Genomic DNA, 144,179 nt, shown 5'->3' on the forward strand with positions numbered 1-144,179 from the left:
AAAAATTACCCCGGTTGCACGATTGATTATTCTACACGAATAGAATGTTTGCGTCCAGACCTTAACATATTGTGCACAGAAGACATGGCTGCCACCAATGGGCTGTCACTTGTTTAATGTCAACCATTTTAGCAAACCAAATTGTGTTCAGTGTGGATGAACATCGTCTTTGGTCAGTATCATTCTGATCTTAAAGCCAAAACAAACAATAAAACTAGTGCAACCCAATATAGAAAGTTTGGCAGCATCTGACAAAATGGTGACAACATTTTTTATTATTTGAAATTCATTTGGAGGATTCACCGATTGCTGGGGCCAAACAACATCCCTGCCATTACAAGAACACCAGTTATAGAAATGCCCAGTATGGGTTTGCTCATGCTGGGTAAATGTGACCGCCATCGTCAATTTGGAGCCCTGGTGAGGCGTTTAAAATAATGTATGCAACCACAGCATGTTCAGCTAAAAACGGTACTCTTCACAGTTGTGAAAGTGTTGAACATGAAAGTGTTCAGTTCGTGAACTTCTCGGGATAGCACGATTTTTGTTCAGAATAATAGTGGGAGATCAATCATCTCTTTCTACTTTTTTCTTCTCAATAGATGGCAGAAATTGGCCTGATGGAAACATGTCAGGAATCCAGACCACCGAGATCTTTAATTCTTTAGAGTTATACAGTGAATGTTCATTTTTCTCTCTTCTTAGTCTTTTTACCAGATGGCGGACATGCATTAGCCTGGCAAAAAGCATTGGTGATGAGTCCCACAGTTCTTGAGCGACTTTTCAGATTACTTAAGCTCCTTAGAATTATACAGCGATTACAATGCATACAAATAACTTGCGGCAGACCGTGACTGCTACCCCCCCGCGGGTTAGGGGAAAGAATTTACCCGATGCTCCCCAGCATGTCATAAGAGGCGACTAACGGATTCTGTTTCTCCTTTTAACCTTGTTAATTGTTTCTTGTATAGAATATAGTCAATTTTTGTAAAGATTTTAGTCAAGCAGTATGTAAGAAATGTTAAGTCCTTTGTACTGGAAACTTGCATTCTCCCAGTAAGGTCATATATTGTACTACGTTGCAAGCCCCTGGAGCAAATTTTTGATTAGTGCTTTTGTGAACAAGAAACAATTGACAAGTGGCTCTATCCCATCTCCCCCCTTCCCCCGTCGCGATATAACCTTCGTGGTTGAAAAGGACGTTAAACACCAAATAAAGAAAGAAACAGACCGTGACTGCCGCAGACACACTGTCAAGCAGGGCTCACAACGGGCTGACAAGACCAGGCACCAAAAAGCTGGAGGAAAAAAAAAGGGTCCTCCAAAAACACGCTGCTGCGTAACCTTCTTCCCAGCCCTCCAGCTTAATTCACATGTCCTGTCTGTAGCAGAGACTGCCGATCCAGGATGGGGCTCTTTGGTCACACAAGATGTTGTAGCACATCCACAGACTGACACGGGGCTCATCAAGCATAATAATTGTCTCACGAGACTACGCTATGCCAATGAATGATACAAATAACTGACTCTCTCTCTTCTTGTTGTGTTTGTTCCAGATGGCAGACATTGGCCTGACAGAAAATGTGGGCGAGTGTAACAAGGCGTTTGAGATTTGGTTCCGGCGGCGGTCCTTGGGCGGCAACTACATCATGCAGGCGCCGAACACGGACACCAAGGCAGGCTGGGTGCGGGACATCTCCAGGATCCTATGGGAACAGGCCATCATCAACAGAGGTTGGTTTGTGTGACGTGTGCCTGTTGGCTCTCTATCTTGTCTGTATATTGTCTTTTCCATGGAACCCGCCGCTCCACCCCCCCCCCCCCACCCCCCCTCCCCAGAAAAAATTCTGAGAAAGTCCCATCTTACAAATGGAGGGAGTCTTCAAATGACATTATCAACAGGAGATCTGTAGGAAAAGCAGGGTCTGAAATAAGGATACAGTAGCAATTTGAGACTCCCCCCTTTTTAACACCCTGCTTTCTCAGATTTTTTGTTCATAGTCTCTGTAAATTTACCTCCATTTTAAGACTCCCTCCATTTTAAGACCTGCTTTCTCAGATTTGTTGTTCATAGTCTCTGTAAGTTTACCTCCATTTTAAAACTCCCTCCGTTTTAAGACTCCCTCCATTTTAAGACTCCCTCCGTTTTAAGACCTGCTTTCTCAGATTTGTTGTTCATAGTCTCTGTAAATTTACCTCCATTTTAAGACTCCCTCCATTTTAAGACTCCCTCCGTTTTAAGACCTGCTTTCTCAGATTTGTTGTTCATAGTCTCTGTAAATTTACCTCCATTTTAAGACTCCCTCCGTTTTAAGACTCCCTCCATTTTAAGACTCCCTCCGTTTTAAGACCTGCTTTCTCAGATTTGTTGTTCATAGTCTCTGTAAATTTACCTCCATTTTAAGACTCCCTCCGTTTTAAGACTCCCTCCATTTTAAGACTCCCTCCATTTTAAGACTCCCTCCTTTAAGACTCCCTCCATTGTAAGACTCCCTCCATTGTAAGACTCCCTCCATTGTAAGACTCCCTCCATTTTAAGACTCCCTCCATTTTAAGACTTACCCTCCATTTTAAGACTCCCTCCATTTTAAGACCTGATTTTCTCAGATTTTTGGAGGTCTGAAAAGGGGGGTTCCACTGTATCGTCTATACCGTGAAAAGTCCCGCCCCCGCCCCCCCCCCAACTTCTAAAAGAATGGCCAATTATCGAAGAAAGTCAGGACTTGAAAATGAGGGGAGCTGTAAAATGACATTATGAAGATGAGATCTGTGGGAAAAGCATGGTCATAAAAGAGGGTAAAGTCTTTACTCTGGTGTCTTTAAGTATGGGTTCCAATGTATCTGTCTTCCATAACGTGCGTATGTGCATTAAACAATGGCGACTGCACGTGAGAGGGAACAATAAAGAGACCAAAAAGCAATGTACTCACGTTAAAATGACGAACATGGAACGAATAACGGCGACGTTTCGACCTAAGGGTCTTCTTCAGGCACAAAAACACAAAAATACACACACAAAAAAGAAGAAGAAAGACGATAGAACAGATAAAGAGGAGAATAACTGACAAAACAACTGCACTGCACAAACCAACAAATGATAAAGCATATGTGCATGCAAGATCAGGGCTTGAAATTAACTTTCTAAGCTTGTGGTCCCTTGGTCCAAATGACCGGAAATACTGGGCTGGAGGAACAAAACTCGGTGCTAATCGTGTCTAACTTGAGTACCATAATGTTGTTCCCATCTGAACTCTTGTGCAAATGTGTGTGCTGCCAAGAAAAAGAATGACATCACTACTGTATTTCTTGAAGAGATCCCATGGTCTGCTTTTCATTCGATTCCATTTTCAGCATTGGTTTGAGACGTTCGTTATTACACAATCCAATGTCTAGCGCAGGGGAAGCAAAATACAGCACCCAGGAAAATATACATGTTGTACATGTAGCAGCAAGGAAAAACAAGAAATTCCTTCGAGGTAGGAAAAACACCCCCGTTGGTCAAAGGGAAATAACCATTCTCACTGCCACCAACTGAGAAGGTTATTTCCCTTTGACACTCTATAAGTCCTTGTAGAATCTTAATCCACCAATAACTCCCTAACCGTGTGTTTGACTGGTCCCAATTTTTGTAAGGACCGTCTCAGGAATGTATAGAACCTGTTCACCAAGTTTGGTGACGATCGGTCCGTTCATTCTTGAGATCTATATGCGAACACAAACACACAAACACATCGAGCGAAACCTATACACACCCCAAAACCGGGGGTGTAAAAACTAATCAAACTAGACTGCAGACATGTCGACAGGGTGGATGTGGCCCGAGCTTCAGCCTAAGCTTCAGGCGGACAGCTGATATGTGGGGGCCAGCTGATATGTGGGGGCGTACTGAAACCCCCCCTGACCCCATTAATTTCTGCTACATGGAGGATGGATGAATAGGTGACGATGTATAAGGATTTCCCTCCCCTACAAATGCCCTTTAGACTGTCAACAACCTGAGAACATTCATGGTCCTCCAAGAGGGAATCTTAATGGAGATGAAACATAACCCATGTTATGTTAGAAAGCATGATCTTGAAAGAAAAGTTCAGCAATAACACCACAAGGTGGGCACCAGATATTGTGGGGGTGCACATTTTGAAGTGTATATGTGACCCTCCACCACGGAATGCGTCGCATGTCACCTTTGCATGATTTTCAGATTTTTACTTTTTCCTGAAGAGTTTGTTATGCTCTATCCAGTGGTGAAACCCGTTTTAGAAAAGAGCGAAAACTGTTTGAGTTATAAGCCTGTGACTAAGGTGACCCTCACACTGTTACCAGACACTCCCCGGACTTATATTAAGCCTAGCGCAGAACCGCGCGAGGTGGAGATGGAGTTGTACATTGGAATCCTTGCCCACTGTTCCCGTACACTCTTCAACATTACTTTAGCTGTGCAAGGGCATATTAGTCTGTTGCAACTGTTTTGAGCTCTTTTTCTTTGATTAAATGGCCATGACAATTCTCAGTTGGAAGATTTGTTGTTGCAAGTACTTGTCTGCTTTGGTGACAAACAGACATGGATCAAACAGAGCAAACACATTGGTACACATAACTCTCTTCAATTAGGGAACCAATTTACTTCAGCAAGCATCATTTTTGCAGAAATTTAAGTAAATACCACACCGTCCCACTTTTGATCACATTATTAGGTTGCAAACATCTCTGATATCCTAAATACTAAAGCTTGTTTTAGTTTGTGACGCAGTTGACCATGCACCTGGCATGATTGTTGTTGGCTTGTCTGGGGGCAACTCTGGTAATTTTGTTTTTCCAGCATAATTTACAGTTTTAGTTGCACCAGAAGTGTCAAACATTGTGTTCACAAAGAATAAACAATACACAAAGGTGTTTGCGGTTTTTGGCTCACGTAAGTGTAGCCTATGCGATGATAAACTTTGTCTGTCTGTGCGTGCGTGCGTATGTATGTATGTATGTGTGTATGTCTGTGGTAGAAACTTTAACATTTCCGAGTCTATGGATTACGTCAGTCTCGGTCAAAAGTGTTCGACGTGTGTGATAGAAACTATTTGAAGACGTCACATTATGACGTAAGAGGGTTAGACGTCACGCAAAGGAATTACTGAAAGTCTCGGTCATTGTTATTGTGAGCGGGCCGAGACTTCTTGGCAGATCCAGGGTCTCGCTTTCTTGCATAGTTTCACCTATGCTTACTGTGTGTGTGTGTGTGTGTGTGTGTGTGTGTGTGTGTGTGTGTGTGTGTGTGTGTGTGTGTGTGTGTATGTGTGACGGAGTGATTGAGTTTGTGTTACTGTTTGTCGATTTCTTACGTGAGCCTTGAAGGCTTCGCCTCTTGTTTTGTGTGTTAAAGGAAACACACCAAAGGATTGGTTTCTTCAGTAATGAGTGGCAATTGGAAACAATGTCTTTTTTCACTTGTCATAGAGGTACGGACACTGTGGAAGGTTTGGGGCTTGAATCCCGGATGCACCTGGTGTGTTAAGGGTGGAGATATTCCAATCTCCCCGGGCACCTTATGTGCATTCCCGCAGTGGGGCACTGCGGTTATGAAATTAAAAGCCCCTCCTGTTTTTGGAACCGCAGGAGCTTTCTAGTTTGCTGTTAGGTAGATTTTTGGTTCCTCTTTCCTGTCATGCTCTCTTTTTCTTCATGAATTCTTTTCTTTTTTCTGCCTTCTTGCTCATTCACCTGTATTTTTTCCAAAAATCTCTTCTCTTGCCGCTTGTCTCGCGATTCATGTATAGTTTAATCTGTTAGTGTTCTGATGTAAGTCCAGCAGTAGATAGGTTAAGCCTATTTTAACATACTGGAAACTGGTAATCTTCCAGTAGGTATTAATTTAGTTTTACTAAAGCCTGCTGGGACACAAGTAATGGGTTAGTGCATTTGTAAACAGGAATCGCTTGACAAGTGGCCCCCTTCATCCCCCCCTTCCTCGTCCTGATATGGCTCTGCGTAGTCGGCTGGACGTTAAGCAACAAATAAACAAACAAACAAACTTATGTGCATACCTGCGAGTGTCTTACCCCCCTTCATGTGTACACACAAGCATGAGATTAAGTTCGCACAAAACCCTTAATCCATGCCAGAGTTCAGTGGGTTATGGAAACTCAAAAACTCCCAGCATGCATCCCCAGGAATCGGACAATGACCGCCTAATTGGCAGGGGGGGGAGGGGGGGGGGGTGGGGATGGCTTTAACGGGTGTCCTTTAATTAGTGCCAATTATCTTTTGCTCCAGTCAATACACAAAGAAACTGCCCTTTCTTTGGAGGTGTCCTCATGTTGAAGGGGTCTTTCATCATGAGTGCCACTTTCTGTTCCAAGATTCATTTCAATTTGCTTGTAATCTTGTTGCCTTTATCACAGATTGCTTCTTTTCAGGTTCACAGTTGGAAATGTGTTGGATGTTCAGGGTTCAGATGTTTACCTCGTCTGTTCGTTCATCTGTTTGTTTGTTTCCATGCTGTGTATGTGTTCCTGTATATGTGACCCTCCACCACGAAATGAGTCGCATGTCACCTCGCGCGGTTCTGCGCTAGGCTTGATATAAGTCCGGAGAGTGTATGGTAACAGTGTGAGGGTCACCTTAGTCACAGGCTTATAACTCAAACAGTTTTCGCTCTTTTCTAAAATGGGTTTCACCACTGGATAGAGCATAAAAAACTCTTTATAAAAATGTAAAAATATGAAAATCATGCAAAGGTGACATGCGACTCATTCTGTGGTGGAGGGTCACATATGTTCCTCTGCGCTGTTCCTATGTGTGTATTTCTGTGATAAGCATCAAAATAAATGACAGACTTTTCATTGCTATTTTGTCCTGTTTCAGAACGTCGTAAAAATGAGCTGTCAGCAATGGGGATCGGCAACAAACCTTGCCTTGACCTGAACAACAGCAGTGACAACATTGTCAACCGGGCTGTGGATATCTGCTCCCTGAGCACCAGAGGTATGGTGTCTGTCTCCATCCATCCATCTGTACCTGTCAGCTGTTTTACATTTTTGTCAATATTTTTTTGTTTGGGGGGGGGGGGGGGGCGCAAGCCTTGATCAAATCATGACAGGATCTCCTCATGTTCCATTGTGTGGCAGGAAAAGACTGTTTCTGGTCTGTCGGGGGGGGGGGGGGGGGGGCCAAGCCTTGATCAAATCATGACAGGATCTCCTGATGTTCCATTGTGTGGCAGGAAAAGACTGTCTGTTTCTGGTCTGTCTGGGGGGGGGGGGGGGGGGGGGGGCCAAGCCTTGATCAAATCATGACAGGATCTCCTCATGTTCCATTGTGTGACTGTCTGTTTCTGGTCTGTCTGTTTCTGCCAAACTAGGTCATTTGGATAAGTGGGCTTTTTGTATTATTATACCACCTCCAATTTGTCTCATAAAGCAGCAGCAACTGGAAAAAGTAGCAATCTGTGTGTGTGTGTGTTATAATTTAGAAAGGAACTCCATTGACATTGGTACTGGTATCATATCGTCCTCATGGAAATTGGGGCTGCTTTCTCACTGGGGAAAGCGGCACGGTTGGCCTAGTGGTAAGGCGTCCGCCCCGTGATCGGGAGGTCGTGGGTTTGAACCCCGTCCGGGTCATACCTCAGACTTTAAATTGGCAATCTAGTGGCTGCTCCGCCTGGCATCTGGCATTATGGGGTTAGTGCTAGGACTGGTTGGTCCGGTGTCAGAATAATGTGACTGGGTGAGACATGAAGCCTGTGCTGCAAGCATTATGGGGTTAGTGCTAGGACTGGTTGGTCCGGTGTCAGAATAATGTGACTGGGTGAGACATGAAGCCTGTGCTGCGACTTCTGTCTTGTGTGTGGCGCACGTTATATGTCAAAACAGCACCGCCCTGATATGGCCCTTCGTGGTCGGCTGGGCGTTAAGCAAACAAACAAACAAACAGATCTCACTGGGGAAAGCGAGCCACCAGACAGTACGACGCCACCCTTTTTTTTCTTTTTCGTGCATATGACAGTTCATATTCCCTAGCCCTGAGACTTACGCTGTAAAGTTGAGATCTTTATCGTGCACATGTGTACACACGGGGGGTGTTCAGACACCAAGGAGCTTCTGCACAAAGTTTATGCTGGGAAATGAATCCCTTGGTGAATATGGGGGTCAAACCCACACCGATAGTGACAACTGGTTTCAAGCCAGCGCCGCTACCCACTGAGCTAATTCCCCACCCGGTATAAGAAAACATGTAACTGTCAAGTTGTCAAGAGGAACGTCTTCTACCAAAAAAAGCAGTTTAGTGATGATTCAACTACAATAACACCAAGGAAAAAAAGAGAAAAAGCAGGAAAGAAAGAAACTGCATGAGTACTGATATTTCGTTCATATAAAACTGTTCACTGACAAAGCCATCGACGAGGGAGAAATGTCTGTATGTGTGTGCATAGCCGGTGTGTATCAGTGTCCTTTATGTGTATGTGAAATTTTGTTGAAGTAACGTGAGCTTATTTGTTTTCACTTTCAATTTGGAGCTATTAGAATTTAACAGCAGGGTCAAATGGGCCCTTTTATAAAGTTTTACTCTGTGTGTGTGTGTGTGTGTGTGTGTGTGTGTGTGTGTGTGTTTAAATGTTTGATGGATATCTTAGCAAAACCAATGAAAGGGGAGTAGTCGTTATACCTAAAGAGGAAGGGAAGCAGTTATTATACCAAAAAGGGAGAGGGAGCAGTCATTATATAAAAGGGGTGATGGGGTGGTGGCGGTACTTGTAATTATACTAAAAGAATAATAAGGTGAGGAGGGCAAAATAGATGGCTTTTCTGTCGCAACTGGCTCTTCATACCGTTTGAACAGCATTTCCTGTAAAGACGTTAATTTGCTCACAAAAAAGAAAAGGGCACGTGATTGCTTTTAAACACGGTCTCAGAAGCCAGCAACATGATACTAATAGTAAGATAACATAACTTGATATGACCCATGATATCAACGCAAATGGGTCCATTACCCGGTGAAATGATCACTGCTTGCATGGACAACCAATACTCAAAACAAGTTGTTATGTACAGGAGACGATTTGAACCACAACCCCCGTTCATGGATCGCCCAAATACAAGCTGAAGTGGTCAAATTCAACCCTCTCATCTCGATTTACTAGTTTGTGACATGAAGTGGTATGACATTTAACTAGGCTTGCTTTTCTCACAACATTGTCATCGTACAATAAAACTGTTCTTTTCAGACTGCTTACTTCACATTTTGCTGTTTCAGGTCGCATGCGAAACTCGATCGCGGTGTCTTCGGTGGAGTACATGAGGAATGGCAGCAAGCGACCGCACTCGGTGATTTCGGTGGGCAGCAACAGTTCGTCTAGCTCCAGCCACTCCAGCATGGGCTTCATGAGGGACTCCATGCTCAACCAGGCGCTGGACCTCGACACCTCATGCTACCCCAACCGCCACTCTATGATGTCTAGTGGTCAGTACACGGTCTTAGTAGTTGTAGGAGTGTTTGTGAGTGTGTGTGTGAGAGAGTGTTTGTGTGTGTGTTTAGACCTCAATATTTCCTGCTACCCCAACCGCCACTCTATGCTGTCCAGCGGTCAGTGCATGGTCTTAGTAGTTGTGGGAGTGCTTGTGAGTGTGTGTGTGTGTGTGTGTGAGTGTGTGTGTGTGTTGACCTGGGCACCTGCTACCCCAACCGTCACTTTATGCTGTCTAGTGGTCAGTGGTCTTTGTGTGTGTGTGTGTGTGTGTGTGTGTGTGTGTGTGTGTGTGTGTGTGTGTTGACCTGGACACCTGCTACCCCAACCATCACTCTATGCTGCCTAGTGGTCAGTGGTCTTTGTGTGTGTGTGTGTGTGTGTGTGTGTTTGTGTGTGTGTGTGTGTTTGTGTGTGTGTGTTTGTGTGTGTGTGTGTTTGTGTGTGTGTGTTTGTGTGTGTGTGTGTGTGTGTTTGTGTGTGTGTGTTTGTATGTGTGTTTGTGTGTATGTGTGTGTGTGTGTTTGTTTGTGTGTGTGTGTGTGTGTTTGTTTGTGTGTGTGCGTGTGTGTGCGTGTGTGTGTGTTTAGACCTCAGGACACTTCCTGCTACCCCAATCGCCACTCAATGCTGTGCAGAAGTCTCAGGGATCTTGTTGTTTGTGTGGTGGATGCATGTGTGTGGACCTGAACTGAGGGGCAAGATTGAAAACTGGGTGCCACCCATACGGGTGGTATGCAGCCGCAGGGTTGGATTGGTTGAAATAGAGATCTGTTGTGATTTCAACCGATCAGGCCCCTTTGCTTGTCTATTTTGCATTTGTTGTGTTGGTTGTGTGTGGGCTAGGGCAATTGTTTGTGTGTGTGTGTGTGTGTGTGTGTGTGTGTGTGTGTGTGTGTGTGCGCTTGGTTCGGGGTTGATTATGTGTCTCTGTGTATGCATGTCTATTTTTGTCTTTTTGTGTGTGTGTGTGTGTGTGGGTCTGTATGTGCATGCCTGTGGGCTGCTATCCGTGGGAACAGCATGCAGGGATGGAGTTGTGCTGTCTACTCATTTACTCTTGTTTTTTGTTTCTTTATTTTAATGAAATAATAATTTTAAAAAATTAAAAAAATTGTTGTTTTTTTGTTTTTGTTAGAACATATTTCATTATGGTAGTTGTGATGTTTGAGTTGAGTGGGTGAGGTTGCTCCGCAAAATGCTAGTGGAAAGTGTCTTGGTCTTTGTCCTGTTTGTTTTCTGAGATGATGATGTATTGCTTGAAGGAGAGAGGTGTTACTTCCACTGTCAGAAAGAGTATATATATATATCCATGCAAATGTAAACCTCTTCTTATTACACCCCCGGTATAGGGGTGTGTATAGGATTCGGTCGATGTGTTTGTTTGTTTGTGTGTTTGTGTTCGCATATAGATCTCAAGAATGAACGGACCGATCGTCACCAAACTTGGTGAACAGGTTCTATACGTTCCTGAGACGGTCCTTACAAAATTGGGACCAGTCAAACACACGGTTAGGGAGTTATTGGTGGATTAAGATTCTACAAGGACTTATAGAGGGACATATTAATGGTCAAAGGGAAATAACCTTCTCAGTTGGTGGCAGTGAGAATGGTAAGGACGGGGGTGTTTTTCCTACCTCGGAGGAATTTCTTATTTCTCTTTATTTGAAATCGTTTGGAAGTGTTTTCTTGTGTTTGGATTTTCTTGAAAGTTTAGAATCCTCCTTGCAAAAAAACAATTGCATTACTTTTCAGAAGAGGCAGAAAGTTAACTTGTGAGCATGCACACACGTCTGTGGCCGTTTTTGCTTCCTGGCGACACTCAACATCACTCAAAAGCCGAAGACTTTCTAATCTTGACCTTTTGAAGATCTGATTAACAAAGGGAAGTAAGCGCTGTAAATGCATACGACATGTGTAATAGAGTCAGTGAGAGTTGTGCGGGGGCGGGGATGTCGGTAGCGCGCTGGATTTGTATCCAGTTGGCCGCTGTCAGCGTGAGTTCGTCCCCACGTTCGGCGAGAGATTTATTTCTCAGGGTCAACTTTGTGTGCAGACTCTCGTCGGTGTCCGAACACCCCCGTGTGTACACGCAAGCACAAGACCAAGAAAAAGATCCTGTAATCCATGTCAGAGTTCGGTGGGTTATAGAAACACGAAAATACCCAGCATGCTTCCTCTGAAAACGGCGTATGGCTGCCTAAATGGCGGGGTAAAAAACGGTCATACACGTAAAATTCCATTCGTGCAAAAAACACGAGTGTACGTGGGAGTTTCAGCCGACGAACGCAGAAGAAGAAGAAGAGTTATGCGGAACCAGTCTCATTCAGACTGCTTACTTCCCTTTGTTTGTCACATCTTTTAGTAGCGCTCTGCCTCAGATGTTTAACTTCTCTTAACCTGTTGAAGTGAACGAATCAACCCAATGTTGCTGTTTTCAGCCAGAAGGGGAGAGGGCATGTTTATTTATTGTTTGAAGTCAAAGGATTTCCGATAGGACCTGATTGGAGCAATGACAGAATGGGAACACGCGTTTGATTAGGAAAGGCAAGCACAGGTATTTTTGTGATGAGGGTACTGATGTGCGATTGTATATTTTGCTGATGTTTTAAGGTGTATAGTTTGTTGCACATGATAAACCAGAAACGAGAAAAAATGGCTTATCCCGAACAGCTGAGCAAACGAACCACAAAATGCGAAATGCGAATGTTGCCAGGTAAACTTGTTTATATGCCTGTTGTGCTGCCAATAATGTTAAAATATTGCATATGTATGACATAGATAACCTTTGAGGAGCTAAAACCAGAAGAAAATGTTCTTTTTTTCCCCAGATAACAGGCACTAACATTTCTTATTGATCTACTGTTTTCAGAGAGCGGCATCGAAGCAGACCATTCAACGAGTGCTTCGTATCACACCTCCACACGTAGCGGCATGCCAAGCACACCCACACACCCTTACTCTGCCTCGCATCATGGAGTGTACTACACGCACGGCATCAACCCCATGAACGCTCCGTCAAGCCCCAGGGAGTCGCCTGTCACTGACGTCTGATCCCGTCCTGGTCGCTAGTTAAGTCTGATGTAAGTACTGTGCAAGTCTCTTTCTAGATTATCTTGCATCTTTTTTTCTGTCTGTTTTTGTGCATATGATCTCTCTCTGTCTCTCTCTGTCTCTCTCTCTCTCTCTCTGTCTCTCTCTGTCTCTCTCTCTCTCTCTCTCTCTCTCTCTCTCTCTCTCTCGTTTCTGTTTTGGTATAAATTGATAGTGTGGTTTGTTCGTCTGAAGGACAGATTTTAAGATAAGACCCAGTCTTAATTCTTCATCCATGTAAAATAAAGTTCACTTCAGGTCAGCTCTCTCTCTCTCTCTCTCTCTCTCTCTCTCTCTCTCTCTCTCTCTCTCTCTCTCTCTCTCTCTCTCTCTCTTCTTCTTCTTCTTCTTCCCTCCTCTCTCTCTGTCTACCCCCCCTCCTCTCTTTCTCTCTTTCACACACACACATTTACACACCCCTCGCATGCACATATGCACGCGCACACACATACACCAAATTTTTACATATAGCCCTGAACTAGGATATGTTACTGAGTTCATCACAAATGAGGTAACACTACTAACAGAGGATATGAGGGGCCAAAAGGTCCAGTTTAAAATGAACACAGCATATACCAGCAACTTCTATCTCAACCCTTGCACCTTGGCAACTTTCATTACTTCAAGCCCATTTTCTCTTATAGTAGTGCTAAGGAAATTTCTGAACCACTCATGGTAGGGAATATGTTCACAGGACACCCCCAAAACAGATAGTTGACTACAAACGTTCAAAACACTAAATAAATTAATAAAACAAAGTGTTTACTGTACATCTTCAACAATAAAATACAGAATGTGCTTAGTGCATCAATTGTGTGCAATTTTATCTCATACATTTTTTTGTCATTTGCAGGTATTTGAGTCACCAACTCGATCACTCCTTGGAAGCCCTGAGTGCCTCCTGACCTTCATTGTGAATTGAGACCAAGCATGATGTCAGCGAATGACGGCGCAGAGACAAGCAGGACTTTTCGCAGAGATCGAGATATTAGTTCTTTCAGTCGGGGCACAACCGCCTTTGGAATATTTGAAGAATAGACGGGTCCTTCAAATTCACTAAACAAAGAGCTTCACAAATCCACAAGGCTGGTACTTGAGGTACTATTGTGCAGAAGAGTTCTGGAATTCTTGGCGGAATTCTGACAGAATTTTGAGACACTTCCAGCAAAGAAAGCTACATGCTCAAGTTGGTGAACGTTGTGTGTCTGTGAGCGCAGACCACAGTCTCCATTTTGTAGCAGCACTGCCACTGCTACTGCAACCAGCCACCAAAGTTTCTCACGCTCAAAACAACTTCAAGGTGAAAATGGATGCAGTGGAAGGGAATCACAGCTGTTGTTGTAACTGTGTGCTAAAACTATCTTTCGAACATCGGCATTTCATGTGGAAAGTTTCATTCACCAAGTGAAATTTACTGATTGTTAGTGTCTGTGCATCGTTGTCATAATGCTACCACAGTACACCGGTGGCGTGAAAGCTCAGCTGGCGTCTTCGAGTGCAGGGGAAAAAATTCTCCATGGTTTTAACATGATGAGAAGTTGTCATCTGTATGAAGACACTCATCCCACGTTTTTCCTTTTTCGTCTTGTCATCACAGCTTTTTTCGTGTTTCGCTTTTTTACCACGGAACGAGGATCAAGCAACAAAAAAAGCTGATTAAAACAAACTTTGGTATGTGAAGAGGCGCTTGCAAATTTGCATCAAACTGGACTTGCTCTTCTGAATGTCCTTGTTACTTTCCAGCAAACGATACTGGGAAACACAAGCACAAGACAGACAAGTATGCTTTCAGATGAGATCAACATTTTCATGCATCAAAGCCGTATCCTCTTTTGGGATGTGTGAAGAACAGTGAAATGTCACAGATTGGAACCTGAGGCACTGGCTTGTAGCAGTGCTTCTGAATTGATAGAATTTGATCTGAAAAATAGGGCAAATTTTCACATGAAACACTATCACCCAACAAAGGTACCCGCTCAAGTCGTTGAACGTTTGGCCTTGACTCCTTGAGAATGGATCTCTTACATTGTGTTTTACAAGAGACCCATAACCAACCACCAGAGTTCCTGAAATTACACCACATTGGCGCGCAATGGGTGTGGTTGAGGGAAAACTGCAACTGTGTGCTATAACAATCTTTCCAATATCAGCATTTCTTGTGGAAAGTTTAACACACAAAGTGAAGGTTATTCCTTGTTGCTGTCTGTGTGGTCATCATAATGCTGCCACAAATTCATGTCTGTGCATAAGTTTCGTGTGGCATGAAAGCTTGTGTCAACAGTGTAGAAAAAAAATCTTCATGGATTTTTAAAATGCTGAAAAGTTGACACATTTACGAATCCTCTACTCATCCCACAGTTGTCCTTCTTTCGTCTTGTATTTACAGCTTTTTTTGTGTTTCGCTTTTGAAAACGACCAAAGAAGAACCAAAAAAGGTGATTATTACAAGCCTTGGGATGGGAAGGTATGCTCACAATTTGCTCTAAACTGGAACAGTGGAAGGAGAGCGACTTGATCGGATGCTGGAATCCAGTGTCTTGTGTTTCACTTGACGTGAATCTGTACAACTGATCTAGGGCTCTTACTTGACCAAACAGAAATCAAAGACTAAATATTTGTAAATATGTCAAGATGTATATTTTTCATACTATAGTTTCAGAACTTATTTTGTCAGTTGTAGTGAAAGAGCTGTGGTGCATTTTGTGGCAGGAATTCTGCAAGTAGTGTTCAAAGAGGATTGAGCATTTTCAGGATGAGCTTTGAATTTTGCCTTGTTTTACTTTCATGTTGGACGGACATGCCTGTCGAAGGACAATACTGCAGGTGGACAAGTAAACTGAATGTAGAATTGATTGACCCGGAGACCTGCAAATAGTGTGGTATCTGTGTTCACAATTTCATAATTATCTCTAGCGCTTCCTAGTGTCTAGGAGGTTTGTGTGTGTGTGTGTGTGCTGTCTGAGAAGTGGATTGTAAATAGCTTGCATATTGTGTGCAGTATGCATTTTTCAAAGATGAAGCTTGAATGAGCTGTAGTATTTATTACTTTTTGTTGAACATCGAGAAAACGACTTTGTGCTCTCTTTGGATATGAAAGGACATTGTGTGACTCTTGATGTTTATATTTCTCAGCATGATATGAAAGAGTGAAAGAGAGAGAGATATCATGCTACATGTACCAATTTGATGAATGTGTGTGAAGACACAGATGGACTAAATCTGTATAATATAGAGTAGTGTGATAGTGTGATTGTCATTAGTGTAAGTCACTCCTTTTCTTTGTTCCCAATACTCATGTTTGGAACATATTAGTAGACATTAGTCCATAAGAATTTTTTTTTTATTTTTTTTTATTTTTTTTTTTTAAAGAATTGCGTTAGAGAAACAAGGGAGGGAAGAATTACATGGCGTTTCTTGCCCTCGGTGGACAGTGCACTGTAAGTTGTTAGCAGGATGGAATGTATTTGTGAAAAGATGTGTAGTGTGGATGCCAAGTATCCTCATAATAAAGTCAAAACAGTTTCCGGCAAGTGGAGACTGGAGGATGAGGCTGCTAGCACTTACGCCTACTGCCTTCGCATGGTTGACCGGCCAATCAGGTGCCATTTCTCTCTCAGTTTCACGCTCAAATTGAACCATGTTCAAAGTTACGGTTGGCTGTTGGGCTGATTACCATTGGTGATCTGGACGTCGTCGTGGAATTTGGTGTAACTTGTTTCAAACAGCTTTTCAGGAGAAGGACAAAACTGATTATTTATTATGAACTAGTGTTTGTGTTCATTCCCGGTATTAATATATAGATAAAATAATGTTAAATAATGCATTGTCGATCGTATTTAAGAGAATATGGAGAATGCTTTTCTTATTCTAAAACACAAAAACATCAAAATCGCTAAGAATCGAGTTACGCCAAAATTCCACGACGACGTTGATCTGTAGGATTCAGAAAACAATGCTGACTAGAGCAGAAGCAGAGTGGAGAGGAAACACTTAACTGTAGAAGTAAGCATAATTTTCAATTATCATGTTCAGAAGTTTCTTCATTTTGTGTGGCACTTTTTCACATTCAAACCTGTCTCCTTTTTAGGTAGAGCAGTCTTTTTTTTTCTTTTTTTCTTTTTTTTCTCCAAGGATGGTAAAGCTTTTCTCATGGCTTTCTCCTCTGAATATTAAATGCAGTGCAATTAGTGAGTAATGAGTAGTCAGGGTTTCATTTACTAGTGCGCCCTGCGCCATCGTCGCATTAGTTCTGAAAATGTCCCATCACAATTCCCTTTAGTGCGTCAAATGGCGCATTGAGATTACGTACCACTGCGCCACCAAATGTACACTTTACATCGGATTACAATAACACACACACACACACACACACAGATAACACGATATAGCGGTTAATTCTCAGATGGCACCATATTGCACCATTTTGCATCTTTGGACAAAACGCGTACAGGCCTCTTATGCACTTCTTGCCTTCGACTATGTCCCATCGGAATTTGGTTGAGGGGGACATTAATGTCCCATTGCCCTTTTCTCCCAGGCTAAACCCTCAGTAGTCGTTTAGAAATAGTGTAAAATGTCATGCTTTCTGCCTTAAAACAGTCAGAATAAGAAGTAGTGAATAGTCCTTTCAGCATAGGCTATCGGGACAGCTAAATCCAGCCAACCGTGATTTTTTTGTTTAAAGTAAAGAACTACCTCATTCTGACGAGGAAGCAAGCTGCTGTCTTCTGTTTATGATGTGAATAAGATTATATGTTGTCAATACATGTTCCTGCTTAAGTTTCCACGAGCAACAAACCTGAATATTTGGGTGCAAGTCCTCTTGATTTTTTTCTTTTTCTTTTGGTAGTTAAATTAGCAGTAATGTTTTCTGTGGCTTTTTCTTCCTTTACTCTTCCAAAGTGATAACAATCCGCTGGATCTCAGTTTCTCCGCACACAAACGTTTTGATATTTTCTGTCACGATGACTAGATGAGGATCAGAAATTTGATTGGCCCTTTTTTTCCTGTATGCGTGTGTTATTTTGCTGCATGGTTGGGTGAATGGTTGACTGATTTTGTGGGCTTTGTTCATTTTATTTTTATTTCTCTCCCTTTGAAACTAGTAGTTGTACAAGATACTTTTTTTATTGAATAACAATCACAGTCTGTTCAAATAATATTGAATATTTATCTCAGTATATGTGAATGAAAATTCATGTTGGCTGCATGGATCACGAGAAAAAACCGGCTTATTCAAAACAGCTGAGCAAATAAACCACATAACGCGAATGTAGCTAACCTTGGTGTGTTTTCACAGATGAACTTGTTTATTTGCCATTTCTTTGGACAGTTTTCTATACTGCTGCTAATAATGTATAAAATTGCGTATGTATGACATATATAATACACTGATAACCTTTGGGGGACTAAAATACATATACATATACAGTGGTTGTAAATGTTGTGTTATATTGTTCCTGAATAAAAAATTTGAAAGTCAGTTTTGTATGATTGTGTTCTTGCTCTTGTTAATTTTCTGTGTTCGTTTTGTTCCTGTGACTTATTGAATGGTTAATGATAAGGGGGAGATTACCTCAGTACTTGGTAACACTATTCATCATTTTTAAATCCTTTGAGTGTCATCCGAGTGCTCCAATTATTTTGACTTAGCCAGTTTTTTTTCTGGCAACTATACTTTCTTTTAATACCCAGTGTGATTGCGATACATGTATTCAGACCCGTTTACCCCCATAAGTGTTTTGGAGTAATGCTCAGCCCCAAAAATAGTAATCCTGGCACAAAAATAGTAATCATCCAGCATTCGTCGCCAATTACAACGCACATGACAACTGTGTCTGCGAAACGCAATCATGCACATATATATCCATCATTCACAAACCAAACACATCAGTCAGATTTTGTAGTCATCATAATTTCAACGAAGATCACATCAAAAGCACATGCATCACTGATTCTTTTTCTTTTGCTCGTAGTAGGCTTTTTTCAGTGTGTCAAGCATTCTCTACTGTACTTGCGCTTGCCGAATGAGTGAGGGCGAGACTTCACCACTAGAATAAGGCTCTCCAGCGTCTTATCAGACAGACATGATCTCTGGTCAGTCCTGTGCTTTTTCACCCCATTTTGCCATTGAAAAAACAATGCCAAACATGTGAATTGATTAAAAAAATAAAAAAATAAAAAAAAATAAAAATTTTTTACATTTTTTTTATTTATGAAAATCGTAGTCTTGACACGAATAGCGGAATGGCGTATTTTTTGCAGAAAATCGTAATAAATTACGCCAAAATCGTAAGGGTAAACAGGTCTGCGTATTTGAAAAATCATTTGACAGAAAAACAAAAGAATAGAAAGTATGCCTGTCAAAATACCCAGCCCTGCTTTTTATTCTTTTTTGTCAAATTCAATTGTACGGTAATCTCTCCGTCTCTTTCTGTGGCTTGCGCAAGTGATGTATGTGCATGTGCATGTTTTGTGTGTTTTTTAATGTGTATTAGTGTCTGTGTTTTAGTGTCTGTGTTTTAGTGTGTGAGTGTGACAGTAAAATTCCAAGTGCTCATGGCACACACAGCAGGTCTAGAAATCCACATAAACATAAACAACAACAACAACAAAACCAGCAATTCCACAACTCCACTCTGCAATGATAATGCAGCAACTACAAGGGAAGCAGACTGTGAATGTGGTTGCTACAAGCTTGACATCAGCTTGGAAAGAGTTCTAACTATGAAAATAATACACCTTTTTAATATTCCAGCATAATATAATTGTTGTAATTGTACTTGTGAAAGCACATGATGTGGAGATATGTTAGATATTGGAAAAAATAAGTCTACATCAACAGAAAAATCGAAACACAAATTGCTTTTTTCAGTTTATTAACAGAATAGTAGGAAAAGAATATATGCAAAATATACAGGCATTAGATGTACTCCACTCCAGGCACGGAAACAAGACAACAAGCAATGTCTTAGACTATCAGGTAACACTAACAGATTATTTGATGGATATAACGAGATGGAAGCGCTATAAATATAGACAACAGTAAGTGAAAGTCGTTTAAAGTAGTCTTCTAAAAATAAGAAGCATTTCACAAGCAAATTTCTTCTTTTTTTAAAGGTTCATTCTTATCAACTTTCCATTATCACAGTTGTCTATATGCAGATTGCTTTAATTTCTTTTGACATTAGATCTTGTCATTAGCGCTCACACTTGCTTTTGATTTTACATGTTGCAGAATCCTGATCAGAATTCCCTCAGGAATCAGTCTGACGTCCTTTAAAAAGCCTCTCGGGTAAGAAGCATGCTATGGTCAAAAGCATGCGTCAGTTTTTGTGCACATTTTGCACTCCAAATTTGTCTTCTAAAACCTAACATCAAACACTTCAATAAAAATTGTTGTTGACCTTTTGGTTACCATGCCAAGAAGTACACCTTTTCATCTCCCCGTCTTTATACTTCAATTAAAAAAACATTGTTTAAGAAATGAATATGTACACTATACGATCAAGAACATGCAAACCACTAAAAGCTTAACACAAAGATGCATTCTGTTATGTTAACTACAAACATTGACAGTGAAATAAAAACAGAACCTTGCATGAATCATTCAGAATAGAAAATAAGAAACAAAAAATCCAAATCTGTTCATTGCTGGTACATAGAACAGGATTTTGTATATGCTATTTATGTATAACAAGAATTGCTACTAATGCTAGACACATGAACACATACACTAAGTCCATGATCATTCACCTTCACCAAAATCATAAACAGCTAGTTTCTAAGCACACTCAACAGTCAACAGTGTTTGTACTTGCACATCACGTCAAAAAGCAGAAAAAAACTGAAACACAAATGCTACAAAAGAAGCCTAATGATGGAAGAATAAGTTCTTAGGAACAATCACACTGTGACTAAGACAATAAATGTGTTAGTACAAAACTTATTCTAAAGCCAAACATTGTTTCAATTTTGAATCTACCCCAATATAAAAAAAGAATTAAAACTCTCGCATTGAAAAACTGTACCTTCAAGAAACTTTCTTGAGGATTGTACACGTGTAATGATTAACAGCAACAGGGCCATCCACAATTCTTGATGATTATGTGCTGGCTTTCAAAACCTATACAATCTAAAAACATCCTGCAATTAAAAATCAAACTAAAACCAAAAAGACGAAAAACATGAACAAATTTAAAAAATATGTACACGTACCTCCAAAAAAGAAAATAACCAAACTTGTGCGCATGAGTCACATACACCGACGTCCAGACAAGATCTCTTTGATTAAAGTACAACCTTTTTAGAGGCGTACATCAGTCACAACAGCATCAAAACTTTCCAGCTCTATTCAATTTCTGCCGATGTAGCCATGTGCAACAAGCACACACAAAAACAACCACAGGAAATATATCCCTATTACAGCGATTGTCAGACCGCGAAACACTCTGCCCGTAGTGCCTAGTTCACCATCTCCTTTATCAGGATGCGGCTGTTCAGGGGGAGTTGGGGTATAGGGTACAGCGGGGGTTGTGTCAGCCCTCTTGGCAGGACCCTTTTCCTCAGTGGCAGTGCTTAGAGCAGTTGTCACACCAGGGGGAGGAGTGCTAGGGACAGGAGTGGTGGTGGGTTTAATGCAGCGAGACTGCACAGCAAACCCAGGGCATATCAACTCACTACACAAGCGCGGTTCAGGGGGCAAAGTGGTGCGAGCGGGGACCAGTCCAGAATGGCAAAGCTTTTCGTGACAATTGCAATGGTCGTGCTGAGTGAAACCCTGCTCACAGCTGCCTGGAGTGGTGAAAAACCCCTCAGCGCATGTACAAAGATCATCTTGCATTGAATCACTCTTGCAAAGCAGTTCTTGCCCCTCACCATCACATTTTGACTTGCGCCTGCATTGAGGAAATGTTGCATCAGACCTCAGTCTTTCTTTGTCCTCAAACTCTGTGGTGGCGTTACATGGCAAAACCAAGAACACAGGATTATCCCTGTCGTCTTTTGACAAATTTCCAAAATTCCCAGGAGGATCAAGCTTGTCAGGCAGGCAAGCTGGAAAATTGTACGAGTTACCAATCAGATCATGGCCTTTTTGACACACCAGAACAGTGCCAGGAAAGCCAGAACAACATGTCTTGTTCATGTTTTTCCACTCCTTCAAGCTGTGAGATTTGATGGGACAGTCGTAAGACTCAATCGAGCGAACACAAACAGGCAGAAATTTCTGATTGCTTGTCACCAGTCCAGCGCTGCCCTGACAGAACAGAGCTGACAGAATCACGAGGGTCCAAGGCTTAGGGGTAACAGTTTGGCTTGACACCAAACATAGCACCATGAAAAGAAAGCAAAGGAGATGCTTGACCAGAGCAAACACATGACGCAGGGTCAGGGTGAATGGCTTGTACATGCAGGTCAGGTAAGCAAGAGTGATCAGGACCCTGGCAGTGAAACACACAAACCTGTCAACACTTTCCTCACTTTTGCCCCGGTACTGGCCAAGCAGACTGACAGTGCCAGCAGTGAATGTGCTCGTTCCTTTGCTCATATCATCAAAAAAAGAAGAAGAATTCAAATTTTGACAAATTACATGTGATTTCGAAGGTGGTGCAATTTTTATTTCACCTCCTCTTATTTTAACACCTAATTTTTCTTTGCCTTGATCTCCCAAAATGTTGGCTTTGGTCATTGTTGCAGAAGGTGTAGGGGATTGAATGCCTGCAGCTGATACATCCACGTGTAGGTTCAGATTGGAGCAGCCTGTCAGTGTCTCCATTGCAGCCAGCAAGTGTGGGCAGTCATTGATGTCATAGTCATCCTCACTGTTGTGAAAACAAAGTAACACAATGTTACAGCACAAAATGTAATATTTTATTCTCTGACCACAGGCTAAAGCTCTCTCTCACTCACTCTCTCTTTGCTTTGCACCAAGTCATAAACATTTATAAAAATGCAATTTTTCTATATAATATGCACTTATGTACATAAACTTATACTATTTCACTAATTATGTATTTATGTAGTAGTAGTTATTGTAGTAGATTTAGTCCCTCTTTAGGTCGAGGGCCAGATGCAAAAAAGTATACCTATGTTTATTCTGTTACCCTCGTAAAATAAAGAATTGTCATTGTCATTGTCATTTTCTCTCTCTCTCTCGCCTTTAATTTGATTTGCTAGTTTTTGCTTTGCGCCTAGTCATAAACATTTATAAACTAGTGTTTTTATATAATGCGCTTATGTACATTAACTTATACTATTTCACTAATTATGTATTTATGTAGTAGTAGTTATTATAGTAGATTTAGTCCCTCTTTAGGGCGAGGGCCAGATGCAAAAAAAGTATACCTATGTTTATTCTGTTACCCTCGTAAAATAAAGAATTGTCATTGTCATTCTCTCTCTCTCTCTCTCTCTCTCTCTCTCTCTCTCTCTCTCTCTCTCTCTCTCTCTCTCTCTCTCTCTCTCTCTCTCTCTCTCTCTCTCTCTCTCTCTCTCTTGCACAAATACACACACACAAAAACAGTTGACAGATACTTAAACACAAAATTTTCTCAGCTTTTCACAGAAAACTCAACAACCCTAATACTATACCAAATAATACAGAGGGTTGGTACACAAAGAAACATTTCAAGTCAAAATCTTCTACATTATAGCATAACATACCTGGCCACCACAACAGGATAAGAAAATGGCATTCCCATTTCTGCCTTCAGCATCTTTTCAATCGTCAGTGAGATACTTGAGCACAAGCCTGAAAACATATTTGAAATTCCTGATCACAAAATATTGTACTAGATTGACGGAGAGTGACAGAGAAGTACATCAGATAGGTATGGCTTCTTTTCTTTTTGACAAAACTCAGATTTTTTTTTCTTTTTTGTTTGTTTTGTATTTTGAGTCATTCGCACAGAGTATTTATAAGTCCATTCCACTTGCTTTGCTATAAAATGATTGCTATTTCCACAGAATGCACACATTTCAATCAGTTCCTGTTACTTTGCTGGCAGCTGAAGGCTTCTTGAGTGCTTCTCACAGAATTTCAATACACCAGTAAAAACACATTACATGTATTGACCAAATCATGAAGTCTTGACAGTTACAATGAGCCTACCTGTGCAACTTGACCAAATCTGGGAGTGCTCCTGCAGTGAATGTTTTTCTGTAGCTGTCTCTTTTAGCCTGCAATAAATGAAAAACAGTGGTACATGTAGTTACTTGAAAAATAAAGCCTGGCATAATTTGAAGTACATGCAGGGTTTAGCCTGGGAGAAAAAGGCAATGGGACATTTGTCCCCCTCAACCAAATTCCGATGGGACATAGTCGAAGGCAAGAAGCTACAAAGAGGCCTGTACGCGTTTTGACCAAAGATGCAAAAGGGTGCAATATGGTGCCCTCTGAGAATTAGCTGATATATCGTGTTATCTCTGTATAAGTTATTAAGTGTGTGTGTGTGTGTTTGTGTGTGTTTAATCCGATGTAAAGTGTACATTTGGTGGCGCAGTGGTACGCAATCTCAATGCACCCTTTGACGCACTGAAGGGAATTGTGATGGGACATTTTCAGAATTAATGCGCCAATGGTGCAGGGCGCACTAGTAAATGAAACCCTGTACATGTAATACAATCGGACAAATCCATTTACACTAATCGCCATAAAAAACTAAACACATACAATTAGCTGTAGAACTTTGTGATGCGGCAAGTTATAGTAAAACCAAGTATATTGCCTGAAAGGTAATTCATCCCCCTGCCGTTTGAAACGAAGAGTTTCATTTTTCATCAATTATTTTTAATGCAGTGTAACGGAGGAGACCTAGGACACCCCCCAAAATCAAATTCGCAAAAGTAAATTTGCAGACACTAAAATACACAAAAAATCAAAATAAGCAATAGTTTTTGATCGCAAATTGAAGAACAACTCATTTTCTACCCACACAAATTGATTTGGTTCAGCTGTTGTGCCTAGCAGTGTAGTTTTACCATTTTGAAGAAGACAGGTGTCAGCCTCGTCACACCTAAATCTTTATATCTAGTGAGGAAAAGTTGACTGCTCTGTCGGTTGTGAGACTACCAGGTTGTAGGCAAAAATGCTCTAAAAACATCAAACCCTGAGAGAAAAAAACTACGAATTCTTCTTAAATGTTATATGTGCATTAACCACTTAACCATTCAACACTGGCAGTACCTGCAGAGTAACTGTCACAACTGAGTAGCTTCAAGGCTCTAAACGCATGAACGCAACAGAAAGCAATTATAAGGGGGTCGGCCCGCTATTGCGCGGGTCCGCTATTGCGCGAATCTGCTATTGCAAGGGTTAGGGTTAGGGTTAGGTTTAGGGTTAGACCCGCGCAATAGCGGCCCCGCGCAATAGCGGCCCCGCGCAATAGCGGCCCAGCCCCATTATAAGAGCTGTCAGGCCACACAAAAATGGCGGAATATACATGTATGTGGCGCATTGTGGGTAAAGTTAGCCGTCACGACAACAGGCACCCAATAACTGCCAAAATATCAAGCATGTTTACAGGTTTATCAAGTTTGCGTCAGTGCTTATAAACAAATTTAACTTTGGCAGTTAATGTATAAATCATTTGTCTGTAGACATGCCAAGTCATGAATTTTTGGGACACCAGTGAACAACCCCATGACGAGTTTCAAAACAAAATCCGGATCATTGCATCACAATAAAAAAGGGAAAAAAGTTAAAGTGATGGATGTGTACACAATGAAATCTGACAAATGTATCTATTCCAAGAAAACATTATCCAAATGTCACAACCTCGCATTAAAAAGCCTACCAAAATCTCAGGTCAAGCAAAACTGACTAAATATTCCACCTTGTGGGCATACACCTCTGATTCTTCTGAAGCTTGCAACATGCTCAAAGCAACAATGCCCTCAGAATGTCACAAGCTTATAAAGAAAAAATTAAATCCTCTTCACATACAACATTCAACACCAGCACCCACACAACTGTAATTCTAGCAACTCGATCAATAGCCATAGAATTCCAACGCATGAATGAACAGACATGTACTCCATGTGACTGGGTCACAAATGGCGCATAACAATGGGCACCAAGTAACTTTGTGCTTCCGACGCTAGCTACAGAACAGTCACTTCTCAAATTACTTCAACTTTCAAGTGTGTAGCCTCCAATGTAAGGCATACGACCTAGCACTTACAATTAATTGCAAATGTACATATTCTTCCTTTCATGTCAGTAGAGTGTCCCCAGTCAAACCTTCATCAGCCACCATTACAACAGTACTGCGCATGTTGAATGTACAAAAAAATAAAATGGGGGTAGCTTCTAAACATAGTTTTTTTTATATTCTCAACATGATAGACTTTTTTCAATAAATGTATTTGCACTTCCAACTTTCAACTTTTATTTTTTTAAATGACCTAAATTTTTGACTCTGGGCTAAGCTGTCCGGTTCGAGGCTTTAAATGACATTTTGCCCCTCCCCTTTTTTGTTGTTTATTTGTAGGGCACTGTACTGTATCTTCATTATGATTTTCATATCACATAACACACAGATATTTATTTATACATAAATAAATAATTAATTAGGAAAAGAAGAAGTCAAGAAAAACATTCTTACATAACACAATGACTCAGCAGTACAATCCCTGCATGCAACAACTAAATCCCTGCGTGCAGTAAGTACATGCGTACTCTTACGTGCAATAAGTACATGCGTACTCTTAACAACTAAGTTTCAGTGCTCCTCTTGACACACGAACTTTGACACACCTTTTGAGCATTTCCTATACACTGCAGTGTGGTTTGTCTTCTTTGTTAACTGATCTTTTGCTGATTCACAATAAATAGTTTCATTGGTGTGGTGACTCCTTCATTCCATTGTGTGTGTGTGTGTGTGTGTGTGTGTGTGTGTGTGTGTGTGCTGTGAGTGCGCAGATGTGGGTGTGTCTGTATTGTGTGTTTTCTAATGAAACGGTAGTTTATACAACTAAAATAATAGCCTTGATTTAGTTAAAACTTTGAAAACCAACCTGGCCCACATCATAAATCAACTTCAGGTTATAATGGCTCAGATATATTTGCATTTTATAGTTTTTACTTACCAGTAAGCAAAACATTATATCATTTTGCTGTGGATAGAATCAGAGGAACAAATCGGGTCATTTACCTTCTGTAGTTCAAGTAATGTTTTATTGTGTGTGTGTGTGTGTGTGTGTGTGTGTGTGTGTGTGTGTGTGTGTGTGTGTGTGTGTGTGCACTAGTGCATACCATCATGCATTGTTAAGAACATGACTGTTTGCAATCAGCCACTTGTCAGTTAGTTGGTCTTGATGTGTTCTGGTCTCCCTTAAACGAATTTTCTTGTGCTTCATTAACTTTATTTTCATAAAAAAATTGCTCACACTCTTTGGTATTCTTAAGCTCAGTGTGCATGCAAGTCTTTTGATATGCGTGAGTGCACGTTCACACATACCGGTGCTTATTCATATCACTGCTATGCTTGAAATGGGTACAGTTTGGACTGAACTGTAATCATTTCTTTGTTTGCTTGTCTGTTTGTTTGCTTGCTTGCTTGGTTTACTGACTGGTTCATGACCAAGTGTGGAACAAGGTCACCCGTTGAATTGTGATATCCAGTGGTATCAACATGCAAGACTGACAATCGGAAGGATCTGTTACTGCAGAAAGTCAGTGCACTGAAAAACAATCACATTATTTGTTACTACAGAAAGCAGCATAAGCTCTACTGATGAATATAAAGCAGAGTGTAGGTAACATGAGGTGATGAAAGCAAGTCAATGTTCAAACAAGTTGCATGACAAGAAAAGACAAGTCTGCATAAAAATAAAAAAATAAAATAAAAAATAAACTGTGTGCAAACCAACCATATAATCCTGGTCATTAGAAATGAGTTTTCCCCCACGGTCAGTTTACTCCTTATTCAATCATGGGCTGAAACTCCCATGTACACCCGTGTTTCTGGCACGAGTGGGATTTTACGTGTATGATGGTTTTTACCCCACCATTTCGGCAGCCATACGCCGATTTTGGGGGACTCAGTTTACAATTACACAATGTTTAATTTATGGATTCGCTGACCACTACCTTAAACGCCTCTAAGCAGCTTTCACATCAAGTGATGGACTGGGTGGCCGAGTGGTAACGCACTTGCCCTCGGAAGCGAGTTCGACCCTGGGTCAGGGCGTTAGCAATTTTCTCCCCCCTTTCCTAACCTAGGTGGTGGGTTCAAGTGCTAGTCCTTCGGATGAGACGAAAAACCGAGGTCCCTTTGTGTACACTACATTGGGGTGTGCACGTTAAAGATCCCACGATTGACAAAAGGGTCTTTCGGCCTGGCAAAATTGTATAGGCATAGATAAAAAAATGTCCACCAAAATACCCGTGTGACTTGAAATAATAGGCCGTGAAAAGTAGGATATGCGCCGAAATGGCTGCGATCTGCTGGTCGATATGAATGTGTGATGTATTGTGTAAAAAATTCCATCTCACACGGCATAAATAGATCCCTGCGCCTTGAGTCCTAGTCTGGAGATACGCGCGCGATATAAGACTTCATATAATAATAAAGTTAAGACACCAGGCCTTAAAGGCTCAGTTCAGTATGGAAGTTGTGCCAAGAAAGCCAAACAAGTTGCTGTACTTGATATTACAGTGAACCATGTTATTATCGACATCCCTAAGGACCGACCAAAAGTAGTAATTGTAGACAGGTGGCTGTGGAAAGGTGAGTCGTATTTGAGAAAGGGTGGAGTGGCCAAGTGGATAAGACATCGGCCTCCTAATCGGGAGGTCGTGAGTTCAAATCCCGGTCGCTGCCGCCTGGTGGGTTAAGAGTGGAGATTTTTCCGATCTCCCAGGTCAACTTATGTGCAGACCTGCTAGTGCCTTATCCCCCTTCGTGTGTACACGCAAGCACAAGACCAAGTGCGCACGGAAAAGATCCTGTAATCCATGTCAGAGTTCGGTGGGTTATAGAAACTTGAAAATACCCAGCATGCCTCCACCGAAAGCGGCAAATGGCTGCCTGAATGGCGGGGTAAAAACGGTCATGCACGTAAAAGCCCAATCGTGCAAAAACATGAGTGAACGTGGGAGTTTCAGCCCACGAACCCAGAAGAAGGATATTACAGTGAAACATGTCAATAACGACCACCCAAGGGGCCAACCAAAAGTGGAAAAAGTAGACAGGTGAATTATATTTCAGAAAAAAATTGTCAGGGATTCTTTGGGGTAGACTATGTGGGCAAGACAGTTATCATCGAGAGGTGGTCGCCAGTCCAGGTTTGACTGAAAAATCATTTGACATGAATTCCATGACTCAGTGGGTTTTAGGAATTTCAAGTAAAAACAAAAGTACGAAAAAATATACACTTTCTTTAAGTGACTAAACTAGGAACAAAAATACTGGTGTTAGTGCAGCTAACTAAAGTCAATCGCTCTGCTAAAGATTTCCAATCGTTAAACGTATATGCATTTAGGCCCTGTACATCTATCAGCAATTGTCATGCATGCCGCTAGCAAACGGCTCTGCTCTTTCTTTCTTTTTTTTATTTGGAAACGGCTCTGTACATAGGACGCATTTGCTATGTCTTTACTCCATATTTGCTATGTATTTGCTAGACAACTGATTTGGAGAGAGAGAAACAGTGTCAAACAGCGCTTCAACCCAGCAACATGCAGAAAGACACACCAAAGCAAAATCGAAAATTTAGCTGCAGGATGACAAAAGCATCACATATGATAAACAATGTTGTGCAGAGAAAGAAACAAAAGAAAGTGCTAAATAAGAAAAAGACGCACAAATTTGCAAGGTAAAGACTAAAGTGCAGATTAAGAAGAAAAGAAGAAGAAAAAGGCAGGCAAGGCACAAGTTTTGTCATTCTAAACCTACTGAAAGCTTGAAGTAACCAGAAACAGACACTTCTGTAAGTATTTTTACACATTTATTGTCATCTGGCAGTAATTCACACACCTGCATCTTTTCCTCTTTTTCCCTTTACAAAAACAGTCTGAACATTACACTTGATTTCACATTTGCCGTTGCAAAAAAAACAAGATATATCCAACAAAAAGTGATTTCGTTGAATGAACAACAGAACTCTTCTTGTAAATGATATGACATGTTTCATACACAATAATGACATTTAAGGACACAGGAAACTCTCACAATCATGCTAAAAATAAAAAAAATGATTCACATTTGAAAAACAAACTGTCAGTGATGCAAGCAAGTATCTAGTACATTTCTTTAGGCTTCTAGTAATTTAAAACGCTGCCTGGTCATCAAATTTTTTGTTGTTGTTGTTTACAATACTCTAGCGTAAAACTAGCACAAAATGTCTCTGATACTGTTTCATTTTATCCGTCTTTATTTCAGGTTTTTTTCTTTCTTTCTAAGCAAAAGACTAAGTGTATGCTTGAACGCATATCACATAAAGGGCGGTCAGAACTGTTCAGTCTTTACGTTTTTAAACCGTTTTCACTCCTAACACTCAATGTAACTTAAATATGATAATGTGATCTGTAATAGGCTGCATCCTCATTCTACGCTAAGTGGTATGCATAGCATTAACTTGCCCCTCATGAAATAAACACAGGCACCATACTGCAGTATGCTATACAATCTCTGTCTGAGAGGCATTTCATGAATCAACAAAATGCCATATTTCTCACAATAAAATTAAACGACAACACAGTCTTCATTTATGACAATGTCGTCTTCATTTACGACAACCCAACTGTATACTTATGACAACACACACCCAATGAAAAATGTACAGTAACTATCAAAAAAGTGATGTGAACAATTGTACATAATGAAAACAGGCATGCAGAACCGAAACCTCCATCGTCAAAATATCAAAAGTTTCTAATGGGCGAGTACAAACAGACATGGCCGACTTCATATCGCAAACATTCGTACAGAATGAATAAACTTTGCACAAAATAAAAAAAAAATTAAAATTAAAAAATAAGATAAAGTAAGACACCATCTTTGAAATATACTCAATGATACTTGCCACTACATCACGCTCACCTCCCACTGCAATCCTCTTCAACCGTCAAATGAAATATACTCAATGATACTTGCCACTACATCACGCTCACCTCCCACTGCAGTCCTCTTCAACCGTCAAATGAAATATACTCAATGATACTTGCCACTACATCACGCTCACCTTCCACTGCAGTCCTCTTCAACCATCAAATGAAATGGAAACAAGGATGTGTTTTTGTGTGTGTAAGAATTTTAGCTATTTCACCTTTCACATTAAGACTGGAAATCATATCAATGCTACGCCTGACATATGCTATTTAAATAATACCCTAACAGCTTTATGCACATGAAAGCAACCTGAGATTGTTTTCTCACAAAACAAAACCATCGTCAGAAAAATGGACTCCATTTTCAACTGTTCTAAATTGTTAGGTTGTGCTGCTCCAATACCGTTTGTGAAAGATTTTCAATGTGGACTGGGTGGGGGGGAGTGCGTGTGTCAGTAAGGCCATATCAGCAAGCATATTTGTAGTAATAAATCGTCCATATTCTGTGTAAACCTTGAACTAAACCTTTATACCTGTGATTTTTTTTAAATGTTGATAAAAAATTAAAATCAAAATAGAAATGAAATACTGCAAGAGCTCAATATTGTGACAGCACACTTTCTTTCTTTTCATGTTTCAGCTATCCGTCATTTTTCACACTTTTCCAATCATGCAGGAGTACATTTGCGTACCGTTTCAATGGTCAACCTCTAAACTTGTGTACCATTTCAATGGTCAACCTCTAATGCGATTCTACGATCTACGATCACCAATTTATGCCCCATTTACTTTTAACTAATATTTGACAGGTTTATATACATGAACACCTTGTAATTGCAATCAGAATGTCTGAGTGACATGAAAATACTCACACTAACAATTACCACACGATACAGCAATCACACGATACGGCAATGTTTCAATCATATCAAGCTTACCATAACTATTACAAGTTCTCACAAAAGGTTTCTTTGACATAATGATTTATAAGGTGACTACACATGCATCACTAAAAGATCGTCTACCGAACAATACTGAGCCATGAAAAAAACCTGGCGACTGGTTTGTAATGCAACAGGCTCAGATCATTGCAACGTAAGTGTCATTTTTTTGTTTCTTTCACATTTTCCTGTGATATATTTTTTGTACATACATATTTACATAATCAGTTTCCCAGCTTCTGGAACCAGATACGACCAGTCAAAAACATTTTACGTTTTACAACCGACAACACAATTTATGATATAGAATAAAAAGAACACAAAAAGCATATCAAATAACAAATATGCATCTGTACAGCGGTATACTTTTTTTGTCATGAGTATGTACACACAGCCTATGATACAAGCCTAAGCATAAAACCATCATCACTGCATCTTGGCTTTCTTCCTGGCGATAGCATCCTCCACAGCCTTTAGCTGTTTCAACAGTTCTTCCCTTCGCGACGTCGTACTCTTCTTGGCCTTGGCGGCAGCTGCTGGGGCTCCTGTTGCTGGAGCTGCTCCGGAGGCAGCAGGCGGCTGGACTGCGGCAGGTGGGGGGACAGGGGCGGGAGCTGCAGTTTTGCTGGCTGCGGGTTGAGGCGGGTGGGCAGTCTTTGTGGAAGCAGGACGCGGCTTGCTTGCGACGGCAGCTTTGGTGGGGGAGGGGGGCAGGGGGATGGAAGATGCAGTGGCCGGGGGAAGAGAGGCGGGTGTGGTGCCTGCCCGTGGCTGTCGCTCTGACGGAGACTTGGCACGCTCTCTCCCTGCTGTTGGTTTGGCTGCTTTCTCTTCAAACAAACAATGTTTGGCGATTAATAACATGTTTTTCAGAACTGTTTTATAAGCAAGTTCTACTAACAAATTCGCTTTTAAATGATACTGATAGTACAGTAGTCCCTTCCATTTCCGGCCCTTTCGTGGGCGTGAACCTGCCCGGAGCGGCCAGCTTTCCCATGACTAATGAGTTTTCCTTCTATAATTGACTCTTAATGGCCGTTAACCTGTCTGACGCGGTCAACGGTCACTGATTTTTGCCCTAAGGTGCCCCTCTTACTCGACAGGAGCGACCACTTAACGGCCACTTGTCACTTTCGCGGGCGAGCGCCTGTGGCTCTCCCCGCCCACCCACCTCCCACCTGCTATCTGGCCGTTAGAAATCAGCACATGTCCACTTTCTATAACTGTTAACACATGTATCGCCTGTTAATAAAGCTGACGAGTCAAACTCAAGATTGTTTTTGTTTACATTGGACTGTGAGCGATCGCTGCGTGTTTGTGTTTGTTTGTTTCGTACGTGTGCGAATGAGGTGTGAATGAAGACGTGAGTGATTGTTGAGTGATTATTTGAAGCCTTTGCAAGCCCGTCAAGAATTTGTTCAGTCAGTCAGTCAGTCTTTCAGAATGGCAACACAAACTCCAACAAAGAAAAGACTGGTGCTGACTTTAGAGCAAAGAGTGAAGGTTATGAATACTTACGCATGCGCAAACTGTAAATACAGACATGCGCATACATGTACATTTACGGCAGTCACTTCCGGATCAATCACAGCTGATGTGAGTTTTAAACACTTGTTTATCTGACACTCAAATACATATATATAATAATCCAAACAACACACATAGAAACATACGAAACAATAGCTTAGCCAGGACGATCGAGTTAAACACGCAAATAATTAAGATGTATAAACGAAAGCAAAACTAACAGAGACAATGAATCGGCGCCTCGTGGATGATCGCTTTCTTTTCTTCATGAAAACTTGATCGTGTTTTGGGGTTTTTTTTGGAGGAGGAGGGGGCCTGTAATGAACGGCCACCTGATATTTGCGGTCACCTTTGCAATGACTAATGGGTGACCGGATATGGCAGGTACTACTGTAATAACAGCAAATAAGGTGAAAAAATATCAGTAACATTTCCAAACTTCTAAGCTAACAAGGGCAATTTGAAGGTACAAGCAACCATACAGATGTTCCCATTGTCATCTACATAATTTCTGTATGTGAAGCTTCCAGAACCAAGACCACTACTGCACAACCGTAGAGTTGCCTGCAAAACTTTCTGTACATATCTCAGCATGGTGTGAATCACAGTGACAAAAGCCAGCAAGAACAACAACAAAATGACTGTAACCAAATGTCTCATTTCAGTCGATAGAGCACTGGACTTATGATCTGAGGTCACAGCTTCGAATCCAGGCTGGGATGGACACAGGTCAACTTTATGTGCAGACTCAGAGATGGTATCCATGTTCCACCCCCCATTCACCACAGTGGCATGTAAAAGATCTCGGTCATTCTGCCATAAGTGCAGGTGGCTGATTACACCTAAACACACACACACCTGGGTAGCGCCACATTGTTTCTGCTAGCTTTCCACCACGAGGAAGCGACCTAAATTTACCAGGTATGGGACAATAAAGTAATGAAAATAACAAAATGAAAATGAAAATATATCCAACTTACCTGAGGGCATTTTGACGGGCGATGCAGGTAAGGCGGGTCGCTTGGAGGGGGGACCATCACCAGCCTCTGTGGGCCGTCTCTTCAAGGGGGACGACGGCAATACTGACGGCTGCTGAAAATGGTCAACACAACAAGGGTTAAAAGCATGATTCCTCCCAGGGAAAATCTGACAGGTAAAAACGGCTTACTAGCTTCAGTAAAACTATGCTGGTTCATGATAATCTATAAAAATATTAGCTGTACTTGACACAAGATCTTCATACTCAAAAAGTGTGACATGCAGAGCAGGAAATGTACAGTGAAATAAAATTCATTGCCATACCAAGCCACTCCAGTGCAAAACTAATTATATAAAAAAAAAACAGCCAATGTGAAATTTTCAGCCCTTCAGAGCCAAATGTCCTTAATAATAATAATAATGCAAACTTTTATAGCGCTATTCTAGAAATGTCTACTCTTAGCGCTTTACAATACATACATCGACCAAGCATACTATACACGCACAGGCAAAAAAACCGACCAAACATAACCAACAAACTATACATGCACAGGCAAAGAAAAACGACCAAACATACAATACACGCACAGGCAAAGATAACGACCAAACATAAACAAACATACTATGACCAAACATAACCAACATACTATATGCGCGCAGGCAAAGAGAACAATCAGCACATATAATAATTACTGACAACTAATAATGCAGGCATACAGTGACAGTCCAATACACAGCCTAAGCACAAGAACCACAGTAGGCTTCTATATAAAAACGTGTCAACAATACTATTTACACACACACAAACAGTGCTGACACAAAGCGCAGAAAATATATATGCACGTTATTTTAGGCACTAGGTAGGGGGTGAGGTGGGGCGGGATGGGGTGGGTGGGGAGATGCTGGAGGAAAAATCACTTGCGCTGAAAGAGGTGTGTTTTGAGATTTGTCTTGAATGTAGTGAGAGAATCTGAGTGTCTGAGAGGCAGAGGTAATCTATTCCAGGTCACAGGGGCTTGATAGGCGAAGGACCTCTCGCCACATGTCTTTGTTTGCACTGTGGGGAGTCGGAAGAGTCGAGTGTCGGCGGCGGAGCGAAGCTGACGAGAGGGGGTGTAGAGATTGAGGAGTTCTGACAAGTATTCTGGGGCAGAACCAGAAACGACGGCAAAAGAAAGAGAGGAGAGTTTGTATTCGATCCTTTTAGTGATAGGCAGCCAGTGTAGAGAGTGAAGAAGGGGTGTGACGTGTTCATACTTTGAAGATTTGAAGATCAGACGGGCAGCGTTATTTTGGATCCTTTGAAGTCTATCTAAAAGGTACTTAGGGAGACCGGCCAGAAGAGAATTGCAATAATCTATCTTTGAGAGGACTAAAGAACACACTAACGTTTTGGTTGCATCAGTGGTGAGGTAGTGACGGACTGAACTAATCTTGCGCAGCTCTAGATAGGCAGACTTGCAGATGTTAGAGATGTGTTTTTGTAAAGAGAGAGTTGGATCGAGAGTGACGCCAAGGCTGCGGACAGACGGAGAGAAAGAGATAGGTAGTTCGTTGACAGTGAGAGAGGCAGGAAGAGAAGGGTGATTGAGAAATTTCTTGGGACAGGCCAGCATAACTTCGGTTTTGTCACTATTTAACTGGAGTTTGTTTAAAGACATCCAATCACTGAGGTCCGCAATGCAATCCTGTGTCCGAGATACCAGATCGTCAACTTCAGCAAGAGGGGCAGACTGATGAAGCTGTGTATCATCAGCGAAACTCTCGTGCGACAACGCATGGCGACTGATAACATCGGACACAGGGGAGGCATATAGAACGAAGAATATGGGGCCAAGCACGGACCCTTGCGGGACACCGTACTGGAGAGCTGAAGGTTGAGATTTGATGCCGTTGACACAAACGGTCTGTGACATGCAGACACTATCAACAGCAAGGACCTTACCATGCAGACAAATAAATTCTTTCAACATGTTTGAATACTTTAAAAAAAGTTCTTCAATCTTACTTCTACTGCAGGATTGGCAGTGTAGACAAATTCTTCAATACTAAAAATCAAACAAAGAATGTCTCTGGATTCGGAGTATGATTGCCTAAAATGGCGGGATGAAAACAGCCATACACATAAAAGCCCACTTGTGTCTACATGTGTTTGTGGGAGTCGCAGCCTACCAAAGCAGAAGAAGAAGAAGAAGAAGAAGAAGAAGAAGAAAGAAAGAAAAATCAACCACCTGGGTTGAGCAGCAATCAAACACTCACTTTGCTGACCAGGCTGAGTTTGATGTTGGACTTGAGTCCCATCAGCTTCATGGGGTCTTTGGCTTTGGGCTGGGAGGGGGGAGGGGGGCGACTGCTCTGTTCTCGGGGTGGTCTCCCTGCCACCATCCCTCGCTCTCTCTCTGGCCTGTCAACACAGGTCATAATCACATGATGATTAACATGAACGACAAACGTATGCAGAATATTCTCTGATGAAGTTAGATGACAGTCATGATGCTACGTCGCAGATTAATACATTCAAGTAAAGTTTCTCATATAGATACAAACAAAGACATATCATAGCATTGCAAACAACTACTATAAACCTATACACACGATCTGCCTCTCCTCCATGCATACGCCCTTGAATGCTAAATCAAAAAATTCTCATCAGTATGCTGATCTGCTTTAAACAGAACAAACACCTGAGCTTATAAACCAGCCTGGAACCCTGCTACACACACAATGCAAATCAAACAACACAATCTCACCTTAGTTCCTCTCGCTCTCTCTCCATGCGATCAGCTCTCTCAGGTCTATCCGGCCTGTCAGGTCTGTCGGGTCTGTCGGCCCTGTCAGGTCTTTCGGCCCGGTCTGGCCTATCTGGTCTCTCAGGCCTGTCCCCTCGCGGTGGCCTATCAGGACGTTCTGCCCTGTCGGGTCTGTCAGGTCTGTTGGCTCGCTCTGGACGCCCAGGGTGACCTGGACGGGCAGGCTGGTCTGGGCGATCCGCAGACAGTCGATCAGGACGAGGTCTTCCAGGACGATCTGCAGCAGGAGGAGGAGGAGGAGGCTGCCTTGCACGCTCTGGTCCGGGGGGCGGTGGGGGTCTTCCAGAGCGTTCAGCCCCTAGTGGCAGGGGAGGTCTCCCTGAACGCTCGGCTCCTGGTGGAGGTCTTCCCGGACGTTCAGCTCCTGGAGGTGGTGGAGGTCGTCCAGGACGCTCTGATCCTGGGGGTTGTTGGGGTCTTCCTGGGCGTTCAGCTCCTGGAGGTGGAGGTCTCCCAGGACGCTCTGATCCTGGAGGTGGAGGAGGTCTCCCAGGACGCTCTGATCCTGGAGGTGGAGGAGGTCTCCCAGGACGCTCTGATCCTGGGGGTTGTTGAGGTCTTCCCGGACGTTCAGCTCCTGGAGGTGGTGGAGGCCTTCCCTGGCGCTCAGATCCTGGCGGTGGTGGGGGTCTTCCTGGACGCTCGGCTCCTGGAGGTTGAGGAGGTCTCCCGGGCCGTTGGGCAGAAGGACCCCCAGGTCTGTGAGTCATCTGATCTGCTCGCCGCTTTCTCCCCCCTTCAAGGGCTGCACACAATGAAAGGCTATATTAATGACCGTTTTGTGATAAGAAAAAAAATCCACTGGATTGTTTACAGCAGACCTGCCAACCCTTGCGAAGCCTCGAGGGTAACAATTTACATTTTTTGTGAATATTCAGCTTAGCAAATGGTGTTTAAGTGTAGCATGTCTAAAATTCATTTGCACATCCATATTTGTGCTATCTTGAGCAGGAATATACATAAATAGAAAGCAGGAAGATAGTAAAAGACAGTATAGTGTTGGCAGCGCCACTGTACAGTGTAGACAATGTTTTTATGACCCACATTCTGACCGCTACAGGCAGTGGGAAGCACAAATGAGTACCAGCACTCACAAGCAAGCAGGAACTGTTGCATGCTTGTCATTATTTGTTCGACTTTGAGCATAGCAATGTTTAGCTACGTGTAACAGCGTAACAATTTGTCTTAAAATGTAGCATGCTACGCTGAAAGCGTAACTGTTGGCACCTCTAAAACAGGGATGTTTTAGGATAGCCTTATACCTTTCTTTCCACCATCTTTCTTTCTTTATTTGGTGTTTAACGTCGTTTTCAACCACAAAGGTTATATCGCGACGAGGGAAAGGGGGGATATGGGATAGGGGAAAGGGGGGAGATGGGATAGAGCCACTTGTTAAGTGTTTCTTGTTCACAAAAGCACTAATCAAAAAATTGCTCCAGGGGCTTGCAACGTAGTACAATATATGACCTTACTAGGAGAATGCCACCATAAAGACCATCCCCTCCTCATCGTGGTATGGTGGTGAAACAGAACCAAGCTATGCCGTCGGAAGAAAATCGCTGAAATTTCACTGTCCCTAAAACGTGGGGGTGTTTTTCATTGTGAGAAGTATACCGGTAGGGTTCTCCCATGGCGGACGGGTTGGTTGCTGGCTAACGGGGCTCTGGTAAAGACGGAGATGTGCTGGACAGTACCGGTGTGACGGCACAGAGGCCCAAAGACACAAGCGGTCATCTCAGCAACCTCCAAACGGGTAGACTGGACTCGACAACCATGGTAGGTAACCAGTCTAGGAGAAGGAAAACTCCGAAATAGAACCACGGGCAGACCAAGCTCAACAGCCCAGGAAGGCAATTGGTCTAAGGGAGGGACCCCTGATCAACGTCCATGGCCGAAGCCGGAGATGCGGGACCCCCTGGGTGCCAAAAAGCGCTGCATCACGCAAATCACAAAATGATGGAGACAAACCAATTGATCAAACGTTATAGTGCTCAACCTCTGGAGATCCGACGGGGAGGAAGAGTGCTCGGCCCTCAGCCTCAAAGGGGCCGGCCCCCAACTACCGGAGGTCACCCTACATCGTCTTGTACGGCCAGGAGACGAGGGGTTAGGTACACTGACCGCGAAAAGATACCGACACCCAGAAACGTCAACATCCTGCAATGGAACGCAGAAGGAGTCTACAACAAGAAGGTTCCACTAGCAGAAAGACTCCACCAGGAAAACATTGAAGTGGCCTGCCTACAAGAGACCCACCTGAAAGAAAACCACCGCTTCACCATGAGAGGCTATCAGGTGTTCCGGCACGACAGAGAAGGCAGGTCAAAGGGAGGAGTAGCTATCCTTGTGAAGAACTCGATACCCGCTAAAGAGTTCATCATCAGTACCAACAATCAAGCAGAGATCCACGGGGTAAACATCGTAATGGATAATGAACAGCTCAAGATCTTCAATGTTTACAGTCCACCCGATAGGGATCTGTCTCTCGACCTCATGCAACTACAGGACAACAAATGTATGATCATCGGAGATTTCAACAGCCATTCAGAGGCATGGGGCTACGATGAAGCAGACAGAAGGGGAGAAGAGGTAGAAGATTGGCAAGTCGATAATGGCCTCGTCCTCTTGAATGATCCCGAAGATCCACCAACCTTCTTTTCAAGACGATGGCTCAGCAGTACTACACCAGACCTGGTCTTTGCTACCAACGATATCGCCAGGATAGCATCCAGAACAGTACTGAATCAACTCGGAGGGAGCGACCACAAACCCGTCAAGATCAGTTTGGACCTAAACTTCAAATCCCAGGCAGCCAACACGTTCCCCAGGTGGAACTACAAAAAAGCAAACTGGGAACGGTTCTCGAATCTGGTGGATCAGTACTCACTGAAGATCAACAACAAGCGGCAAAACCTGAACAGCAAGATCAAGGCTCTCAACCAAGCTATCTTAAAAGCTGCTCAAGAGTCTATTCCCCGTGGAGCCAGGAAGAACTACAAACCCTACTGGACAGAAGAACTCCAGCAGCAAGAGGATACTGTAGAAGAAGCCAGGGACCTCGTTGAAGAAGACCCATCAGAGGAAAACAACATTGCCCTGAAGGCAGCCACTGCAAAACACAGAAGAACTTTTATCCAGGAGGCACGAAGAACCTGGCAGGAGAAGACCGAGGAGCTCAATCTTGACAAGGAAGGCAACAAGCTCTGGAACCTGGCAAAGGCTCTGAACGACGAGAAATCTAAAAGCTCATCGATCACTCTTGAGCAAGAAGGACGACTGTGCACTGGTAAGCAGGCGGCTGACATATTCGCCAAACAGTACGCAGAGACCAGTGACCTTCATGTTCCCACAGACAGAAGAAGAGAGACCAGGGAGACACAACACGCTGCCCCTGGCCAACGCGAAGAAACCCAAATGAGCTCTCCTTTTGTACTAAAGGAACTGGAGGATGCACTAACAACGCTGAAGCTCAAGAAAGCCCCCGGACCTGACAAGATCACAAACGAGATGTTGCTGCACCTTGGCCCCCGCAGCAAGAAAAAGCTGCTACAACTCTACAATGATGGATGGAGAACGGGAACAGTACCACAAGTCTGGAGAGAAGCCATCATGATTCCCGTCCACAAGAAAGGCAAGGACAAGTCGAAGGCAGAAAGCTACAGACCAATCAGTCTGACCAGCTGTGTTGGAAAACTGATGGAACGTCTCATCAACACAAGACTGATGTGGCACCTGGAAGACAAGAAGCACATCACACCAGAGCAAGCAGCATTCAGGCAAGATCGGTCAACAGAGGACCAGATCACCTACATCTCACAAGCCGTCGAAGATGCATTCCAAGGCAAGAAACACACACTTGCTGTCTGGATTGACCTTGAGAAAGCCTTCGACAAGGTATGGAAAGAGGGCCTGAAACTGAAACTACGCCAGTGTGGTGTTGCCGGTCGAATGTACAGGTGGATTGGACAGTACCTGCACAACAGGAAAGCCAAAGTCCAAGTCAAGCAACACCTCAGCAAGAAGAGGACCATGAGACAAGGCGTTCCCCAAGGTGGGGTACTCTCTCCAACACTGTTCCTCATCTTCATCCGGGACATCCTGCAACGACTGCCCAGAAACGTGCGAGGAGCCATCTATGCAGACGACCTCGCACTATGGTGCAGTGAAGAGTACATCACTACTGCAAACTACAGGCTGCAGCAGGCACTCCAAGAGATAGAAGCATGGGCCCAGTCATGGCTTGTCAAAATCAATGAAAGAAAGACAACCTACACCATCTTCAGCCTCTCAAATCAACAGCAGAGAGTAAGCCTGAAGCTAAACGGGCAGGAGCTACGAGCGGAAGACACACCTACATACCTAGGAGTCACCCTGGACCGACGACACACCTGGAAGAACCAACTCCAGAAGAACCAGACCAGAGCAAAGATCAGACTGGCTCTGATGAAGAAACTGTCTGGCACGCAGTGGGGCGCCGACCAGAGTGTGCTGAAGAAGCTCTACGTGGGGAGGATCCGCCCGGTCCTCGAATATGGAATGGCTGCAAGTTCTACAGCTGCTAAATCCAACACAGACAAGCTGTCCAGAGTGCAGAACCAGGCCATGAGGATGATGACTGGGGCTATGAGAAGCACTCCTATCTCTGCCATGGAAACAATCACAGGCCTGCAGTCCATTGAAGACAGAAGAGACACCAAGGTACTGACGCAAGCCGCAAAATTTAAAAGACTCCAGGACCATCCGATGCACGAGCGCATGAATCAGCCAACAAAGGGGAGACTCAAAAGATCAAGCTTCGTACAACACAGCAGGGTCCTTGAAAGGAGAGACCCCGAGCTGCTGGACCACATACCAAGGCCCATCCCATCAGTCATGTCGGTCCCCTCCTGGAAACGAGACCAGCTCCCAACTATCTGTCAAGAAGTACCAGGAGTTGCAGGCAGAGACTCTCAATCTGAGCCAGAGAGGAAGATGCTGACGCTGGAGCACATAAACACCAAGTACCCAAAAGAAAAATGGACTCATGTGTACACAGATGGGTCTGCAGCTGAAGCTACTCGAGACGGGGGAGGAGGGGTGTACATCAGATACAATGATGGAGAGGCACACATCACCTTAGCCACAGGAAAATACTCCACAAACTTTAAAGCAGAGACTGAAGCCATCAGAAAAGCAGCAGAAGAGATTAAAGCCAATCTGCCACGAACCAAATCAAAAGTGGTCATCTTCACAGACGCTCTCTCTGTTCTAAGTGCGCTGCACAACCCCCGTAAAAAAGACCTAAACGAGCTGGCAGCAGTCCTGGTGAGTCTCACAGCTGAGACAGAAGTGACGTTGCAGTGGGTACCAGCACATTGCGGGATCCATGGAAACGAACAAGCTGACAGGCTGGCAAACAAAGGAAGTCAGCTGGAACAAGAGGACAGACAGGTCTCCTATTCAGAGGAGAAGACTGTCATTAAAGCCCTATCCAAAAAAAAATGGAAGCAGCAACACCCAAACTTCAACCAGTCTGACTGCTATTACCAACTGAGCAAACGGGACCAGGTCATTCTGTTCAGGCTGAGAACAGGGCACAACCGACTAAATGCCCACATGTACAGCAAATTCAGAATTGGCGAGTCCGAGATGTGCTCCTGCAATGCAGACATCATGAATGCTGAGCACCTGCTGCAGAACTGCCGACTCCACAACGCTCCCAGGCAGGCATCGTGGCCGGAACCAGTACCACTGAGGGTCAAGCTCTTCGGCGGCCTGGAGGACCTACAGAGGACAGCTGCTTTCGTGCGGGCGATTGGCATCTCCATCTAGTGAACGACGAAGAAGAAGAACTAGGAGAATGCAAGTTTCCAGTACAAAGGACTAAACATTTCTTACATACTGCTTGACTAAAATCTTTACAAACATTGACTATATTCTATACAAGAACCACTTAACAAGGGTTAAAGGAGAAACAGAATCCGTTAGTCGCCTCATACGACATGCGGGGTGCAGAGAAATAAGGATGTGGAAAAGAAGACTTTTGGTAAGGGAAATAAAGGTGATGGATCCAGTCAGGTAGAAATAAGACAACAAGAAAAGAATTGGAAAACTGCAGGGAATAGTAGGGAGAGTTTTCTTGGAAGGAAATATAGGTGAAAGGACTGGTAGCGTAGCAGATTCATCACCATGCTGATGTTGGCTACCTATCACTAAGAAGAAGAAGAAGGCAGAAATAAGACAAAAGAAGAGAAGAAACAGAACCGTTAGTCGCCTCTTGCGACATGCTGGGTAGCATCGGGTAAATTCTTTCTAGTCCCAACCAATATGGGACTCCCCCTAACCCGCGGGGGGTTTCTTTCCACCATGATTTTATTAACATGTCCAACTGTATTTGAACTAACAGTGAGGTAGACTGCACAACTAGTACAAAATGAAGTGCTGCACTTCAGGACCAGCAGAGCAACTCCTTTTTGCAGTTACAAATACTTCAAATCCACTGTTTGTATTCTCTCTTCGGCAAGCCAACAAGTTAAGTGTTCAATCTTTTCATAATCATTTGTCTCTTGTGTATCTTATTCGTCCACATCAAAGACTAATGGACATTCTATGTTCTTTCTTTCTTTATTTGGTGTTTAACGTCGTTTTCAACCACGAAGGTTATATCGCGACGGGGAAAGCGGGGGAGATGGGATAGAGCCACTTGTTAATTGTTTCTTGTTCACAAAAGCACTAATCAAAAAATTGCTCCAGGGGCTTGCAACGTAGTACATTATATGACCTTACTGGGAGAATGCAAGTTTCCAGTACAAAGGACTTAACATTTCTTACATACTGCTTGACTAAAATCTTTACAAACATTGACTATATTCTATACAAGAAACACTTAACAAGGGTAAAAGGAGAAACAGAATCCGTTAGTCGCCTCTTACGACATGCTGGGGAGCATCGGGCAAATTCTTCCCCCTAACCCGCGGGGGGTACATTCCATGTTGTGTTTCATTGTTGACATTTGTATCAAAGTTAGGTCCCCTCTATGCAAACTGGAAATATTTCTGCAATTCCATGGAAAAAAAACTCTGCTTGTGATTCCAAAAGAGTACCTGAACAACTTAAGATACACAACAAGAACAAGAACAACAACAAGAACAACAACAGCAAAGCTGAAGAATAAAAAACACATACAGCCATCTCAGGCTATCAAAAATACATCTCTGCAACTATGACCACAGAACTGAGGAATAACATCATGTAAAACACAACCAGATATTATTCTGCAAAACTCTCAAAGAATACCAAAATCTGCATCCACAAAAACAACAACAAAACAAGTTTTAAATCATGAATAAATTCTGATCTGTTTCCCCTTTCTTCAGTTATTGAGATGAGGTTATGGACGGATCAATACCTAGAATATAATTAAATAATTAATTACCATGGAAAATGTAACAACATCTATAAGTAAAAATAAAAAGTTAAAAAAATTCCTGCATGACTAAAACACTTACACTAAAGTCAGAATATAAACTAAAGCTGCTGTGCAAACCTCCAGCCTTGAAGATCTACTATTAACAAAACAGCACTGCGACAGTTTTACTTTTTGCTCAAAAACAAGAAGTAGCAATTATGTGTCAGTCCTGCCCAGACATGAAAATAAAAATAAAAGCACAATAACAAGGCCTGAAGTTCTGAAGAGCGGATATTCACAAAAAGGGTCAAGCTCAGCATCTCAAAAGACACACAAAATTCAGTAAAACACAAATCTGACAAACAACAAAGGTGAAATACAAACAATTTCTCCAAATATTTTGAATCCTGGGTAAAAATCAGTGAGCAAGGCCAAGGACCAAAAAAGGACCAGTCAACCACAAAACAAAGTCAGTTAATAAATGAAAAAAACACCAGTGATTTCCTTCAAGGGAACATTGCATGTATATCTCACCTCTGCCCCTGCCTTCTTGGTGAGGCATAGTTCCTGTTGGGTCTTTTTCTTTTTGTTTGACTGACGACAAAAAAAAATTAATGTAATGTGCGCCTTGTTTTGCTCAACTGCTGGGGCATTTTCTGATAGTCACAATATCAATTCCTTGTCAACCCTTAACATATGCACACACATTTCCAGTCAGTGAGGGGTCCATTAAAGCCAAGGTTTGTTACTTTGTTTACTTTTTGTGAATGAAAGAAATTTTACTCATTTACCACCTAGTGTTTGTTCAGCTCTTGGTCATTATGTCTCTGAAAGACAGAAAGCTCTTGGTCATTATGTCTCTGAAAGACAGAAAGCTCTTGGTCATTATGTCTCTGAAAGACAGAAAGCTCTTGGTCATTATGTCTCTGAAAGACAGAAAGCTCTTGGTCATTATGTCTCTGAAAGACAGAAAGCTCTTGGTCATTATGTCTCTGAAAGACAGAAAGCAAAATGTGCTGTTTTTGTTTGTTTTTGTTTTGTTAGTTAAACAGCTATGACCTCACAATTGTTCACATACATACCAAATCTTGACCAAACATATCAACAATTTCCCCATTTTTTTCTGACATAACGTATTCATCCTTCCTTTCCTTTTCAGTTATTCTAAAAACTGCTCTGACTCGCACACACAACCATGTTTTTTCTCTTCTCGATCAAGGTTGAAATGTGAACCTGTACCAGGTTTTTGTTTTCCTGTTTTGATGTGTGCTTTTTATAGATGCACTAGGAGACTGGTTCTACCACTCATTGATGTCTTGCAGTTTAAGCGTTCTGTGTTTGTTTTGTTTTTTATTTGAGCAAACTGTACCAAGACTAATGATATAGCTCAGTTGGTAGCGCGCTGGATTTGTATTCAGTTGGCCGCTGTCAGCGCGAGTTCGATCCCAGGTTCGGCGGAAATTTATTTCACAGAGTCAACTTTGTGTGCAGACTCTCTTCGGTGTCCGAACCACCCCCCGTGTATACTACATTGGGTGTGCACGTTAAAGATTCCACGATTGACAAAAGGGTCTTTCCTGGCAAATTTGCTTAGGCACAGTTAATAATTGTCTACCATACCCGTGTGACTTGGAATAAGGCCGTGAAAGGTAAATATGCGCCGACATGGCTGCAATCTACTGGCCGTATAAAATTTCATCTCACACGGCATCACTGCAGAGCACCTAGAACTGTACCCACGGAATATGCGCGAAATAAGCCTCATTGATTGATTGATTATTACCCCCCGCGGATTAGGGGGAAGAATTTACCCGATGCTCCCCGGCATGTCGTATGAGGCGACAAACGGATTCTGTTTCTCCTTTTACGCTTGTTAAGTGTTTCTTGTATAGAATATAGTCAATTTTTGTAAAGATTTTAGTCAAGCAGTATGTAAGAAATGTTAAGTCCTTTGTACTGGAAACTTGCATTCTCCCAGTAAGGTCATATATTGTACTACGTTGCAAGCCCCTGGAGCAAATTTTTGATTAGTGCTTTTGTGAACAAGAAACAATTGACAAGTAGCTCTATCCCATCTCCCCCCTTCCCCCGTCGCGATATAACCTTCGTGGTTGAAAACGACGTTAAACACCAAATAAAGAAAAGAAAGAAAGAAAATAACTTATTCCGTAATGTTATAGTATTTCAACACTCTCTGGACTCATACGAATTCAAGGGAGTACTTTTCATTCTTGAGAGATCAACCAACATTTGATTTCTCAAAACTCCTTGAGGTTCTGCATCCGACTTGTTTCTCACTCACCTGTCTTTTTCTTTGGCGAGGGTCCACCCAGGTCTCTGTACAGGTTGTCGGAATCAGCACTGCCCGACGAGTGAGACGAAGAAGACGATGAACGTGATGAAACGCTGCTTGCTGAGTGTGATGGAGAACGAGAGACCGAACTAGCTGAGAGTGACCTTGCTGAACCAGACCGTGACCTTGAGAAGGAACTGGAGGAGCCTGAACCAGACCGTGACTGACTGGATCCGCTTGAGCTGGCGCTGTGTGCCCTGGGTTTAGGTCTGCGCAGAAAAAGGTTGGAATGAAAAGAACAGAAATGGACAAAACAACTACAGCTATATTCAGACCTGGGAACCCCTGTTTTGCACTTTGAGTATTCTCAAACAAACTTGCTGTATTTTCAAAAAAATGAGCGTACTCCACACAGCGTTTGCACATCCATGATTAAAACATGCCTCATGCGCGTCCGTCACACCGTTAATTAAGTTTACCTATACATTTAAAACAAATGCTTTTTTCAATTTTTACTGACAAAAACTGTACTGTATTTGACGGACTACAAGCCACGACTAAAATCGCATTGCGGCTTATAAAAAGATGTGGCTAAAACGTTACCTAAACTTGAATTGCATTCACCTAATGGAAGTCGCCGCGGATTTTCATTTCGCTCGATTAGCGATTCTTCGTTTGTCAACAAGTCGTCGTGACAAACGTACAAAGAAAAACCGGATGTATCAGGATCTCGCGCGCACGAGATTTTGTTTTTTTGTGTCTCGCGATAGTTGGAGGAGCGAGAGCCGCCATGTTGTGTTTTCGTCTGCTCGAAATGTGAGCAAAAGTCGTAAATCATCCCAAAAAAGCTTATTCCGGGCGGGACTACATGTATGTGTTGGTTACAAATTGTGTGTGTGTGATATTTTTCTTCAAACTTTTTCACTTTTCTTCTTTGTTTCACTTGTTTATTCTCGGAGCCGATTTCGACAAATACTGTACTTTCGTTTGCCTGGTTGTTTCGATTGATTGACACAATCCGATTATATTTTTTTCGACAGCGGCTAATATAGTGACGTTATCATGTGCCAAAGTACTGGATCGGCTTCAGGATGGGCTTGTGAAGAAAAGTAGTGTAGGAATTTTTCTCGTCGTATTTTTTTCCCACTGACCGTACTGAGCGTATTCTCGACAATCATGCGTACAAAATACGGCGAAATCGTATGGGTTCCCAGGTCTGTCTATACCTTACCCAAGTTCTACAAAGTCTGCGAGCAGGCTCCCAAATCTAATTAAATCATCACTTTCTAAAAAAAAACTCAGCTTCATGGAAGTTCACCAGCCTTCTGCATGTAAGCAGAACATACAAACAAAACAACAAGCCCAAATCCCAAGTTTATATGTATCAAAGTCCCTCTCCAGTGTATGATACTCCCAAGATATAGGTTCACTAGTAACTCAGTTCCCCATGGTATGTGAAGCTACCTGAAAATCAATGGTGTTACATAATGGCATCAGGGCCGGGGTGCACGAGAAAGTTACCAACCGGGCGGGAGCCAGCCGCGGTGTTGGATTGGTTGAAATTGAAATTTCAACGAATGAGACCAAGAGTTTATTTTTCTCCCGGTTAGATTGCACCAACTTTTGGTTCGTGCACCTCAGCACAGGAGCCTGAAAATCACTGGTGTTACCTCATGGCATCAGCAGGTATGCGCCTCTCATGCGGCCGCCCTCGCCCAGAGGGTCTGTTGTAGCCGTAGCCTTGGGGGAAACCTCTTTCCTGCGGTTGGTCCTGCTGGTTGAACTGCCTCTGGCGGTGGTGCTGGCCACCACGCTGGTGCCCATGGTGCCCATGGTGACCGCCCCTGCGGTGGTTGTAGCCCCCTCGCCCCCCGTCTGGGTGCCTCCAGTGTCCCCCCCTTCCCTGGTCGCGAACAGACACTGCACTGCGAGGACCGTCCCTGGGGGTAAGCAATTAGGAGTAAAAGATGGTGTTCTTGTGCGAAAATTGTATTCACATCCACAGCTGACATTCAGTGCATCAGTTTGTCTTGTGACAGATATGAAGAAGCTGCTCTTTATCCCATGTTGGTGCATGCTAGATCCCTCAAGATTTATTAACATCCACTGTAGTTTTATTGAGCTATTTTTCTTCATGTTTCAAACAGGTGTGAAGCACCTGTTCAGTATCCAACATGATCACAGCTTTTTCATGACCAAAAATGACTACTTAGTCGCCATTTCTCTCGACTTGACAAAACAGCACTTTTGGCATTTTTGATCAAAGATATCGTATTAACCAGTTGTCAGATGGAGTTGAAAAAAATTAGGCTTAGATATCATATCCTGCTCTTCCTAGAAAATGTATTACAATGAAAATGCATTGTATGATTTAGAGATGAAAGAGTTAGAAAATGGGCTCTTGCCAAGTAGTTGGGAGTAGCAGAGGGCTTATTTTGCTATTTTGTGCCATTTTTGTAGCTCTGTATCTCTATTACGATGTATTTCCTGTCAATGTATTTTGCATTATCAATCAGAAAAGTATATAAAGTATTCATAAACTCATTTTTGGACTCATGTGATTTGATTTGTGTGCTTGAGGTATGTCTGAACGTGCGGAAGAATGATGTGCGAAAAATTTTCAGTCCAAAAATACGGAAAACAATAATAATTTTTTTTTCTCCAGCCCACCGAAAACAAAATATTATTCCTGTGCTCAGAATGAAAAACTCTATTTGTTTAACTAAGTTTCATATGGGTTATTCAAAATTTGAAAATCACTTTGGAATACCTAATGACACAAGGCAATTACTCTTAAATCACATTTCGTTAAATTTGAAGATTCTAAGTGAAAGAAACAGAGAAAGTCTCACATGTAGTGTCCTCGCTGCGGCCCATAGTTCCTGTCATTCCCTGGCCTGTCATTTCCTGGCCTGTCATTCCCTGGCCTGTCATTCCCTGGCCTGTCATTTCCTGGCCTGTCATTTCTCTCGTTCCTCTCGCCACGCTCCACACCAGGGGGTGCTGGCTCTGGTGACCTTGACTTGGAGCTGATTGAAGAACGGCTAACTGACCGGCTGCTATGGGATCCTGATGACCTTGACCTAGATCGGGAACTGAAAAGACAGTGATATTGACAACCTCAGTTAACACACACACTTTCCATAATTGTGCGTTCATGGGCTACTACTCCCACGTTCATTACAATTTCCTATGAGGGGGCTTTTTAATGAAAGACTCCCCCCAAAAGTGGCGTATGGCTGCCTAAGTCCAAAATTTTAATAATAAATTTTCATTTAATTAATATACTTACCCAACTCACATATAGCAATTAACTCTAGTTCAGTGCTGGTAACGCTGTACGCGTTCCCCTTGGTAACAAGGGAGACCACCCTAAAAAAGAGTGATCCATCCCATAATATCAGACCGATGTCCGGTCCAACATCCGTATGCGTGCGCATACGCCGCCATTTGTATCATTCGAACGAAGCCCAACTCACTACTTTTTTAGAACCCAATACCACCACAGCGGGGAGGCGGGAGGGTTTAAACGATGTGAGTTGGGTAAGTATATTAATTAAATGAAAATTTATTATTAAAATTTTGGATTAAATTACATATTATTACCCAACTCACATATAGCAGATTGCTACTATAGGTGGTGGGTACTTACCAAAACTAGGCACGCAGGACCTGTCCCGCCGCTACCATGGCAGGCAGCGCGGAGCTTCCATCCTGTCTGACAGAAGCGACGTCTCTGAGGTAAAAGTTGACGAAAACGTCCTCAGAGCGCCAATACGCAGCTTCCAGTACCTCGGCTAGCTTGCCGGACCGAAGAACTGCCACTGAGGATGCCCAGGCTCTCGCCTCATGGGTTCTAGCCGCGGTGAGAGGCAACACTGCCCTAGCATCACCCGACTGCACTAGCCACCAGGCATATGCTCGTTTGATCAGAGTGGAGATCCATTTGGCCAGAGTCACCTTCGCTATATCCTTACACCTAGCCGTGTTTAAAGATATGAAAAGAAGCTTTTGACTTTCTGACCTAACAGGCCGAGTTCGAGACAGGTAACATCGGAGAGCTCTCACAGGACAATTTGCAATATCGGGATCTCCAGGAGCCAAAATCTTGCTCAAGGGTGGAATGCGCAAGATTGGAGAAAGCTGGCCAGGTTTCTGGTTTTTCGCGAGAAAGCCGGGAACAAATTTGAGAGAAATGGAACCATCCTTCTCGAACGCAATATCCTTGTCTAAACCCGACAAAGAATGCACCTCACTACCTCTCCTCGAAGTAGAGAGAAGCGTTAAAAACACAGTCTTACGCGTCAAATCGGCCAAAGTGGCTGACAAAAGAGGCTCGAACTCATCCGAGGCTAAGAAACGTAAGACCAGGAACAAATCCCATGCAGGGAGAAGCGATTTTGAACGAGCTGCTAAAAGGGCAGCCCCCTTAATAACACTAGCGATAACCCCTCCGAGCGAAATTTTGTGGCCTAATTGCGCGAGGGTCGAAGAGATCGCCGACCTCCGGACCCTAAAAGAAGAGGGAGAAGCTCCCTGATCAGCCAACCAAGACAGATGGTTGGCTACATGAATAGACCTAGGAGAAAGAGGTTTAACCCCGTTAAGCGCGCACCACCTAGACCAAGAGGCCCAGTGCGATGAGTAAACCGAAGAAGTCGATTTTCTATGTGCATGTCCAACGAATCTCAGAGTAGGGGAAGAGGCCCCTGCCCTACGCAAAGCGCTTCGGACAGAATCCACGCGTGAAGGGCCAGGATCTGTGGGTTCTCGTGCTGAACGCCTGACCGAGGCTGCACGAGATCTCCTCTTTTCAGGGCGAGAGGGATTGGGGGCCGAACTGCTAGACGCAGTAGGTCGGGAAACCAGTGCTGGCTTGGCCACAGAGGAGCGACCAGAACCAGCGCTGGTTTCTCCAAGTCCACTTTCCTGAGGACTTTGCCTAAGAGGCAGAACGGAGGGAAGGCATACGCCGGAAGATCTGACCAATCCACTTCCAGAGCATTCACCTTCCAGGCCAGAGGATCCGGGAAGGGGGACACAAAGAGAGGAAGTCTCGCCGAAAACCTCGTCGCAAAGAGATCTATCTTGGGCTTGTCGATCTGCGACCAAAGCCGCTGCAAAGACTGGTGTGTGAGAGTCCACTCTGAATGAACAATCCTGTCCCCTCTGCTCAAAGTGTCTGCAAGGACGTTCAGACTGCCCTTCAAGTACACTGCTGACAACAGAATGTGCTGGGCGTGACACCACTTGAGAATGCGACATGCAATGTCGGAAAGACTGTGAGACCGAGTCCCCCCCTGCTTGTTCACATACGACGCCACAGACATGTTGTCGGTGTGAAGACGTACATGACTGCCCTCCAGGAAAGGCTTGAACGCTAGAAGCGCCAGGGAAACGGCCTCCAACTCCAGTACATTGATATGTAGGGAGGCCTGAGAGCAATCCCAAACTCCCGAAACCATGTGCTCGTCCAGATGAGCACCCCACCCCGTCAGAGATGCGTCCGTAAACAACTCTCTCTCCGGCGGTGGACGAACAATGGGAACACCCCGGAACAAATCCGGAAGAAGCCAAACACCTGTGGTCTGCTGAAACCAAGTTCCCAGTGCGATCGGAACACTCCAGTCCTGGGATGTCTGATCCCACCTTGACTGCAGGGAGGCCTGAAAAGGCCTCTTGTGAACCCTGCCCAACGGAATGAGGGAAGCCATGGATTCCATCTGACCCAGAACCGAAGTCAGAACCCTTGCACTGGCGTGATTCTCTCCGTAGAGAGACCGAATCAGACCCTGAAGTTTGTCGATCCGCCTTTGAGACGGACGGACAGACCACCGAAGTGTGTCGAATTCCATGCCCAGGTAAGTAAACGTCTGGGATGGTTCCAACTCGGATTTTGTCAGGTTGACAGAGAAACCCAGCTGTGCCGCCCGGCTCAGCACCCTGTGCGTATGAGCCTCGCAAAGCCCCCTGTTCTGGTGAAGGATTAACCAATCGTCCAGGTATGCTCTGAGACGGATGCCTTCCTGTCTCACAAGAGCGCAAAGCTGCCTGACCACAATCGTGAAAATCCACGGAGCTAAAGACAGGCCGAACGGCAGAGCCCTGAACTGGTAAGCTTTGCCGCCCCAAGGGAAGCGAAGCCACTTCCTGTCCGCGACATGTATGAGGACGTGAAAGTAAGCGTCTGTAAGATCGATCGACGTTGCCCAATCTCCCGGCCGTAAGGCCTCCCGAACCGAGGTTGGAGTTTCCATGGTAAACTTGATTACTCTCAGAAACTTGTTCAAAGGAGAAAGATCTAACACCGGCCTCCACGCCCCCGAGGCTTTTGGCACTACGAAAAGTCTGCCGTAAAACCCCGGGGACCGCGCGTCCAAGACCTCCTCTATAGCTCCCTTGAGCAGCAGAGCCGAGACCTCCTCCTGGACCGCGTTCCGTGCCACCAAATCCTTTGGCGCCCTGCAGGGCGGGATTATCCTGACCAGGGGAGCCTTCTGCCCTGACCAGAGAAGCCGGAACCCCGAACACACTATCCCCGTGACCCACTTGCTGGCCACCAGTTGCAGCCAGGAAGAAAGGGCCCTGGACGGGCCGCCCGCTACAACTAGCGCGGGGGCCACCGGGATGTGTTGTTCGGGGAAGTTTCATTGGGGGTGAGGCTTACGCCCCGACCCCCTGGAACCCCCGAAAGACTGACCCCTCTTAGGGTATGGAGCTCCACGCCCCCTACCCCTGGAGGAGAATGACTGCTTCTGGGCCTTCCCACCACCTGACGAAGACGTCTGAGGCTTAGCAGAAGAAAACGCCTGAGTCTGAGACTTGCCCTGAGGCTTCTGGAAGCCCTGTGAAGCCAAACGCGCGATCGCTACATCCCGCGCGTCCTGCGTCTCTTTCTGGAGTGCATCGAAAGACGCCTGCCCTAAGAGAGACCCCTCAGCAAAAGGGGAGACCTTCAGCCTCTCCACAGTCGCGGTGTCCCGAAATCTGGACCCCGACAAGAAGGCTGACCTCCTTGAAAGAACTGCGTGAGTATACAGCCGGGCAGACAAAGCAACCTGTTCTCTAGTCACCTTGCCCAGAGTAGCCAGCAGTGTCGAAACATCTGTCGGCGACGCATCAAACCGAAATTCAAAAGGATCAAGAGATGTGGCAATCGATCTGGACAAAGACCTTTGCAGAGACTCCGACACTGACGTGAGTTCCAGCAAAGACCTTCCAACTTCCTCCACAGCCGCGAGAGAACCGTCAGTACATGGGACAACTCTATCCCTACTGTACCCGTCTTCTCTCAAAGCAGCAAGTTCCGGCGTCACCGGAAGTGCCCCTGACGGCAGAGCAAAAGAGTCCATCAGATCCAAAGGATAAGGGGTAAGCTTGAACTTCGGAACACCGGAAGCAGCCCGAGCCCCAGGCTGAGCCAGCCAAGAGACAACGTCTTCCGGGGCCTCGCCGTGCTGAACCAACAACGGCACCGCCGGTTTGCGTTTACCACACAAGACGTTAGCCATCTCATAGGCAATAGTTGACGATTCCCGGAAGCGGAAGCGAGGCCGTTGCTCCTGTGCACACCGGAAATCGTCAAAAGCAGAACGAGGTGGGTGAAGCTGAGCCTTGTCCTTCACCACCCCTTCCGGAAAGTATCTGAACGCCGTTTCCGCCGCCAGCGCCACTGCGGCTGACAGCTTCGCGGGCAAATTCAGTTGGGAATCCTCTACCACTGAGGCATCCCCGTCTTCCGCCCTACACTCCGACTCGAGATCAAGCTCGGAGCCAGGAGGCAGAACATCAGACCGTTTATCGTCGGCAGAACCGACCACTTCCTGCCCCCTGGGCGGAAGAGGACTAAAACGGTCCCCGATATTCTCATAAAGAGACGTACGGAGGCGTTCGTCCTTTCGCTGCTCATAAGAACTCTCACGACATCCATCGCCAGAGAGAGCCCCCTGAGCTCGCACACCGGCAAGCGGTGTAGACATACCTTGTACTGGTGTCACATTCAGAAGAGACACCAACTTGGTACTCCCATCCTGCGAAGCATGGACATCCGCCCGAGTCACAGTCGCCGAAGGCTTAGCGGAAGTCGAAGCCGGAACTGCAGGAGACTGCCGTAACTGTGCTAAAGAGAGAACATCAGAAACACCCGACGGAAGCGCACGTAATTCCTCCCTAGTGGAAGATAATTCCGACGCAAGTGTCGAAACTTGAGCGCTCAAAGTCAACAATAAAGACGCAACTTCAGCTGGCGCTAACCCAGGGCAGCCATCTGAAGTTGAAGCAGAAGCAGAAGCAGAAGAAGAAGATCTTTTGCCCGAACCACCACTCTTGCCAGAACGTAAACAAGCCTGACCGGAAGTTAAACTGACGTCTGCTAACACGGGAGATTTAACAGAAGTTGAATCAGAAGAAACAGACGCGGATTTTCCTGCGCCCTTCTCTCTCCTCGAGCTACGTTTAGGAGGCGAATCGTCAGGCACCTGCCTCGAACTAGGCTTCCTATTCACGCTATCAACAAGCGCAGCCTCCGCCATAGCGAAAGAACTCACGAAAAATTTCAAAGAAAAACAATTTCAGAAAAATTTCACAAGTACAAAACGAGCGACGAAAAACGTCGCTAAAGTTATAACAAAACGGAAAGATCTCACCACACAGCGTAGGTAAAGGTGAACAGTTAGGCGACGACCAAGGGGAGATGCCAAAGCCAAAGACTATGACAAAATGCTGAAGACAGCAGGAGCGTACATCAGGAGCGTCCTTCCCAGTTGAACCGCTGAGAGAGAATGATACAAATGGCGGCGTATGCGCACGCATACGGATGTTGGACCGGACATCGGTCTGATATTATGGGATGGATCACTCTTTTTTAGGGTGGTCTCCCTTGTTACCAAGGGGAACGCGTACAGCGTTACCAGCACTGAACTAGAGTTAATTGCTATATGTGAGTTGGGTAATAATATGTAATTTAATGGCCGGATAAAAACGGTCATACACGAGTGCACGTGGGAGTTTCAGCCATAAACGCAGAAAAAATGTAAGACTGTTTGTGCCCCCACATTTCGGCAGCCATACTCCATTTTCAGGGGCAACAGCCACACCCTGCAAATTCCCATCCCAAACTCAGTCCTGAAAAAAAAAGAACGACAAAGAAACCAGCAAACAACTCGAGCAACAGCATGCCAAAGTCTTAAACGCCAATTAATTAAAACAACAAAACCATGTTCCTGACAACGGCAATCAAACAAAGTAGAACGTCATTCCAATTGTTCAACTGTTCCTCGTCAACGGCAACCTCACCTCTTTTTCTTCACATGAGGTGGAGCTGGTAGTTGATGTTTTTTCTTTTTCTTTTTGCTGGCAGTAAGAAATACGAGCTTGTGTGAGAAAGTGCGATAGGATCATTCTTAGAAGTTTTGCTTGTCACAGCAAAAGAAATATGAACATAAATAATTGCAGTGAAGTGTAATACTGTGAAGATTAAGAGCTGTAAGTTTTACACTGTAGTAAACAAGTGTTCTTTGCAGCCTGCAGAATATATTTCAATGTGTGCGAAGTTTCTCTCTCTGTATGACAGCCTTTTTTCATATTTCTTGGCCACATTTTGCAGCAAATTATAAAATGAATACCAAACATTTTAGATTTGTGTGTGTTGTAAACATGCCAGTTTGGGAAATTCTGTCAAACTTAGTGTTCACAAAGGCATTCCTTAAAGCTTTGATACACACAAACTAACTGTTTCCTAATCTTGCCATCGCTGATTTCAGTCAATTGTTTGGGACGAATATCATATCGGGTTAGTTGTTTCAGAATTTTGAAATGATCTTCCTTGACTCCTCTTGGTGCCACACAATGGGAAGACAAAGAAAGGCAGAACAGTATATCACTGGCAAACAAAAGCAGACTTCAGGGTAACTTACTCTGACGAGAAAGTGGAGTCGCTGAGAGAGCGCCGACCCTTTCGACCTCTGGACCAACTGCGACCTCTTCTGTTGGCCTTGGGGGACTTTGACCTGTGGACAGCATTTTCACAGTTTAGTTTTATTTACATTTACGACTGACTGAGTATCCATCTGAAGTTCTGATGAAATTATGAACAGATGAACATTTGACATATCGTACTGTACAATAGACGATTTTCGGAAATAACTCTGTCAGGTTCGTATGGGTTGTGAAAGAGTGAATACTCTTGCTTTTCTTCCAACAAATAACTTCACACCTATTTCCGACACACACCTCGCTAGTGATTGGCCCCTCCAATGTTTGTCCGAGTAAAAAGCAAGGGCATTCACTCTTTCACAACCCATACAAACCCGACAGCTATTTTGCGAATTCATCTATTGTAACAAGATGACAGTGTGCCTCAGATACTGGTTCAGGGGCTGCCAGGACCACCTGGCCTGTTCAGATACTGGTTCAGGGGCTGCCAGGACCACCTGGCCTGTTCAGATACTGGTTCAGGGGCTGCCAGGACCACCTGGCCTGTTCAGATACTGGTTCAGGGGCTGCCAGGACCACCTGGCCTGTTCAGATACTGGTTCAGGGGCTGCCAGGACCACCTGGCCTGTTCAGATACTGGTTCAGGGGCTGCCAGGACCACCTGGCCTGTTCAGATACTGGTTCAGGGGCTGCCAGGACCACCTGGCCTGTTCAGATACTGGTTCAGGGGCTGCCAGGACCACCTGGCCTGTTCCTGTGGGTGTGGGTACTTATAGAGTTATACTAACAAATAACAGTCAGGAAAATACCCAACACTATCATCACTGTGTCATTAGTTCAACAACATTCAGAAAAATTGGAAAATGACACAATCTATTCTCAAACTATTTCAAACAGAAAAAATGCCTCAGAGGGTTCCAGCACCAAATACATTATCCACAATTTGAACAGACAAAAAACAAAAATTCAGCAAGACTTAAAACTTGTAACTACACGTACTTCATAAAACAAACATTTCCTCAGAAAACCCCTCAAATACAAATGTGTACTACACCATAAAACAAAATTTTCTCAGGAAAATAACAAATACAAAACACCTACATCTCAAAAGAAATCGAAAATTTTAAAAGTAAATTTTGATTTGATTAATATACTTACCCGACTCACATCTAGCATTAACCTCTGGTTTAAGTGCCGGGACGCTGAACTACGCTTCACCCCTTAAGGGGAAGTAACCCTAAAAAAGAACAGCCTAGACCCCGTAAACTGGGTCACAGGTCAAGGCCATACCGTCACGTGACTGAGCACGCGAGACCGCCGCCGCCATATTGGAATACTTCACTCGAAACGAAGCGAAACATTCATTTTTAGGGTAAATTAGAGCGGGGTAGGCGGGAGGGTATTAACGATGTGAGTCGGGTAAGTATATTAATCAAATCAAAATTTACTTTTAAAATTTTCGATTAAATTACATATCTTATCCCGACTCACATCTAGCAGATTGCTAATGTAGGTGGTGGGAAAGAAACTCACTCTACAAGTTGGAGAGAACCTGCCCTGCGGCTACCAAAGCCGGAAAGGTGTTGGTCCCATCCTGACGAGTAAACAGATTCTCAGTGAAACTCACTTATTTCTGGTAAGAAACCGGCCTGCTTCAACCATGACTGGTAAGCAACCACTACCATCCCAGCGGGTATTAGAAAACCCGCCAAAAGTAATAAAGAAAGACGTCCTAAAAAACGTCCAAAACACCTATGTGAGGCCGATCGAGATTTGCCTGATCGCAGAACCGCTGAATAAAAGAGCCCAAGCTCAGGCCCCATGAGTTCTAGGCGAACTCAGAGGAAGGACAGAACGCTCCCCCCCCCATTGACTGCCACACTCATAAGCTTGTTTAATGAGTGTGAAAGCCCATCTAGCCAGTGCTTCCTTGCACAAATTTGACTCTATCCGTCCAAAACGAAAGAACCAAAGAACTGGTCTGGCACTCCAAAATGAGCCATGCAAGAATGAGTATGTCCAAAATACCCAATATCTTGCGTGAGACCCAAAAAGTACGTAAACAAAAAGACAAAAGGCTTGAAGACAGGGCCCTTTTCACGCTGGGCGTAAAAAGAGAAATGACTTGTCTAGTTCTGAACGATGTTTCTCCAGACAAATGAAACATCGTCTTCCGCCAACCGAACAAAAGTTCATGGAACATCTTAGCATCCTCGTGAACTTTTTTTTTTTTTTGGTCGCAACCACCCATAGATTGCTAATGATAGTAAAAAACCACCAGATAAGGTCAAATTAGATAAATAACCCTTTCACATAAAGTCTGTTGAGACCTGAGTGAAACAGCCGAGTGAAAAACCTTAAGATTCGCTGCAACAATGCCAGACATCTGGATGACTTGTTTTACAAGTACAGCGTAACAGACAGATACAGAGATTCGTGAGTTACGTCTTCCAGAAACCGAAAAGAACGCCAACCTCACTGACCTGTCTTGATCGTAGCTGACGAAAAGAGTGAACAATCTCTTGCAATCAGCAAGACCAGGAAGACAGTCCTAACTCAAAAGAGAGCTGTGAAAGTTCGGAAGACAACAAGACATGTCTTCCGATGCGAGCGAGTAAAACAAAACGAACCTGTGCGTCTCCCGCCTGAATAGAACAAAGAGTTCCAAATGACCACAAGTGAAACACCCTCCGAGGAGTGAAGCACTAAAGGATTATGGCTTGAGTAAACCACAGCACCATAGTCCCATGAGGTAGACGCTAATGTTCGTAATGAACCAGAGACAAACACTTGTCCCTTGTTCAAGGGACAAACACCTCCAAAAAACCAAGCTGTGAATCCAGCCTGATCCAAACGATTAGCCAAAAGTAGGCTACTACTGGTGCATGACCTGCTTTGCGTGACTACCCAAGCAAGACCGAGTGTATGACGCAGTCCTGCTTCCTGCGTTAAGAGTCCAAGTCTAAGAAAGACAAGGACTCATAATATAACCCTCATGGGTTGTGACAGAAAAAGCCAAAGAAAGACCATGGCTATGAACTGGACTGTCAATACCCGTCGAGTAAGTTAAACAAGAGTGCCAAAACCGGCAGTCCTGTTGCCCACAAACTGACTTTAAATCTTCTTGCCAAAACAGAAGAAGTTAAAAGAAAGTCCGAACGACCTCCTAAAGAGGCCAAAAAAGAGTGCATTCAAAGGCCGACAGCTGTCGTGAATGACCGTCTATCTACTCAAACAAAGTCTGTCATCCGCTTTCTACCTAGAATGCTGATCAGACTCGTAGTAATCCAAAAAAGTTTCGTGATAAAAAGAGGTCTGTGTGCTCAGCGAAACAGAAAACGATAAGTCCAACTGACCACAAGTTATCCTCTCCAGTCCATGCATGAGCAGATGGAGATAGTACGAGGAAGCCGCGATTCTGGTTGAACGTCAGCAACCGAACGTGCGGGAAACACAAAGGCCGAAGCCTGGAGTGGCATGAACGAAACGGCTGAAAGCCGCAGTGCCCGTAGGTCAGTCTGCTTGTAGGCAAATGACTACGTAACAAAGCCAAAAACAGAAATCAAAGCAACTACTGGTCGGCATACCGAAAACCAGGAAGCCAACCTGTCAAAAGATTCAAAAGACGAAGTGTCTTCCAGAAAAAAACCTGGAATTAATTTAGCTGCCAAATCGAGAGTAACCCTGAGTTTGGCCGAAAAACCAGAACTAGTCTGTTCAACGATGAAAGACCAAAGGTCAGACGCGGGGACCGACGCAAGCTGTATAAAAGATGCCATCACGTACAAAACCTTATCATCCGAGACAGGCGAAGCTGAACAGGAAGTAAGATACAAGGCATCACTGCCCCCAACGACCTAGAACCCCAAAGGGTTGACGTCGTAAGTTGCGGACAGGAAAGAACAAAGTGCTACGATTACACGGAACGCCGGAAGACGAACCAGAAGTAGCCGAAAAACTCCAGTGCAGAAGTACACGCAACACCGTGGTGGTGCGAACTGATGCTAATGCGTACGATCCTTCACTCGCCGAAACAGCCGAAGCGAAATCGGAAGTGAGAGACCTCGTGTAAACACGGCGTGGGAGAAACGGCGTGCCGGGACAGACCTCTGCTCAGTGTTGACCTTAGCTAAGGTCGAAACGTCTTTAACACTTGCGTCATTCCGGAACTCAAACGGATCCAGGGAAGACCTAATAGAACGAGAGAGTGTCCAAAGGAGTGTCTCAGAGAGAGAGGCAAGATCAAGAGGGTACCTGCCTGTCTCTTCCAAACCAATAAGAGAACCTTCTGTGTAGACACAAGGTCTGTCTTGACGGTAACCGTCCTCCCTAAGAGTGGACAGCTACGGCGTGACCGGAAGGGCTGCACTCAGTGGGGCAAAAGTGTCAATAAGGTTCTGAGGCCGACGGCTGAGTGAAAACCTGCGCGTAAGGGCAGATACACTAGCCTGTGGAAGTCGGACAGTGGCAAGCCAAGGCTTAGCAGCGACTGGAGCCTGACCATGAGCAGAGAGGAGAGGCACCGTGCCGACAGTCAGGGAGCTCGCCGTGCCTGGAAAGCTTGCTAAAATATTAGAGAGCTCATAAGCAACTAAAGAAGACTCAGAGAACTGAAAACCTTCAGCTGCTGTTGGTGCTGGGCGGAAGTCACCCACCGCTGATAGTGGGGGTAAGACAAGTCCAGCCTATGAAAAAACGCCGTCAGAAACAAATTGTAAGCGACCTGTGCTGCAATAGCTAAGGTTGGCTTCAGCTTTGACGGTAATTGGAACTCAACGTCGTCATCATAGAATGAGAGATGATCGTCGAGCTCCGACTCCACTTCCGTAAGAGACGAAAAGTCCGCGTGACTCGCCGAGTCTTGGACATGATCAACCGGAAGCGAGGCTGACTGCAAACCGGAAGTAAAACTTCGGTGCAGAGCCTGCATGGAGCCAAACTTCCTGCCCAGGCGGAAGTGGTGACGCAAGTACACCGACGGGGGAAGTCATAGACAGCCCGTGTGCACCTTGGTCTCCAGATCAATGTAACATCGATTGCATTCCCGCGTCAACATCCCGTGAGCTCCGCTTCGTATGAGTCGTATGCCCCGGGTATGTCGATCTTTCACTCCCTGACCTATGAGGCGGGGGAGCTACTAGTTGCGGTCTATGCGGAACGCTTTCGCCAAAGAGCCTGGCTACCGGCGAACCCATGTAACATCGATTGCATTCCCGCGTCAACACCCCATGAGCTCCGCTTCGTGTGAGTCGTTTGCCCCAGGTATGTCGAACTTTCACTCCCTGACCTATGAGGCGGGGGAGCTACTAGTTGCGGTCTATGCGGAACGCTTTCGCCAAAGAGCCTGGCTACCGGCGAACCCAACGTACCTGAGGAGAGTGCCTGCTGTGCAGAAGCAACAGTGTCCCGAGGGACCATCTCTCCGAAGCTGGCGTGCGCCAGTTCTCCCGCCCGCAAGTCCGCTGACGTGACTGTGGCCGAAGGAGGCAACCGGATGCGGGAAAGTGAAGAAACATCGCCAACACCCTTGGGCAGCGAACGCAACTCATCTCGCGTAGCCTGTAGATCGGCGGCAAGTTGCTGCTGTTGAGAAAACATGGTATACCTATGCGAGGAGAAAGAAGAGAAAAGGGAAGAGAAATCTTGCTTATCACTCTTCTTAGGCTTAGCCGAACGAGCCCTACTCCTGTTACAGATTCTTTTAGAACAGGCATGGTAGGGCTTGCTGGTACAACAATATCAACCGAAAGCGAAAAATTAGACACCGGTTTTACAAGAGTAACCGTTGTCCCTTTGGGTTTATCTTTATCTGACTGCTAGCAGGGGAAGAATCAGCAACTAACTGTCGAGTATTAGGCTTTATCTTCTCTTTGTCCGTCATGTTGAAAACAACTCACAGAGAGTAGAACAACAACAACAAAGTTGACGGACACAAGGCAAAAATTCAAGTAAAACAAACAAAGAACGATCTCACCAATACAGCCGTAGAAGCAGAGACCGTGAAGAAGAACCGGGGTGAAGAAAAACTGCCAACCAGGCAGCAGGCTGAAAGCCAAAATGCGTAGCTCGAGAGAACAACGTCCTAGCGCTAGGACCGCTGAGGAAAGAGTGAAGTATTCCAATATGGCGGCGGCGGTCTCGCGTGCTCAGTCACGTGACGGTATGGCCTTGACCTGTGACCCAGTTTACGGGGTCTAGGCTGTTCTTTTTTAGGGTTACTTCCCCTTAAGGGGTGAAGCGTAGTTCAGCGTCCCGGCACTTAAACCAGAGGTTAATGCTAGATGTGAGTCGGGATAAGATATGTAATTTAATACAAATTTCCTCTGAATAAAACAGAAATGACAGCTCTTGGGAACTAATTTCTTTATTATTTCAAAGTTAAAAGCGCCAAATTCAGCTAACCTTCGCCAAGGGTCGTGCCATTCGTCAGCTGGGCGACGGGAGGAAAAGGGGGCGGACGGTGGTCCCTGAGGAGGGGGCGGCGACCTGCCTCGCGCGTCCTCCATTCGGTTGTTGCGGAACGGCGGTTCTGGCCTCTCGTTGTCGCGAGGGTCTCGACCAAACCTGACCATTGAGAAAAGTGTACACTTCACAATAAACTTTGATCAGATTTGTCCCTTAAGTTCCTTGATGATAATCCTCATTTACGTTTACTTGAAGCTAGCATGTCTGTGAGTTTTGATGCTACCCCCAAAAAATGATCATAGGAAAACGCTGAAAAAAGAGTAAATCTATAAATTTCGTTATCTAAATTTAGACACTGTACTTGGACTAGAGACAAAATGAGCAAGAGACATACTTGTCAACAGGAGGAGGGCTGTAGTGACGAGGGTACCGCTCAGCTGGTGGTGGTTGTGGTGGTGGTGGGTAGTACTCTTTTTCCTGTGACTAAGACAAGACAAGACATTTTTCTTTAATCAATCAATCAATCAATCAATCAATCAATGAGTCTTATATCGCGCATATTCCGTGGGTACAGTTCTAGGCGCTCTGCAGTGATGCCGTGTGAGATGAAATTTTATACGGCCAGTAGATTGCAGCCATTTCGGCGCATATTTACCTTTCACGGCCTATTATTCCAAGTCACACGGGTATAGGTAGACAATTATTAACTGTGCCTAAGCAATTTTGCCAGGAAAGACCCTTTTGTCAATCATGGGATCTTTAACGTGCACACCCAATGTAGTGTACACGGGGGGAGGTTCGGACACCGAAGAGAGTCTGCACACAAAGTTGACTCTGTGAAATAAATTTCCGCCAAACCTGGGATCGAACTCACGCTGACAGCGGCCAACTGAATACAAATCCAGCGCGCTACCAACTGAGCTATATCCCCGCCCCTTTACAATCTATATATATATACGACTAGTGTCTGTCTGTCTGTCTGTCTGTCTGTCTGTGTGTCTGTGCGCGATGCGCGGCCAAGGTTCTCGATGGATCTGCTTCAAATTTGGTGGGCTTATTCAGAGAGACCCCGGACACAACCTCATCGATGAGATATTTCAACAAGTGCTCTCAGCGCGCAGCGCGGAACCGATTTTGGTTCCACCTCAGCTATTTTGGTTCCACCTCAGCTACCCGGGCCCCCATACCGACACACCATAGCCGCTACACCACATCACAACGCCAAAGTTCTCGGTGGATCTTTTTCAAATTTGGACACCGTATTCAGCTACACCCCGGACACAATATCATCGATGAGATATTTCAACACGTGCTCTCAGCGCGCAGCGCTGAACTCATTTTCGTTTTTGCGTTCATTTCACCATTATAAGTAACTCTTCCTTATCTTCTCCAGTGTTTGGCGTTTATCTCCCTTCCTTCGTGTGGCTTTCCCGTTCAGTTCTAAGTTACTATTACTATTTTTAGAATGTCACTGCGCTGTCCACTGCGCTGTCCACAACGCTTCCCTTGCACCCGTAAGTTGTTCTTACTGTCAAAGTGAAAAGGTCGAATCAATTTATAGCCACGCGAAAAATACACTCTCACCTATCTCTATATATTTATAGATACAGATATGCATATATATATACGGCTTCTCTGTGTGTGTGTGTGTTTGTGTGTGTGTGTAGGCAAAAACCTATGTATTATAGAGTTCTGTTTGTGATGGGGTCTAGCGGCTTTTGTCTGTCTGTATGTACTGGCATGTGAGAAGCCACAGCAGATAATATAGGGCTAAGAAATAAGCTCTAAAATTCTCAATCCCGTTTGACAGGACTTCGCCTTTCAAAGGTGATTGTGGTGAACCGCCACGCTGTCTGTCTCTGTCGCGCCGTTCACCCCAAATTCCCGTTTCTGAGGTACTATTTTTAGAATGTCACTGCGCTGTCCAGAACGCTTCCCTTGCACCCGTAAAGTTGTTCTTACTGTCAAAGTGAAAAGGTCGAATCAATTTATAGCCACGCAAAAAATACACTCACCTATCTCTATATATTTATAGATATAGATATACATATTATATATATACGGCTTCTCTGTGTGTGTGTTTGTGTGTGTGTGTGGGAAAAAACCTGTTGATTGTAGAGTTCTGTTTGTGATGGGGTCTAGCGGCTTTTGTCTGTCTGTATGTTCTGGCATTTGAGAAGCCACAACAGATAATATAGGGCTAAGAAATAAGCTCTAAAATTCTCAATCCCGTTTGACAGGACTTCGCTTGCAGAGGTGATTGTGATGAACCGCCACGCTGTCTGTCTCTGTCTCGCGATTCACCCCGGCGAAGCCGGGTATTCCTCTAGTGACTATATATATCTCAATACTCAAAAGACAACAAACGTTTCAGAGGAAGATGCAAACAAACAGTCCTCAATGTCTATGTTCTGACCAAGTGTTGCTGTTTTTTTTTATATTCAACAAGAAATTACAAACCCTATAAACCAGCGTGAATGAACACAGACATAAGTTTAAAAATCAAGCATGTAATGATGAAAGTTAACCAAACATGCAAATCAACCGTAGGAGGATAGAAATCAGCATACCCTGTAGGGTGAGTAGGACATTTCCCTGTTGTAGCGCACTTCAAAGTTCTCATAGCGACCAGTTCGCCAAGGGTTGAGGCCTGGGGGTTTGTAGTACTCCTCCTCATCGTAACTGCAAGCAAAACCAACATAACACGATTTCAGTCCAGAGAAAACTTAAACATTTGTGATGCACAACACTTTAGTTGACCACGCCAGGGGCTGCGGCCATTGCAAAAGGTTGAGTAAATATTGCATTTTTGAGGCGCCACATGCATTTGAGCCACATAACTGCTTAGAATATGTCTTGTTTTGTATTAACTTACACAAGTCACCACAAAGTCAATGCGACCCCTGCCACATGTAAAAATATTATTATGAACAACCAAAAGTTTCAATGAATAAAGATGACAAAATACTGCATTAGATAATAAAAAAAAGCTTAGCTAAATAAAGAGTGGCTATGCTGGGATATCCTGAGAACTGGAAACATGATGCTTTGAGAAGCACATCTTTGTTCAAACAAACATACCTTCCAGTATCAACTAATATTGCATTTTGAATGCTGGAAGATGACTTACGCAGCCTGATCGTAGTAAGGGTCTTTGGGGATAGGGTGCACCACCATCCGCCTCTCGTTCTCCTTGTTCATCTCCCGATCCTCATCCACTGAAAGATTCATCCGCTTCTCCTCAAAGTTGGACTCCTGCTCCTTGCGTTGGGAGGCCTTCTTTATTTGCTGTGCGCAACAAACAATGTACACAATTAGAAGCCACCATCAGAGCAACAAGCCTTGAGCTATCAGAATTTGAACCATCTCATCACAATTACACTGATTTAGAAGCCATCATCAGAGCGAGTCTTGAGCTGACAGAATTAGAACCATCTCATCACAATTACACCGATTTAGAAGCCATCATCAGAGCGAGTCTTGAGCTAACAGAATTAGAACCATCTCATCACAATTACACCGATTTAGAAGTGATCATCAGAGTGAGCCTTGAGCTAACAGAATTAGAACCATCTCATCACAATGACACCAATTTAGAAGCCATCATCAGAGCGAGTCTTGAGCTAACAGAATTAGAACCATCTCATCACAATTACACCAATTTAGAAGCCATCATCAGAGCGAGTCTTGAGCTATCAGAATTTGAACCATTTCATCACCATACAAATGAGCTGCAGAAGGATCAGCCATACGTCTGCAGAGTTGAAGGGAGCTTATACCTCCAAACGATATTACACCATCCACATAAAATGTGAAGGCTTGAAAACGAACAGGAATACCAAAAAAACATGTCAAGAGTGAAAACAAAAGCCCACATCAAAGAATGCAAAGAACCACAGCAACAAGCAGCGAGATAAAGAGAATGAGATGAAGAAAGAAAGATGACAGAATGTGCAGGTGGTCGATAGAGAAAACACACACACACACACACACAAAGAAAAAGAGCAAAGCCAGACGGCTCACCTCTTTGGCATGACGAAGACCTCTTTCCCAGGCGGTTTCTGCAGGTGGGACTTCAGGTGGTGGAGGCAAGTCAATGGGCTCTTCAGGGGGCTGCCAGAAAAAGTTGAAAAAGTTGTAAAATGTACAGCGAAAACCCCATTTTAAGACCTCCAGAAATTATGTCTTAACAAGAAGGGCAAAGCCCATACGACTCACATGCTTGACCTTGACCTTTACATAGCAATGACATCATACACTAAGAACTGCTTTACACATTTTTCCTACCAAAATACATGTGACCTTGGGTGTCATCCAAGGTCATGCAACACAAAGCTGTTAATTCAAGACATAGGAAGTACAATGGTGCTTATTGGCTCTTTCTACCATGAGATATGGTCACTTTTAGTGGTTCACTACCTTATTTTGGTCACATTTCATAAGGGTCAAAGTGACCTTGACCTTGATCATATGTGACCAAATGTGTCTCATGATGAAAGCATAACATGTGCCCCACATAATTTTTAAGTTTGAAACAGTTATCTTCCATAGTTCAGGGTCAAGGTCACTTCAAAATATGTATACAATCCAACTTTGAAGAGCTCCTGTGACCTTGACCTTGAAGCAAGGTAAACCAAACTGGTATCAAAAGATGGGGCTTACTTTGCCCTATATATCATATATAGGTGAGGTATTGAATCTCAAAAACTTCAGAGAAAATGTGAAAAATAGCTGTTTTTAGACAACATTTATGGCCCCTGCGACCTTGACCTTGAAGCAAGGTCAAGATGCTATGTATGTTTTTTGGGGCCTTGTCATCATACACCATCTTGCCAAATTTGGTACTGATAGACTGAATAGTGTCCAAGAAATATCCAACGTTAAAGTTTTCCGGACGGACGGACGGACGGACGACTCGGGTGAGTACATAGACTCACTTTTGCTTCGCATGTGAGTCAAAAAGGAGGGACTCTTAAAATGGGTGTACATTTTCAGCGACTATAAAAAGAAGGTCTGAAAAATCAATGTCTTAAAACAGAGGGAGTCTTATTAAATTGAGGAGGGGAGGGGTCTTAACACTTTCGTGACGGGATGCGACTATATTAGTAATAGCGCTGCAACGCCCACGGACGGGAAGCGACTATTTTAGTATTAGACATACAAGGTACACGACTCGTGATTGCTTCCCGGTTTTTGAAGCTTGCAAATAAATTGAGTTGTTTCCCTTGATACACTTGGCGTCCCCTTCTGCCATTTGCAAATCCGCCTGATTTGTGTGCGTTTTTGAGGAAAAAAAATGAATCAAAGGCGAGCCTTGTCTCGGGAGGAGATTCTTCGGATGTTGGACCTAGAGGATCCCGTAGAGCATGATTCGGACGTATCGTTTTCGCCTCACGAAAGCGATACAAGCAGTGAAAGTGAGGAAGAAACAGTCCCGTTGTTGCTAGTACGAGTCGGCAAACTACACGTGGTTGGCGGTGATACTGCTAGACGAACATGTATCTCGGAATCGTGCAGGAGCTATGGGGGCGTGGCAGCACTGATAACAATGGATGGCTGGAGCCTTCAAATCCTTTTGGAATTGTTCATAGGTGTACAGTTGGTACTTTGTTGTGAAAATGTGACTTATATTCAATATGGATTACCTAGACATCATTTGGTGAGTGTTAGATCTACAGTTTTGTTTCATTTGAGTCAGGATGCTGTGAGTGAATGCGTGATTTGCTTGTTTTTTTCTTTGTACTGTCTCCTTATTTCTGTGTACAATGTTAACAATATTTCAGCTAATTCATAGGTTTTACACCTTGTTTGGTTATAACATTATTTATAATACTTTCTGTTAAAAAATAACTTTTAAACAAGAGGCGAAGCCTTCAAGGCTCCCGTAAGAAATCGACAAACAGTAACACAAACTCAATCACTCCGTCACACATACACGCACACAGTAAGCATAGACACAGTGCAAGAGTGGAAGACGCTAGATCTAGATCTGACTGACAGCAGAAGTACTATTCAGGGAAGGATGGAACAGGAACACTGAGACCAAGGTCACCATGAGAGCTCCGGGCATGAAGGGCCACAAGAGCAAGGACATTTTATAATTTTGGATGATTAATGAGATGAGGATGATTATAATGATGATGCTATGGATTTCCAATTTGGTTTGAGACTACGTGACAGGGCAGCACTCTACGCTTACTGTCATAATATATCCTGGTGTCAACCAGGCCCGAGAACTGCCGCACCTGCGGTGTTGGTCAGGTAAGCAGAACCTGAGCACCCTCAAAGTCGCATTCGTTAAGTGAATGACACTCGGCTGTGTGATTCCAGCCTTCCCATAGGAACCATAGCACTTCCACTCTGGGTAGGAGCCGACCGTAGCCCGAAAAACCCACATGACCCTGATGGGATTCGAACCCACGACCTCCCGGCCCGCAGCCCGATGCGCTAACCACTGCGCTACGGGGGCCGGTTCAGCCAGTCTTTCTTACAAACAGACACACACATACACACACACACACACACACGCGCATGCATGCACGCACACACACACAAGCTCACACACACACACACACACACACACACACACACACAGTGACTCACACAGATCTCATACATACAAAACTCATACGCACATAGACAGACGGACACACACACCTTTACAAACAAACACACACAAACATACACACAAACTCATGCACACACACACACACACACACACACACCCACATACACACACACACACACACACACACACACTCTCTCTCAGTCTCTCTTTCTTACACACACACACACACACACACGCACGCACGCACACACACACACACACACACACACACAGACACACACACACACACACACACGAGTACACACACACAAACAGTAACAATAACACATGTGCACAAAATGAACACACACACACACACACACACACACACACACACACACACACCGCGCGAGAGAGAAAGACTACAGGGAGGCATGACGTCATGATGCATTAATTGACGTCAAACACTTTTGACCGTGACGTAATCTGTATCCATAGTCTTGGATAACCACACACACATAGACTCGGAAATGTTAAAGTTTCTACCACAGACAGACATACATACATACATACATACATACGCACAGACGCACGCACGCACGCACGCACAGACAGACAAAGTTACGATCGCATAGGCTACACTTACGTGAGCCAAAAAAGCAGTAGAAAATAAAACACACAAAAAAACGTTAAAAAACACAAATTATCCCCCTTTCACCCCCCTTTGCTAAAACAAATCGCGTGACAAACTTATAAATAGCACGACTGAACTGGGCATCCATTTTTGAATTAGTACACACAATTTGGTGGTGATTGGACTTAATTCAAGCTTGCTAGACAGATTTCTTTACAGTTACTGATTTTTGGGAAGTTTCTTGGTGGCAAGCTTGGGCAGGCAGGACGTAAACGCCGTGGCAGTGCTAGTCACAATAGTGTTAAAAGGGGGGGGGGGGGGGGGGGGGTGTCACTGTACCATAAGAAAAGAAAAACCCTTCTTGATGTCTTACAAATCGTGACTCGGGTGATGCAGTACATTTATTTCGTAATCTTGACATTTTCTTATAATGTATCCTTGGTGACAAACTTTCATAAAAGGTTATTGGCCAGTTTTATTCAAACTTATGAACCTTGGAGGGTCATCACAGTAACGAGTAAAGATTTGCCGTTTTCTCACCTCAGGTCCCCAAGGACCTTGACCGGGAGGGCCGTTCCATCTCTGGCCTGGTAGCTCGATCATCTGGTAATTACCTGCACAAATATCAACACATCCATCATCCAAACTAAGCCTCAGAGCATTTAAATTCATCTTTGAAACTCTAGTGCACTGGCCACTGCTTTCAAATAAGAAAATAAAAACGGTTCACAGTAAAATTACTAAAAAAACAAACTAAAAATAGTTGCATCAAATTTTGGCAAGCAATTTTGATTCCCACTCCCAGCCAGCTGTAAATTGTGTTTGTTCAAAATCCTACTAATAAAATGAAAATGTAAATCAACGAAAGTGACAAAGCACAAATTATAATCATAAAAACATGTACAAAATATTCTGAACATTTCTTTTTGCAGTTTGACTTCTCAACTACCCTAAAAATGTGTAACCCTGAATCCCCAAACTCTTGCTAATATTTATAACCGCTCAAAACTCAGTTTTCTCTCTTTACCCTTGTCATTGATGCCAGGGTGAAGGAATCGGCAGTTGAGACCCCAGGTGCAGGCACCTCGCATAAAGAAGCGACAGGTGGGTTTGGTGAAAGGCTTCTTTGCACCCGGTTCCTTGATCTCCCCTTCTTCACAATCATCATCCTGGAAAAAACAGAACCACCAAATTCCAGGTGTGAATCCAACTGGACCTCATGACATTGACAATGTTCAAACAAGAAAGGTTTTGTCCACTTATTCTCTCTATTCCTTTTGTCGTTTCAGTCAGAGTTCTTGAACAAGAGCAATCACCTTAAAGTTCACTTGAATATGATATATATAATATATAATGTACATGACGGAAAAATGAGTAAATTGCAATACAGCAAATCTTGAAAATTCAAATTAGACTAATTTTAGTAATTATCAGCGGGTACAGTTAAGTGTTTACCATTTTAAGAAGAAAAAGAGCAAACTTCTCTCATTACCTTTCCTGAAACAAGAGAGATTATAATCAATAAATCATAATACAAATAAAATACTCACATCATCAATTTCCCCTTCATCCCTGTCTGAATCTTCCCCTTCCTTCAGACAGAAGAAAAAGGCATTTAAAACACACTGATACGGACTGACAATAAGCGACACATTTCACTTGCACCTACAGCACGCTCAGCAGAATGACATGTATGCATTGTCATAGCATACATATTCTAGAAAGTCATACAATATAAATGATAGTTCCAGAGGATCAAGCATAGACACTGTACTATTACTAGTAGTAGTACAGTACTAGACTGGAGGTTTACAAATGAAACCAAAACACCACAAAATGTGCCAAACTGACAACAGAGGTTGGGCTTTTTACAGTCATATTTTATGGGGCCAAATATCTACGACCTTACACATGAAGAGGTTTCTTTGATTTAAATTGCGATGTGCACACCACCCGTCACATAATAGCCGAAGTTGGCTCCTGTGACGAAATCCCCACAAACTACACCCAGTGGGCATCCAGATCCAGAGGTTGAAGACCGAAGATAGGTCTGGATTTCCCAAACTACCCCACTTCATCTACTGCTCAGATGAGTACCTACACCCACAGTCTACACTCACCTCTTTCTCATCGTCTTCGTCAGGCTTGGTTTCTCCAACATCCCCATCCACCTCACCATCTCCATCAACATCTTCATAATCCAGCTCCACCTGTTCCTCGTTGAAATGGGTCTGCACCTGCTGCTTGTCACCGAGCGAAGCTATCATGATTGGTCGTCTCACACGCTCACCATTGACCGTCTTTTCCTCTGGAGAAGATTTTGGAGCCTCCTCCTGCGGTTGGCTTCCAGAACCTGTGACAGGCTCGTCTACCTTGTGGGGGCTGACTTCGTCCTCTATTTCTCCAGAAGTGTCACTGTCATTGTCTTCACCAATGTTTTCATCATCGGAAATGTTCTCCATGTCTAGTGATGCTGAGAGATCAAGTTTGCTGTCGGAGGTGCTGGAAGCCGCTGGAATGGTCTTGTCATCTAGGGTTAAACTATTTGTTGGGCGCAAACTAGATGAGGGGTCTAAAACTACAGACGAATTGCTCTTGGACCTATTGATTCTTTCACGTAAGTCCGCATAACCTCTCCTGCCCTTAGACAGACTAGAAGAAGATGTCACAATTGCTGGCGACTCAAAACCAGGAGAAGCTGGGGATGATTCGTCAGAACCCATATCTTCCCCACTCTCTGGCTCAGACACTGGCTCAGCCCCTAAAGAAGCCAGAGCCTCTGCCTGGTGAGCTGCCTCCTGGGAAAGTTTCTCTGCTGAAGGTTTGTCATCCTCTTCATCGCCGACGATTGAGGACAGAGGAGCCTCACCCTCGCTAGACACATCTGAGACATCATCAGCACCTGGTGTCAAGTCAGCTACACTGGTCACTCCTGTGGCCACTTTCTCCTGCGTTACATCACTGGCTGATTCTAGCACTGTTGACTCTGCTGCAGCCTCGTGTGAAGCTACACTCTCTTTTGCACTGGATACATCTGCCAAGGCACTCGCCACAGCTGGTTCATCTATAGATTTATCTTCACTGGAACCAACTAGCCCTGCCTCTGGGGAGGAAGGCGTTTCAGTCCTATGTTCTACACTAGAAGAAACAGCCTCTTGCTGTGACTGCAAGTCTTTGGTACCTGAATCACCTGAATTTGAAATTGCCTGGAGTTCGGATTTATCTTCATCTTTGTGACTATGAGTTGCACCCTCCCCAGCTGCTCCTATATCTACAGTCTCTGAAGAGACCTGAGCAAGTGTTGGACCCTGAGATGGAAGGGACAAACCAGTAACGTCCTGTTCTGGTCTACCGTCTGTGCTGATTTCGCTGATTTCTGCAGCAAGTTCTACTGGAGGCTTTGCCGCCACCTCACCTCCTGACACTTCTGATGGTCTGACCTCACCACCACCTTTATTGTCATCATCAGCTAAGTCATCAATATCAGACACAGCATCAAAATATTCTGAATCAGCTGTCTTGTTGTAGGATACCTCTGGGTTCTCCTGAAATCTGTCAGCCTCCCCTTCATTGTCCGAGTCGGAGGGACTGGCTATCTGATTCTGGTCCAATTCGATGATAACCTCACCGCTATCACTGTCGCCACTGACATCATTTTTCCCATCCTGCACTTCAGCAACAGGCTCCTGATCGACAGCAGCTTCCATCAGGGCAGGAAGAGAACTGTAACATGTACAAGAAGATGCTAAATAAGTAATTATGTTATCGCTCACTGAATCAGCGAACGCTAAGGTCTATTTTTACAGCTATGAGATAGGTACTCCAGGACTCGTCAATCAGACAATCTTAATTTGCTGCTCATTGTCTGTCAGTGTCAAACATGTGTAATGTAAACTTAAAGGCACAGTAAGCCTCCCGTAAACCATCACAGAGCTCCCCGAGCGTCTAAATACAGTACAAGCATACTTCCATTTGAACGCTCACCGAACGGGAACATCCTGGCTGCTTTCTGTCGAGCGTGAGACATTTTCAAAGAATTTATTTTCGTAGACTTGTTCCGTTAACAACAACGGCGCCTCGTTTTTGCGCTAGACCTAACTTTTAAAATCTAAATAATAAATTGACAGCTTGTTACACAAACATTCTTTAATCATAAAAGAATTCGTTTTTCATCAAGACAAGATCAGAACAATTCGAAGTTGTGAAAGTTTAAAAAAAGAAAAGCCCGGAAGCAGGGTCACGCAAGGGTCGTAGCAGACGACGGCCGGTTTATCAGTGCAAATCGCCGTTCCTCTCAACAGTCAAAAGCCATCGCTAGAGTTCTTGTGAACCACAGCCGTTGTTTCGTGCATAAAAAAACCGTGCTATTGTAGATAAGCTCACGTCGAGTCGCATTCAAATGACTAACTATGACGACTGCATTGTGAAAAGGGAAAACTGGATCACACGGGTTCACGATGGCTCAGGGGTAAGATAAACCACGCAAAAATAAATTCTTTGAAAATTGTTCGCTCTTTACGGAGGGCACCTAGGATGTTCTCAATTGGTGAGTGTTTAAATGAAATGGTGTTTGTACTGTGTGTAAAAGTCTGACCGTATCTGTGATGGTTTACGGGAGGCTTACTCTGCCTTTAATAAGACTGCCTAAACCAAAGTCATCTTCATTAAATGTTAAACTCGATTGAAGTATGTTTACTTTCCCAAATGCATCACATACTGCCATTTACATTTTGGAGACAAAATTTGAATGAAAATGACACATCGACACTGACAGTTGGAGTTGGGACAAAAGTCACTTTTAAGTTGAACTAGTTCCACTAATGCATTTAACAAAACGCTATTTTCTATTCGAAACTGGTCACATGTACACATCCGTGATCTTGACGTTAAATCATACCGTATTCTACCCTTGGGCTATGGAAAAAAAACGTGGGGAATAAGAAATGTGCACATAAAACGTCTCAAAAATCTCGCGTGTTGAAAGAAGCGATGTCGGCACCTCGGTGGTATTAAATATCGGTGTTCAGGAAGTAATGTTGGTAATTTCAACATCACAGCTACATCTAACATACCTTTTGTATCACAAATTCCGTAGTAAAAATATCCCTGAAACACGAACAAAAACAAAATAGCTAAAAATACGTCCGTTTCAAGCGCCACAGCTTATCCCCATGAAGGCTGCCATTGCTACGTTTTCATTGGGCGAATTAAGTCACATGCCACCGGAAGTTGATTTTCTCAAAAACAATCATGGACGTTGGAGAGCTACTGTCGTTCCAGGTTCAGAAGCTTTTTGCTTTCAATTTGTTCCTCTGCAGACCTTACGTATAGTAGGGGACATTAAGCATGCGTGCAACTTTATTGCAAATCCCTGACGACTACAGTCTAGATTTTCCACAATACTGTGAACGTTTGAGTGTTTCATTTAGTCCCTCAACTGCCCAAGAAACACAACACATACCTACCACAACTGACAAAGCGTAATCAATTTCGTCGAATTACACGTCAAACTTATAGGCAGACGCTAATAGAATACTGTGAAATCCGCATTAAGCAGCCTTCGATATTTTGACTGCAGGAGATTGATTTCCCGGTAGAGGGGGAGAAATCAATTCTAAACATAAATAAGGCAAAGAGGCCTTGGCTTAAAACAATATTTTTGTTAAAGCAATCTGAAGACTTCTCTACGCAATTAAATGACTATATCTTCATGGCATGCTTCAGAATAAGCACTGTGAAAGTGATGTCACATACTGAAAGAAGGGAATAGTTTGAGAGTCATTCAGTGTGACGATGAACCCTACACAGGGTTAAATCGTGATCTATACTGCTGATGTCAAGACTTTCATTAATTTTCTATACATACAATGGGTGTGCTTGTGTGTGTACATGTCCATGCTAAATGTGCACAGGTATGAGCAGTTGATGTACAAGCAGTGAAGCTTGAAACTATAACAGAATGTACTTGTGCAATAGACCCTATCGGTATTCCAAGCTCTCGTGATCTCTCGCAAACTTCAGAGCATAGCAAAGCATGCGGTACAGCGATCTCGTGCGAGCTGCGCAAGCCAAGGTTCGAAGTTCTCGCGATGTTCAAAGCATAACAAAGAGCGTGTCTCGCGAGAGCTGCTCAGATACCGAAAAGGTCTATTACACTTTCATAGGCTTCCATTTAAAACTTTGAGGTTATTATGGTCGAATTGACACCTGACCAAAGGGGAAGTTCCAAGAAATGTGTCTGTGTGCTCTAGCTTACTTCTTTCACACATTTTTTTTCTTCCTTGTTTGTGATAAAGCATTTAAAAAGCAAAATAGTGTCTCGGAAATTATCTTCTCAAAAGTAGTACAGTATTTGGAGTTGACTCACGTACGTTGGCATTGCCCAGAAGAATTTATGAATCAATTAACATCATATGATTGAAGTCATCTATTCGCATGAATTATCGTCTCGGTCTTTAATACTTGTAAATGACCCTCACGGCTTACATAGACTAATTGAGCGTCTATCAATGCGCCTCTCCAGCAGGTATTCAATGACAAGATTTCTGTTGTTCATCAGAATTGAACATCGGTAATCTGACAAATCACAGGATCTCTTATTTTGATTGAATTATAATCTAGAACGATGAAAATAAAAGTTGCACGACATACACTATTCATATTGGGCTATAAAAATAGTGTCCTTTGTTGTTGGTGCTCTTACATGGGTCTTTTCATTTTACTTTTTCAAAAGTTCAACTGATGAATGTTGTACAATATTTCTAAGGGGGGTCCTTAATTAGGTCCGAAGTCAACTTCACGAAAACTTCGTAAAGTCTTTTTACCGAAAACTTATTGCTTAAGCTTTGTGCGGCCAGCTTCGAGAAGTATACTTCGCATAGTAGACTGCGCCCAGTCAAGGAAGGCTTGAAGCCGGTCCTTAATTGGACGAAGTCGACTACGCGTAGCTCACTTCGCGAAGCTACCGGAACTAGACTTCGTCGCAGTCCAAGGGAAGGCACTATGTCGGAAAAGAGAGTTATCTTTTCATGTCTTGGCGTCTCAAATGCGCGAAGTCTCGACCAGCGCGTGGTGTGCTTCTTTCTGAGTACTTTACGTCACAAATTGTACTTTACGTACTTGATGATGACGTAAGTTAATTGTATGTGTTCTATTTCGTTGAATGAGCACGGCCGGGACCAGTTGGCGTGAGCGCTGGGATTTCGAGTTTCATTCGACATGTCAAAGCATCGCAGTATGAAATAATACAGGTAGGAGGTTAGTTCTTGTACTTTGGGTCAACCAAAGTCGATAAATGCATTCTTCACTATGGTATTGAGTCTGATTTCGTCGTCCATCTTGAATCGAAAGCACTCTTCTTACAAAAAACCCAACTTCGTTGCGAGCTACGGCGAAGCTTCGCATGTCAAAACTTGAGGAGCGATGTTGGGGTCAAAGTACCACGCCGTAGCTGCGGGTTTTCGGTATTAAGACTTTGCGAAGCTTCGGTGTAGTCGACTACGGGCTCAATTAAGGACGGGCTTTAGGGCAAGCTCCTGTGCTTTCCTGAATTAAGCAAGACGTTGCTGGAATAAACAACAAAAATCATACAAACCATTCGTCTCAAGATTTCTTAATAGATCTATGTTTTGTGTCTAAACTCTTAGCCTCAGAAGCCGGAGCTGGTCAGCAAGAGGAAGGGTGAGGAGGGGGATGGTGATGAGCCAACACTCAAACGTCGCAAGGGAGGTCAAGCTGGTGGACAGTCACAAAATGACCAGGAGAGGATACTGCAGATGATGGATGAAGTGCCTGAGGTGAGTATAATTAAGTTAAATAAAAATTAGAGCGCTCAGCCTTGCTAACAGCTAATAATAAAAGCATCCCTTTGTTTATCAGATAAGTTAAGTACAGTCTAAAATAGTAAATCAGACACTGTTGACAATAAACAATCATGAACAGTTGTAATTTTGATGAGAGATAGCTCAGCCTTGCTAACAGCTAATAAGAAAAAGCATCCCTGCACAGCAGGTGTTTCTTCATAGACATATTTTTCATGTAACAAAAAACAACAACTGACAACAATTTAGACTACAACATCGTGAGGGCCGTGCGGACCCATGTTTCTCAAAGAAGGAAAAGCGTGCATCTTTGAGAAGCATGGGTTCGCACGGCCCCACGATGTCTTTCGTGTGTAGTTGATAACCCGGACTGACAAAGGTTAAGGCAGCGTTTATTGGTCTGTTAGACCTCCAGTTTGTTTGTCAGTAATATTACCATGTATATGCTTTTTGTATTGCTTCTTCCAAAATGCATAATGTGTTGCGTGATCTTTGCAGGCTGAGCCACTGGACGAAACCAATTTGAAAAAGATGCTGCTGCAGTTTGAAAAGCGTGTCTACAAAAACCAGGAAATGCGAATCAAGTTCCCTGAAATGCCAGAAAAGTAAGAAAATAAGTGGCATTGTGACAAATCAGGTTTAATGATTTAATTTTTGCAGAGAAAGAGATAGGGAGAGAGAGAGAGTGTGTGTGTGTGTGTGTGTTGATGTACAAGTGTGTACATCACTACATGCAGGGGTGTCGTTTGGGTCGGCCCTTCGGCCAATCGCCGATTTTTTTTTTTACTTTTGCCGAAACTTTCATGACCCTATTGGCCAAATGTCCGAAGAGTATTCGCCTTAATCGGCCAAAGTTTGTCCTATTTTTTTTTGTTGGTCAGGCTTTGATTGCTAAAACTGCTGCCGATGTACTTAGTCAACTGACTGACGTTTATTTCCTTCGCGAATACCAAAAACGAAACATCAATGTTTTGAACGGAAGCCATTGCCAAAAAATATAGATGCCAGAGTGAAACCACACTCTCAGCATTTGCGTTCGCCGGTTCGCGATAGTTTATCAGTCAGTCAGTGCTTTCGATTTGGATTTGAACATCATGTCGCAACCAAAAGAGAAAAAAAAACTAAATTGGCCAAGGTTTGCTACCCTTCGCCAAGGTAAGTGATTCCGGACAAAATGACAGGAACACCGCGAATGTGGACAGTGTCAGTGTGAGTGGTAGTAGTGTTGTCGAGTCGATCGAAGCAGACGATATAGCAGACGATAGTCACCGCGAATCAAAATCTGCTGAGCCAGAGAATGAAAAACGTCCTGCAAATCGTGGTTTCCAAGCAAAATGGCTTTTTATTTTTATTGATGTTTTACCAGTCATGTTTCTCAAGGCTTGTCAAGATTAGCACAAGATTGGAGGAGTTTTACTTTCAAGAAATTAAAGTTAAAGGTTTGAAAAAGTTTCAGAGAACTGATGTAGTTAAATCAGCAAAGCTGATTGTTTCAGTTGCAGTAAGCAGTAAGCAACATATAATCCAGGGGCGGACTAGGGGGGGGGGGGGGGTGTTACAAGGGTTCCGGACCCACCTCCCCCCCAAAAAAAAATCTGTTTGTAAATTTTATTTTCTGTTTCTGTCTGTAAAGCTGGGGGAAGAGAGTTAATTGTTTAATTGTCACAGTATGCGACATGTCTTCCTTCAAACCATACTATATGATGTCGGCAGCAGATATCAGTGAAGATAAATTGCCATTATTTAATACGAACGTTAAAAGAAATAATGAGTGGCTGCTGACACCAGTTGATCATCTTTAAAATCAAGGATAAGCCACGCATTGTTTATAAAATAGCTAAAATTCTTCAGCTTCAGGGGGCTTGGCCCCCCAGAACCCCCAACGGGACCCTGGACCCCAGGTTTTACACCCCCCCCCCCCCCCCCCCCCTCTGGCTTAACTGCTCCGCCCCTGTAATCTGTGTTCCTAAGACAATGATTGTATGTATTGGTGTTCCCCTCTTGAGTCTTGTGCTTCAATGTTGCGGTGACTTTGTTTGAGCCAAAATGATAGCCGAACATTTTCCAAGATGTCCAAAAGCTTTCTGACAGTTTCGGCCAAATGTCCCAACATGAAAATGTCTAGCAACACCCCTGTACATGTACATGTGTAAATGTAATACTGATAGTGCGGACATTTGTGTATTTGTGCAGTACACACGTGTGTTGCGGACATTTGTTTACATACATACACATATGTCTGCTTCTGCTATGTTGCCAAGTACATTCTTTGCAAAAGGCTGGTTTATACATGATAGAAGAATCAATAAGTAAGCATACATTCTATTTTTCAGGTTCATGGAATCAGAACTTGAGCTGAATGACATCCTGCAGCAAATGCATGTGATCGCCACAGTGCCGGATCAGTACAATGTGCTAGTGGAACTCAACACTGTCCGTTCCCTGCTCCAGCTTCTTTCACACGAAAACACAGGTTTGTACTGAAATCAATTTTGGCACAGTACCTGAACACTTCCACAATGCTTTGGTACGTTGGAACCCCCCTTTTAAGACCTTTAAAAATCTTAGAAAATCAGGTCTTCTTCTTCTTCTTCTTCTGCGATCGTGGGCTGAAACTCCCACGTACACTCGTGTTTTTGCACGAATGGAATTTTACGTGTATGACCGTTTTTACCCTGCCATTAAGGCAGCCATACGCCGCTTTCGGAGGAAGCATGCTGGGTATTTTCGTGTTTCTATAACCCACCGAACTCTGACATGGATTACAGGATCTTTTCCGTGCGCACTTGGTCTTGTGCTTGCGTGTACACACGAAGGGGGATAAGCCACTAGCAGGTCTGCACATAAGTTGACCTGGGAGATCGGAAAAATCTCCACACTTAACCCACCAGGCGGCCGCGGCCGGAATTCGAACCCTCGACCTTCCGATTAAGAGGCCGACGTCTTACCACCCCGCCACAGCGCAGGTCTTAAAAATGAGGGAGTCTGAAAATGGGGGTACATTTACAGAGGTTATGAACAGAAAGTCTGGGGAAAATGGGTCTTAAAAGGGGGGAAGTCTTATTACTCTTAGATTGGTGAGTCTTAAAAGGGAGCTTCCACTGTAGTAACTGGCTGTGGTCGTATTCAGCATTTGTTGAGGTCTAGTCATTGCCCAGGTAATGGTAGACTTCCAGTTATCTTGCTGTTGCTGTGCATACTTTCATGATTTAGGTTTCAGTCTGTGTGTTTTGCACTTTTACGGTACGGCTGTGTTGAGCATGACATCTCTGTGTTCCAGATATTTCCATAGCAGTGGTGGACTTTTACGGTACGGCTGTGTTGAGCATGACATCTCTGTGTTCCAGATATTTCCATAGCAGTGGTGGACTTGATGCAGGAACTGACAGATGTTGACACTCTCAATGAAAGTGAAGAGGATGCCACAGCTTTGGTAGATGCCTTGGTATGTCAAGTCTATAACTGAAGTTTTGTAGTATCTATAGACAATTTTTGGAAATAACTCTGTCAGGATTTGCATTCTGTTGGTACATCCTGACCGAGTTATTTCCAGAAAACGTCTGTTGATCAAATTTTGTTATTTCACACCTTATTTATTCTGTTTGTAGGTGTACACATAAATTCATGTCTGTGCATTTCCATGCTGGATTTTGAATGCACACAGAACGAATGAAGGTTCTTTGCAATCTCTATATTCAATACAGTGGAACCCCCTTTTTAAGACAACCCCCCCCCCCCCAATTTAAGCCCTCTTTTTACATTTAGTCAAGTTTTGACTAAATGTTTTAACATAGAGGGGGGAATCGAGACGAGGGTTGTGGTGTATGTGTGTGTGTGTGTGTGTCTGTCTGTCTGTCTGTCTGTGCGTGTGTGTGTGTAGAGCGATTCAGACAAAACTCCTGGACCGATCTTTATGAAATTTGACATGAGAGTTCCTGGGAATGATATCCCCGGACCTTTTTTTCTTTTTTTCGATAAATACTTTTGATGACGTCATATCCGGCTTTTTGTAAAAGTTGAGGCGGCACTATCACACCCTCATTTTTCAATCAAATTGATTGAAATTTTGGTAAAGCAATCTGCGACGAAAGCCGGACTTCGGTATTGCATTTCAGCTTGGAGGCTTCAAAATTAATTAATGACTTTGGTCATTAAAAATCTGAAAATTGTAAAAAAAAATTTTTTTAATAAAACGATCCAAATTTACGTTTATCTTATTCTTCATCATTTCCTGATTCCAAAAACATAAATATGTTATATTCGGATTAAAAACAAGCTCTGAAAAATAAAAATATAAAAATGATGATCAAAATTAAATTTTCGAAATCGATTTAGAAACAATTTCATCTTATTCCTTGTCGGTTCCTGATTCCAAAAACATATGTTTGGATTAAAAACACGCTCAGAAAGTTAAAACGAAGAGAGGTACAGAAAAGCATGCTATGCAGCACAGCGAAACCACTACCGCGCAAAACAGTCTTGTCAGTTTCACTGCGTTTAGCTCGAGCAGCGGACTACGGTTATTGTGAAAAAATGCAGTGCGTTCAGTTTCATTCTGTTAGTTCCACACCTTGACTAAATGTAGTAATTTCGCCTTACGCGACTTGTTTAACTCATTCGCTGCGCGTCTAAATTTCCCCTGTGTTCCCTGCCAACGCGCGATTTAGAGCCATTTTGAAAAAATTATTAAAAATCAACAACACAAGATAACCTTACATACCTTATGTTTTTGCAAAGTTTGGAACTTACTCTTTTAGAAAATATATGAAACATTTGAAAGTACATACCTTTTGTTGTCTTCATATCCAGGCAAAATATCCAATTTGAAGCAAAACAAAAAAACTTTCTACGTCATGGGTTCATCATACACAATGTCATGATCGACACTTGCATTGCCCGAATCATCACCCAAATGATCGTCCATTGGCACAAAATCGTCACCAGAATCTAAAATATCATCTCCACTATCATCATCACTGAGGTCAAGATCAGAACCGTACTGAATAACACGTTCTAGCACTCTTTTCAAGTTACTACGTCTCAGCAGAACGATCCGCCATCTTGGAAAAGTCAAAACACGTGGGTCGCACACCGTCAACAAAATTTTTATTAATCCCAACAATTTAAGGGAAGGAACTGTTTACAGTGAATGGTACCACTGTAGACAGATAGAAGTTCATTGCAGGGGTTGTTTCCCTTGGTCAGCAGGACCGTTTACACCGTTAAAAATTCGTGATATCCGTCGGAACTCAAGTACCGGCACGCAGCCAACGCTAAACACAGGTGTCGGAATTCCAGTTCTGACACGCAGCGAATGAGTTAACATTTATATTAGACCTAGACTTTTCAGATTTTTCTGTTCATGGTATCTTTAAGTCTGAATGTACCTCTGTTTTAGGAGCCTACTCATATAAGGTCTGATTCCACTGTACATTTACACTTCGGCCAGTCTTTATGGTTGACCATTGTCTTATCCGTCATCGGTAGTTGTGAATTTTATCACCACAGCTGGAGGGTCAGATAACAGCCATGCTGGTTCAGAACATGGAGCGACTCGACGAAACCGTCAAAGAGGAGGCTGACGGTGTCCACAACTCACTGGGTAACATTTTGTTTGTTTGTTTGTACATGTGTGTGTGTGTATTTGCTGCATTTGTTTTACTTTCAAGATTCATTGCACTCCATTGACCAAGCACATGCATTGGAATATTTTCCGTGTAAAGTTAACTGGTACTAAGGAAGGGCTTAATATCAGTTAGTACTGAGCTACATTAGCGTTCCCTGAATCATTCGGAAAATATGTTAGAATGGTTGAAAAAATAAAGTGTCATTCTCTTCAAGTTCAAGACAGGTGCAAAGTGGTTGAAAAGAAGCGTATGGCTGTTTATTTTCTCAATATCTGATGTTGTAGTTAGAGCCTGAATAATCACTGGTTCACAAGGATATGTTTTGTTGTTTTGACACTAAGTTTTAGTGCAAGATGTTCCCCTTATCTCTCTTTGTAATGTACTGTACCCTAGCACATTATTGATCTGTTAGCTTGCAATTCAAAGTCATAGCTGCAGAATTTTTCAGTAGAGTAAATTCAGATGAACACGCCTCAATCTTCACAAGAGAATGAATCCTGTTTTCCAGCAATCATAGAAAACGTCACAGAGTTCCGCACAGAAGTATCTGGGGATGCTGCCCAGCAGGGGTTGTTGGTGTGGCTTTTGAAAAGAGTCAAGGTAAGTTGTATTTGCTGTTTGTGTGTGTGTGTGTGTGTGTGTGTGTGTGTGTGTGTGTGTGTGTGTGTGTGTTCAAATAAAACAATTTCTCAGGAAATAACATTTTCCAAAGTATTCAAGCTAGTTTGACACCACTCTGTTACAACATAGGCTTACTAGAAACAGTCATTTCTTTCATTGTTTAAGTTTCTTAAGTCACTCTCTGTACACACAGGTAGTCTGACCATCACAAAACTGTGTTCATAATGCTAAGGCAAATAGTTGAATTACAGTTGGGAAAGGATTTTCATTGGAAACCTCTGCCAAATGTATCTTTGTGCATTAATTTCCAGGATGTGTTGCTTTACTCTTGTTTTACTTTTAATTCATTTCAGATGAAGTTGCCATTTGATGTCAACAAACTGTATGCCAGCGAAATCATGGCAATCCTGTTACAGAATTCTGATGGTAAGACTTATTTCTGTGATATTTTGAATGATTCCAGCATTCCAAAATAACGGGAGTTGGGTTTTTTGAGTCACTTGAGAAAAAGTGACTCTATGTAATCGGTCAGTGTTAGTCTGTCCGGCCGGCCGTCCGGCCGTCCGTAGACACCACCTTAACGTTGGACTTTTCTCGGAAACTATCAAAGCGATCGGGCTCATATTTTGTTTAGTCGTGACCTCCAATGACCTCTACACTTTAACGATGGTTTCGTTGACCTTTGACAAGGTCACAGGTCAGCGTCAAAGGAAAAATTAGACATTTTATATTTTTTCTCGGAAACTATCAAAGCGATCGGGCTCATATTTTGTTTAGTCGTGACCTCCAATGACCTCTACACTTTAACGATGGTTTCGTTGACCTTTGACCTTTTTCAAGGTCACAGGTCAGCGTCAAAGGAAAAATTAGACATTTTATATCTTTGACAAAGTTCATCGGATGTGATTGAAACTTTGTAGGATTATTCTTTACATCAAAGTATTTACATCTGTAGCCTTTTACGAACGTTATCAGAAAAACAAGGGAGATAACTAGCCTTTTCTGTTCGGCAACACACAACTTAACGTTGGGCTTTTCTCGGAAACTATAAAAGTGACCGGGCTCAAATTTTATGTGAACGTGACTCATTGTGTTGTGAATAGCAATTTCTTCCTGTCCATCTGATGCCTCATATAATATTCAGAACTGCGAAAGTGACTCGATCGAGAGTTTGCTCTTCTTGTTTGGAAAATATATTGTGTTACCAATCTGTGTTTCCTTTTTTTGCTACAATAGCAGTTTCTTTGTTATTTTCAAATGAAAGTGACCCCTAGTGACATAATCTCTCTTGTCTCCTGATTCTTCAGTTTTCTCCAAGTGTCAGATTAATTATTTTACAGTCAAGAAATTGTACAACTGAAGGTTAATGATGTGAGGTCAATTTTGCTCTCATTTTCAGAGGTGAGGCAGCTGTTGGGAGAACAGGAAGGCATTGACGTCTTGCTGCAACAGTTGGCTGTGAGTTTTTGTAATTTATTGCCCCTCCCCCAACCCCACATTTGTTCTTATTATAGATTATTAGTTTCTGGACTGTATCTGTATGACATGAAGTGAAAACCTTAATGTAAAGACCCTTTTTTAAGATGACACTTCCCCACGAAGGACACCTTCCTGTGGTCCATGTTTTGAGTTACTTTAACCAAAATGGGAAGGTACCAGCTTACTTTTCATTGCAATATGGCTCAAACGAGCCAAAATTCAATCAGTCAGCAAACCATGTCACCAAAAGAGTCATGTAGTAAAAGGACCTAGATACCCTGTTTCTACTGTATAAATTTGCTTTGAATCCATATTTGACAAGTCAGTTGACAGACTTTGTATAGTCTGTTGTGTGTGAATTGTCAGTGGGACTTCTCATAAAAGTGGAAACTAAAACTAAAACAAAAACACCATGACAGGAACTGTAAATGCCATAGTTCTGCGCCTTATTTTTCGTTTTGGGTGGTTTGTTGCATTTTGCGTTTGGGGGATTTTTGTAATTTTCCTATCGATTTTTTATTTTTTATTTTTTGTTGTTGTTATATTCAGCTATAATGTCTTTATTTTTCTAGAAGTTTAACTGCATTTAATTTGACCTTATTGTGTGGTAACTCGAGATGCTATGCAATTTGGTGGAATTGTGTGTGGTTTTTGTTCTGTAAATCCTCTATCTTTTCTGTGTCTTTTCTTTTGTTTCCTTGTGCCTGTCTTTTTGTGTTGACACCTTTCTAGATTGTTCTTGTGAAAATCGTCATAGCTTTGTGTTTTGCCCCAAGGGTTTCTGGGAATTTTGTGTACTCACCTGTTAGTGTTGTTTTCCTGTTTGACCGGAGAGGACCGTTTTGTTGTAGCTGGAGATTTTGTTGAATGGAAATATGTTTTAAACGTGAGAACCTTTTCTGAATGCCTAATGCCAATGGTGTGATCGTGGTGAGCCTACTGTGGAGCCATAAGGTTTGTCTTGCTTTCATTCTCTTTATTGCTACGTTTTGTATGGATAGGTCAAATATGGAATTATCTGTTGAATTTGAAAATGTGAGCTGTTTCTTGGAGAGGCTGGTAAAGGTAACAGAAGCTAGTTTTATGTGACTTTGTGACCTTCACATTGTCGGCCATTGTTGAGCTTTCACAATTCTGGAAACATTTTTTATTTCTCAAACTCAAATTGTTTTTGCCTGCTGTTAGGAACGTTTTTCTTTGTGGAATTTTATTGTATTGAAGCCTCTTTTGTATAAATGAATCAACGTTTTTGAGATTGGGGAGGATAACTCTAGTGAGGTATAATGACGTTATGTCCCTTAATACAAGATGTCTGCTGTTTGTTTATAAGAATTTTGATGCTTCTATTATTTACTGGACTTGGGCTAATCTATAACTATTCTGGTGTTTTCAGCCTTTATTGGACTTGGACAGATTAATTTTATTTATAACTTTTTGGGTGTTTTGCTCCGTTGATGGACTCTGACTACATTTTCTTTTTTATAACTTTTTTGGTCTTTTGCTTCGGTCTGGGACTTAGAATATTTTTCATATTTGTATTTTTAATCTTTTCAATATTTTTCTTCATCGTTGAACACGACGGTTTTTCTTCATTTATCAGACACTTTGTCTTTAAGACTCTAGTCTATAGTCCCAGTGAGTCAACAACGTATTTATAAGTTAACAGTTGTTAGTTTCGTGATGACATTGCATTGACTTTATGAATGTATTGACTAATCTGTGTTTTTTGTTTGTTTCTTCTGTCAGTTTTTACCTTGTTTGAATTCCCTTAAACTCAAAATTCCGTCACTTGTTAGAGCCCCTTGAAACTCTTAGGTTTATGGTATTTGTTTGGAATTGAAAGGAATCTACTTCATTAGTTGAAACTTGAACGTTGTCGTTTGTTGTAAAGTAAACTCAAGGTATGAATAATCTCGTGTGTACTGAAACCTATGTACAACCCTGATTAAAATTTGAACGGACCTGAGTTTTTTCTGGTTTTCTAGCATGAGTCATTCTTACTCTTCACCAAGTCAGTTTTCCTACTCACGCACACGACCACACTGTCGGCCCGCATTTATAGGAACAATAACAAAAGCAACAACAAATTGGACCCGCTGAATAAGAATTTGACAGAAAAAAAATTATGGTCAAAAAGCAGCTGTCTGATAATGCTGCGCAGATAGTGAAAAGCTCCGGTCTGTCTGCGAGAATAAACAGACATAACTAATTATGATCACTTCAACTTTTAATGTGATTTTGTTGTTGTTGTTGTTGACAACAGACATACAAAAGACATGACCCTGCAAACAAAGAAGAAGTGGAGTATATGGAGAATCTGTTCAACTGTATGTGTTCTGCTCTGATGTACTCAGCCAACCGCGCTCGCTTCCTCAAGGGTGAAGGGCTGCAACTGATGAATCTCATGCTCAGGTGATCTGGTGTGTGTGTGCGTGTGTGTATGTGTTTGGGTGTGTTTGTGTGTGTGTGGTGGGTGTGTATATGTGTGTGTGTGTGTGTGTGCAGAGCTGTGCAAGGATGCCTCTATCCGTGTGTGCCCCAATTTTATACTTGAAGGTGTGTTTGTTCAATACCTCTTCATTGCATTCTTGGGGATGGAAATACTCGTGTGTACTGGGAATGTCTTTTGGCCATTTAATCAGTTTGAAGTTGTGTGTGCGACCTAGCTTCCCTGGTTATATATGTAAAACTAGAGGAATACCCGGCTTCGCCGGGGTGAATCGCGAGACAGAGACAGACAGCGTGGCGGTTCACCACAATCACCTTTGAAGGCGAAGTCCTCTCAAACGGGATTGAGAATTTTAGAGCTTATTTCCAAGCCCTATATTATCTGTTATGGCTTCTCAAATGCCAGAACATACAGACAGACAAAAGCCGCCAGACCCCATCACAAACAGAACTCTACAATCCACATGTGTTGCCTCCACACACACACAGACACAGAAGCCGTATATATCTATCTATATCTATAAATATATAGAGATAGATGACAGTGGATTTTCGATAAATAGATTCGACCTTTGCACTTTTACAGTGAGGACAACTTACGGGTACATGCAAGGAAAGCCCACAACTTCTAAGGCGAACAACTCTGCAGAGTCTGCTGTGAAGGGCGACGGTAGTCTCCCTGTCACACTCGACCCCCTTTGAATGAACTTTGTCCCCAAAGTTCCGAACCATGGACCCGCCAAGCTTAGGTCCCTCTCAGGTGGAATGGGAACAGCACGAAAATGATTCAGTGGCCTGAACATTTCATGTCGAGTCCCATCGCTGTCGACGACGCCAAATGTAACCGAGTGCCGAAACACCACAATCACCTTTGAAGGCGAAGTCCACTCAAACGGGAGTGAGAATAACTGTTATGGCTTCTCGAAGGAAGGCCTGAACATACAGACACGTTAAAATTAATATTAAAAGTCCTACGGTTTTGAGCCATTAAGGACTTGAGTGTTTGTCCGCTTTCAAAAAGAGGAAAGAAAGAAACAAAAAATAAGGAGAGGAGGGCAGGGGGTGGGGTTGAGTTGATAATGCTCTGTGCACATACAGACACACCAAAGCCGCCAGACCACATCACAAACAGAACTCTACAATCCACAGGTGTTGCCCACACACACACACAAACACACACACACACAGAGAAGCCGTATATATATATGTATCTATATCTATAAATATGTAGAGATAGATGACAGTGTATTTTTCGTGTGGCTATAAATTGATTCGACCTTTTCACTTTTACAGTAAGGACAACTTACGGGTGCAATGAAAGCGTTCTGGACAGTGCAGTGACATTCTAAAAATAGTAACGTAGTAACGGGAATATGGATTGACGCCACACGAAGGAAGGGAGATAAACGCTGAAAACACTGGAGAAGATAAGGAAGAGTTACTGGGAATGGTGAAATGAACAGAAAAACCAAAATCGGTTCAGCGCTCTGCGCGCTGAGAGCACGTGTTGAAAATTCTCATCGACCAGGTTCTCTGCGGGGTCTACCTGAATATGCCCACCAAATTTGAAGCAGATCCATCGAGAACTTTGGCCGTGCATCGCGCACAGACAGATACACAGACAGATACACAGACAGACACACAGACACTAGTCGTATATATATATAGAAGATAGATGATGTCATCAGAGGCAAGAATTGATTTTGTGCATGCTACAGGAGCAAATCCCGTATCTTCTGAACCAAAACTTGCATTGTATTTTAATGCATTTAGAAAGAAATCAAGCAACCCAGATGTCTGTGTTGCAGGGAGAAGAAGCTGTCTCGCAACTGTGCCATCAAGGTTCTCAATCATTCCATGACTGGGGTGGACGGTGTCGACAACAGTCAGAAATTTGTCGACATCCTGGGTCTGCGAACCATCTTCCCTCTTTACATGAAAACGCCAAAGACAGCAAAGGCTGGGCCGTCCTCAGATGAGTTGGAAGGTGCGTAGTTCTTCGAGTTCGTGTTCACGAGTTTGTATTTGTTTGTGAGATTGTTTGCTGAACAATTGAGGTTACATTATGTGTATTGTTTTGTTTCATATTTCTTCCATTCAAACGTTTGTTATTTGACAGCCCCAAGAGTTTGCTTTTTGAAAGATGTTTTTCCTAAAACATTTATGTATTTCATATGTTGCTGATAGTGTATTCAGCTCTGTTATTGTGTGTGCAGAACACATCTGCTCCATCATTGCGTCATTATTGCGAAACAGCCACGGCACACAGAGGCAAAGACTGTTGAGCAAGTTCACGGAAAATGACCATGAAAAGGTAAGAAGACCCTGCAAGTATTTTCTGGTGTTGTGTGTGTTTGTGCAAAACAAGCATTGTTCCATGACTGACTATTAGGGTTTAACGTCCTCTTAGACCAACTGGTCTATATTGGGACAGGTATTGGTAATACGTTGAAGATATGGTGTGATACTTTGATTCGAACAAGTCCGCTGTGGCTGTCTTCTTCGACACACCAGCATTGGGTTTGTCTCGTCAAAGTATCGAAATACGATCATGATAATCGGAGACGAGAGATGATGCATGCGTGTCTTCGTGTTTTCCAAGCCCTTAGACTTTCGCTGTGAACGTGGGATTTTTTTGTGCGCATGTGTGCACACGGGGGTGTTCGGACACCGAAAAGAGTCTGCACAAAGTTGACTTCGAGAAATAAATCTCTCGCCGAACGTGGGGATCGAACCCACGCTGATAGCGACCAACTGGCTACAAAGCCAGCGCGCTACCAACTGAGCTACGTCCCCGCCCATTGTTCCATTGATGTGTAATTAACAGCTTGTAAATGAGTAGATTTTATTACAATGGAGCCCTCCTTTTAAGAACTCTCGCCTTTCAAGACTCTACTCTTTCGGAATCAGAAAACAAGAAAGGTGTGTTTTTGGAACGTTTAATTAGGACAAAACAAAATGTTACGTGAATGTTGGAACGTTTAATTGACTTGACTTGACTTATTCCTGTAGACTCCCTGTGGAGCATAGGGCCGCAAGGAACGTTTAATTAGGACAAAACAAAATGTTACGTGAATGTTGGAACGTTTAATTAGGACGAAACAAAATGTCACGTGAATTTTGGAACGTTTAATTAGGACGAAACAAAATGTCACGTGAATGTTGGAACGTTTAATTAGGACAAAACAAAATGTTAGGTGAATGTTGGAACGTTTAATTAGGACGAAACAAAATGTTAGGTGAATGTTGGAACGTTTAATTAGGACGAAACAAAATGTGACGTGAATGTTGGAACGTTTAATTAGGACGAAACAAAATGTTACGTGAATGTTGGAACGTTTAATTAGGACAAAACAAAATGTTACGTGAATGTTGGAACGTTGGCAGTCTATTTGTTTTTGGATTTATACTCTTTCAGAATTTCTGTTGAAAGCATCTGTAAATGTCGCCCCATTTTAGACTCCTTCTCTTTCAAGACCTGAGTTTCTTAGATTTGGGAAGTCTTAAATGGGGGGTTCCGTGTACTACCCCCCGCGGGTTAGGGGGAAGAATTTACCCGATGCTCCCCAGCATGTCGTAAGAGGCGACTAACGGATTCTGTTTCTCTTTTTACCCTTGTTAAGTGTTTCTTGTATAGAATATAGTCAATTTTTGTAAAGATTTTAGTCAAGCAGTATGTAAGAAATGTTAAGTCCTGTGTACTGGAAATTTGCATTCTCCCAGTAAGGTAATACATTGTACTACGTTGCAAGCCCCTGGAGCAGATTTTTGATTAGTGCTTTTGTGAACAAGAAACAATTGACAAGTGGCTCTATCCCATCTCCCCCCTTTCCCCGTCGCGATATAACCTTCGTGGTTGAAAACGACGTTAAACACCAAATAAAGAAAGAAAGTTCCGTGTACTGCAGTTGCTCTCAAGTTGATAAGGGCTTCAGGTAAAGGGAGGTAATGACAATGATGGCAGTGACAATGACAATTTATTTTATTTACTAAAGTAATGGTATAAGCACAAAGTGGTTGCTTTTTTACAACAGAAAACATTCGCAAGTACTCCGACCCAATGGTCTTTTGGCTGTCAAATGACCAAAATTTGAATGGTAGAAATATGAAACAAAACATTACACATAATGTAGTTAGTCGTTAGCACAGTAGGTGCACCAAAATGAGCAGTCACTGTGAACACATTGTCACTGCAAGATGTGTAACTGTCACTGCAAGATGTGTAACTGTCCTTGCAAGATGTGTAACTATCACTGCAAGATGTGTAACTGTCAACAGGTAGAGAGACTGATGGAGCTGCATTTCAAGTACCTGGACAAGGTGCGACAGTGTGATGACTCCATAGAAAAAGAAAAGCATGTAAGTATCTCAGTTAACATACTTGTGATATCAACATTAATCCACCCTGTGTGTGTGTGTGTGTGTGTGTGTGTGTGTGTGTGTGTGTGTGTGTGTGTGTGTGTGTGTGTGTGTGTGTGAATGTGCTCTCATTTGTGAATGTGTTCTCTGACTGCAAAATTTCAGGCTCTGCAGAAATGTAAATATCGTGTGTGTGTGTGTGAACATGCTCTTATTTGTGAATGTGTTTTCTGACTAAAATTACAGGCTCTGCAGAAATGTAAATTAACAAAATTGGGCCAGAATATTCTATAAAAGTCAGTTCTAAAAAAAGCAGTTCCCTGAAGGCACAGTTGAGTGTCTTTGTTGACTACATTTTTTAAAACTTTTAATTGATGAGGAAATCAGCGAATAAGTCTTGCTGTGTGTGAACTTTGCAGAGGTTGAAACAGGCGGGAGAAGAGGTGGATGAAGACATGGAGGATGAGTTTTACCTGAAACGCCTGGACTCTGGGCTCTTCACGCTACAGTTGATCGACTACATCATGCTGGAAGTCTGTGCCTCTGGTGCTTCCTCTGTAAGTTCTGGTCACTTTTCTTTTTGAGTACATGCTCTGATAGTAAAACGGCTTTGTATCTTTTAAGTCTGTATGGTCTGAATTTCACTCTTCAAATGTGAGAATAGTTGTTCTCAGAAAAAAAGGACATAAAATTGTGTGAATTTTTTTATTGTTGTTAAAAAGTCTCAACGAATTTTGCCAGGTAAGCATATACATGTACTATAGACAGTTCCTGTCAGTTACTAAGACAATTCCATCTTTCTTTGTAAAACAATCTCAGGCAATGTTATGCATGTCTTGCTGTGTATTCTGTTAATAAGTGCATGTTGTAAGAATATGTGGGCATGTTGTTTTCTCTTCTGTTTGGCAATGTACAGAATTTGTGGTGGGCTAAACGGACGCATCAGGTTTCCAGATAGCTTACATTTTGTAACATTTGTTTCAGGTCAAATCAAGAGTGATGCAGATTTTGAACATGCGTGGTGGATCAATCAAGGTTATCAGGGGCATAATGAGAGGTAATGAAAGTTGGCCTCTGAGTAAAATTGACATTTATGAATTTTTGCCTTTCTTTTTCTTCTTCGTTCGTGGGCTGAAACTCCCATGTTCACTCATGTTTTTGCATGAGTGGGTTTTTACATGTATGACCACTTTTACCCTACCATTCAGGCGAACTGTTGGCTTTAATTCTTTTTGTGTTTTCTTTGTATATGTATAATTTCTACATCATATTTCTGTTCTTTTAGGTAAGAATTGTCAATGTTCTCCTCCACAGCCCCTGTCTGTCCTCTTTTCCTGGACAGTTATGACAATCACTCAGAGTATATATAATGAGCCTAACTGTAAGTTAGCCGAGTGAAATCATATCTATAATCTTGTACAGTGACGCCCCCCCCCCCCCCCCCTTTTGTTTGACCTTTTCAGACCCTGTTTTCTCAGACTTTTTGTTCCTAACGTCAGTAAATTTACCCCCATTTTAAAACTCCCTCCTTTTTAAGACCCGATTTTTTTTCTATTGGAACAAGAGACCGCAGGTGAGTACTCACCAGAAACATGGACAATAATCGGCACACAAAAAGTCCTTTTTTTTCATTTATTGTCATTTTCATTGTTATCTTGTGATTTTCTCAGGTTTTTTTTTGTCTTAAAAGGGGAGTTCCACTGAAAAATAAAAGAAAACAAGAAAAATTTATTGAAAGTTACGTTTATGACAAAACAAAACATTGTGAATGTAACATATTGTTTTGTCATAAATATAACGTTCCATTAACACACCTTTCTTGTTTTTTGATTCTGAATTTTAGAACGTTGGCAGTGTATTTGTTTTTTGATTTTATTATCTTGTAGTATTGGTTTGACATCTTCTAATTACTGTAAGCATGTGCACATTTCTTTCTTATTTACTAATCATTGTTGATTTGTTTCTTATTTCAGAATATGCAGGCAACATTGGGGATGCTAAGGATCCAGCAGCAAGAGAAGCGGAACAGTCCAGAATCCTCCAACTTGTTGACAAATTTTGAGGAACTAATACTTTGTTCTCACATTCTCACATCAAATTCAAGATTTGTTTGTCATGTATCATTGAAGTGTCAAAAGCTGAAGATCCAATTCATTTTACTCTTCATTTCTTGTTTGATAAGAGACAGCGAGTTGTGTACAGCTTGAGAGTAGGATGAATACATGAAAAAAGTGAGCGTGTGTTTGTGTGTGTCCTTTAATGGTTTTTCATTCATTGACATTGTTTAGTTGCACTTTTTATCAATTTTGTCTTTCTCAGAAATGTGAAAAATAAATTAAAAACCTAAAAATATTTCTGTTTTTTGCCTCTGTGCATTCCGTGTACAGTGAAACCCGGCTATATTGAAGTGGCACGGGACCCGGGAAGACCTTCAATATAGCCGGAACTTCAATATAGGCAATTCTCGGTTATATTGAATTTCCCTCCTTGTTCCTTCAGAAATTCAATGTAACCGAACTTTTTTTCACTATACGTTCTTATTTCCGTGTCCACACATTGCGTTTGATGTGAGGTATATTCCCATTAATCTTTCACCTGTTGGTTGTTGTTCTTCGAGCCTCCTTGCTTTTTTGTGCACACACACACACACACTCGGACACACACTCACACACACGCCCCCCCCCCCCCCCCCCCTCCCTTACACACACAAACACACATTCCATATTCCTCAGCTACTTTCTTTCTTTTTTTTGCAGCCAGTTTCCAGCTTCTGAATAAGCTCGAGTTTTCTTTTAATTGTCAGACTCACCCTTTTTACATTTAGTCAAGTTTTGACTAAAATGTTTTAACATAGAGGGGTAATCGAGACGAGGGTCGTGGTCTGTGTGTGTGTGTGTCTGTCTGTGTGTGTGTGTGTGTGTGTGTGTTTCTGCGTGTGTGTGTGTGTGTGTGTGTGTAGAGCGATTCAGAGTGAACTACTGGACCGATATTTATGAAATTTGACATGAGAGTTCCTGGGTATGATATCCCCGGACGTTTTTTTAATTTTTTGGATAAATGTCTTTGATGACGTCATATCCGGCTTTTTGTAAAAGTTGAGGTGGCACTGTCACACCCTCATTTTTCAATCACATTGATTGAAATTTTGGTCAAGCAATCTTCGACAAAGGCTGGACTTTGGTATTGCATTTCAGCTTGGAGGCTTACAAATTAATTAATGACTTTGGTCATTAAAACTTCGAAAATTGTAATTTAAATTATTTTTTTTATAAAACGATCCAAATTTACGTTCATCTTATTCTCCATCATTTTCGGATTCCAAAAACATATAAATTAGTTATATTCGGATTAAAAACAAGCTCTAAAAATAAAAATTATGATTAAGATTAAATTTCCGAAATCGATTTAAAAACAATTTCATCTTATTCCTTGTCGGTTCCTGATTCCAAAAACATATAGATATGATATGTTTGGATTAAAAACACGCTCAGAAAGTTAAAGCAAAGAGAGGTACAGAAAAGCGTGCTTTGCAGCACAGCAAAACCTCTACCGCACTAAACATGCTCGTTAATTTCACTGCCTTTTGTACGAGCGGCGGACTACGGTCATTGTGAAAAAAATGCAGTGCGTTCAGTTTCATTCTGTGAGTTCGACAGCTTGACTAAATGTTGTTATTTCGCCTTACGCGACTTGTTTGTTTTGCAGCCATTTTTGCTTGTGTACAAAGGCAAACTACTCGCATGAACAAGAAAAATTAAGTCGGGGAGATCTACGCACCACAAGACTACATGGCGTAGCTGTCAGAGGCCCGCGGCATTGTTAGACTTAAATTGTTATCAGAGACCTCCTGACTCGAAAGTTGATGCTGATTTGGCCTCTCCCCTTCCTCAACTGATTGCGCTGACAGAGGCGTGTCATATCATTCGGCGCCCGCGCAGTCATTGTTCTTAAAAATAAAAAGTTAAACAAATCTTTGGAGCAAACATTTAATATAGCCAGGTAAAAACGTCCCGTGGGCTGAATTTTTGTTTCAATATAGCCGGGATTTCAATATAGCCGACTTCAATGTAGCCAACATTTTTTAACAAAGAAAAAGTAGAGCTTCAGCCGGGACCTGAAAAATTCTTCAATATAGCCGGGATTTCAATATAGCCTACTTCAATATAGCCGGGTTTCACTGTATCATGGATGGTGTGCATAAGAAAGTGCCCAACTGGGTTGAAACCAAACACAGTTAAAATTGAGATTTGTTTGATATTTCTACCATTCGGAACTAGTGCTTGAGTTCACCCACTCGGGCACTTTCTTGTGCACACTACACCTGGAGTCTGATATGTTAATGCTCACACAATTAACCTTCGCCGGTCGGGTCCGTGTGGACCCAGAAGGGTGTTTAATTGCAAATACAGTATCTCTTAAACCAGTTGGAATTTTTTAATGAGCTTTTAAGAATGCCTCAGACACATAAAAAGCTCTTATGTCCTAAAAGATCATTAAATTTCAGCGAGAAGTATATGTAATAATTAAAAAAAAAGGTCAAATTTAGACTACACACGGAAGACATCGTGGGGATGTGCGGACCCATGTTTCTCAAACTGAAGGAACTTACATAAAAACTAGGGAGAGAAGTCACAAACCTTCAGGTATTGGCTCTAGACATAATTTTCTACGATCTGTTAAATTTTGGAGTTAATAAGCAAGTCGCGTGGAGCGAAACTTAAAAATTTTAATAATAAATTTTCATTTGATTAATATACTTACCCAACTCACATATAGCAATTAACCCATAGTTCAGTGCTGATATCGCTGTACGCGTCCCCTTAGCAACAAGGAAGACGCCTCTAAAAAAGAGTGACCGAGACCCGTAAGGGTATCCAAGCCAGCCCGTAAGGGAGGCTGCCTTCCATATGCGCGCGCATATGCCGCCATCTTGTCATTCTACACGAAGCCCAACTCACTACTTTTTTAGACCCCCATACCCCCCACAGCGGGGAGGCGGGAGGGAATAAACGATGTGAGTTGGGTAAGTATATTAATCAAATGAAAATTTATTATTAAAATTTTTAATTAAATTACATATCTTACCCAACTCACATATAGCAGATTGCTACTATAGGAGGAGGGTACTTACCAACTTACGACCGCAGGACCTGCCCTGCAGCCACGAGAGCAGGCAAAGCCGCACTGCCATCTTGCCGCCTTGCCGCAATGTCTCTCAAATAAAAATTGATGAACACGTCCTCAGATTTCCAATAAGCCGCCGCCAGGACCTCTGATAGGCGCCCTGAGCGAAGCACGGCCACAGAAGACGCCCAAGCCCTCGCTTCGTGCGTCCTGGCTGACGTAAGAGGAAGCACCGCCCTGACCTCGCCAGACTGGCGTTGCCACCATCCATACGCTTGCTTAATGGTCAGTGAAACCCATTTAGTCAAGGTGACCTTCGAGATATCCTTCGCCCGCACAGTGTTGAGGGATATAAACAATAATTTCTGAGTTTCCGAGCGAATCGGCGAAGACCTAGACAGGTAGCTGCTTAACGCCCTGACAGGACAATTTGACAGATCGGGGTCTCCAGGAGCGAGTATATCGCTCAAGGGTGGAATACGAATGCAAGGCAAAGCCTGACCGGGCTTTTGATTTTTAGCGAGAAAATTAGACGTAAATCTCAAAGAGTAGGAGCCATCCCTCTCAAGGGAAATATCTTTAGCGAGACCAGAAAGTGCGTGCACCTCGCTACCCCTCCTAGCCGTGGCAAGCAAGACCAAAAACAGAGTTTTTCTCGTCAAATTAGGTAAACTAGCCAACCGGAGAGGCTCAAAGTCCTCCGATGCAAGGAAACGGAGAACCACAAACAGATCCCAGGCAGGGAGCTGTGATCTTGAGAGCGCTGCGTCAAGGGCAGCTCCCTTAAGCACGCTTGAAATGACACCGTCAAGATTGATCTTGCGACCGAGCTGTCTAAGAGTGGAAGAAATCGCAGACCTTCTAACTCGCAATGACGAAGGAGAGACCCCCCTACTAGCCAACCAAGAGAGGTGGTTGGCTACCTCCATGGACCTTGGGGAAAGATGTTGAACCTTATTCTCAGAGCACCACTTGGCCCATGCAGCCCAATGAGAAGAGTACACGGAGCTAGTTGAATCTCTGTGTGCTTTCTGTACCAGTTTCAGAGTTGTGGCCGAGGCCCCGGCACGACGCAGAGCGATTCTGACAGAATCCAGCCGTGAAGCTGCAACGCTTGCGGATTCTCGTGCGGGACCCCTGACCTGGGCTGTAACAGGTCGCCCCTTCGAACGCCTAGAGGAATGGGTGGGCGCACTGCCAGCCGCAGAAGGTCCGGATACCAGTGCTGGCTGGGCCAAAGAGGAGCAACCAGCACCAGCGCTGGTTTTTCCAGATCCACTTTCCTTACCACCTTCCCTAGCAGGCAAAACGGAGGAAAAGCGTAAGCCTGCAGATTTGACCAATCCAGATCCAACGCGTTCACCGCCCACGCCAGAGGGTCCGGGAACGGTGAGACGAAAAGGGGAAGCCTGGTGGAGAATCTCGTTGCAAACAGATCTATGCAAGGCTTGTCTACTTGAACCCAAAGACGGTCCAACGCCTGGTGGGAGAGGGTCCATTCTGAATGCAGAACCTTGTCCCCCCGACTGAGGGCATCCGCCAAAACATTGAGCGTGCCCTTCAGGTACTTCGCTGAGAGAAGTATGTTGTGCGAGCTGCACCAAACCAACAGACGGCAAGCGCTCTCCGACAGCTTCTGCGAGCGTGTGCCCCCCTGCCGATTTATGTAAGCGGCCACAGTCGTATTGTCCGTGTGGACTTGAACATGACTGCCCCCCAGAAGCGGCAGGAAAGCCTGTAAACCCAGAGACACAGCCTCCAGCTCCAGCACGTTTATGTGCTGAGGAGCTAGGGAGAGATCCCACAGACCGGAGGCTGTCTGATCGGCCAGATGAGCACCCCAGCCTGTCATGGATGCATCTGTAACAAGAATGTTCTCCGGCGCCGGAGGAACGATCGGAACACCCTGAGAGACCCAGGGGAGCAGCCAAACACTTGTAGTGTTGCTGAACCAACTCCCCAGTCCTATGCGAACATTCCAGCCCTGAGAGGCTTGGTCCCACTGCCTCCTCAAAGCCGCCTGAAACGGCCTCTTGTGGACCCTGCCTAGAGGCACAAGGGGAGCCATCGATTCCATCTGCCCCAGTAGGGAGGACAACTCCCGGGCCGTGGACACACTCTTTCCTATCAACAAGCGAACCAAGTTCTGAAGCTTGTCCACCCTCTTTTGAGAGGGACGGACTAACCACTCCACCGTATCGAAATCCATGCCCAGGTAAGTGAAGCGCTGGGATGGTTCTAACTCTGACTTCCCTAGATTGACTGTAAAGCCCAGCTGAGCCGCCAGGTCGAGAACCCTCGCAGTCTGAGTTCTGCACATGTACTGGTCCTGATGCAGATTCAACCAATCGTCTAAATACGCCCGTAGGCGTACCCCCTCTTGTCTGACAAGGGAGCAAAGCTGGCGAACGACCAGCGTGAAGATCCAGGGGGCCAGGGAAAGCCCGAAGGGGAGTGCCCGAAATTGAAACACTTTCTCGCCCCACAGAAAGCGCAGCCATTTCCTGTCTTGAACATGCATGAGCACATGGAAATATGCGTCGGTGAGATCCACCGACGTGGCCCAATCTCCCGGACGCAGAGCTTCCCTTACAGAGAGTGGAGTCTCCATGACAAACTTGACTACCCGTAGGTATTTGTTCAGGGTGGACAGGTCCAAAACAGGCCTCCAAGCCCCTGAGGCTTTGGGCACCACGAACAGCCTGCCGTAAAAGCCGAGGGACTCTCGATCTCGAACTTCCTCTATCGCACCCTTCAGGAGTAGGGAAGCCACCTCCGCATGAACGGCTGACTTGGCTTCCGGGTCCACGGGATATCTGAAAGGCGGAGGTATCCTGGACAGAGGTGCCTTCCCCTCTGCCCAGAGGAGACGGAATCCCGAACGCACTATTCCCAAAATCCACCGGCTGGACACCAGGCGTGTCCAGGCGGCCAAGGCCCTGGAGGGGCCACCCGCCGCCACCACGGCGGGGGTTACTGGGAATAGTGGCTCGGGAGACCCTCATTGGGGGTGAGGCTTGTGCCCCGACCCCCGAGAACCCCCAAAGGAGCCTCTCTTCTGGTAAGGCGCGCCTCGCCCCCTACCCCGAAAAGAGGTGGACTGATTTTGCATCTTGCCCCCCCCAGACGAAGAAGGCTGAGCCTTACTCTGAGAGGTAGGCTTGCTCTGAACCTTCTGAAAGCCGTGGTGAGCAATCCTTGCAATAGCCAGATCCCTAGCGTCCTGGGTTTCCTTCTGCAAAGCGTCCAAAGAGGAAGTACCCAGCAGCGACCCTTCCGTAAAAGGAGATACCTTAAGTCTGTCAATGGTACCCCTGTCTCGGATCTTTGAACCCGCCAAAAAGGCAGTTCTGCGGGAATGCACAGCATGCCCGTAAAGCCTGGCTGACAAGCTCAATTGTTCCTGAGAGACCCTGGCAAGCGTCGCCAACAGAGTTGTCACATCCTCCTGGGAGGCGTCGTAACGGAACTCAAACGGGTCTAACGATGAAGCGATAGACCTAGACAAAGAGCGTTGGAGAGAACTAGAGACGGAACCCAACTCGAGCAGAGATCTACCCGTCTCCTCCAAAGCCTGAAGAGCAGACTCCGTGTAAGGGACTGTTCTATCCCTGGCATACCCGTCCTCCCGCAGAGAAAGCAGTTCCGGAGTCACCGGTAGAACTGATCTCGGCAAAGCAAAAGAGTCAAGTAGAGCGACGGGACGAACCAACAGTCTAGAGCTCTTTGAGAGCGCAGAACAAGGAACGTGTTGACCCGCTTTAGCCAACCAGGGGCCCACCACCTCCGGCGCCTCCCCATGCTGTGACAACAGCGGAAAGGCATCGGACATAGCTCGACCTTTCGCAAAAACCTTCGACATCTCGACCGCCACAGAGGGGGACTCCCGGAATCGGAACGAACTTTTCGGTTCCTTAGCACTCCTGAAATCCCCTAAGGCAGAAGGAGGATGGACGATTTGTTCACCGCCACCTCCTCCTCGAGATATTTCGAAGCCACTCCAGCCGCCAGAGCCACCGCATCTGGCAGCTGCCGTGGCAAAAAGAATCCAGCACCTTCAGCCTGAGAGGCGGCACCGTCATCCAGGTAGCCTTCGTGCCCTTCCGTGCACTCCGGAGGCTGGTCCCCGTACTGACTAACAGAGTCAAGTCCAGAGCCAGCCATACTACCACCAACTTCCTGCCCCCTGGGCGGAAGCAGATGCCCTTCAACCTGACCACAGTCTACTGACGAGGCGGGAAGAATAGGAACATCTGTTCGCTTGTCAGGGCCCTTAGCACCCACTGACACCCCGACTAAGCGGTGGATATCAGCCGATGTTTCAGAACTTTCACCTGGGATTAGACCCGAGGCTACTCCCTCAAGACAACGCTCACGTGAAGTGCACATACCTTGTGAAGAAGAACGGACACCGGCCGGAGACCCCACGGGAGCCTGAGAGATCCCATCCTGAGACGCATGCACGTCCGCCCTCGTAACAGTAGCAGAGGGAGGCAAACGCACACTGGCCAGCGACGACGTACCCCCGACACCTGCCGGCAGCGCACGTATCTCCGCCTTAGTTGACGAAACTTCAGCCGCTAAGGCCGAAACCTGAGAGCTTAATGTCAAAAGCAAAGAAGCAAAATCCGCAGATGCAAGCCCAGAACCTACAGGCGAGACATCCCCTACAACATGCTTAACCCCGAGCAAGGGCTTCTCCGTAGGTTTAGCAGACGAACCGGAAACTCCGGGCACGCCAACAACAACATCACTACATTTTTTGGATTCTGAACCCGAAAGAGACACGGGCGTATCGCCGTGCGTTTTAGAACTTCTAGAACTTTTCTTAACAGGAGAGGGCGAAGCAGCTACATGTTTAGATGTTGACCTCTTCCCGTCCGCATTGTCGGCCATGATGAAAACAACTCACAAACAAATTTGGAAAAAATTTTGTAAGTCCGAAAACAAGCCAACAATGCCGCCAAAATTCAGGTAAAAAATGGAAAGATCTCACCTCAACAGCAAATGCGAAGTCCGGAGACAAGAAGACACCAAGGGGAACACAAACCAGGTCTGGAAGACCAAGCAAGTAGGCTGAAACACAGCCGGAGCGTACCAAACACGACCAGCTCCACTGAGCGCTGAGAGTAGAATGACAAGATGGCGGCATATGCGCGCGCATATGGAAGGCAGCCTCCCTTACGGGCTGGCTTGGATACCCTTACGGGTCTCGGTCACTCTTTTTTAGAGGCGTCTTCCTTGTTGCTAAGGGGACGCGTACAGCGATATCAGCACTGAACTATGGGTTAATTGCTATATGTGAGTTGGGTAAGATATGTAATTTAATAATACATAACAATGTGGGTCCACACGACGTCTACAGAAGGGTATTCACGTATTTCCTTTTTTGAGAAGCTTTAGTCCGCACGGTAATAATTAAATTAATAATTTAATTACTACTCACGGAAATTTAACCACGGCGTCTACGAAAGAGTATGCATATTTTTCCTTCTTTGAGAAGCATGGGTCCGCACGGCCCAACGATGTCTTCCGTGTGTAGTCGATAACACGGACGGGCGAAGGTTCAAAACAAGAAGATTGCCATCACCTAAGTTACAGATGATACTTTGTCACTGTTCCCCCTCCTAACCATTCCCTGATCTCGCTGCTCCTTTGGAAACCTATTACATTCCACTACTGATTATACTTTCTCCTGATTGCAACTGGTACAGTGATTTTCCATAACATTTGACAAATGATTGATGGTTTTAAACTTACAAAGCCAGCAAAGTGTGACTGAGTTGAAGAGCGATTATTCTGGCAAGCAATAGATGTTGTCTAAATTTGAGGCAAATCGACAAACAAAAACAATTTACATTCACCTACATGAACACTACAACCGACAACAAGACTGATTTATCTTTTTTTAAAACTTTTTATTCACAAATGACCAACACACATTTGACCATGCTACGTATCCATTCTTTCTTACATCACAGCGCCTAGGAACACATTCTATCGGCGTTCTTAGCTCCAGCACCTTCTGCAGAGTCCTTTAAGAATTTAAATGTTTTATCTTTTTTTTCTTCTCATCTGGCGTTTATTATTCAGAATCCTGACAAGAGTTCAAACATCTCAATCCGCTAAAAACTAACCTGCTCCGTGGATACAGAATTGAAAAAAAAAGAAATCCAACAAAACACAAAACTTCTCCTGCGAGGGAAATGATCTGTTAAATATAATACTCTGACGACAGCAAAGCAAGTTGTGATGAGGCCTAAAAAAAAATAGGTGTGGTTACGGTAACCCGACCTACCCTATTTTTGGGGGCCGACCCTATAACTTTTTATTACATTTGTCAAAAAAATACCCAAAACAACAAGTAAACGAGTGCAGAAAACGCAATGAAAGCGAAAGCGCCCGAGTCGCACACTTATTTCCCTGTCAAGTAGGTTTAATTTGTACACATTAGAAAAAAAAGTTTAAAAAAAAAAAGTGATTGCCTACCTTCCTACCCTAGTTTTTTTGGCTATGTTACCGTAACCACACCTATTATTTTTTTTGGCCTTAGAAAAAAAAGTTAAAAAAAAAAAGTGATTGCCTACTTACCTACCCTATTTTTTTGGCTATGTTACCGTAACCACACCTATTATTTTTGTTGGCCTTAGAAAAAAAAGTTAAAAAAAAACAAAAGTGATTGCCTACCTTCCTACCCTATTTTTTTGGCTATGTTACCGTAACCACACCTTTTTTTTTTTTTGGCCTGAGCATGCAGTGTAAGCTGCATTTCCTTTTTGTCCTTCGAAGGTGGTGGAGGGAGTTGTTTAATTTACCCAGACTAACACTCTAACCAACAATGAGTAAACCTTCCTCGGGGAACTCGTATTCTGGAATTTCCATGTTGAGAGGGGCAGGGCCCTTGCGGATTCTTCCAGAAGCGTCGTAGTGGGAGCCGTGGCAGGGGCAGTAATAACCACCATAGTCGCCAGCATTGGCCAGGGGCACACAACCTGAATTCAACAACACACAGTGTAAGTATTATTCAATTTTCAAAAATGTTAAAGAAATTGAATCAGACCATGTCCCCCGAAATCGGCGTATGCTGCCTGAATGGTGGGGTAAAAACGGTCATACACGTAAAAATCCACTCGTGCTAAAAGCATGAGTGAACGTGGGAGTCTAAGCCCATGAATGAAGAAGAAGAAGAAGAATCAGACCAGAATACGACCCCACTGTGATTTTGGAATTTGATGAGGGTCAATCAGACTTGGCTCATGCCTGAAGGTCATCAAATCATGGGGGATTTGTCTAATTAACTAAAATTAGTACGAACAAGAAAAGAAAATGCTAAGAGGACTAAGAAGTCATGTGGTGCTCTACCTCCATTAATATTCAAGAAAATGATAAATTCCTACTTTTTTTCCTGAACTTGTGACCTTGAAATTTAAACAAGATCAACCTGACTTTGGTCATGTAAAGAGATTATTCTTTAAACCCTGGAAGCACGTGAATTTTCAAAGATTTAGATTAAAAAAACTGTCAAAAAATTGAACCAGACTAGAACTTGACCTCGCCATTACTTTGATGAGGGTCAATCAGATACAGGACATGGCTGAAGGTCATCAAATCAGGGGAGTGTGGGAAGTTTGAAAAGCCCCTCATCCCCCCTCCTCTTCCAGGAAGAAGCAGTAAACAACAACACTGTCAAGTATGGTTATTTTTTGGGGGGGGACTAAAAACCGCTCCAGTCAAATGCTCGAGTCTATGAACAGCATCTGACTAAGTTACTCCTTTTCTTTTTAGTGAGGGACACAGCAGTTTCTCTTCTCAAAATGAATAGATTTCCACATTGATCACTTACCCAGGTGAGTGCAGATTCCCAGCAAAACGAGCCACTCGGGGTCCTTCACTCGCTCGGCATCTGTCTCAGCATGTCTCAGTTGAGAGATGTCCACAGCCTGCTCGGTTGAAATCTCCTCAGCTGTGCGGTGACGCACGAACAGAGGCTTTCCACGCCACTTGAAGGTCATGTTTTTGCCCTCCGGAATGTCCGCCAGCTTGATCTCGATCTTGGCCATGGCCAAAACGTCGGCCGATGCAGACAAACTGGAGACGAACTCGCCAACCACGGTTTTGGCAGCGTACGCCCCAGCCATAGTGCCACCTGCAATAGGGAAACACAAGGTTTTGGGTAGCTAAAATGGCTGAAAGAATTTCAGCCTTTTTTTCCATTCATTGCAAGTCACAAACTTTCGGTGTGGGAAAACAAAACGCAGGTTAAAGTTAAACTTCAAGCCAGACGGTAACAAAGTTATTGTGCTATCTATTCAAGGAATAAGTTATAACAATAAGGAAGAAGAATTTTGGTAAAGTAAACATTTGTACATAAAAATAATCATATAATCCCATAGCCACCGACTCAAATAAGAAAAAAAATGCTAAAAGCATACAGCTTCTTGTAGTCTTTTCTAAAATGGAAACGTATTATGGCTGATGATGATCAGGATTGGTTTACGTCTAAAAAAAATTTGTTTTTTTAAAAAGTATTTGTTACAGTTTACACCTCTTCATACCTCCGACAAACATATACGTGAAAGCCTGGCGTTTAGCAGCTGTAGGTGCTGATGAGGCACGACTGTCCTTAGTTCCATCACGTCTGTAGGCAGAGAAATCTGGGACTTGAACATCAGTGTGGGCAAATCGCACCTGTGCCGGAGCTGAAACCAAAGTATCATGATAAGGCACACACAAAAAAAGAATAATCAAGCAAAAACAGTACCCCCCAAAAAAAATGTATACCTGCATTATATTTATAGAGGAAAAAACACACATGATTTCTTCACTAACAAATGTATTTCATAAATTGCTTTCATAGAAAATGTCAACTAATAAACAGAATGACAAAACTTTTAACTAATAAACTGAGTGACCTTTTGTTCTTCAGCTGCTGCACTCTCTGCAGGTAGTACCAGTTGGTAAAGACGTTATGCATAGGTGTCTTTCTATTGCCTTTCTTGTTTCTCTTTTTCACTCGTTTTTGTTGTGTTTTGAGTTGTAACTGGCCAACCATTTATGTAATTTCGGAATGTGTTGGGCTATTCATCTAATGATGTATGTCTACTTAGTTGATGAAACCAACTGTTGTGTTGTGAACTAATTTGGACCCAGACACAGAATATTTTGCGAAATCCTAAAAATGATAAAAGAAAAACAAGCAGGACAACAAGATAATTGAAAAAGTAACGACGAAACATCTAACGACAGATATTGGGAAGCAAAAGCACTCACAGCAAAGAGAAACCGACACACGATCTGCTCCTGTTGGTGTCAATTTGGACATAGCATAGCTGGTTTGGACGAGTCTCTGGGGTGCTACGACGATTTTCTCCGTCTGAGTGACGACAGCTTGTCCAACAGGCTTTGCTAAATTAGCCACAGTTTGAGTAACCGCGTAGAGAAGCGGCGATTTCGGCAAGGAAATCATTTTGTTACGCCGACTTGGATCTCACCTCCAGAAGGGATTTTTGCGAAAGGCCGAAGGACATACACCGCATCGATTTCCGGTTATCGCTAATTTTACGACCATGATTTTGTCCATATTTTTCAAATTAGATACCAATTTATGGATGTAATGACATGTAGATGCATTTGATTTAGTCAGTTTGATTATCACTTTAATATTATCTGTGGGGGTTCAGCGTTTGTCTTTTTGCGACGTCGCAATGCATCATGGGAGTGTGGTACATTCAAAATGTCGAGCGGAGAAGAGTTCGAAGTGGGTATATTTTCTGACAATTTTGGCTCCCATCCTCCGATATATCGACTTGATTAAACTGAGCATATCAGGGTTTAAATCTTTACATATAAATGCATCCTTGAAAGATAATCATCGCCTTTATTACAAGCAGTTCTTGTTTAAAATGTAAACCCTCGTGCATTCTCGGCTCAAGCGCGGAAGTCATGTGCTTGGGTGCACCGCATCATGTAGCAACGTTGATGTTACTTCTCACGAGTCAGTGACATAGAGCGTGTTGTGTCGTTAAACAAACCCGTATGTTCTCTAATTTTGATTAATAGTTTGTTTCTTGTTTTCAACTTGGTCATTGGAATCACAGGTAAGCTTACCTGGAAAGCGATGCCGGCAATGACTCGAATGAGTGAATGTCAATGACGCCCCTAGTTCTCTTTGTTTACATAGGGGCTATGACCGGCCATGTACTGTAAACGCTGTTCTGAAATTTGATGGTAGTTTAATTGATTTTTGCACTGCATGACTGTTTTAACATTCGCTTCTTGTATGTAATGCCGCATGGTATAGCCTACCGGTCAGGTGTATAGCTGTCTTTTTACCAACTTGCTAGTGCTATAATCATTGGAGAGCTTCGGTGTCATTGAAGGCTTTCTTTTTTTTATTTGGCGTTTAACGTCGTTTTCAAGCACGAAGGTTATATCGCAACGGGGAAAAGGGGGAGATGGGATAGAGCCACTTGTCTATTGTTTCTTTTTCACAAAAGCACTAATCAAAAATTTGCTCCAGGGGTTTGCAACGTAGTACAATGTATTACCTTACTAGGAGAATGCAAGTTTCCATTACAAAGGACTTAACATTTCTTACATACTGCTTGACTAAAATCTTTACAAACATTGACTATATTCTATACAAGAAACACTTAACAAGGGTAAAAAGAGGAACAAAATCCGTTAGTCGCCTCTTACGACATGCTGGTGAGCATCGGGTAAATTCTTCCCCCTAACCCGCGGGGGGTGTCATTGAAGGCACAGTACTTCCATTTTAAACGATTTTGTTCACTATCTTACTAGATTCGGCATGGCTTTTACAAGGGATAAGACCATCCCTCCATTTGGAGGTTGACACATTCAAAAACTCAATGGCCTTGGTGCCTGAAATGTCCCTGTGAGTAGGATTAGGAAGTCGGAAGCGTATGATTTATTTTTTTAGTAATTTTGCTGATCAATTGCAGGGATGTCGTAAGGAATCGGTCATACTCATAGTCCGATTAACGGCCGCAGATGTCCGATTCATATGGTCAGGTGGCGGGGATATAGCTCAGTTGGTAGCGCGCTGGATTTGTATTCAGTTGGCCGCTGTCAGCGTGAGTTCGATCCCAGGTTCGGCGGAAATTTATTTCACAGAGTCAACTTTGTGTGCAGACTCTCTTCGGTGTCCGAACCTCCCCCCGTGTACACTACGTTGGGTGTGCACGTTAAAGATCCCTCGATTGACAAAAGGGTCTTTCCTGGCAAAATTGCTTAGGCACAGTTAATAATTGTCTACCTATACCCGTGTGACTTGGAATAATAGGCCGTGAAAGGTAAATATGCGCCGAAATGGCTGCAATCTACTGGCCGTATAAAATTTCATCCCACACGGCATCACTGCAGAGCGCCTAGAACTGTACCCACGGAATATGCGCGATATAAGACTCATTGATTGATTGATTGAGTGTCGGTCAAATGTCCTATCATGCTGTTAGTGTTAAGAGGACGGACATAGTGTGATTAAATTTTGCTTGCATCGGTCGAAACCATAACAATTGAACATGACACTGCATTCAGTTTAGATAACAGATCTGAATCTTACCAGAATTTTACAGCTATGTACTCAAGATCACAATTTCTATAGATGACCCTTTTCTCAGTCATTCGGCAAAATGTGTAACTGTAAACCTTGACACATTTGCAACAGGAACTGTTCCAGAGTATTGAACTTGAACTTGAACTTGAACTTGCGATGTTTAAGGCCTGAGGCCTGTTCATCGATCCTGTCGAATAGTACTCCAATAACACTTTTTTGGTGGCATGCGCGGGCGGTTATTGGTAGCACGTTGGCGAGAATTTCTCTGGTCTGTCTGCCCAGAAATTGTCCAGCCTTCCTTTGAAACTGTTCACTGATGGTGCTGTCACAACTGTTTCTGGCAGACTGTTCCAGTGAGGAATCACCCTTTCTGCGAAGAAGCAGCTCCGAACGTTCAGCCTACAAAATGGTTTATACAACTTGAGGCTGTTTTCTCTAGTGTCTTTGGTTTCGGCCAGCTGGAAATTCGGGTTGCCTGTGTCGTAGATCCCATGCATATACTTGTAGAGATCGATCATGTCACCTCGGAGACGCCTGTGTTCGAGACTGGGTAGTTTGAGTATAGCTAGTCGTTCTGGGTAAGTTTTCTCACTGAGAGCCGATATCAGTTTGGTAGCCCTTCTCTGCACGTCCTCTATTTCCTTGCACAGCAGTTTCTGCTGTGGTTGCCTTACTGAATGTCCATATTCAAGGATTGGCCTGGCAAGACTCTTGTAGAGTTGTACAAACACCTCCCTATCCAGATGCTCAAACGATCTCCTGATGATGCCTATGGTTTTGTTTGCCTTCGCAGTTGTTTGTGCAACATGTCCCTTGAAACTCAGGCGATTGTCTACAAGTACACCAAGGTCTTTCTCCGTTTCGCTTTCTTCTAGAGTGATGCTAACCGCCTCACCACTTTCTTTATGAAGTATTAGTCTGTAATAGTTCATAAAGATATATTGAAAAAAAATCGCTTATTTAACGTCACTTGATCTCCTAACATGTGCGTTTGGATACTGCATTACTGATGAATTAGAACATCTGCAGTGCTAAAAAAAAATATATATATATTTTCATTCAATTTGACATAGTTTAAGATTTGCCAGCTCTGAAAAGCACTTGTTGACATTGTATTACATGCAGAAACATGCAAATTGCATTCATGTTAGCAAAATTGTATATAAATCAGGTGCATGCATGATTCTTTGACAATAGAACTGAATCCTGTTCATTTGATCTATCCATACCCTTAAGCTCGCCAGACGATGAAACCATAGGCTCTTTCTTCTAAGCTTGATAGATGAAGAACATGTTCCATTGTGCTCTGTTGTTCAAACCATTATTGTCAAAGGTTGTTCAACAGGTTGAGGAGATCCTCGAGCAGCGTAGGAGGAAGGGGGTGCTGGAGTACCTTGTTCGCTGGCAAGGTTTCAATGAACTCTACAATTCATGGGAGCCAGTGGCCAGCCTAACCCATTGCAAAGAAGCCGTCAAAAGATTTTTGGCTGAGGTAAGTACTAGCAATGACACATGACATTTTGAAATTAATGGTTGAATGACAAGAAACACACCACTTTAAAGAGATCAAAATTCTGAGCACATAGCAATTTGTTTTATTTAAATCGGTGCAGTAGTTCTCGAGATATGGTCATGAATTTTAGTTGAGAAATTTTGGGCGTCATTTGAGGACAAAGCTAGTGATTGCTGTGGCAATGACATGAAATTTTGAAATGAATGGTTGAATGACAAGAAACACACCATTTTAAAGAGATCAACATTCTGAGCACATAGCAATTTGTTTTATTTAAATCGGTGCAGTAGTTCTCGAGATATGGTCATTTTAGTTCGAAATCACTTTGCTTTGAGCGAGCCGAGATCGCAACCTCTTCAGGCTTTTGATCGGCCGAGTTTAGCATTTTTCGGGTTCAGTTTTGCGCAGCATAATCGTTGGGAATAAGTCATTTCTCGCTCGATTCTTTTGATTTTTGGTTTAAATGAAACAGAAGTTAATGTTTTATAAACTGCATTTTAACCGTGTATGCCGATGGAAGTTTTCAGACCAAATTTTAGTGAAACTCACACGAGTAATATTCACCGACATGCTGACGGAGATGTAGCTTCCGGTGGTTCGCGTTTTTTTGTATGGGAAAGATGTAAGGCTTTCTCTGATTGGTTGCAAAATATCACAGCCCTCCAAGGAAAATTACGGTATTCCGAGCAGTTTGAAATGAACTGGTCGTCTGCTAAGAGTGACGCGAAAATGGCTGAAGAGGCAGTGAAGACTCAAAATATTCCAAAACACATCTCTTATTAATTTCATACAGTAAACTTTGTTTCTGAATCATTTCTTTATTCATTCCTTTTTTATTTGATACATAATATGTGACTCACAAACATCAATTATGCCAATTATTTTTCACTCAAAGTGAAAAAAAAGTGCCTTTTCACTGTGTCCTCAGTTGACGCTGGGCGATGTGGCAATGCTATAAGTACTCAGGTTGTTTAAAAGATGTTTCAGGAGCCATCAGTGCGAAAATGTCATTACACCCCCGGTATAGGGGTGTGTATAGGTTTCGGTCGATGTGTTTGTTTGTTTGTTTGTGTGTTTGTGTTCGCATATAGATCTCAAGAATGAACGGACCGATCGTCACCAAACTTGGTGAACAGGTTCTATACATTCCTGAGACGGTCCTTACAAAAATTGGGACCAGTCAAACACACGGTTAGGGAGTTATTGGTGGATTAAGATTCTACAAGGACTTATAGAGAAACATATTCATGGTCAAAGGGAAATAACCTTCTCAGTTGGTGGCAGTGAGAATGGGTGCAGTGAGAATGGTTATTTCCCTTTGACCAACGGGGGTGTTTTTCCTACCTCGAAGGAATTTCTTGTTTTACATAATTTCATACAGTCGAACCGGTCTAGTCTAATGACCACCAAGGAACCAATGAAAAGTAATAGAGAGGTGGCCTTTATTAAAAAGGTGAATTATGTAGGAAAGAGCTTTGTCCGGCTTTCTTTGGGGTGGTCATCAATCAATCAATCAATCAATGACGCTTATATCGCGCATATTCCGTGGGTACAGTTCTAGGCGCTCAGCAGTGATGCCGTGTGAGATGAAATTTTATACGGCCAGTAATTGCAGCCATTTCGGCGCATATTTACCTTTCACGGCCTATTATTCCAAGTCACACGGGTATAGGTAGACAATTATTAACTGTGCCTAAGCAATTTTGCCAGGAAAGACCCTTTTGTCAATCGTGGGATCTTTAACGTGCACACCCAATGTAGAGTACACGGGGGGGAGTTTGGACACCGAAGAGAGTCTGCACACAAAGTTGACTCTGAAATAAATTTCCGCCGAACCTGGGATCGAACTCACGCTGACAGCGGCCAACTGAATACAAATCCAGCGCGCTACCAACTGAGCTATATCCCCGCCCCCAGTGAGCATGTAGTTGTGATCAGGAGGTGGGCAACAGTACAGGTTCCACTGTAACAGAAGTTTCAAGCAGGGTTCGTACGCTCCTTGAATCTCCTTGAATCCCCTTGAATTTTCAACCCCCCTTTTCAAGGACCTTGAATCTCCTTGAATTTGGAGAAAATGGTCATTCTTGTGTTTAACCTCCTTGAACCTCCTTGAATTCTGAAGTGCAGGCAAAAAAAAAATGTTAATATTAAAGTTTTTCAGCAAAATGAAGCAACTTGACATTTTTGTTCGTTGCTGGAACGGGCAGCAAGTCCAAACGGAATACTACGCTTCCAAATTTCTTGGACATGCTTATGCAACCACCCTGATTGATTCTCTGGAGCCTGCCATGGTGGAGCTGGGATACCGGAAATACTCCTTGAAAACTCCTTGAATACTCCTTGAATTTCACTGTCAGGTGTCTGTATGAACCCTGTCAAGGCAAAGTAGATATGAGGACATTTTCAGCAAGACCAGAAACCTTATCTTTGAATCGAATAAAAACCACTAACAGTACTGAAATGCCCATTGGACAGAACGTAATTCTAATTGCTTATAAAAAAAAAGTTCCCCCTTATTCATTTTCTCTCAGAACAAGCGCTCAAGATCAAAGTCTAGGAGCAGGAGTCGTGGTCGTCCGGCGTCCCAATCCAGATCCAAGTCGAGGAGTACAAGTCGGGGCAGAGGTCGACCACCCAAGTCTCCGGCCACCCCGGCTAAATCACGATCTCGATCACGCTCTGCCTCAAGGAAGACGCCCAAGTCTGCGGCTACTGCCTCTGCCAGAACGTCTCGCAAGACAACTTCAGAGGTGACAGTCACAAAGAAAGAAGCGTCGCCAGCAAAGGAGGAGAAGAAAGGAAGACCGGCAAGGTCTGGGACGCCGTCAAAAGTAGCCGAGACAAAGGCATCACCCAGTAGATCCGACCTTGTGTCGCAGAGGTCTTCAACACGTGTCGGGGGAATACTGGAGAGAAAGTCGGAGGTTTCCACGGTATGTATGATTGTGACTGTTCTACTGTCTTGTTTGTTTTACTTTTTGTTTTTTGGTTTTTTTACCACAAGGGCAGTTGAGTTAGCCGTATCTTTCTGCAAAGACAGGCATGAAAATTCTCCGTATTTTCCGTATTTTTGAAAAAAATTAACCGTATTTTTTTTTTTTCCCCCCGTATTTTTCCGTTTTTTTTTCTCTTTTTTTTTTCTCCTAGTCATAGTTATAGTAAAATAGTTTTGGGGCCATGTTTGAATCCAATTTTAAGGCTCAGATAGTCCCAAATTGCACCCTTGAAAAAAAAAATTCCCGGACCCCCTAGAAGTCTTGGCGCTTTGCGCCTGCGAAAGCGCCTGCGAAACTTGGCGCTATGCGCCTTCGAATTTTGTTTTCAGTATTTTTTTTGTGGTCAGTTTTCATGCCTGAAAGAGTAGTCTGGCTTGCAAATAGTAACTGACTGTGCAGTCTGTGGTGTTGGATTTTGTTGACGTAACTGTCAAAGCAGACACTGTCTCTTGTTGGAGTGAAGGTTATCTCATCGTTTGTTCAAAGAACTCTCGCTGAACTTGATAATGGAGACTGAAGTGAAATGTTTGTGTTGCTAGTTTTTAGTTTGATACACAATGTATGGCCATGACGGGGGCAGTTGCTTACTGGATAAGATATTGGCCTCCTATGCGAGAGGTCGCGGGTTTGAATCCCGGCCGCGTCTGGGTGGAGATTGTCCCATCTCTCAGGTCAACTTATGTGCACACCCGCTTGTGCTTTATCCCCCTTCGTGTGTACACGCAAGCACAAGACCAAGTGCACACGAAAAAGATGTCAGAGTTCGGTGGGTTATAGAAACACAAAAAAATACCCAGCATGCTTCCCCCGAAAGCGGTGTATGGCTGCCTGAATGGCGGGGTAAAAACTGTCATACACGTAAAACCCCACTCGTGCAAAAACATGAGTGAACGTGGGAGTTTCAGCCCATGAAAGAAGAAGTATGGCCATCATTTTCCTAAGTTGTAAGTGCTGCTAGTGTTGACACTGTGGTTGCGTTGAAAGACAATGTGCTGATCAGTTTGTTTTGCAACCCGACTAGCACACATGTTGCCTGAAATCAATGCCAGTTACACTTGATTGCCTAACAAGTAATGAGTAAATGCTGTTGCTGTTGTTTGTTACTTAGTAAAGGCACAGCCACGCTGAATCGCATGGACAGGAAAAAATGCAGTGTAAAAGCTGTGGGAGTTTCACCCATTGAACAAAGAAGAAGATGAAAGCAACACAAAGGCTGTGCTGTAGCTGAAGAAAAGAGACTGACCTGTTTATACATGTACATGTAGTTTTATTGTTTCAGAAGCATTGGTAGTTTTTCTATCAATCATTGAACTGAATTGTGAACACAGCTTGCATTATTTCCCAGTTTCTTTTGATCAAAACTCCTGGTTTGTAAGAACCAAATTTAGGTACCCAAAAACATTTTTGCCAGGGGGGTTTATTCGTATGTGTGTTAATTTCCGCTGTTTTTACTGTTCCGCTGTTATCACTGACACTCTATGCAGCCATGTCTTCATTTAAAGCTTTTTTTAATTTGGCATTGATATTTATTCTAGTATGCTTTTTTTCAGAGATCTATTGAGACCATCCGATCCACGCCTGTCACTAAAGAGTCGGAAATCATGACGACTCGCTCGCGTATGACTGTACGCCAAGTGGAGAACGACGAGAAGCCAGCGCCCAAAAAGAGCTCTACCAATGGCGAGGGGGAGACGTGGGTGTGGTGGTGTGCTGACCACGCAGTCCTCATCCTCTTCATCATCATCTCCATCATCGCTCTCTCCTTCACAATTGAAAGGTCAGAGGTGCTGTGGTCATAGCTGTGAAATTGAGTTTGTGTAGCAGTTACTGTACCTTACATGCTCTTATTAAACACACTCTTTCTCCTGTCTCTCTCTTTCTCTGTCTCTGTCTCTCTCTCTCTCTCTCTCTGTCTGTCTGTCTCTCTTTCTCTCTCTCTCTCTCTCTCTGTCTCTCTCTCTCTCTTTCTTTCTCTGTCTCTGTCTCTGTCTCTCTCTCTCTCTGTCTCTCTCTCTCTCTGTCTCTCTCTCTCTCTCTCTCTCTCTCTCTCTCTCTCTCTTTCTTAGATCTTACAAGGGAGGGAGAGTTAAAGTTAAGATAAGTTTACGGAAGTTGTTATCAGAAAAGCTATGGTCTTGCAAGTTGGCTTCCATTGTAAAGAACAAATCTTGGACATTTTGCACGATTTTGTGTGTGCGTCTTCTCATTTCGATTTTCCTTCTCTGTGCAGCTTTTCGGGAGTGAGAGACAAACTGGTGCCGGATTTCAGCGTTCTGCGTCAGCGGTTGGCGGAGAGCTACGAACACAGCGTGGAGGCCGTCAGCCATGGGTTCAACAGTCTCGTTGAACTGCTGCCTACCTGGGGCAACGCTGGTTCCGCTGGGTCGGCCAAGACTTCACCACCTCCTAAGACATCGGCAAAGTCCACTGGCGCATAAGACACCTGTGTGTTGTGGCGTTGAGCAGTTTTGTTGAAATTGTGTCGTGACTTTTTTGTGTGAGTGTTTATTTTGTTTTATGGGCTGGGAGGGGTAGAGTGACTTGTGTTGTTTTTTGTGGGTTTTTTGGGGGGAGGAGGGGGAGTAGTTTTCTGTGTTTTTTGTTGGGATGGGAGGTTGGGACCATTTTTGTGTGTAGGGACTGGCTCTGTGTGAGAATTAACAGTCTTAAGAATAGTGTGGAGTCGCTTATGTTTTGTTGCAATGGCTAGTAATGTGACATTTTAGTGTTGCTGTATTTTCATTTCATTTTGTGCGTGGTTACTTACACATTGATTTGTAACTATAATGAAACTTAGCTTGCAAATATCACAAAATCTTGTATTATTCAAGTCATTGGTTTAGGACATCAAACATCAAAGTTTCCGACTTAGGGAGTTTTGTATGACAAATGAGGTCATGTCATCCATTATCCATAAATAAGTCGTTGCCTTCACAAATTGATGCAAATCTACATGGAATTCTTTCTTGCTTAGAAGTTGAATATATCCCTTGGAAACTAAGCAATGTATGTCCAACAAAAGAAGAAAAACACGATGAGACGTGTACATACTTAGCACAGACTAGTAATGTGAAACTTTTTTCTTTAGTTTTGTGCTTTTTTTAATTTTTTTTATTATCATTTTGGCTTTCCCTGTTGCATGAAAAGAAAACAACTGTGAATGTAGCTTTTGCTGATTTAGATAACCTAGTTTTAGAATCTTTTAACCTTTTGAGATGTTTACTTTAGGTTGCAAATACGTGATTTCACTGGGTTTTTTTCACTACCACCCCATTTAGAGTGTGTTTTGCTGTGTTACTTGTGATAAGATATCAAGGTGGTATTTTTTTTAGAATCTGCATTTCCCTTTGTAACAGCTGAATTTTATTATTTTGGTTCCATATTTACTATAATATTTGTGCCTTTTGATAAACTTTGATACAAAGTGTACAAGCACTACATAAAAGTAATGGGGATGATGGAACTAAAAGTTTTGTTTTGATGTCTTGCTGGGTTTTTTTCTTCCTCATAACATACTGTACAATAGTTCTTTTTGTTCTTTTTTGTTTTGTTTTTTTGTTTGTGCTTGCATGCATGTGCTTATCCTTTTGGTTGAGTTATCTTTTCATCATGTCAAGTGATTTTTATACCATAGAAATGACAGTATTTTATTGTTTTGATGTTTGTTTTTTATGGAAATACCCATGGCAGCAAAGGCAAGCACATGTACTGAGCATCAAATTCATGTTAACACATCCAGTGTATCAATTTTGAAATGTAAATGTATGAGTTACAGATTGTTGGTTTCTGTGATTTCAGATCATTATGGGTTCTACAGAGGCTTTTGGTAGGCTCACTCACAAACGCTTTTGGTAGGCTCACTCACAAACGCTTTTGGTAGGCTCAGTTAGATCATATGTTTCCTTCCGTACATGAGAAAATAGGGACGTTTTTTTTTATCATTATGGGTTCTACAGGGGCTTGTGTTAAGGCTCACTTACAAACGCTTGTGGTAGGCTCAGTTAGTTGTACTATGTTGCAAGCCCCTGGAGCAATTTTTTTATTAGTGCTTTTGTGAACAAGAAACCAGTATTGGCGTTAACCGGTATTTTACAGGTTGAAATGAGAAAATACTGAAAAATAAGTGACTGTCGGTATAACCTACCGGTTGATTTTTAGAACTACCGTTGTTTTCGCTGGTAAAACAACAAAACCAGTACTCTGAGTTGGACTCCTACTGGTTCCAATGACAAGCCTACCGTTTTTTTCTGGATAGTTTCCATCATAAAAGTTTGTGTACCAGTTTGAAAAAATACTTGCGCCATCACTGGAAACAATTAACAAGTGGCTCTATCCCATCTCCCCCCTTTCCCTGTCGCGATATAACCTTCGTGGTTGAAAACGACGTTCAACACCAAATAAAGAAAGAAAGAAAGAAAGGCTCAGTTAGATCATCAGTTTCCGTACATGAGAAAAAATGGCGTATTCGAAATTTTGGACAAAATGTTTTTTTAATGTCATAAACTAAAGCAAAGGATGCTCAGACACATGAGAACAAGAGATTGATTTTGATAAAGATTTTACTTTGGACATTTAATGCACATGGGATATCAACAAGGTTTCTGAGAATTCAACTTTAGACAGAAACTGAGCAGGGGGTTACAGGTTTATAAGCAAATTTTGTTATTTTCTAGTTTTTAAACTATTTGGTATGTAGTGAGTTTTGACTCAGTAGAGTCTAAAAAGCTCAAAATCTAAGAAAGGGTTAAATTTTTACCTGTTGATAGTTTTTAGCATGTCTTTCAAAAGTTGATTGTGCAATTTATGTCCCTTTTTCCCAAACCGTGTCACAAGTGTTGACATTAAAATGTGTCTTGATTCCTGGACTTCATTGTGCTGTATTCAAACATATGACCACATTTAGTGATTTACTAACAAAGAAGTGCATGGACTAACATTAATTTTCACTATCCTTGTTGTTAAGGTTTGGGATTAATTTGTGTCCTTCACACAGTGGAAGTATGGAATAAAACCTTTTCAAATAGAAATGACACTGCTGAAATTTTATTTCTTTTCTTGTTCTTGTATTACTCTGTCACATGCTGTACCCATAGATGACTCTCTCTCTCTCTCTCTCTCTCTCTCTCTCTCTCTCTCTGGGGCCCTGATTTGGCCTATATGGTCCGCTGGACCCAAAAAGCAACAATTAACTAACTCTCTCTCTCATCATCGTCATCGTCATCATCACGTGCTGAAGTTTTCTGACCTCCTTTTGTTGGTAAACTTTTTAACTTTTTAATTTTTCAATTTTATCATTGTGTGTCTGTGCGTCCCAAGGACAGATTGTAAGAAAAGGCGTAGCCTTAAATCTTAATCCTTGTTAAATAAAGTTCAATTCAATTCTCTCTCTCTCTCTCTCTCTCTCTCTCTCTCTCTCTCTCTCTCTCTCTCTCTCTCTCTCTCTCTCTCTCTCTCTCTCTCTCTCTCTCTCTCTCTCTCTCTCTCTTCTGTCATTTCCATCTACCCTTTTAGGAATTATTTGAAGTACACGACAGAGTTGCAAAACACAAGGAAATGGAACTGAACTTTCCTTGTTGAGCAATTAACATTGTGAATTCACATGAATAAACAAACCTCTTCTTATAAGAGATCATCATGGGTCGGTTGATGTACAAAAACACAAATCGTTCTGAATGAGTTCATTTTCTTTTGACTATGTTAGACTATTAGAAATGAGTATCAGTGACTTTCTTACATGTGTTTAGCAACGCTAATCGGAGTCAAGAGTAGTCTTGTAGTCGATCAATATTTCAATGTTGCGCAAGTTGTTGAAAATGCCCGTTGCGGCTAAGGGAGCGAACTTAGCAACAACTACTTTTTCGTTGAATTACTTCCCTTTGGCCGTTCCACTTCTGTACTGGAGGACTCCCGGGAGAGCCGATGGCATGGTGCGGAATGCTTTACCAGAGATATTTATTTAACGACTACACATATCTCTGGCTGTCAGGACAGTTGAAAATCGGGTATTCACCCTGCAGGCTACCTTTTTTTTTTAATGAACATTGATCCTTGATATTAAAGTGAAAGAAAAGTTGCTGAAAGAAAATGAACTCATTTAGAACGATTAAGAAGACAGTCTGATCACAAAAATAAAGTCTTTTTTACCCTATTCACCGTGCTAGATTTCCTCGAATGCTGAACTCTAACCTCTTCTCATCACTTATCTTCGGATATATTGAATAAAATGGTAAAATGTAAAGGACAGAATCTGTACTATGACTAGACACAAATATGCCAATCAGTTTGAAGACACGCCCTTGCCGGACCAGCATTGCTTGTTCGGTTTGTACCAACTTCTTCTTCTTCTTCTGCGTTCGAAGTTGGTGGCCGTGCTAGATCCTCAGACCAGTGGCTGCCAGGAAGTCCGCAGTCTTGCGCAGTTCGTTGGCAGGACCCCAGAGTTTGGCTCCAACACTAGTCTCTTCTTGCCAGAACTTCTGGCGTGTTGTCTCTAGATGGGGGCAGTTCTGGAGAATGTGCTCCGGAGTTTGCTCTTCCGAGCCACATTCACAGTGTGCGTCATCCGCAAGGCCCAGTCTCTTGAGGTGTTTCTTCAGTCCACAGTGCCCTGTCCTTAGACGGAAAATGGTGGTTTGGCTTCTCCGGTCTAGTTTGTTGATGGGGTCTTCCTGTGGGTTGTAGTCTCCGTTTCTCTTTTTCCAGTTTTCTTTCTTCTTCCGTTGTAGAAGAGTCTTGGCTTCTTGGTTTGTATACCAACGAAAATCAGCGTAATTTTAAACCCCGCTGTTAGGTACATGTATGGGCTAACAATGTACATTTAGAACCCATTCCCATTAACACTCCTCCTTCCGAATTGTCATGGCAATTGAACATTCTCTATGAGTGGAGTTACAGCTTTAATTACACGTACACAGTAATATGTTGTATTCAAAACAAGCTCAGAAATATAAAAAGTATACAGAAAAGCGCGCTTTTCTACTAACCGCAATGCGTTACTTAGCTATACTGGCTTGTCAGTTTCACTTCGTGTTGCACGGGGAAAGTGAGCGATTTCCTTGTGCCGCGGGGATTGACGAAGCTGTTTTGTCTTTTAGGTCTTGGTGAAAAAATGCAGTGCGTTCAGATTCACTCTGTGCGTTCGAAAGATTGACTTAATGTTGTAATTTCGCCTTACGCGACTTGTTTAAATTTATTATAATCTTTTTAGGAATTCGGCATTCCCTGCTGGTTTCTTTTGGCTCAATACATTTCTACCGGCTCTGTCACCGTGCTAGTTTTCACAAATTCAGCATTCCCCGTGAGTGTCACTGCCTTTATTACAAAGCTACACCAAGTTTTAGTATAGCTAGTTTTCTCTACCCGTTCTGCTATCCGGTTTTCGGGAATGTAGCATTACCTGCGGTGAATGTCACAGTGCCGTGTCACAGCGTTCGTAACAAACCGAGCACCCGAGTTTCATTTTAAATGGCCTTTTCTGTCCGCTCTGCTACCCGGGGTTTATAACAAATTTAGCCTTTGGTGTGAGCTTCACAGCCTTCGTTATATCGGTATACCGGTTCAAACTTATTCAAATGGCATTCTCTACCCGAGTTTTCAAGAATTCAGCATTCGATTTGAGTGTAAGCCTTCGTTATGCCGCTGTACCTGAGTTTTGTTCGTTTAGGCCAACAACAAAAAAAGGTTTGTTTACGGTAACATAGGCCCAAAAAATAGGGTCGGTAGGTCGGGATTTTTTTTTTTTTCCAAAAAACCATATTTTTGCGTTATTTTGCCAAAAAAAAAAAAGATTTTTTTTTTTTTTTTTTCCCCAAATGCCAAAAAAAAGTCTAGGGTCGCGCGAAAAAAAATAGGGTCGGTCGGGTTACCGTAAACAGACCTATTTTTGGGGGGGGCCAATAATAGCGTTCTGTACCCGGCTCTGCTACCCTGTTTTCAGATAGAGAAGGGGTGTCAATGGCACTTTTGTCCAGATACCACAAGCGAGTACAGTTGTCGGGTAAACAGGGTACACCTACCCACACCCAGGCTGCCATTTCCTGGCTAGTAATCTCGGCCCTGAAAAGAATGCCACCCGGGTTTTCCAGGGCGCCGGGTACGTTGATACCCGGAGCAAAAGATTCCAGGATACTTTCATTTCATGCACTGAGTTAAAAGGGTGTGACGAGATCACCCCATTAGCTTTTTTTTACTGTCTCTTTTCATGGGGAGAAATCCCCTGCACGTTTTACCCCCTTCCGCGTGCTGCGGCATTGAGGCCTGTATCTGCTTATAAAAGACATAATATTGCAAAAGTTTGGTTGAAATCGAGTATGAGTTTTTTTTGGTTACACTTCTTTTTAATTTCACACACACACACACACACACACACACACACACACACACACACACACACACACACACACACACACACACACACACACACTGTCACACATATACACACACTATCGCACACACACACACACATACACACAAACACACACACACATACATACATTCATACATACATACATACATACACACACAAACAAACACACACACACACACACACACACTGTCACACATATACACACACTATCGCACACACACACACACACATACACACAAACACACATACACACAAACACACATACATACATACATACACACACACACACAAACAAACACACACACACACACACACACACACACAAACGCACACATAGCTGGCTGACATTTCACAAAACTAGGAAGTCCGTTCATCACAGGTACATTAATAGGGTTTATGTGGTTCAGAGAAACCCACTGAAGGTCTAGCATAATGCTGAAATGAAATTGCGCGTTATCATGATCTGTTTGATTTTACGAGTAAACACGCCTTGTGTGGAGCGCCTGAAGCACCCCACCCACACCCCCACCACCCCACCCCCACCCAAAGCAAAAACAAACAAGTCGCGTAAGGCGAAATAACAACATTTAGTCAAGCTGTCGACTGAACTCACAGAATGAAACTGAACGCACTGCTTTTTTCACCAAGACCACATACTCGTAGTTTCGTCAGTCCACCGCTCGTGGCAAAGGCAGTGAAATCGACAAGCCATGCATGCAGAATAGCGCGGTAGTGGTCGCGCTGAGCAGGATAACACGCTTTTCTGTATGTCTATTCTTTTTGGTTTAAACAAAATTTTATTCAGAATTTCTTCGCATGAGCAGTTCGAAACACACAGCTAGGACACGCACTCAAGCAAATGCTTATATCACGTGCCCAGAACAATACTAAATTACACACATTTTCGTAATGGTGGACATAACAACAATAAACCAGAAGAACAAATTGAAAGAATGGGGATGGGGAGCTAAATAGGAACAAAAGAATCTACAGAAGATAAACAAGTCGCGTAAGGCGAAAATACAACATTTAGTCAAGTAACTGTCGAACTCACAGAATGAAACTGAACGCAATGCAACGCAGCAAGACCGTATACTCGTAGCATTGTCAGTCCACCGCTCATGGCAAAGGCAGTGAAATTGACAAGAAGAGCGGGGTAGTAGTTGCGCTGAGAAGGATAGCACGCTTTTCTGTACCTCTTTTCGTTTTAACTTTCTGAGCGTGTTTTCAATCCAAACAATATCTGATCATATCTATATGTTTTTGGAATCAGGAACCAACAAGGAATAAGATGAAAGTGTTTTTAAATTGATTTCGAAAATCGTAATTTTGATCATAATTTTTATATTTTTAATTTTCAGAGCTTGTTTTTAATCCAAATATAACATATTTATATGTTTTTGGAATCAGAAAATGATGGAGAATAAGATGAACGTAAATTTGGATCGTTTTATAAATATTTTTTTTTACAATTTTCAGATTTTTAATGACCAAAGTCATTAATTAATTTTTAAGCCACCAAGCTGAAATGCAATACCGAAGTCCGGGCTTCGTCGGAGATTACTTGACCAAAATTTCAACCAATTTGGTTGAAAAATGAGGGCGTGACAGTGCCGCCTCAACTTTCACGAAAAGCCGGATATGACGTCATCAAAGACATTTATCAAAAAAATGAAAAAAACGTTCGGGGATTTCATACCCAGGAACTCTCATGTCAAATTTCATAAAGATCGGTCCAGTAGTTTAGTCTGAATCGCTCTACACACACACACACAGACAGACAGACACACATACACCACGACCCTCGTCTCGATTCCCCCCTCTATGTTAAAACATTTAAACTTGACTAAATGTAAAAAGAAAAGGGAGGGGGAGGGGGAAGAAAGTACTAACAACCACAAGGAGAGACTAGGACGAAAGCGCATAGGATGAGAGCATCAAGTCTAAGACATGCAACATGTAAATTCAAGTAAATGTAACGTCATTTTTTTTATGGAAGGCAGTAATTCGTTAACATATAAAATACGAGACAAACGATGATAATCATTACTTAAACGCTGCTTATGTAATCAAATACGATAACACAGAAAGAGTAAAAAATAAAAATTTGGATCGTTTAATAAAAAATAATGTTAATTACAATTTTCAGATTTTTAAGCCTCCATGCTGAAATGCAATACCGAAGTCCGGCCTTCGTCGAAGATTGCTTGGCCAAAATTTCAATCAATTTGATTGAAAAATGAAGGTGTGACAGTGCCGCCTCAACTTTTACAAAAAGCCGGATATGACGTCATAAAAGACATTTATCGAAAAAATGAAAAAAAACGTCTGGGGATATCATACCCAGGAACTCTCATGTAAAATTTCATAAAGATCGGTCCAGTAGTTTACTCTGAATCGCTCTACACACACACACGCACAGACACACACACAGACACACATACACCACGACCCTCGTCTCGATTCCCCCTGTATGTTAAAACATTTAGTCAAAACTTGACTAAATGTAAAAAGAAGATGTGATTTGAAAGAGACTCGTGTCAGAATAGTGCATGTTTTTGTTGTTTTCTTCTTCCCATTCATATTGACTTGCAGAACACTGAGGGGCATATATAACTTCCTGGTATTTTGGTTTGTCATTTTTTACATCATTTTGCTGAGAAATCAACAAAGAATTCATTCATATTTGCCATCAATTTATTTTGTATTCCAAAGATTAGATCTTATATGAAATTTGTCAGACGACAAGAAAGTGGCTGCTAATTAGAAGCCATAATTATGTAGCGCTCAGACAAGTACAAATTTACCATTTACCATTTTTCTTTGTGGATTCAAAGCAGCATTAACTTGTATTCTGACAGCCAGATTAAATCATAACGCATAATCACGTGGATTAGGGAAGTAGGAAAAGGTCTCACATTTTAATTTATTTTAATTTTTTTATAATCAGGAAACTTAGACGTGTCTCACGGAGCGAAAGCTGAGATGGGGGTGGGGGGGGGGGGGGGGTACCAGCACCAGACTGTCACGGTTCGTTGAGAAATCCGTGGTCCGTGTCAAGCCGATAGCCCAAGGAGGAAAAGGGTTTGGCGACATCACGTACACAGTCGCTCGAGCAGGGAGTTGGGAGGGAGCAGAGAAGGGAAGGGAGCGTGACCATACCGCCATACATCAGTCTGACGATCACTGCCAGTGCTCCAGGGTCTCGTTGCTCATGAATGTTCTTTCTCCGTTCGTTTAGTTTTGGGTTACTCCGCTACAGGAGAAGAAGAGTGCAGATTGAACGCGAGAGAGAGAGAGAGAGGGGGGGGGGGAGAGGGTTGGGGAGTGAGAGTGACAGACAGACAGACAGACAGACAGACAGACAGACAGACAGACAGACAGAAACAGAAAGACGGACACAAACAGAGAAAGACCGCGAAATTAGTTTTAAACGTCCACTTAGTACCAATTGGCCTATCTTGGGACAGGTAGGGTTAATGTGCTATAGGAGAGAGAGAGAGAGGGAGAGAGAGAGGGAGAGAGAGAGAGGAGAGAGAGAGAGAGAGAGAGAGAGAGACGCCGGGAAGGGGGGGGGAGACACATATTCAGGGGACAGTTCTAAGATATACTACATATGTATGGATGCCATCACGGCAAGGTTTTATTGTATACACCTGTCAGGCAGAATCTTAATTTCTTTCATTTTTTAATCACTTGTTTAGCTATAGTGTCACCGTTAGCAATCAATCAATCAATCAATCAATATGAGGCTTATATCGCGCATATTCCGTGGGTACAGTTCTAAGCGCAGGGATTTATTTTTTTATTTTTTAAATTTTTATTTTATGCAATTTATATCGCGCACATATTCAAGGCGCAGGGATTTATTTATGCCGTGTGAGATGGAATTTTTTTACTCAATACATCACGCATTCACATCGGCCAGCAGATCGCAGCCATTTTGGCGCATATCCTACTTTTCACGGCCTATTATTCCAAGTCACACGGGTATTTTGGTGGACATTTTTTATCCATGCCTATACAATTTTGCCAGGAAAGACCCTTTTGTCAATCGTGGGATCTTTAACGTGCACACCCCAATGTATTGTACACGAGGGGGGGGGGGGGGGGGGGGGTTGGGGATTGAGAGTGACAGACAGTGACTTTTATCAATTGAAGATGTTTTAAACGCTTGTGATCATAGAAGACACGTATATCATTAACCAGTTGTTTGTGCATGGTACCGGTATACATCGATATTTTATTAATTTTCTTACGTTTTATGTTGTTTATTGTAATGCTGTATACACCACACCTGAGTTTCTCCTCGTTGAGATAATAAAGTGGTCTATGTCTATATCTATGTGTTACCGCCCCAAATCTAGAATGACAGAATCGATTTGACTTTGTTGTCCTTGTAGCGGTACGCCTATAGAAAAATTCGTTCCGTTCTTTAATTGCTTAGTTGCCGTGTCCGGTTTGAATGAGAGCCGGCTTCGTTCTTGATCAAAATATTATCCAGCGCTGCTTGCGTGACCAGTGGCACGTGAGCTTTTTGTGAAACGTATGGAGGCTCATTATAGTGTGTCCAAACCACTCGGCCAACCCTTGATAACGGAGGCTCATTATAGTGTGTCCAAACCACTCGGCCAACCCTTGATAACGGAGGCTCATTATAGTGTGTCCAAACCACTCGGCCAACCCTTGACAACGGAGGCTCATTATAGTGTGTCCAAACCACTCGGCCAACCCTCGATAACGGAGGCTCATTATAGTGTGTCTAAACCACTCGGTCAACCCTTGATAACGGAGGCTCATTATAGTGTGTCTAAACCACTCGGCCAACCCTTGATAACGGAGGCTCATTATAGTGTGTCTAAACCACTCGGCCAACCCTTGATAACGGAGGCTCATTATAGTGTGTCCAAACCACTCGGCCAACCCTTGATAACGGAGGCTCATTATAGTGTGTCTAAACCACTCGGCCAACCCTTGATAACGGAGGCTCATTATAGTGTGTCCAAACCACTCGGCCAACCCTTGATAACGGAGACTCATTATAGTGTGTCCAAACCACTCGGCCAACCCTTGATAACGGAGGCTCATTATAGTGTGTCCAAACCACTCGGCCAACCCTTGATAACGGAGACTCATTATAGTGTGTCCAAACCACTCGGCCAACCCTTAGATAACGGAGGCTCATTATAGTGTGTCTAAACCCTTCGGCCAACCCTTGATAACGGAGGCTCATTATAGTGTGTCCAAACCACTCGGCCAACCCTCGATAACGGAGGCTCATTATAGTGTGTCTAAACCACTCGGCCAACCCTTGATAACGGAGGCTCATTATAGTGTGTCCAAACCACTCGGCCAACCCTCGATAACGGAGGCTCATTATAGTGTGTCTAAACCACTCGGCCAACCCTTGATAACGGAGGCTCATTATAGTGTGTCCAAACCACTCGGCCAACCCTTGATAACGGAGGCTCATTATAGTGTGTCTAAACCACTCGGCCAACCCTTGATAACGGAGGCTCATTATAGTGTGTCCAAACCACTCGGCCAACCCTTGATAACGGAGGAAAAGCGAATGAGCCCATGGCATCAAATCCTGCCGCAGTTCTACCTGTTGCTGTTTGTCTGTCTCTAGGCCCCCCTCTGTCTGTCTGTTTGTCTGTCTCTAGGCCCCCCTCTGTCTGTCTGTCTCTAGGCCCCCCTCTGTCTGTCTGTTTGTCTGTCTCTAGGCCCCCCTCTGTCTGTCTGTTTGTCTCTTCCTCTTTGGTTTAAACAGTGTGTTGTTCAAATACAACTTTACAAAGCCATGAAAAATATGTTTTGATAAAGGAGAAACAACAGGATACACTTATGAATGTGCTCTTAGAGGCAAAATATTGAATTGGCGGACGATATTGTAAATTCTTCATTCTTCCTCTTTCTTTTCCTCTCTCTCCCTCTCTTTCTCTCTCTCTCTCTCTCTCTCTCTCTCTCTCTCTCTTATCCTTGGCACAAAGGGTCAAAAATCCAAAAAATAAGCCCTTAAAAAAATATGCCCATATTTTTGAAAATATGCCCATATTTTTGAAAATAAGCCCATATTTTTGAAAATAAGCCCTTATTTCTATAAATAAGGCCTTATTTTAGAAATAAGGCCTTAAATATTTACAGCCATAAGGAAATAGGGGCATAATGAAATAAGGCCTTATTTCTGTTAAGGCCTTACGGAAATAAGGCCTTATTTCTGTTATGACCTTAAAAAAATAAGCCCTTATAAAAATATGCCCATAAAAAAATAAGCCCTTAAAAAAAATATGCCCATATTTTTCTGCGCATCGCTACTGCGCATCCGGAGCTAGAGCAAGATCAAGATGATTGTTACACTGATATAAATCAAACAGTCATTTCATGTAAACAATGCTTATCTTGAGCGAACATACACCTCATCGGAAACCCCAATTCTCTCGCAATTTGCAATTTCAGCACAAGTTCTTCTCAAAAATTCATCACGATCTCTGAACCCCCCATTCGCCATGTACATGTTTGTTATGAGATCTCTGCGCATGAGCGGCGCAGCCGAATTCTATTCAGCTTCATGATTGGTCAAAAAAATAAGGCCTTATTTTTTTATGCCCATATTTTTTTATGCCCATATTTTTTTATGCCCTTATTTTTTATTAAGGCCTTACAGAAATAAGGCCTTATTTCTCGTAAGGCCTTATTTTCAAATAAGGGCTTATTTTTTTATGCCCATATTTTTTTAAGGGCTTAAAGATTTAAGGCCTTAATAATGGAAAATAAGGCCTTATTTTAGAAATAAGGGCTTATTTTCAAAAATATGGGCATATTTTCAAAAATAAGGCCTTATTTTTTTAAGGGCTTATTTTTTGGATTTTTGACCCTTTGTGCCAAGGATACTATCTCTCTCTCTCTCTCTCTCTCTCTCTCTCCCTCTTTCTCTTACTCTCTCTCTCCCCCATACGCCTTGCACCTGTGCGTGTATGTGTACTACGTGACTTGTACCTGTCGCCTTACCACCCCCTCTCTATCAGTTTCTTACCTATTATTATGCTGCTATATATAGGCCGTGTCCGCTTCAACGACGAGGCTGGCACACTTGTGCAGAAATAGCTTTTAAAAAAGGTAGGTGATACGTGAAGGGGATAACATGGGGTCCCGGAGGTATAGTTTAGGGAGAGGCAGGTATTCAAGAGTTGCCAAGGCCTAATTCAGGTGGAGGAGTCACAATTTCATGAGCTGCTGAAAGCTCATTAGCAAAGTCTTGAGACATAACAAAACAAAACCGATTGACTGACTTTCTCCCTCCCCCCCCCCCCCATCTCTCTCTCTCTCAGTCTCTCTCTCTCTCTCTCTCTCTCTCTCTCTCTCTCTCTCTCTCTCTCTCTCTCTCTCTCTCTCTCTCTCTCTGTCTCTCTCTCTCTCTCTGTGCCTAGACGTCTGTCATATAAAGATAGAGAAAGAGAGAGGGGCGGACCGACAGACAGACAGACAGACAGACAGACAGAAAACTTGAATCTGCATTCTAATTGATTACACAGGCATGAAAAACTGCAGATCAAGAAAAGTTGAAAGTTTTGTGAAGCAAACCACGGCATGCAACGAAAGAAAAGGGACAGGGGACTCGACTTGATAAAAATGGGCACCGCAGGGGAAATTCCTTTGAGCAGATTTAACGGTGACAAGACACCGAGAGAGTTGGAGGTGGTTGGTAGGGTGTGGGTGGGGCCGTTGGTGCCCATTGGCGGAATTTCTACCTGCTGGTTCCATCGTTATGTTAAGCCAGGCGTGACGAGAAAAGCCAGTCGTCGTCGCTGCACTCATGCTGTCCCTCTTCCCATACACACACATTCGCACGCACGCACACACGCGCACGCACGCACGCACACACACACACACACACACATATATACACACACACACATACACACACACACCTCACTGATAGAACTGTGACAGCCCGGAGCTGTAGGAGGGAAAAGATAACGCCAGGCAATAAAATGCTGCGGCTTTTGTTTTTTTCTTCTGTCTCGTTTTCATTGTCTCGTTCTTTATTTCATGCAGCAAAAAGTGTCGTGAGTTGAAAGCTTCCTCGTGCTCCGTGTTAAGATTGAAGGCGTGTCTTTGAACAGGAGAGAAGCAGAGAGGGAGGAGGACAGGTGTCGTTGGGGGGGGGGGGGGGAGGGGGGAGGGGGGCTTCTTATGGTGAAATTAGGTGGTGGTGTATGTATAGGGGAGAAGAGCAGGTTTTCAAAACATGTCTTGGTCATAGGGTTATACTTCTCTATGTTAATTCTCTTTATTATAAGGTTGCTCTTGTTTTGTGTGTGTGTGTTTTTGTTTGTTTTGTGTTTGCGCTATCTGGTGTGATAAAAGCCGGATTTTCCTCGCCAGAGTTCTCTTTGCTTTCTGTATCATTTTGCTATTGTGCAATGCCCATTACCAGACATATCCTGCGTGCTGAGTATTATATGGTGGGGTTTTCCCTGAACTTTTCTTTTCAGCTATTTGATAAAGTTCTTGCGCCCCAGTCTTCCATGTTGTGCAATGATTTTATTCATACGGATCTTCCTTCCATGCGGTTACACCCATATTTGTGTTTATTTGTTTAGAACAAAATGAAAGACAGAGTATCAACTGTTGCCGCTTTTGCCAGAGAGACAGAGAGAGAGATAGATGAGAGAGCGAGAGAGAGAGAGAGCGAGAGAGAGAGAGCGAGAGAGAGAGAGAGAGAGAGAGAGAGAGAGAGAGAGATCGAACTCGAACTCGAAGACTTTATTACCGAGGGATGATAGCATTAGGTCCATATGGTCCTTTCGCACAGCTAGTCCCTACTATAATGCACACATGAAACGAAGAACAAGTATGAAGAATAAAAAAAGAAATCAAATAAAACACAATCATGTAGGAGAGAGAGAGAGAGAGAGAGAGAGAGAGAGAGAGAGAGAGAGAGAGAGAGAGAGAGAGAGAGAGAGAGAGAGAGAGAGAAAGACGAAAGACAGAGAGCGAGAAAGGAGAAAGACAGAGAAAGAGAGAAAGGAGAGAGACAGAACTCAGAACTCTCAGAACTCAGAACTTTATTACATAAGGATAAAGGTTTTAGGCTTAGCCTAATCTTCCAACCTGTCCTTGGAACATATACAGAGAATAATTGTAAACGAAAGCAAAGACTGCGCACATACACACACACATCCACACCCACGTATACACACACACATGCACACATAAACTCACACACACACACACACACACACACATGCACACACATGCACACACACATGCACACACACATGCACACACACACGCACACACACATATACACAGAAACGAAGAGAGAGAGAGAGAGAGAAAGAGAGAGAGAGAGAGAGTGTGTGTGTATGTGTTTAAGCACCCCCCCCCCCCCCCACCCACCTTCTATGTGTCGTGAAAATGAGCAAAACAGTGTGCAATTACATTGTACTTTTCGAATAGAGGAGGCGAAGTCAAGCACCTCTTGAGCTCATCGGTTCCGCCCCAGTGAACATCGAGTACACTTGTTTTGACTGCTGTACCGTTTAGTACCGGTGTAACGATGTGAGATTGGCCCCTCTGTCACCTTACCCCTCGAGTTATACTCGAGACTGAAATGTTGTTTTCTGGTAAACTTAAAGAGCTACACTTATTTAAGGACGGACGAAGAGCATCTCACTTTCTTGCTGGTGAAATTTGATATATTTCATCCCAAAATTCGATTTCTTCAAAAACGTGTACCGAGTGGTTACGTCCCTTGAATGAGAAGGGAAACATTTTAGGATGAATCAAATTCAATAAGTTTAAAAAAAAAATTGGTTGGACAAATTTGACCCCATGAATGTAAGGTACCCAAGGTCGATCGTCAGTACTATCGAAGGATGTTTTGTGTGTGTTCAGAGTGGAGTTTATACAAGATCAACGAGGCCGAGTGGGAAAGGTGACAGAGGGGCCAATCTCACATCGCTACACCGGCTTCAGTCACGCTCCATCTCCTCTGCTCCTCCGCTCGACCTCTTTGCTCTCGTATGTTTGCTGTTGGGTTTTAAGGAATTATTTATTTTTCTGTTTACTTGGACATTTCTAAATCTTTTGGATGCAACTTGGCAATATAGGCCTACTTATAATGTCTGTGCAAAAAAACAAACAAATAATCCTCAAAGGTCTAAGGTTGGTTATGATATCACAGAGTTATTTCTGTGTATGGTATACTAGGTCCATTCAAATAACACCAAAGGTAACAATCTGGAGGGCATACATACATCGGGCTACTTTGGCTACAGCTCAGTTTCAAACCTAGTATTGTTAAGTCGATCCCCGAAATCGGATTTTTTTTCTCTCAAAAAAGCACATAAGTCAGATCATTGGACCTTTCTGGACTGCTGATGCCTTAAGCTGAAGTTAATGTACATCAAATACGAAGTTATTCGGTTCACAGATGTAGAAGTTATTACCAGTTTTATGGGTTGTAATATTTTTAGATCACCCTGTGTATAGAACTACATTCCTTGGGATGATTTGGTCGTTATGGGCAGGCGGTCGTTATTGAGAGGTGGTCGTCACTGTATATCGTAAGCGGTCTGTTCCTTCCCAACTCTTTTCTTCTTCTTCAATTATTTTTCTCTTTTTTTTTCTTCTGAACATGTGTTTACTTCTTTTAGGTACATATATAACATTACAACAATATCAAAAAACAATATCAAACAACACCAGACATACAAGACTATGCTAGATGCATCTTCAAGAATAAAAAAATAAAAAAATAAAACGTACAGTCACATTGCCCATTTTCAATACTGTTCAAAATGATGTAAACATACTCTTCGTCCCCTTTCATCTTTCTTCTCCAATTCTTCTGTCCCTCTCGCACCTGCGTTTGTCACGATCAACAAGTGTCATCCAGTGGATCTCTCTTGTCAGGGCTGTCGCAGACAGTACGGTTCACTTCACTCCTAGAGCCATGAAAGTGCGCCTGTCACGCGGGACTGAATTCTCATCCGTTTCTTTGGCGCCATTCTTTGTGCTCCAGTTGACGTCTCTGTTCGTGACTCAGGCTCCCTACAGTCTCTGACTGCTGGTTCCTCGCAGTCTATTTTGTGAATTGAACATTGTGAGATGGCGTCTGCGCCAGTTCCCTTCGCAGGGGTATTTTTGGCTGGAGTGAGGAGAATTAAATGGAGCAAATTAACTTGAATCACTCTTACTGTCTTCGTGTGTAGTGTCAGAGCAAGCAAATCATTGGGGACAGCCTAATAAGCCTGTATTTATCTCGTCGGAAAAAAACCTCAAGACATATGCTGTGCTTTACCTGTTTAGAATTTCTGATACTTGTATATTGTGTCTGTTAAGCCTTATTGCAGCTCAGTCGGCTTTGCACACGCACTGGCACGCACGCACGCACGCACCCGCGCGCGCGCACACACACATACACACACACACACACACAAAACACACACACACACACACAAAACACCCATTCTTGCATGAGTCATTATTCGAAGACATCGCCATACCCTCATATACATTGTTACACACAACAAGATCCGATCAGTAACAGCCTTGCCGTGAAAGCGTAATAATTATCTCGACCGGGCAGTACACTAAGTGTTCGTGCCAGAAACTACTCATGTAATCATAATACATGTTATTGACAGACTGAAGTTCCGCCGTGAAATGAGAGCTTTGAGGGTTCTCCTTGCCCTGCCTGCTCGATGCCAGAGTCAAGGACTATTATAGCATGACACGGCATCCGCAGTCTGCATAAGAACTCATGAGCGGCAACAGGTCCTCGATCCTCGATGTCATGATAACAAGTCTCTATGGTACTTGAGACTGACTGACAGCATCGCGACGCTGCCGTAGCGGCACCGCAGGAAAATAACAGGACTCGTTGGTACTTGAAACTGACTGGCAGTTTGGAGATGCTAGCATAGCACCGTTTGAGGATATATAACTTGTGACCCGCATTTCTGCGACTTTGGGCATTGTTGAATGATGCCTCTGACCAGAGAAACGCGAGGTCAAAATGTAAATAAACTTTATTGTGCTAACTGAATTCCACTTCTAAAAGTTCCAGGGAGTAACTATCGACCATAGCACACTGTAAAACAGAGGACAAACAAGAAATTCCTCCGAGGTAGGAAAAACACCCCCGTTGGTCAAAGGGAAATAACCATTCTCACTGCCACCAACTGAGAAGGTTATTTCCCTTTGACCATTAATATGTCCCGCTATAAGTCCTTGTAGAATCTTAATCCACCAATAACTCCCTAACCGTGTGTTTGACTGGTCCCAATTTTTGTAAAGACCGTCTCAGGAATGTATAGAACCTGTTCACCAAGTTTGGTGACGATCGGTCCGTTCATTCTTGAGATCTATATGCGAACACAAACACACACCCAAACAAACAAACAAACACATCGAGCGAAACCTATACACACCCCTATACCGGGGGCGTAATAATGGATAAAAAGTCTCTGGGTGCTCACAACAAACTTTTGACCACTGTGACAATGACCCTTTTTTGCAGAAATGGCCACAGTCATTTATTCAACTCGATGGTACTCGAAACTGACTGGCAGTTTGGAGATGCTACCAAGCCGTTGCTGAATGATAAAAAGAGTCTCATAAGGCACCTTAGGCTGATTGACAGGTTAGCGATGCTAGTACTATAGTAGCGCTAAAGGATAATAGTACTCGGCGACACTTGAGAACGAGGAACAGTTAACCTTCTGTTGTTTCTATAGCAGGGCTCACCAAATGCGCGTCCCTGCGTCCTATACGCACTAGCAGCCGAAAACACGTACTAGAAATTTATGGAGGGGGTCCCAGAACGCACTAAACTTTAATAGAGCGGGTCCTGAGACGCACTAAATTTTCTTTATCGTGCGTACCGTATATACTTTTTCAGACTGCATTCGTCAGCTATTGTACACAGCACACTGTGCTGTGACCACAATGTTTTATAAGTTCACCGGGACTTTTCGGCTTTTCAGTGGACCCTTGGAACGCTCTAAAATTCTGCAGTGGGGGTCCATGGAGAGCCCTCTGGGAGGTGCGTCCGGGGGGAGCCCTGTATATATAGTACACTGTATAGAACCGGTGAAAGATAACAAGATTCTATGGTACTTGAGACTGCATGGCTAGCAGTTCTGGCGAAGCGAATAAAATGATGGTAACGTTGGGATGGCTCCTTCACACGAGATGGCGTGCTAATGATGATGCTGATATGGTTTCAGTCTATAGAGCCTTTTTTGCTAGACAAAATTCCTTTGTGTATCCCAAACCGTGGCTAAGAAAGAATCCAGTGCATTATGGTTGAAGTGCATGGTTGTGAAGTTACCTGTATCGGGGGAGTTATGCAAGGAGATGGGCTCTTTGCTGGAAGAAGAGGCACCTGTCGAAGTTCTGACACGCTAGAGTGGCTTTAGTATCAGCGACTTGATTAGGCAGGGGCAGATTAGGGGTGGGCCCCAGGGGGGGGGGGGGTGGTGGGGGGTTACAGGGGTTCCGGACCCCCCCCCCCCCCCGGCTGTCAAAAAAAATTCTGTGTGTGAAAAAAAAAAACCCAAACATTTTTCTGTCTGTGAATTTTTGTACAGTTTTAACTGCCACTCCTATACGACATGTCTTTCTTCTAACCATACTATATGATGTCGGGAGCAGATATCAGTGAAGATAAATTGCCATTATTTAATACTAACTTTAAAAGAAATAACGAGTGGCTGCTGACACCAGTTGATCATGTTTATAATCAAGGATAAGCCACAAATTGTTTATAAATTAGCTACAATTCTTCAGCGTTGCCCCTGTACCCCACGAGGGGTCTACCGACCCCTGGACCGCAGGTTGTAACACCCACCCACCCCCACCCCCCGTCTGGCTCAACTGCTCCGCCCCTGTTAGGGTCATATCAAGCCATATAAAGCCAACATGAGAACTAAACGTGGGGTGGAGTGTGGTTATATGGAGGTGGCCACGTGGGTGGAAGATGCGGGTAAATTCGGTATCTGTATACATAGATCTCTTTGGGTGCTTGAAAACTAAACATTATCAAAACTGCCACGGAATTGGGTCCTGGGGTGGGTTTGTAAAGAAATGGCGCGAGAAACTTCGGGGGATGTTGAATTTTACATTTTCTTGCAGAAAAAACACGCACAAAAACAACAACACAAAAACAACACAACATATTGGACTTCGACCGCGTTAGCATTACTGACCGCGCGTCCTTTTCATTTAACAATCCAGTTTGTACAATTATGAAAGTTTCGGGCTGTTCGCAATAACATACAATGCCATTATTGACACAGTGTCCAAACCAAGCCTCGCGAGAAGGAAAAAAAGAAAGAAAAAGATGACAGAAAAACAGACACCAGACGAACGAAGGCACCGTTCCAACTAGATTAACTTTCTGAAAACTCGGTAAAACTGGGCGACGGTGGCATTTTCATTAAACAGAAAACCTGCAAGGACAGAGCTACTTTGATCTCATAGCGCACTTCTCGCTGGGGTTTTGCTCAGACAAACAATATCGGCACCACTAAATTACGCCCAGGCGAATCAAACCAAACACACGCAGTCTGGAAGGTGCTGTCATGCTCGGTAACTGGGAGATTTCACAGGTGTCCTTATGACAGACACGCAGACAATTACAGGATGGGTTCTAATTTTTTAGAAGGAAATATTGGGGTTTTGTGTGCGTGCGTGATTTCTTCTTTTTCTTTCGGTGTCGAGCTTCACTGTGGTAAAAATGAATTAAAAGTTCCGTTAGGGTGGATTACACCATATTTACACACACACAGACACACATACACACGCACGCACTCACGCACACACGCACGCACGCACACGCACACACACACACACACACACACACATTTCTTGTGTAAAACGTGTAATTTAAATTATCGTAGTGTTTATTTGTACATGCGAGAGAGAATGAATGAGTTCAAACACACTGCCACTTACATAGCCCCCCCCCCTCCCCCCTTTGCTTTCATTTTCATTCAGGTTATGTTCAGAAAACTCAATGAGTCAATCTCAATCGCTAGTTAAAAACTCAAACTCCATTATGCGAAAGTCACAAAGTCGTTGGCGGCATTACAAATTAGCACTCAGTCAGGCTTAGTTCGGGCACTGTTTCAAAAGCCGCCAGCCTACAATCACAGAGATTCAAAGAACCAGCGAACAAAGTTAGCTCTCGTCGGCTGCTTTGATGGCCAAAAGGACGGGACAGGAACCGGATGTCCTCTATGTCGCATGCGCATTCAAAGAACCGAAACCTACCCGACTTTCCGTAACTAGCTTACTGGCCAAGTATAAGCATCCGGCGCAGAGTTAATAACTTTGCCCAACGGATTCCGCGCCATGTGTTTCAGATGATTTTAAAGTGATGCCTCTTGCATCTCCAAACAGGCACTTAACTGGTTTTCGCCCCGTGGTTCCTTTGTCCCTATCAGGATGCTTGCATAATAGCTCTTGTGTCCTGTTCCTGGTACAAAGTATGATTACAACGGGAACTTGCTTACCATACTCTTGACGCATTCTTACGAAAATAAATGTCGTCTTTCTGAACAAAAATCTGGAGAAAAAATAATGTTACGTGTTGTTGTTGTTGTTGTTGTTGTTGTTGTTGTTGTTGTTATTGTTGTTTTTCCTTCAGTGTCAAGGATTTGAAGCAAAAATACCGAAGAGGGTGAGAGATTACCTATATAATAATCTGTAACCTTTTACGGCGCACTCAGCGACCCGTTCCGTTATTGTGTGAACTAAATGTGTGAGTTTTTGAACCATTGTTTCGATGGAAGTTGTTTTCGTTACATATGATTTCTAGACATCTGATCGTAAGAACTGTTTCATGAAATCTCACAGCTCGTGTTTTTTTACCGTCAAGGCGACCTTTAATATATATATATCCCAACGAATCAGTCCCCAGACAAGAATGTTTGAAACATATCAATCTGAAACATATCCAAGGCAGTTCCAGTTTCCACTGATTGATCAGGAGAGATAAAGTCTGTCATTCTTGTCCTTTTGATGTCCATTCCACAATGTCTAACAAAACAGGAAATAGTTTCAAGCTTTGCCTCCTGGCGCGGCCTCTTTGTTCAATATTTCTGAGCAATCAGGATTCTTCCCAAATCTACTGAAACAAAAGGAAACAAAAGGAACTTCCCACTTCCCGAACAAGGAACTTCCCACTTGCTGCACTTCCTTCACATTTTCAGCGATTGCCCCTTGAGATCTTCATGCAGCCGTCCGGCCGTCCAAGCTGCCGCCGCCATCTTGATAAAGGGAGGTAAGAGCCAACACTTCAGGGGACTTAATCTCCAGGATGAAGGAGACATGTGCACAGACTGGGTGTGTGCTTGGGTGGTCTGTCGACTGATGCTGTTGTTTGCCTTGACGTAATATGCTGTCAGGGTCGGTTGTTTACGCCGGGGAGATGCTGGCCTGTTATCTTTGTAGTTTTCTGAGCTTTTGATACGGAACGCGTACGTTACCAAAGTTGTTAGCATTGTTTAGTACTGTCAAACATTAATTTTTTGTTATCAATATCAATCAATCAATATGAAGCTTATTTAGCGCGTATTCCGTGGGTACAGTTCTAAGCGCTTGGTCTTGGAACAGGCCCGAAAACAATAAACTACAGGTATTCTTTGCTCGTTCGTTGGTTTGTTTGTTTGTTTGTTTGCTGGTTTGGTTTGTTGGTTGTGTGTTTGCTTGTTATGGTGTTGCAGAGTGTTGCAGGTACCGGTTCTTTGAGTGGAGAATATTTAGGCCATTGTCGTAGTAATTCGCTTTGAAAAAAAGTTTATACCGAACACTGTCGCGCACAAACTATGACGAACGAACGTTTTTCTAATTTTTTAATTTTTTTTTTAATATGTCTATTTACTGTTTAAAGTCTCAGAGCTAGAAAAGGGATCCTTTTTGTTTTTTCATGCAATTACTAAACAGGTAGAGGACATACATCTGCTTCTAATTCTTCTTTTGTTCCCTCTTTTAACATTTTTTTTTTTATAAGTGAGGGAGTCTTTAATTGGGGGGGGGGGGGGGGCGTCTTACAAGGGAGGTTCCTATATATGCTATTATCTTTATGAGCCTACTTTATCTGGTCAAGCCAGATAATCAAAGAGACCAGCGAAACCGTCCCCTCTAGTCTTGGAAGGGTCCTTGACCGCCAGAGGGGGATCAGGGGTAAGGGACGAGGATGTTTTCCTCCCGGGTGTTTGAGGGCGTCTGGGGTGTCTGTATTGTGGGTGGTTGCTAGGTAACGGACGGACCGAAGGTTTGTGCGGTGTTTACAGTTACGACCGCTGCACGATTAGGTCACTTTGTGTTGTTGAGTCCGGGGTGAGCCATTCAGAGCCGCGGGACATTGTAAGTAGCTTGTTTTCATGCAGCGGGCCTCTGGAAGATCGAAGAAAAAATTGAGTTTAATGAGACACAGAGTATTGAAGCCGTCAAGAAAGGCACCCACACAACCACACACACACACACAAAGGGTCATTCACGCACGCACGCACGCGATCAGTCATACACACACTACCGCACACACTACCGCGCACACACACACACACACACACACACACACACACATCATATAGTAAACACGCACACAAACACGCACACAGGGAGAGGGGGAGGCGTGCACTGTCACCCAGACACACGCACAGACGCATGCATACGGATCAGAGAGCGGCGCGAGAGAAGTGGCGAACGTTTTAGGTCCCCGATGGCTTAGTGGGTCCGTAAGTCGCGGCTGTTTCAGAAATCTCTGTCTGTCTCTGTCTGTCTCTGTAGGCTCTGTTTGCCTCTGCCTGTCTGTCTGTCTGTCTGTCTGTCTGTCCCCCTGTCTGTATGTCTGTCTGTCTGTTTCTCTGTATCTCTGTCTGTCTGTCTTTCTGTCTGATGTGTCGTGTAACAGATCTCGCCAAATCGCAGAGGTTTTGTCTCGGAGCGAACATAGCGTCGTATACATTTTGATACACGTGCTGTTTTTGTTCATATTTTCGAGAACCTCGCCCTATGATCACTTTATTTTTTGGTGACATTTTATTTGTACAAATTTTACTTCGGGAAAAAACCCACTCATGCACACACACACACACACACACACACACACACACACACACACACACACACACTACATACTCACCCACACACACACACACACACACTCACACACACACACACACACACACACACACACACGCACACATAACATAACCATTCACCACAAACGCTTATGCCGCGCCATATTTTCCCCACATATAATATTAACTGTTATTATCTATCGGTGCCAGGAGGCTACAGCAAAAGGTGAAACATGCAGTCATGTACAGTTGAACGGTCCTTTCAAGACCCCCCAATGTAAGACTCCCTCCCTTTTAAGACCTAGATTTTTCAGAGTTTATGTTGATAACCTCTTTAAATTTAGCTCCATTTTAAGACCTCCTCCTTTTTAAGACCTGGTTATCTGGGATTTCTCAAGGTCTTAAAAGTAGGGTTCCACTGTATAAGTCGTGTGCGCCATGTCAACAACAGCTTGGCACTAAAACATTTACAACCCACAAGCTGGCTCCAGCCAGTTCTTCCCCCCTCCCCCCTCCCCCCTCCCCCCTCCCCCCCACCCCCTCTGTATATCTATCGGATTTTTATTTACAGTAGAAATTGGCCTGGACTCGGCAGACAGTGAATTATTGCTGTTCTTATCAGTGCCACGCACAGGCCTATACCGACCGTGGTCCCAGAGAGGGAGGGGGAGGGGGAGGGGGAGGGGGAGAGAGCAGGTGTCGTTCCGGTACCGAAGTGTCAACAGATCTAAGTGCCAGCCAACAGGTGATAACGGCGTGAGGTGTTTCATTTTGCCTTGTGCAGGGCCGGACTAGGCTAAGAGGAGGGGGGGGGGGGTTGCTGGAGGTGGTCCAGGGGGACATCCCCCCTGGCGGCAGGGGCGGATCGGTTCATTTTATGGGGGGGGGGGGGGTTAAAAAGTATATTGTGAAGATATCGGTGTGAAGGCGCGAAGCGCCTAGCTTGCTAAGGGGGTCCGGGGGCATGCCCCCCTGGAAAATTTTGAAAAAAAGGATGCAAAATGGTGCAATCTGGTGCATTCTGAGGATGATCATTACCAGTTTCAGGCAGCAGATTTTGTCACTGATTATAACCCCCAGAATTAAAACTCAATGTAAAATAAAGAAATGCATACCTCATTCAATAATTTTATATTTTTATATTTTTATATTTATAAGGTGGGTCCGGAAACCCTAGAACCCCCCCTCCCCCCTCGTCCGCCCCTGGGCGGGGTCAAGGGGCAGAGCCCCTTGTGGGGGTCAGGGGGCGAAGCCCCCTGAAGCTGATGGGTAGGTCATATTCTGAGATAAGAAAATGGTCGCTCCTTGCATGAAACGGCATAAAATAAGCAATAATAAAAAATGTTTTAAATAAGTAAGGTACATGTTCAGGCTAGGGGGGGGGGGGGGTTGCGCAACCCCCATAACCCCCGGCCCCCCGGTAGTCCGGCCCTGTTGTGCGTGCATGCATTATATTCGAGAGTGCTCATAGGCACTCTTCTCTTACCTGTGTCACACGAACATTTCACTGCATGGCATCACAGGTGCTTTCGGTATTGTCCGGAACTGTCTGACACTGATTGCTAACGCCTTTCAATATTCCGCTGTCTCTGCCTGTCTTTTTGTCTCTTTCTGTCTCTCTGTCTCAGTCTCTGTCTCTGTCTCTCTTCCTCTCTCTCTCTCTCTCGCTCTCTCACTCTCTTCCCCTCTCTCTCTCTTTCTCTCTCTCTCTCCCTCTCTCTCTCTCTCTCTCTCTCCCTCTCTCTCTCTCTCCGAGTCTGTCTGTCTCTGTCTGTGTCTCTCTCCCCCTCTCTCTCTCTCTCGGTGTCTCTCTCTGTTCCTCTCTCTGTGTCTTCCTCTCCCTGTCTCGATCTTTATGTCTGTGTCTGTGTCTGTGTCAATGTCTGTCTCTCTGTCTCTCACTCTCTCTCTCTCTCTCTCTCTCTCTCTCTCTGTCTGTCTGTCTCTCTGTCTCTCTCTCTATCTCTATCTCTCTAGCTGTCTCTCTCTCTCTGTCTGTCTCTCTGTCTCTCTGTCTCTGCCTCTGTCTCTCTCTGTCTTTGTCTGTCTGTCTGTCTGTCTGTCTGTCTCTCTGTCTCTGTCTCTCTGACAATACAACCCCCACCCACAAACCCACTTCCCTGTCCCGGACTACTCAGAAAATACACGCATAATACACTGACAAACAAACACTTATTTCCCTTCTGTCAAGGCTGTTGCTAAAACTGCGTCTGAATAAAGACCGACTTGACAATAATATATTTAATATTATTAATAAAATGAAGCCTTATAGACACAGGGCCGGACTAGGCGAAGAGGAGGGGGGGGGGGGTTGCCAGTGGTGGCCCAGGGGGATGTCCCCCCTGGCGGCAGGGGCGGATCAGTTCATTTTATGACTGGTTTTTTTCAAAATTATATTGTGAAGATATGGGTGTGAAGGCGCTTCGCGCCGAGTCGACGGCGCGAAGCGCCTAGCTTGCTAGGGGGGTCCGGGGGCATGCCCCCCCGGAAAATTTTGAAAAAAAGGATGCAAAATGGTGCAATCTGGTGCATTCTGAGGATGATCATTACCAGTTTCAGGCAGCAGATTTTGTCACTGATTAATACCCCAAAAATGGAAACTCAATGTAAAATAAAGAAATGCATACCTCATTCAATATTTTTATTTTTTGGCTGGGGGGGGGGGGGGGTCCGGAAACCCTAGAACCCACCCCCCCGCCCCCTTCGTTGTGGGGGTCAGGGGGCGAAGCCCCCTGAAGCTGACGGGTAGGTCATATTCTGAGATAGGAAAATGGTCGTTCCTTGCATGAAACGGCATAAAATAAGCAATAATAAAAAAAAAATTAAATAAGTAAGGTACATGTTTAGGCTAGGGGGGGGGTTGCGCAACCCCCATAACCCCCCCGGTAGTCCGGCCCTGAGACACTTTCTTCTTTTTGCAGTACTGGTTTATAGCCTAGTTCCGTCTTTGAAGTGACACTTTCGTCATTTACTCGAACGGTGTCACGATTTCATCTTTCGCCTGTGTACATATTTCCCCCTCGACATAAACTCAATTAGACTGAAATGTCGTTTCCTGGTAAAATTAAGAAGTTAAATTATTTATGGACGAAAAGCATGTCAGTTTCTTGCATGTGAAGAAAATTGGTGGTAAAATTTAATCGATTTCACCCCCAAAATCGAATTCTTCGAAAACGTGTACTGAGTGGTTACGTCCCTTGAGTAAGAAGGAAAACATTTTAGGATGAATCAAATGTCTAAGTTAAATAAAACAAATTGGTTGGACAAATTTGGCCCCATGAATGTAAGGTACACAAGGTCGCTCATGACATCAGTACTATTGAAGGGTGTTTTTTTGTTCAGTGTAGAGTTTATACTAGATCAACGAGGCCGAGAAGCGAAATATCAACACGGCGAAAGATGAAAACGTCACAACGGCCACACACTGAAAAGCGATTTTCATGTCACGAGGGTTGCTAGGATTCTAAAACCAATCTATACACGCTCATATTAAAACATTATCTCTGGTGCCATACATTCACAGACTCGCGGCATGCAGTAGCCTATATATGTTAGGACAAAGGGTACCAAATTTACACAGCACCGGTATAAACATGGGTTGACACTTGTATACAGTCACCCTAACAGCCAGTAAGGGGACGTGACTCCGTGGCTGGCACCGTCTAAATTGCATACATAATTAGCCTCATTAACATGCCATCTACAAGGCAGGGGCTGAGTACAGGGGTCTGGCACCGACGTATCAGCTGTGGTTTTAGTGCCAGAACCACACAAAGACCGCGACTGATATCGAGAACGCCTGAAAGAGAAACCCTTCGCCCTCCACAGTTCATGATCGTGACAAATCATTCTGTGAACTCATTTGCATAACTTGATTTTGCATACGGGCGTTTACGGTTAATGTGATGGCGTGTGTGGACATGTTGTTGAATACCAACCTGCTCGGCATGGTTTATATATATATATATCATTCTGTTTATGGGCGGGTTTCATGTATTCTCTGGAATCTCTCGCTACTATTGTTTAACTTTGAAGTGTGTAACTGGTGTAAATTTTATTCACGATATTCTTAAACTCGTTGAATATTTTAT

General features: G+C 43.3%; 6 protein-coding genes across 10 annotated transcripts in view; 3 read left to right on the forward strand and 3 right to left on the reverse strand.

Moving 5' to 3' along the window:
• The window catches only part of LOC138961216 (puratrophin-1-like), a gene marked incomplete at its 5' end in the record, with an annotated part of 74,761 nt that extends 56,729 nt beyond the window's left edge, over positions 1-18,032 (forward strand). The window contains 5 exon segments of the mRNA XM_070332818.1: positions 1,557-1,734; positions 6,856-6,975; positions 9,247-9,453; positions 12,330-12,540; positions 13,404-18,032. Of these exon segments, the coding sequence (XP_070188919.1) occupies positions 1,557-1,734; positions 6,856-6,975; positions 9,247-9,453; positions 12,330-12,511 (687 nt within the window).
• A 1,379-nt stretch (positions 18,033-19,411) lies between these two features.
• LOC138961233 (uncharacterized) lies at positions 19,412-25,818 on the reverse strand. 2 transcript variants are annotated; one of them, XM_070332834.1, is made up of 4 exons: positions 25,732-25,818; positions 23,661-23,728; positions 23,213-23,300; positions 19,412-22,371 (listed from the first exon to the last, which is right to left on the reverse strand). In XM_070332834.1, exons 3-4 carry the CDS (start codon positions 23,263-23,265, stop codon positions 20,904-20,906), a joined length of 1,521 nt encoding a protein of 506 aa, XP_070188935.1. In that variant the 5' UTR covers positions 23,266-23,300; positions 23,661-23,728; positions 25,732-25,818; the 3' UTR covers positions 19,412-20,903. The 2 variants fall into 2 exon arrangements, with proteins under 2 accessions (XP_070188935.1, XP_070188943.1); XM_070332842.1 differs by lacking the exon at positions 25,732-25,818 and adding an exon at positions 24,735-24,990.
• A 3,669-nt stretch (positions 25,819-29,487) lies between these two features.
• On the reverse strand, positions 29,488-75,245 carry LOC138961191 (zinc finger CCCH domain-containing protein 18-like). Of its 3 annotated transcripts, XM_070332794.1 has the most exons (20): positions 75,130-75,245; positions 72,178-73,780; positions 71,608-71,649; positions 71,085-71,226; positions 70,598-70,671; positions 66,900-66,989; positions 66,007-66,164; positions 65,447-65,558; positions 63,271-63,359; positions 62,874-63,035; positions 56,453-56,545; positions 55,833-55,889; positions 49,391-49,633; positions 48,209-48,478; positions 46,548-46,807; positions 44,780-44,839; positions 36,799-37,603; positions 36,308-36,452; positions 34,051-34,162; positions 29,488-32,373 (listed from the first exon to the last, which is right to left on the reverse strand). In XM_070332794.1, exons 2-20 carry the CDS (start codon positions 73,762-73,764, stop codon positions 31,970-31,972), a joined length of 4,905 nt encoding a protein of 1,634 aa, XP_070188895.1. In that variant the 5' UTR covers positions 73,765-73,780; positions 75,130-75,245; the 3' UTR covers positions 29,488-31,969. The 3 variants fall into 3 exon arrangements, with proteins under 3 accessions (XP_070188895.1, XP_070188901.1, XP_070188907.1); XM_070332800.1 differs by lacking the exon at positions 55,833-55,889; XM_070332806.1 differs by lacking the exon at positions 44,780-44,839.
• A 23-nt stretch (positions 75,246-75,268) lies between these two features.
• LOC138961209 (beta-catenin-like protein 1) lies at positions 75,269-94,765 on the forward strand. Its single transcript, XM_070332812.1, has 16 exons — positions 75,269-75,337; positions 77,704-77,853; positions 78,376-78,482; positions 80,211-80,350; positions 81,225-81,322; positions 83,386-83,479; positions 84,013-84,104; positions 84,479-84,551; positions 85,525-85,583; positions 87,868-88,016; positions 89,861-90,039; positions 90,269-90,366; positions 92,331-92,411; positions 92,831-92,968; positions 93,396-93,468; positions 94,385-94,765. The coding sequence occupies exons 1-16, from the start codon at positions 75,308-75,310 to the stop codon at positions 94,471-94,473; spliced, it is 1,650 nt and encodes a 549-aa protein (XP_070188913.1). The 5' UTR covers positions 75,269-75,307; the 3' UTR covers positions 94,474-94,765.
• Positions 94,766-103,432: 8,667 nt separating this feature from the next.
• LOC138961288 (cytochrome b-c1 complex subunit Rieske, mitochondrial-like) lies at positions 103,433-107,076 on the reverse strand. 2 transcript variants are annotated; one of them, XR_011454149.1, is made up of 5 exons: positions 106,806-107,076; positions 106,091-106,234; positions 105,379-105,681; positions 104,286-104,527; positions 103,433-103,792 (listed from the first exon to the last, which is right to left on the reverse strand). XR_011454149.1 is itself a non-coding variant. In XM_070332894.1 (4 exons), the coding sequence occupies exons 1-4, from the start codon at positions 106,999-107,001 to the stop codon at positions 104,364-104,366; spliced, it is 807 nt and encodes a 268-aa protein (XP_070188995.1). In that variant the 5' UTR covers positions 107,002-107,076; the 3' UTR covers positions 104,282-104,363. The 2 variants fall into 2 exon arrangements, 1 of the variants encoding a protein (XP_070188995.1); XM_070332894.1 differs by lacking the exon at positions 103,433-103,792 and having other exon boundaries at positions 104,282-104,527.
• A 175-nt stretch (positions 107,077-107,251) lies between these two features.
• Positions 107,252-118,649, forward strand: LOC138961279 (chromo domain-containing protein cec-1-like). The gene is made up of 5 exons (XM_070332883.1): positions 107,252-107,292; positions 110,459-110,605; positions 113,158-113,559; positions 115,173-115,399; positions 115,853-118,649. The coding sequence occupies exons 1-5, from the start codon at positions 107,269-107,271 to the stop codon at positions 116,058-116,060; spliced, it is 1,008 nt and encodes a 335-aa protein (XP_070188984.1). The 5' UTR covers positions 107,252-107,268; the 3' UTR covers positions 116,061-118,649.
• The last annotated feature ends 25,530 nt before the right edge of the window (positions 118,650-144,179 follow it).

This window comes from Littorina saxatilis, linkage group LG1 (genome assembly GCF_037325665.1).
Source record: "Littorina saxatilis isolate snail1 linkage group LG1, US_GU_Lsax_2.0, whole genome shotgun sequence".
Taxonomy (NCBI): domain Eukaryota; kingdom Metazoa; phylum Mollusca; class Gastropoda; order Littorinimorpha; family Littorinidae; genus Littorina; species Littorina saxatilis.

What these genes read in the sequence shown, in the direction of transcription:
- LOC138961233 (XM_070332834.1), bottom strand. Translation starts at nt 23,265, where the DNA reads ATGCTGAAGGCAGAAATGGGAATGCCATTTTCTTATCCTGTTGTGGTG. An exon ending in TATCCTGTTGTGGTGGCCAG is followed by an intron (nt 22,372 to 23,212) that starts GTATGTTATGCT and finishes TTTTCACAACAG; the next exon opens with TGAGGATGACTATGACATCA.
- LOC138961191 (XM_070332794.1), bottom strand. Translation starts at nt 73,764, where the DNA reads ATGGAAGCTGCTGTCGATCAGGAGCCTGTTGCTGAAGTGCAGGATGGG. An exon ending in ACGAAGACGATGAGAAAGAG is followed by an intron (nt 71,650 to 72,177) that starts GTGAGTGTAGAC and finishes TTCTGTCTGAAG; the next exon opens with GAAGGGGAAGATTCAGACAG. An exon ending in ATACCTGCTGATGCCATGAG is followed by an intron (nt 46,808 to 48,208) that starts GTAACACCAGTG and finishes TTTTCTGCGCAG; the next exon opens with ACCTAAACCCAGGGCACACA.
- LOC138961209 (XM_070332812.1), top strand. Translation starts at nt 75,308, where the DNA reads ATGGACGTTGGAGAGCTACTGTCGTTCCAG. An exon ending in GAGAGCTACTGTCGTTCCAG is followed by an intron (nt 75,338 to 77,703) that starts GTTCAGAAGCTT and finishes CTAAACTCTTAG; the next exon opens with CCTCAGAAGCCGGAGCTGGT. An exon ending in CCTGTTACAGAATTCTGATG is followed by an intron (nt 84,552 to 85,524) that starts GTAAGACTTATT and finishes TCTCATTTTCAG; the next exon opens with AGGTGAGGCAGCTGTTGGGA.
- LOC138961288 (XM_070332894.1), bottom strand. Translation starts at nt 107,001, where the DNA reads ATGATTTCCTTGCCGAAATCGCCGCTTCTCTACGCGGTTACTCAAACT. An exon ending in TGTGTCGGTTTCTCTTTGCT is followed by an intron (nt 106,235 to 106,805) that starts GTGAGTGCTTTT and finishes CTTTGGTTTCAG; the next exon opens with CTCCGGCACAGGTGCGATTT. An exon ending in GGGAATCTGCACTCACCTGG is followed by an intron (nt 104,528 to 105,378) that starts GTAAGTGATCAA and finishes TGTTGAATTCAG; the next exon opens with GTTGTGTGCCCCTGGCCAAT.
- LOC138961279 (XM_070332883.1), top strand. Translation starts at nt 107,269, where the DNA reads ATGTCGAGCGGAGAAGAGTTCGAA. An exon ending in TCAAAAGATTTTTGGCTGAG is followed by an intron (nt 110,606 to 113,157) that starts GTAAGTACTAGC and finishes ATTTTCTCTCAG; the next exon opens with AACAAGCGCTCAAGATCAAA. An exon ending in CTCTCCTTCACAATTGAAAG is followed by an intron (nt 115,400 to 115,852) that starts GTCAGAGGTGCT and finishes TTCTCTGTGCAG; the next exon opens with CTTTTCGGGAGTGAGAGACA.